The following is a 144,179-nucleotide window of genomic DNA, read 5'->3' as shown; positions in this document are numbered from 1 at the left end:
GCAAATGGACCACTATGGAGAGAGGTATCCAGTACCTGAGAGAACTAGGCGTGCTGGAAGTGGTTTATAGTGACCTGGACAACAACCAAATGCCCAAAGATCCAGATGACGTTCAGTGCACGCGACCCATGTGGCGGAAGTTGGTACGGAGTGCACCAGCATCGTACGCCAGTTCGTTGGCAGTACTGTACTGGAAAGAGGAAGAAGCACCAACAGTGGATGAGGTGGTTAGCAGACTTCAGGATTTTGAAGAAACTATCATCTCCTCCTCCCTTGTCTCGGCTGTAGAGAAACTGTCCCGAAAGGTCCAGCAACTCGAAGAGGGTATGTCCTATTCCCCACCTGTACGGACCAGTATCTCAGCCATTAGGAGTCAGCTTTTTTCTCCTCAAGAGAGAGGATATCGAAAGTACACACCACGGGGCACCCTGTGGTTTTACCTGCGTGACCACGGAGAGGACATGAGGCAGTGGGATGGAAAACCTACCTTGACCCTAGAGGCACGTGTACGTGAGTTGCAAGGAAAAACAATCACACAAGGGGGTTCTCCCAGGAAAAATGCTGCTCCAGTTTTCAGGAAAACCCTGTCTCATGACGGTCCAGTTTCCAGTGAACAGTTCCCCAGACAGAGTAGAAGGGCTGATCTTACTTTGGATTGTAATGAAGGAATTCTGGACTCATGTTTGCAAGAAGTGAGAAGCAGATACTATGACCAGAACTAGAGGGGCCCTGCCTCCAGCCAGGTGGAGGAAAGGGACAACCGGGTTTACTGGACTGTGTGGATTCGATGGCCTGGCACATTAGACCCACAGGAGTATAAGGCTCTCGTAGACACTGGTGCACAGTGTACCCTGATGCCATCAAAGTATAAAGGGGCAGAACCCATCTGTATTTCTGGAGTGACAGGGGGATCCCAAGAGTTAACTGTATTGGAGGCCGAAGTGAGCCTGACCGGGAATGAGTGGCAGAAGCACCCCATTGTGACTGGCCCAGAGGCTCCGTGCATCCTTGGCATAGACTACCTCAGGAGAGGGTATTTCAAGGACCCAAAAGGGTACCGGTGGGCTTTTGGTATAGCTGCCTTGGAGACAGAGGAAATTAAACAGCTGTCCACCTTGCCCGGTCTCTCAGAGGACCCTTCTGTTGTGGGGTTGCTGAGGGTTGAAGAACAACAGGTACCAATCGCTACCACAACAGTGCACCGGCGACAATATCGCACCAACCGAGATTCCCTGATCCCTATCCATGAGCTGATTCGTCGACTGGAGAGCCAAGGAGTGATCAGCAAGACTCGCTCACCCTTCAACAGTCCCATATGGCCAGTGCGAAAGTCTAATGGGGAGTGGAGACTAACAGTAGACTATCGTGGCCTGAACGAAGTCACGCCACCACGGAGTGCTGCCGTGCCGGACATGCTAGAACTTCAATACGAACTGGAGTCAAAGGCAGCCAAGTGGTACGCCACAAATGACATCGCTAATGCGTTCTTCTCCATCCCTTTGGCAGCAGAGTGCAGGCCACAGTTTGCTTTCACTTGGAGGGGAGTCCAGTACACCTGGAACCGACTGCCCCAGGGGTGGAAACACAGCCCTACCATTTGCCATGGACTGATCCACACCGCACTGGAACAGGGTGAGGCTCCAGAACACCTGCAATACATTGATGACATCATTGTGTGGGGCAACACAGCAGAAGAAGGTTTTGAGAAAGGGGAGAGAATAGTCCAAATCCTTCTGAAAGCTGGTTTTGCCATAAAACAAAGTAAGGTCAAGGGACCTGCCCAGGAGATCCAGTTTTTAGGAATAAAATGGCAAGATGGACGTCGTCAGATCCCAATGGATGTGATCAACAAAATAACAGCCATGTCCCCACCGACTAGCAAAAAGGAAACACAAGCTTTCTTAGGTGTTGTGGGCTTTTGGAGAATGCATATTCCAGATTACAGCCTGATTGTAAGCCCCCTCTATCAAGTGACTCGGAAGAAGAACGATTTCAAATGGGGCCCTGAGCAACAACAAGCCTTTGAACAAATTAAACGGGAGATAGTTCAGGCAGTAGCCCTTGGGCCAGTCCGGGCAGGACAAGATGTGAAGAATGTGCTCTACACCGCAGCCGGGGAGAATGGCCCTACCTGGAGCCTCTGGCAGAAAGCACCAGGGGAGACTCGAGGTCGACCCTTAGGGTTCTGGAGTCGGGGATACAGAGGATCCGAGGCCCGCTACACTCCAACTGAGAAGGAGATATTGGCAGCATATGAAGGGGTTCGAGCTGCTTCGGAAGTGGTTGGTACTGAAGCACAGCTCCTCCTGGCACCCCGACTGCCGGTGCTGGGCTGGATGTTCAAAGGGAGCGTCCCCTCTACACATCATGCAACCGATGCTACGTGGAGTAAGTGGGTCGCGCTGATCACACAACGGGCCCGAATAGGAAGCCCCAGTCGCCCAGGAATCTTGGAGGTGATCACGAACTGGCCAGAAGGCAAAGATTTTGGCATATCCCCAGAGGAGGAGGTGACACGTGCTGAAGAGGCCCCACTGTATAATAAACTACCAGAAAGCGAGAAGCAATATGCCCTGTTCACTGATGGGTCCTGTCGCCTTGTGGGAAAGCATCGGAGGTGGAAAGCTGCTGTATGGAGTCCTATACGCCAAGTTGCAGAAACTGCTGAAGGAGAAGGTGAATCGAGCGAGTTTGCAGAGGTGAAAGCCATCCAGCTGGCCTTGGACATTGCTGAACGAGAAAAATGGCCAGTACTTTATCTCTATACTGACTCATGGATGGTGGCAAATGCCCTGTGGGGGTGGTTGCAGCAGTGGAAGCAGAACAACTGGCAGCGCAGAGGTAAACCCATCTGGGCTGCCGCGTTGTGGCAAGATATTGCTGCCCGAGTAGAGAACCTGACTGTAAAAGTACGTCATGTAGATGCTCACGTGCCCAAGAGTCTGGCCCCTGAAAAACATCAAAACAACCAGCAGGTGGACCAGGCTGCTAAGATTGAAGTGGCTCAGGTGGATCTGGACTGGCAACATAAGGGTGAATTATTTATAGCTCGGTGGGCCCATGATGCCTCAGGCCATCAAGGAAGAGATGCAACATATAGATGGGCTCATGGTCGAGGGGTGGACTTGACCATGGACACTATTGCACAGGTTATCCATGAATGTGAAACGTGCGCTGCAATCAAACAAGCCAAGAGAGTAAAGCCTCTTTGGTATGGAGGACGATGGTTGAAATACAAGTATGGGGAGGCCTGGCAGATTGATTATATCACACTCCCACAAACCCGGCACGGCAAGCGCTATGTGCTCACCATGGTGGAAGCAACCATCGGATGGCTGGAAACATACCCTGTGCCCCATGCCACTGCCCGGAACACCATCCTGGGCCTTGAAAAGCAAGTCCTATGGCGACATGGCACCCCAGAAAGAATTGAGTCAGACAACGGGACTCATTTCCGAAACACCCTCATAGGCGCCTGGGCCAAAGAGCACGGCATTGAGTGGGTCTATCACATCCCCTACCATGCACCAGCCTCCGGGAAAATCGAACGATAAAACGGGCTGCTAAAGACAACACTGAGGGCAATGGGTGGTGGGACATTCAAGCATTGGGACACACATTTAGCAAAGGCCACCTGGTTAGTCAGTACCAGGGGATCTGTCACTCGAGCTGGCCCTGCCCAATCAAGACTCTTACATACTGTAGATGGGGATAAAGTCCCTGTCGTGCATATGGGAAATATGCTGGGGAAGACAGTCTGGGTTACTCCTGCCTCTGGCAAGGGAAAACCCATCCGTGGGATTGCTTTTGCTCAAGGACCTGGGTACACTTGGTGGGTGATGCGAAAGGATGGGGAGGTCCGGTGTGTACCTCAAGGGGATTTGATTTTGGGTGAAAATAGCCAATGAACTGAATTTTATGATGTCAATTGTTATATGATATTGTATATCATTATTTCTATGGTTGCTATCAATGGTATAGCAGTGAAAATCACCCAGATTAATGAAGAATGAGCTGACTCCGATGAAACCGAGCAAAGTGCAACGATGATAGAACTGAACGAGTGCAGCAGTACCGAAATGAGAACTGGCTTCAGGATGCAACAGCCCAACACCACACACCATCTTTCTGGCCCTGAAAGACTGTTATGACAGATGGACCCCAAAGTTGTGGACTAAAAGAACTCAATGGACATTTGTATATATTTATGTATATATATGTATGTATATGTATTATATGTATATATATGTATGTATATGTATTATATATGTGTATATATATATAAGATAGTGGTGATTAATTGAAATGTATCGAAAAATGTGAGACCTAAGCATAACGTAAATGGTATAGAATAAGGGGTGGATACTGTCCTGGTTTTGGCTGGGATAGGGTTAAATTTCTTCCTAGTGCTGTGTTTTGGATTTAGTATGAGGAGAATGTTGATAACACACTGATGTTTTCAGTTGTTGCTAAGTGCCCTCCTAGTCCAAGGACAGCTCCCGTGCCTACTGACTGAGCTAGGTACACAAGATGGGAGGGAACAGAATCAGGACAGCCAGCCCAGCTGGCTAATGGGGTATTCCATACCATGTGACGTCATGCTCAGTATATGAATGGTAGGCGTGATCCAGGAAGTACCGATCGCTACTTGGTTATCGGTCAGCGCGGGTGGTGAGCAATTGCATTGTGCATCACTCATTTTGTATATTCTATCATTATTTATTATCATTATTTTCCCTTTTCTGTTCTATTAAACTGTCTTTATCTCAACCCACGAGTTTTTCTCACTCTTACCCTTCCGATTCTCTCCCCGTCCCACTGGGGGGGCGGGGGGAGTGAGTGAGCGGCTGCGTGGTATTTGGCTGCCTGCCAGGTTAAACCACGACAACTGTGGAAGTTGAGATTTACGGGCTGTGGAAAACCAAATTAGACCATAGAGGACACATAATTGGGAAAATAGGAAACAAAGACATTTAATTCCTAGTCAACACAGGAGCAACACTGTCCCTTCTAAATTTTATACCGAAAGACTCCATGTCTCAAGATAGAGTAATGATTCAAGGAGTGACCAGGAAAGGGGAACATGCCCTCAGTAAACCATTATTGCTATTGATAGGTAACAAGGGAATTTGGGGAAGATTTGTAATAGCTGAAGAGTCACCAGCTTGTTTATTGGGGAGAGATTTATTACAAGCTTTAGACGTGCAATTGCATCTGTCCCCTAGGGGTACTGATTTGATAATTGCAGGGTTATGTGTTGTATCTGATGCGGGAGAGTCAGAGTTGAAAATACTGGAGGAATTGAAGGAGGTGCCCCAGGAATTGTGGAGTAAATCAGGAACAGATGTAGGATTATTAAAACTGGCGCAGCCAGTCCACATAAAAACAAAGGGAGGATCACCTCCCACGGTAAAGCAATACCCAATCACCTGGGAAGCAGAAAAGAGTATTCAAAAACAAATCGATCAATATCTTTTTAAGGATATTTTAAGAGAATGTGAATCGGAATACACCAATAATTGGGCATATGACTGCCATAAAGAGGACGGTCGAAAAGGAGTACGAAAACCTCAAGGAGGAACTTTAGCTGCAGCAGTTGTAAAAATCGGAATACACCGATTTTGCCAGTAAAGAAAAATAGGTTAGATAAGGATGGAGATCCAGAATTTAGGTTTGTTCAAGATCTGAGAGCTATTAATCAATATGTGATTGTTCCACATCCAGTGGTACCGAATCCCTCCACTGTGCTCCTACAGATACCATACTGGGCTAAAATGCTTTACTGTGATCGATTTGACTGCTGCATTTTTCAGCATCCCAATAGACGAAGAGAGTCAACTGTTGTTTGCCTTCACTTGGAAAGGACAGCAGTTAACGTGGACTCACCTTCCACAGGGGTTTACTGGGTCTCCCACTATATTTTCACAGATATTGAAAGAAGATTTAAAAGATATTGAGTTACCTGATGGATCAGTTTTAGTGCAATATGTAGATGATTTACTAATAGCTAGTAAAAATTATGATGACTGTTTGAAAGACACTATATATCTATGTACCGCGTTAGCAACCAAGGGGCATTGCACATCTCCATCCAAGTTCCAGCTGTGTCAAAAGGAATTAAGATATCTAGGATTCATTTTAAAGGAAGGACAGTGAGTGATAGATCCAGAAAGAGTAAAAGCTATAATTGAAATTCCTCGGCCGGTTACAAAGAAACAGCTTCAAGGTTTTCTAGGTGCGGTTGGTTTCTGCCGACCATGGATACCAGGATTGGGGGAACTAATGAAGCCCCTGACAGAGGCAACTAAGGATGAAGAAATAGAACCCATTACTTGGGGACCGCAATGGGAAAAGGCCTTTAGAGACATAAAAGGGGCCTTGGCCTCAGCCCCAGCCTTAGGACTTCCAGATTATACAAAACCCTTTGATCTATACATACACAAAAGGAAAGGAGTGGCGAGCGGAGTTTTAACACAGAGATTGGGACCTCATCAAAGACCTGTAGCATATTACTCTGTTCAGTTAGATCTGGTGGCGGGAGGGGCTTCAGCATGCATTAGGTCAGTGGCAGCAGCAGCTACAATAGTGGAAAAGAGATGACCTTTAGTATTAGGGCACCCAGCTACAATTCATGTGCCACATGAAGTTGAATTGCTTCTTAAACAACATGTGATGCAAGCCTTGTCTCCCCAATGCGTGCATAATATGAACTAACTCTCTTGAATGCAGATAACGTGACTCTAAAGAGGTGTGATACGTTGAATCCTGCAACACTATTACCAGTACCTGGAGAAGGGGAAGAGCATCATCAACGTGATGTGGTACTCCAAACTGTCAGTAAACCGCAAGCAGATCTTACAGACCCCCCCTTACAAAACCCAGATCTTGTTTTGTTTACAGACGGATAATCCTACTATTTACAAGGACAACGAAAGACTGGTTATGCAATTACAGACCAATGGCAGGTTATAGACGCTGGACCCCTTCCAGCAACAATAAGCACTCAAGAGGCAGAGTTGATTGCATTAGCCTGAGCGGCCCACCTGGGGAGCGGAAAGCAAATAACCATCTATACAGATTCAAGGTATGCCTTTGGAGTATGTCATGCAATAGGCATGCTGTGGAAGGAACAGGGGTTTCTCACCTCCTACAGAAAAGCTGTGGCCAACAGAACAGAAATTCGGGACCTATTAGATGCAATCCAGCTTCCCAAGGAGATCGCTGTAGTTCACTGTCCAGCCCATACAAGGGACACTACCATAATCAGCCGAGGGAATGCCTTAGCTGATGCAGCTGCAAAAGCCGCAGCCCGCCAACCTGCAATGAAGATTATGATGGTTGATACGGATAGGAACTTGGGGCCAGATGTCAATCATCCTGAAAAATTATACCGATCTGAGGTGACAGGTGAAGAAAAGGAACAGTGGAAAAGATGGAAAGCAGTAGAAAATGAAGATGGGATATGGACAATAGGGGGAAAACCTATTCTACCAAAAAGATACCTGACTATAACTAGATGATTCCATGAAAAAGGCGCCCGATGCCAATGCTCCTATGATTGGTGCTGGCACAAGTGTATATAAGGAATTTGCTTGTGCCACATCTTTGCAGGCTCCTTGTAGAACCACTTATGGTGGTAGGACTCTGTCCAAATGCATTGTTCATTAAATCTTTTATATTTAAGCACAAACGTGTTTAAATCGCCTCAAAGGGTACAATAGAATTTCCCCAACAACTGACAATTTGGGGAAACACATTGCTTCTGCTTAAGATGCATGTTGTCCATATGTTCTTTTCTGGGACTGGTGTAACAGGTTTTCATAAGGACTGTGTCAGTTAGCAAAAGGAGGAGAAGTGAGTATCAATATTCTTCTTTTCTTAGCCAGGAAATTTCCTCAATTTTTCTTCAGTGTACAGGTGTGGTGGGTTGACCCCAGCTGGCAGGTAAGCCCCTACCCAATCACTCACTCACTTCCCCCTGGCAGGACAGGGGAGAGAATCGGAAGGGCAAAAGTGAGAAAACATGTGGGTTGAGATAAAGACAGTTTAATAAGTGAAGGGAAGAAAAAAAAAACCAACCAAGTGATGCAAAGACAATCACTCACCATCTCCCACAAGTAGACTGATGCCCAGCCAGTTGGAAAAACTACCGCCCAGTTTTATTGCTGAGCATGATGTTATATGGAATGGAATATCTCTTTGGTCAGTTTGGGTCAGCTGTCCCACCTATGTCCCCTCCCAACCTCTTTCCCACCCCCAACCTACTCTCTGGGGGGCAGAGTGAGAAACAAAAGGCCTTGACGCTGTGTGAGCACTGTTCAGTAATACCTAAAATATTGGTGTGTTATCAACACTGTTTTGGTCACTAGTTTAAAACACAAAGCCATATGGGCTGCTCTGAAGAAAATTAACTCCATCTCAGCCAAACCCAGTACAGCATGTGGCAAAAAGTGGCCATAATACAGTTGTTGCATCAGAAAAACGTTGCCATCTCACAATGGATATTCTGTCTGTGATATCAGATCACCCTAATCCTAGATAATACAAATCTTAGCAGCTTTCAGAGTGGCACAAGTCTACAGATACTCTCTACACTTGCTGCCTTATTTGCATAAAATTATTCAGGAATACCCTGACCCACATATTGTCTACACAAAATAATTCTTTGAACAACATTCAGCAACATGTTGGGATCAAAAATTTTTCAAATCATCACCTGCAATTTACTAGTATCATGTTAGACATTTTCTGGCTTTTCCTTAGAAAAATAATTTTAACCCATTATATTCCATAGTGATTTTTAATATTCTCAAGGTCCATATTTCTCAGCAGTGTCATGTAAAACACTCCATATTAATACATAATAATTAATCCTTTGACAGAAATATCATATCTTGTCTCCTAAAAAGTAAGTCCATAATTAAAAGTTGCACTTTTCTCTTAGCTTATAATGTTGTTTGTTTGTTTGTTTGTTTTAAATGAAATTCATGCTATAGCACTCAGAAATTAAACTCTTCCTTAAATGGAAAAAAGTTATACCTTGGAGCACTAATTTGTAAACTGAACTTTTCTGTCATTATTTGATAAGTGTCATTACAATGAGGAAAAAGAAATTCCATTTTTCAAGGAATATTCTGAACAAGGATTTAAGAAGTTTAATTGAGGGCTATGCATCCTTTTGGGAAAACATAGGGATTTTCAAAGAAGTAAAAGAAGCAAATATTCCTGATTTCTTATGGCATGTCAGATACTTTAAACAATAATGAGAGTCAATTAGGTGATGAGTTAAATTATTATTTTCCTGCTTTTTTAGAGTTTAACTCTTAGATACTGTTTTGAATCGGAGCATTTTTACTGTACTCCCAGTGGAGATTTTCCAATATCCCATGTAAAATCCAGTCCTTGTAAACCAGGAAATACAGACTTGGGAAGGAGGCCCACAAAACCTTACCTTTGGTCTTTTGGTATTGACATCAACCCATTATCTGCACACATGCCAGCAGCGATTAGCAAATAGCTGCATTAAAGAAATGAAAGCTTTAGCTTAGAATCATAGAATCATAGAAGGGTTTGGGTTGGAAGAGACATTTGAAGATCATCTAGTTCCAGCCCCCCTGCCATGGGCAGGGACATCTTCAACTAGATCAGGTTGCTCAAAGTCCCATCCAACCTGACCTTATAAAATCATAGAATCATAGAATCACTAAGGTTGGAAAAGACCTCTAAGATCATCGAGTCCAACTGTCAACACAACACCACCATGCCCACTACACCATGTCCCTAAGCGCCTCATCTACACGTCTTTTAAATACTTCCAGGGATGGTGACTCAACCACTTCCCTGGGCAGCCTGTTCCAAGGCCTGACCACTCTTTCAGTAAAGAAATTTTTCCTAATGTCCAATGTGACCTTGAATACTTCCAGGGATAGGCAACCTGTTCCACCCTCATTGTAAAAAATTTCTTCCTTATGTCCAATCTAAATCTACCCTCTTTCAGTTTAAAACCATTGCCCCTTATCCTATTGCTACAGGCCCTGGTAAAAAGTTTGTTCCCATCTTTCTTATAAACCCCCTTTAAGTATTGAAAGGCCGCAAGAAGGTCTCCCCAGAGCCATCTCTTCTCCAGGATGAATAACCCAACTCTCTCAGCCTTTCTTCAGAGGAGAGGTGTTCCAGCCCTCTGATCATTTTTGTGGCCTTCCTCTGGACTTGCTCTAACAGGTCCATGTCTTTCTTGTGCTGGGGACCCCAGAACTGGATGCAATACTCCAGGTGGGGTCTCACGAGAGCTTGACCAGGTTGGCACAGTAGTGGTATACAGCTAGTATAGTTTGGGTAGGAAGAGGGCACAACGGTCTTGCCAGGAGACTGCTGGCTGCAAGGTAAGCATGTATGACCTGTGTTAACAAAGAATAAGTGGAAGTAGAGAGTAAGCCAGCAGCATCTGATGCATACAGCAACTGCCTTGTAAAATTCAAGAGACATGCTGTTCTTGCCTGTGGAGTAAAGAGGCAAAGAACTCTGACACAGCCAAGGACCCCTCAAATCCCACTTATTCGGTTTGTGTTTCCTAGCAGAGCTTAGCAGTTCCTTCAGCAATAAGTAAGGGATATGATGATCTACCTGTGGTAAATATTGAACAACTGAGATCCTTTGGGACAATCTCAGTGCTGTGATTTAATTCCCTGGATGTGTCCAATGCTAGTAGAAGCTCAACCTTAAAATGTTGTTTTCGTTAAGGGCTATTCCTCGGAAGCTCTGGCTCAAATGGTTTCAGTTTGCCTTACTGACTAAATCAGGGATCCCATGAGGCAGTCTAAGGAAGTATTAGAAGAATCAGCTTTTACACTGAAAATGATAGTCAGCTATAATTTAGTGACCATGAGAAATGATGTACAGTTTTAAGGGCTTAATCCTTCATTGGTCTGTACATATTTCACCTATTTTTCACCAGAACATTGAGAGTATAAAATGCTACGTGACTTGTTTGCATTGCAATTGTGTAAATGATAATATATTGGAACCCCAGTGATTCATATTCTGTGTATGTTTGAGATCTGATGCTCACAGCTGTGGGGAGTAAGAGCACTCTCTTCCACTGTTCATTGCTTTGTGATTACCACTGGCTATTTTGGCTGTCATTCACTCTTCTTTGTTCCTGGAAATCAAATTGGATATTTAGATACTAAATCTTTTTCCTGCTTTCATGTAATCTAAGAGCTGTCCCTCTTAGGATTTAATCCATACTCATGTAACTATATACTTGAGTAGAGGCTTGTGGAGCCTTTTGTTGTCTGAAATCTAAAAGGCACAGTCTATTTCTAAGTTTTTCTCCCTGTTTGGGCAATATCAAGAATTTTTTCACTGTATGACTCTGATGTATGGTATAATCTGAATGTCTGAAGAGCAAACTGCTCCAACACAAGTGCTGCAGTAAAGCTCTTATAAAGAGATATTGTAATATCAGCCTGTGAAAACACTGAGAAAGCTGGCATCCTTTGTACTTCTTGTATCCCTGCTCTGACATGAGCTCTAGCATTAGTTTGCAAGCATCTGACTGCTGGGAGAAAACGTGCAGACATCCTAAGAAATTAGATATACCCACCTGAGCTTCAAAGAAATGGAAACTAAATGTGATTAAAACATGTTAAAGTCTTCAAGTTCTGTCCTTTTTAAGGGAGCTCATTTCCTATACAGGCACAAACATTTCAGCCAATTCCAGCTGTGGAGAGAGCACCTCGAGGAGCAGTCTCCCCATTTGCCTTCCTCCTACCACTCTGTGTGGGCACTGCTCCTGGGGCAGGCTGACTTGGAGCCCTTGCTTTCCTGCTCTGCAGAATCATTTGGCGCACTAGGTGGTGCTGGGCCCAAGGGGAGATAAGCGCTAATGGATGATGTGAGGGATGAGATAACAGCCTGCGCTGAGATGGGGGGGGCTTAAGGGCGTAAGCCGCAGGTATGCAGTGGGAGGAGATGCTCCCTGCTACTGCCAGTGGCAGTTTCTCCCATGGCTGCTTGTTAAGGAGGTGAGGGCCTAACCCTATATTTATTATTATGAGAGCATTTCCACCTTCTTGAATGGAAACTCTTATCTGAGTAAAAGGTTAAAAAATGAGCTCCTAACTTGAAAGGCTTTACTGGGCTTTCTGTCCCCCACACACATTCTTCCATCACACTTACTTGGTTCATTGTCTTCCTACTTCTTTAAGAACAGGTTCCTTGATGATCACAAGTGTGTTAATGTGATGGGTTGACCTTGGCTGGCCACTAGGTGCCCACCAAACTGCTCTATCACTCCCCCTCCTCAATTGGACAGGGGAGAGAAAAAATATGACAAAAGGCTCAAAAGGCTTGTGGGTTGAGATAAGGACAGGAAGATCATTCAGCAATTACCGTCATGGGCAAAACAGAAATTAATTTAATTTATTGCCAATTAACGATGGAGTTGGATAATGAGAAATAAGAACAAATCTTAAAACACCTTCCCCCTCCACCCCTCCCTTCCTCCCGGGCTCAACTTCACTCCTGACTTCTCTGCCTCCTCCCCCTGAGCGGCACAGGGGGACAGGGAACCGGGGTTGCGATCAGTTCATTACGCATTGTCTCTACCGCTCCTTCCTCCTCACGTTCTTCCCCTGCTCCAGCATGGGGTCCCACTCATGGGAGACAGTGCTTCATGACCTTCTCCAACATGGGTCCTTTCCACGGGCTACAGTTCTTCATGAACTGCTCCAGCATGGGTCCTTTCCATGGGGTGCAGTCCTTCAGGAATGGACTGCTCCAGCATGGGTCTCCCGTGGGGAAAACCTGTGGTTTAAATGCAATTGAGAAGGATAAAATAAGTATTTTTCTATTAAAATGATATTGTTAAACCCGGAATTTCCATTATGATTTGCCCTGGAGCACATGGAGGTTTCAATAAGAAAGGCCTGGCAACAAACAGCTTAATAAAATAACTGCCTTAGTAAGACAGAAAAAGAAGAGCATGCATAAGCTATCACGTTACAGTCATACCTTCATTTTGTTGTAAAGATGAACCTCAAGAAGATGAAGTCTCTTTGAAAAAGAAATTACTATCTAAATTAGGCCAAAAAAATTTGGGGGACTAATTTGGGGTTAGTATGTAGGAAAGTTTGAGGAGGGAAGGACCTTAGGATTTTTAAACTTTAAGTTATAAACTGTGGGCTAGATTGTCTGTTCTTCTGGTCTTTTTTTCATATGAACACTTGATTTCACTTGCAAATGGAAAAATTAAATATACAAATTAGGTTTACAAGTATGTATTTACTTCTGCATAAGACTTTGAGGATTTTAACATCTGATCTTTTTCTTTCAGATCAGTTGGTATTTCAAAGATCCAAGGGTAATAAATCTTCCAAATCAAGTATATAAATGCCCGCGAGTGTCACATGTTTAGATCTAAAGTAATCTGAATTTTATCATCCAGCAGAGTGTACTCTAGGAGCCATAAAAAAATTTAAGGTCTCAGTGTGTTTTGAGCAGCCATAAAGGTGACCTGGTAATAAAAGGGGGAAAATTACTGAACAGAAGAAGATATCTGCTGAAAAATTCTGACAGAGAAAATACCTGCCAGCCTGGGAACTGTGAGCCTGAGAACTAGGCCTAGGAACCAGAAGCATCCTTGAAAAGTGCAGCTGGCATCTCTGAAGTGCAGCTGGGTACCTAGAAACCGGAGACATCCTGAGATACCATCGATAAGTGCAAAAACCCCAAGGAACTGTAACGGCAATTATCACCTGAAAAGGTGAAAAATAGTCTGGAAAAAGGGGAAAACATCCTGAGAAAGTAAGAACCAGTAACTGACATCCATTGGCTGTTCTAACTGCAAGAACAGGAAAAGAGCCTGGGAAAATAAAAATTGTTCTGAAAGAACAGAAAACATCATCATCTATTGGTTGTACCAGGTGAAAAATAGAAATTAACAGCATCTATTGGCTGCTCGAAGTGGTGGTGTCCTATGCCCTCTTATGTCTCCAGGATATAAAAATGACTTAATTTTTATTCAAAATGGAGCCGGTCACGAGCAGTGTTCCCCAGGGCTCAGTACTGGGGCCAGTCTTGTTCAATATCTTTATCAATGATCTGGATGAGGGGATAGAGTGCACTCTCAGTAAGTTTGCAGACGACACCAAGTTGGGCGGGAATGTTGGTCTGCTCGAGGGTAGGAAGGCTCTGCAGAGGGACCTGGACAGGCTGGATCGATGGGCTGAGGCCAACTGTATGAGGTTCAACAAGGCCAAGTGCCGGGTCCTGCACTTCGGCCACAACAACCCCATGCAACGCTACAGGCTTGGGGAAGAGTGGCTGTAAAGCTGCCCAGAGGAAAAGGACCTGGGGGTGCTGGTTGACAGCCGGCTGAACATGAGCCGGCAGTGTGCCCAGGTGGCCAAGAAGGCCAACGGCATCCTGGCCTGTATCAGAAATAGTGTGGCCAGCAGGAGCAGGGAGGTGATCGTGCCCCTGTACTCGGCACTGGTGAGGCCGCACCTCGAATACTGTGTTCGGTTTTGGGCCCCTCACTACAAGAAGGACATTGAGGTGCTGGAGCGTGTCCAGAGAAGGACAACGAAGCTGGTGAAGGGCCTGGAGAACAAGTCTGATGAGGAGTGGCTGAGGGAACTGGGACTGTTTAGTCTGGAGAAGAGGGGGCTGAGGGGAGACCTCATCGCGCTCTACAACTACCTGAAAGGAGGCTGTAGCGAGGTGGGTGTTGGCCTCTTCTCCCAAGTAACTAGCGATAGGACGAGAGGAAATGGCCTCAAGTTGCGCCAAGGGAGGTTTAGATTGGACATTAGAAGAAATTTCTTTACTGAAAGAGTGGTCAGGCCTTGGAACAGGCTGCCCGGGGAAGTGGTTGAGTCACCATCCCTGGAAGTATTTAAAAGACGTGTAGATGAGGCGCTTAGGGACGTGGTGTAGTGGGTATGGTGCTGTTGGGTTGACGGTTGGACTCGATGATCTTAGAGGTCTTTTCCAACATGGCAGGCAGCCAAATACCACGCAGCTGCTCACTCACTCCCCCCACACCCTCAGCGGGACAGGGAGAGAATCAGAAGGGTAAGAGTGAGAAAAACTCGTGGGTTGGATAAAGACAGTTTAATAGAACAAAAAAACGGAAAATAATAATGATAATGATAAAATATACAAAATGAGTGATGCACAATGCAATTGCTCGCCACCCGCGCTGACCGATAACCAAGTACCGATCGGTACTTCCTGGATCACGCCTACCCTTCATATACTGAGCATGACGTCACATGGTATGGAATACCCCATTGGCCAGCTGGGCTGGCTGTCCTGATTATGTTCCCTCCCATCTTGTGTACCTAGCTCAGTCAGTAGGCACGGGAGCTGTCCTTGGACTAGGAGGGCACTTAGCAACAACTGAAAACATCAGTGTGTTATCAACATTCTCCTCATACTAAATCCAAAACACAGCACTAGGAAGAAATTTAACCCTATCCCAGCCAAAACCAGGACAGTATCCACCCCTTATTCTATACCATTTACGTTGTGCTCACATTGTGCTCACATTGTGCTCACGTTGTGCTTACGTTGGTCTCACATATTTTTTTTTCCGATACATTTCAATTAATCACCACTATCTTTCTTTCTATATATACATATATATATATGCACTCACAGATATCATTCCCTTGGTCTATGGACTATCCCTCTAAAATGTCCACTGAGTTCATTTAGTCCATGACTTTGGGCTCCATCTGTCATAACAGTCTTTCAGGGCCGAAGAGATTGTGTGTGGCGTTGGGCTGTTGCATCCTGAAGCCAGTTCTCATTTCGGTACTGCTGCGCACGTCCAGTTCTATCATCGTTGCACTTTGCTCGGTTTCATCGGAGTCAGCTCATTCTTCATTAATCTGGGTGATTTTCACTGCTATACCATTGATAGCAACCATAGAAATAATGATATACAATATCATGTAACAGTTGACATCAAAATTCAGTTCATTGGCTATTTTCACCCAAAATCAAATCCCCTTGAGGTACACACCGGACCTCCCCATCCTTTCGCATCACGCACCAAGTGCACCCAGGTCCTTGAGCAAAAGCAATCCCACGGATGGGTTTTCCCTTGCCAGAGGCAGGAGTAACCCAGACTGTCTTCCCCAGTATATTTCTTATGTGCACGACAGGGACTTTATCCCCATCTACAGTACGTAAGAGTCTTGATTGGGCAGGGCCAGCTCGATTGGCAGATCCCCTGGTATTGACTAACCAGGTGGCTTTTGCTAAATGTGTGTCCCAATGCTTGAATGTCCCACCACCCATTGCTCTCAGCGTAGTCTTTAGCAGTCCATTGTATCGTTCGATTTTCCCGGAGGCTGGTGCGTGGTAGGGGATGTGATAGACCCACTCAATGTCATGCTCTTTGGCCCAGGTGTCTATGAGGGTGTTTCGGAAATGAGTCCCGTTGTCTGACTCAATTCTTTCTGGGGTGCCATGTCGCCATAGGACTTGCTTTTCAAGGCCCAGGATAGTGTTCCGGGCAGTGGCATGGGGCACAGGGTATGTTTCCAGCCATCCGATGGTTGCTTCCACCATGGTGAGCACATAGCGCTTGCCGTGGCGGGTTTGTGGGAGTGTGATATAATCAATCTGCCAGGCCTCCCCATATTTATATTTCAACCATCGTCCTCCATACCAGAGAGGCTTTACTCGCTTGGCTTGCTTGATTGCAGCGCATGTTTCACATTCGTGGATAACCTGTGCAACAGCATCCATGGTTAAGTCCACTCATCAATCACGAGCCCATCTATATGTTGCATCTCTTCCTTGATGGCCTGAGGCGTCATGGGCCCACCGAGCGATAAATAATTCACCTTTATGTTGCCAGTCCAAATCCACCTGAGCCACTTCAATCTTAGCAGCCTGGTCCACCTGCTGGTTATTTTGATGTTCCTCAGTGACCCGACTCTTGGGTACGTGAGCACCTACATGACGTACTTTTACAACCAGGTTCTCTACCCGGGCAGCAATATCTTGCCACAATGGGGCAGCCCAGATGGGTTTGCCTCTGCGCTGCCAGTTGTTCTGCTTCCACTGCTGCAACCACCCCCACAGGGCATTTGCCACCACCCATGAGTCAGTACAGAGATAAAGTACTGGCCGTTTTTCTCGTTCAGCAACATCCAAGGCCAGCTGGATGGCTTTCACCTCTGCAAACTGGCTCGACTCACCTTCTCCTTCAGCAGTTTCTGCTACGTGGCGTATAGGACTCCATACAGCAGCTTTCCACCTCCGATGCTTTCCCACAAGGCGACAGGACCCATCAGTGAACAGGGCGTATTGCTTCTCGTTTTCTGTTAGTTTGTTATACAGTGGGGCCTCTTCAGCACGTGTCACCTCCTCCTCTGGGGATATTCCAAAATCTTTGCCTTCTGGCCAGTTCGTGATCACTTCCAAGATTCCTGGGCGACTGGGGCTTCCTATTCGGGCCCGTTGTGTGATCAGTGCGATCCACTTACTCCACGTAGCATCGGTTGCATGATGTGTAGAGGGGACCCTCCCTTTGAACATCCAGCCCAGCACCGGCAGTCGGGGTGCCAGGAGGAGCTGGGCTTCAGTACCAACCACTTCCGAAGCAGCTCGAATCCCTTCATATGCTGCCAATATCTCCTTCTCAGTTGGAGTGTAGCGGGCCTCGGATCCTCTGTATCCCCGACTCCAGAACCCTAAGGGTCGACCTCGAGTCTCCCCTGGTGCTTTCTGCCAGAGGCTCCAGGTAGGGCCATTCTCCCCGGCTGCGGTGTAGAGCACATTCTTTACATCTTGTCCTGCCTGGACTGGTCCAAGGGCTACTGCATGAACTATCTCCTGTTTAATTTGTTCAAAGGCTTGTTGTTGCTCAGGGCCCCATTTGAAGTCGTTCTTCTTCCTGGTCACATGATAGAGAGGGCTTACAATCTGACTGTAATTTGGAATATGCATTCTCCAAAAACCCACCACGCCTAAGAAAGTTTGTGTTTCTTTTTTGCTAGTTGCTGGGGACATGGCTGTTATTTTGTTGATCACATCCGTTGGGATCTGACGACATCCATCTTGCCATTTTATTCCTAAAAACTGGATCTCCTGGGCAGGTCCCTTGACCTTACTTTGTTTTATTGCAAAACCAGCCTTCAGAAGGATTTGAATTATTTTCTTCCCTTTCTCAGAAACTTCTTTTGCTGTGCTGCCCCATACGATGATGTCATCAATATATTGCAGGTGTTCTGGAGCCTCACCCTGTTCCAGTGCGGTGTGGATCAGTCCATGGCAAATGGTAGGGCTGTGTTTCCACCCCTGGGGCAGTCGGTTCCAGGTGTAAGGAGGCCCCTCCAAGTGAAAGCAAACTGTGGCCTGCGCTCTGCCGCCAAAGGGATGGAGAAGAAGGCATTAGCGATGTCATTTGTGGCGTACCACTTGGCTGCCTTTGACTCCAGTTCGTATTGGAGTTCTAGCATGTCCGGCACGGCAGCACTCCGTGGTGGCGTGACTTCGTTCAGGCCACGGTAGTCTACTCTTAGTCTCCACTCTCCATTGGACTTTCGCACTGGCCATATGGGACTGTTAAAGGGTGAGCGAGTCTTGCTGATCACTCCTTGGCTCTCCAGTTGACGAATCTGCTCATGGATGGGGATCAGGGAGTCTCGGTTGGTGCGATATTGCCGCCGGTGCACTGTTGTGGTAGCGATTGGTACCTGTTGTTCTTCAACCCTCAACAACTCCACAACAGAAGGGTCCTCCGAGAGACCAGGCAAGGTGGACAGCTGTTTAATTTCCTCCATCTCCAGGGCAGCTATACCAAAAGCCCACCGGTACCCTTTTGGGTCCTTGAAATACCCTCTCCTGAGGTAGTCTATGCCAAGGATGCATGGAGCCTCTGGGCCAGTCACAATGGGGTGCTTCTGCCACTCATTCCCGGTCAGGCTCACTTCGGCCTCCAATACAGTTAACTCTTGGGATCCCCCTGTCACTCCAGAAATACAGATGGGTTCTGCCCCTTTATACTTTGATGGCATCAGGGTACACTGTGCACCAGTGTCTACGAGAGCCTTATACTCCTGTGGGTCTAATGTGCCAGGCCATCGAATCCACACAGTCCAGTAAACCCGGTTGTCCCTTTCCTCCACCTGGCCGGAGGCAGGGCCCCTCTAGTTCTGGTCATAGTATCCATCTCTCACTTCTTGCAAACGTGAGTTAAGAATTTCTTCATCGCAATTACAATCCAAAGTAAGATCAGCCCTTCTACTCTGTCTGGGGAACTGTTCACTGGAAACTGGACCGTCGTGAGACAGGTTTTTCCTGACAACTGGAGCAGCATTTTTCCTGGGAGAACCCCCTTGTGTGATTGTTTTTCCTTGCAACTCATGTACACCTGCTTCTAGGATGAAGGTAGGTTTTCCATCCCACTGCCTCATGTCCTCTCCGTGGTCACGCAGGTAAAACCACAGGGTGCCCCGGGGTGTGTACTTTCTATATCCTCTCTCTTGAGGAGAAAAACGCTGACTGCTATTGGCTGAGATACTGGTCCGTACAGGTGGAGAATTGGACATACCCTCTTCGAATTACTGGACCTTCCGGGACAGCTTCTCTACAGCCGAGACAAGGGAGGAGGAGACAGTTTCTTTGAAATCCCGAAGTCTGCTAAGACATCCACCGTCGGTGCTTCTTCCTCTGCCCAGGACAGTACTGCCAATGAACTGGCATACGATGCTGGTGCGCTCCGTACCACCTTCCGCCACATGGGTCGCGTGCACTGGACGTCATCTGGATCTTTGGGCGTTTGGTTGTTGTCCAGGTCACTATAAACCACGTCCAGCACGCCTAATTCTCTCAGGTACTGGATACCTCTCTCCATAGTGGTCCACTTGCCTAGGCGATATATAACATCTTCCTTGAAGGGATACCTTTCCTTTACGCCTGACAGCAGTCGCCTCCGGAGGCTGAGGACTTGTGTCCCTTTTCCGATTGCTTTGTCAATGCCTCCTTCCCTAGCAAGGGATCCCAGCTGTTTGGCCTCCTTCCCCTCTAATTCCAGGCTACTGGCCCCATTATCCCAGCATCGGAGCAGCCAGGTAACAATATGGTCGCCTGGACGACGGCTGAAATCTTTCCGCATATCTCGCAACTCATTCAGGGATATGGATCGGGTGGTTTCCGTCTCATTTATGAGTTCTTTCTCTTCCTCCTCCCCTCCTCGTGATGGCCCTGCTTTTGCATCATCCCTTTCTAAACGACCTGACCTCCGCTTCAAAGATTTCTTCTTCTGTACAGGGGCGACGGATACCAGCAACGGTTGGTCCTCTGGTTCAGCTGTAGTACCCGTCGCGAGGGTTTGGGTAGCTGCAGTGCCTGTCGCGGGGGTTGGAGTAATTGTAGTGACTGTTGCTGGGGTCTGAGTAGTCATAGTGGTTGTCGTGGGGGTTGAAGCAGCTGCAGTGCCTGTCGTGGGGGTTTGAGTAGTCACCGTGTCTGTTGCTGGGGTTGATCTCTGGACAGTATTCCTGAATAGTTGTTTAACTCTAAGTAAGGCCTGAGCCACATTCAGGAGACATAGCAATATGAACATGCTTGTTTGAACATCCCAAGGATATTCAAAATTCTCAGGGAATATTGTGGACATCTTTGTGAAGAGGATAGAAGAAAAAGGAGTTTCTGAAGATATGGAAGGGAAGGTGAACAAGTGGGAGAAAGTGTCCCATCCTGTCTCCCCACTAAATTCATCCTCTGAGGTGAAGACTTAAGAAGTGTAATTATTAATAGTTTCCAAAAGGTAGCTCCCGAAGAACAGGAATGATGGCAGTGCTGAGTACAGGCTCGTGACCTATAATTTTATCATAACATAAAGCCACGACACACAGTATAGCAAAGCAAAGACCTTAATCCATTTCCCAGAGATGACCAACCCCACATACAAACTGATAATCAGCAGTATAGAGAGCCAGTAAGGTGCTACATACCACAACTCCAAGAACAGATCCAACAACTCTCAGAGCAAATAAACCAACATTGTGAACATCGAGTACTAAACTGATATAATGAATGCTTATAACAAATTTGTTTTAACCCGTTCGGGTCAGATGTGTCGTTATCTCAACCCTTTGAGCCCCACGTTGGGCGCCAAAAAGGACTGTCGTGGTTTAACCTGGCAGGCAGCCAAATACCACGCAGCCGCTCACTCACTCCCCCCACCCCCAGCGGGACGGGGAGAGAATCGGAAGGGTAAGAGTGAGAAAAACTCGTGGGTTGGATAAAGACAGTTTAATAGAACAGAAAAAGGGAAAATAATAATTATAATGATAGAATATACAAAATGAGTGATGCACAATGCAATTGCTCACCACCCGCGCTGACCGATAACCAAGTAGCAATTGGTACTTCCTGGATCACGCCTACCGTTCATATACTGAGCATGACGTCACATGGTATGGAATACCCCATTAGCCAGCTGGGCTGGCTGTCCTGATTCTGTTCCCTCCCATCTCGTGTACCTAGCTCAGTCAGTAGGCACGGGAGCTGTCCTTGGACTAGGAGGGCACTTAGCAACAACTGAAAACATCAGTGTGTTATCAACATTCTCCTCATACTAAATCCAAAATACAGCACTAGGAAGAAATTTAACCCTATCCCAGCCGAAACCAGGACATGATTCTATGATTCTATAGTCATATGTCAAAAGTATCACAGTAGGAGCCACCTGAACCAACGCAGGATGAACCTCATGAGGAAATGGGCAAGTACATCAGTGATCCAACCTGAGCTGTGTTGCAGAAATAACTAGAATTACAATTTATATCAGGTCAGAACAGAAGCAGTTTATTACTATATATAAGACTTTTTGAGACTTATAGTCTCACACCATCTTTGTCTTAAAGATCTAGAGTACAGTAGAAAGACCGCAGACGCCCTGCTCATGACTCCTGGGAGCCCAGGATCAATCACCACATGGGCTGTGCTGTCCCATCATCCATTCTTGCCTCTAGATTTTATAATCATTTATAGTCATTAGTCCAAGCACTTCTTCCTTCTCTTCTTCCCCATTCCCCAATGCACTCAGCATCATTACTCTGACCTCCACTTAAGCCATGACTCGTTCCATCCTCTCACATAACAATTTGCCACAACATAAGATCAGGTGAACCATACATGAATGCATACACAACCACCAAAGTTAATAATCCCAACAATATATACTTCAATGCTGTTTTAAGCAGCTTTTCCTAGCCATCCTCCCATGTCCGGGAGCCATCCCAACCAGTCAAAAAGGCTTTTCTCCAGGTATTTCATGCAGTGTCTGAAGTTTTCCTCGAATTTTATGTATGTCTGTTTCTATTCTCTGGTCTTGGTCTGCATGTGTACAGCAAGTGGTGTTAGCAAATACACATATACCTCCTTGAGCGACGACCACATAACCTTATGGCATTCTGTTTTGCAGGGCTACCTAAGATGCGTGTTCTACCTCTAAATCTAAGGTTGAAATAGCATTAACCATAGCATTACCCATCTCTTCTATTGCAGGAGATATATTTACAATAGTCCTTTCTAATTCTCCTAGCCAGGGGAGGAATGCTCGTGCACACTGGTGGAAGCCAGTTTGTCAAATAACAAGTGGATTTTGCACAGAGCATTTTCTGCTTCATTTCGTGCGTTGGGGTAAGTTGTGCTCATCATTCCAGAAGAGGTCTGGGTATATTGAGATGCCAGGAAAAACCCATCCTAATGTAAAAGTGCCAGTCCAATTAATAGGCAATATCTTATAGGCCTTAGAGCGACATACCCCTCATAATCCTTCATTCCCTAAGGTCTTATCATATAACAATTCTTACAGGTTAGTATATGACCAGTAATATGAACCCAAATGCAAAATCCCACAGCAAACAAAGCTATGATTTCCAGAAACATTCGACAGGTTCAGGTGATAAAAACAGGGTCATCAAAGTCAATTTGCGGGGCCGTAGATTGTTCTTCTGTTGACATTTGATCAAAGGAAGTTCATCCAGATCATTCAGCTCTGCTGTGACAGTTGATACACTCTGCGTTGTGTCTGAAGGTGGTGTGACCCTTTTACACTGGGAAGCGTGGCTCCATCTGAGCAGACCCTTGCACTTTCCTGAAGTATTTGTAATTAACAGTACCTGATAAGGTCCCTTTCAGCATGGTTGAAGTGTGTGTTTTGCTGGTATACCTTAATGTAGACCCAGTCTTCTGGTTTCAAGGAGTGACAGACTTGAGTGGCAGGATCAGAAAAGGCTTCTTTCAGCTGTGTGTGGAAAGTCCTTACACATTTCATTACTGCCTGACAATATTTTAGAAGAGCATCATCTCTCAATTTTAAGTTTGCCTCTTTGGGAGTTAAGGGTGCTGTGTAAGGCAGTTGCATGGGTCTGCGCATTAAAATCTTAATCATAGAATGGTTTGGGTTGGAAGGGACCTTCAAAGATCATCTAGTCCAATCCCCCTGCAATGAGCAGGGACATCTTTCATTAGATCAGGTTGCTCAAAGCCCCGTCCAATCCGAACTTCAACACTTCCAATGATGGGGCAGCCACAACTTCCCTGGGCAACCTGTTCCAGTGTCTCACCATCCTCATCGTAAAAAATTTCCTCCTTATACCTGTGGTGGGTTAACCTTGGCTGGCCACCAGGTGCCCACCAAGCCGCTCCATCACTCCCCCTCCTCAGCAGGACAGGGGAAGAAAATAAGATGAAAAACCCGTGGGTCAAGATAAAGACAGTTTAATAAAGAAAAGCAAAGGCCACATGTAGAAGTAAAGGAAAGCAAAAAAAAAAATTCTCTACTTCCCATCAGCAGGTGATGTCCAGACACTTCCTGGGAAGTAGGGCCTCAGTATGTGTAGCGGTTGCTTCGGAAGACAAATGCCTTAATAACGAATGCCCCCCTCCTCCTTCTTTCTCTTAGCTTTTATTGTTGAGCACAGTGTCATATGGTATGGAATATCCCTTTGGTCAGTTTTGGTCAGCTGTCCTGGCTATGTCCCCTCCCATCCTCTTGCCCACCTGTTATGGTTTAACCTGGCAGGCAGCCAAATACCACACAGCCGCTCGCTCACTACCCCCCACCACAGTGGGACAGGGAGAGAATCGGAAGGGTAAGAGTGAGAAAAACTCATGGGTTGAGATAAAGACAGTTTAATGGAACAGAAAAGGGAAAATAATAATAATAAAGATAGAATATACAAAATGAGTGATGCAAAATGCAAGTGCTGACCAATAACCAAGTAGCGATCGCTACTTCCTGGATCACGGCTACCATTCATATACTGAGCATGACATCACATGGTATGGAATACCCCATTGGCCAGCTGGACTAGCTATCCTGGCTATGCTCCCTCCCAGTCTAGCTTGGTAGCACGGAAGCTGTCCTTGACAAGGTACTTAGCAGCAACTGAAAACATGAGTGTGTTATCAACATTCTTCTCATACTAAATCCAAAACACAGCACTAGGAAGAAATTTAACCCTATCCCAGCCGAAACCAGGACAGTATCCACCCCTGATTCTATACCATCTCCATCATGCCTAGGTCTCACATTTTTCAATACATTCCAATTAATCACCACCACCATTCTTGTCTATGTGTATATATATATATATATATACACACACACACACACACACAGAGATATCATTCCCTTAGTCTATGGGCCATCCCTCTACAATGTCCATTGAGTTCATTTAGTCCATGACTTCGGGCTCCATCTGTCATAACAGTCTTTCAGGGCAGGAGAGATGGTGTGTGGTGTTGGACTGTTGCATGCTGAGGCCAGTTCTCATTTCAGTATTGCTGTGCTCGTCCGGTTCTATCATCGTTGCACTTTGCTCGGTTTCATCGGAGTCAGCTCATTCTTCATTCATCTGGGTGATTTTTACTGCTATACCATTGATAGCAACCATAGAAATAATGATATACAATATCATGTAACAATTAACATCATACAATTCAGTTCATTGGCTATTTTCACCCAAAATCAAATCCCCTTGAGGTACACACCGGACTTCCCCATCCTTTCGCATTACCCACCAAGCGCACCCAGGTCCTTGAGCAAAAGCAATCCCACGGATGGGTTTTCCCTTGCCGGAGGCAGGAGTAACCCAGACTGTCTTCCCCAGCATATTTCTTATGTGCACGACAGGGACTTTATCCCCCTCTACAGTACGAAAGAGTCTTGATTGAGCAGGGCCAGCTCGATTAACAGATCCCCTGGTGTTGACTAACCAGGTGGCTTTTGCTAAATGTGTGTCCCAATGCTTGAATGTCCCACCACCCATTGCTCTCAGCGTAGTCTTTAGCAGTCCATTGTATCGATCGATTTTCCCAGAGGCTGGTGCATGGTAATGAAGCCACCGAGGCGAAGGGCTGCGGAGCGGAGGATCGCGCCGGGGGACCCTTCGTGAAGCGGCAAAACCGCGGCAAAAACCGCGAAGGCAAAAGCGCAGGGAGAAAAGGATTCTCGCGCATGAGTTGGCCGGGCTCATTGAGAGGGCTTTAAACTAGATTCGAAGGGGGAAGGGGATAATACCAGGCTGACTAGAGAAGAGCCTAGGGACCGCACGCCAATGTTGGGGGAGAAATCAGCAGCCCAGCTCAAGTGCATCTACACCAATGCACACAGCATGGGCGGCAAACAGGAGGAGCTGGAAGCCATTGTGCAGCGGGGTAGCTATGACTTAGTCACCATCATGGAAACGTGGTGGGATGACTCCCATGACTGGAGTGCTGCAATGGATGGCTATAAGCTCTTCAGAAGGGACAGGCGAGGAAGGAGAGGCGGTGGGGTAGCCCTGTATGTTAGGGAGTGTTTCAGTTGTCTAGAGCTCAATGGTAGTGATGACGAGGTCGAGTGCTTGTGGGTAAGGATGAGGGGGAAGGCCAACAAGGCAGATATCCTGCTGGGAGTCTGTTATAGACCACTTAGCCAGGACGAGGAGGCAGACGAAATATTCTACCAGAGGCTGGCAGAAGTCTCACAGTCGCTAGCCCTTGTTCTCGTGGGGGACTTCAACTTTCTGGACGTCTGCTGGAAATACCACACGGCAGAGAGGAAACAGTCGAGGAGGTTCCTGGAGTGTGTGGAGGATAACTTCCTGATGCAGCTGGTAAGCGAGCCCACCAGGGGAGATGCCTCGCTTGACCTGCTGTTCACGAACAGAGAAGGACTGGTGGGAGATGTGGTGGTCGGAGGCCGGCTTGGGCTTAGCGACCATGAAATGGTAGAATTCTCGATTCTTGGTGAAGTAAGGAGTGGGGCCAGCAAAACCGCTACCATGGACTTCCGGAGGGCGGACTTTGGCCTGCTCAGGACACTGGTCGAGAGGGTCCCTTGGGAGACAGTCCTGAAGGGCAAAGGGGTCCAGGAAGGCTGGACATTCTTCAAGAAGGAAGTCTTAAAGGCGCAGGAGCGGGCTGTCCCCATGTGCCGCAAAAAGAACGGGTGGGGAAGACGACCAGCCTGGCTGAACGGGGAGCTCTGCCTGGGACTCAGGGAAAAAAGGAGAGTTTATCACTTGTGGAAGAAGGGGCAGGCAACTCAGGAAGAGTACAGGGATCTCGTTAGGTCGTGCAGAGAGGAAATTAGAAAGGCAAAAGCCCGGCTAGAACTCAACCTGGCCACTGTCGTGAGAGACAACAGAAAATGCTTTTATAAGTATGTTAATGACAAAAGGAGAGCCAAGGAGAATCTCCATCCTCTATTGGATGCGGGGGGGAACGTTGCCACCAAGGACGAGGATAAGGCTGAGGTACTCAACGCCTTCTTTGCCTCAGTCTTTAATAGTCAGAGCAGTTATCCTCAGGGTACTCAGCCCCCTGAGCTGGAAGACAGGGACGGCGAGCAGGATAAACCCCCCATAATTCAAGAGGATGAAGTTAATGACCTGCTACGCCACCTGGACGCTCACAAGTCTATGGGGCCGGATGGGATCCACCCGAGGGTACTGAGGGAGCTGGCGGAGGAGCTTACCGAGCCGCTCTCCATCATTTACGAGCAGTCCTGGTTAACTGGGGAAGTCCCGGATGACTGGAGGCTCGCCAATGTGACGCCGATCTATAAGAAGGGCCGGAAGGAGGATCCGGGGAACTACAGGCCTGTCAGCCTGACCTCAGTGCCGGGGAAGATTATGGAGCGGTTGGTTTTGAGGGTGATCACGAGCCATGTCCGGGACAACCAGGGGATCAGGCCCAGCCAGCACAGGTTCATGGAAGGCAGGTCCTGCTTGACCAACCTGATCTCCTTCTATGACCAGGTGACCCGCCTAGTGGATGAGGGAAAGGCTGTGGATATGGTCTACCTGGACTTCAGTAAAGCCTTTGACACTGTCTCCCACAGCATTCTCCTAGAGAAGCTGGCGGCTCATGGCTTGGACAGGTACACTCTTCGCTGGGTAAAAAACTGGCTGGACGGCCGAGCCCAGAGAGTTGTGGTGAACGGAGTTAAATCCAGTTGGCGGCCGGTCACGAGCGGTGTTCCCCAGGGCTCAGTACTGGGGCCGGTCTTGTTCAATATCTTTATCAACGATCTGGATGAGGGGATCGAGTGCTCCCTCAGTAAGTTTGCAGACGACACCAAGTTGGGCGGGAGTGTTGATCTGCTGGAGGGTAGGAAGGCTCTGCAGAGGGACCTGAACAGGCTGGATCGATGGGCCGAGGCCAACTGTATGAGGTTCAACAAGGCCAAGTGGAAGTACCATGGACTTCCAGAGGGCGGACTTTGGCCTGCTCAGGACACTAGTCGAGAGGTTTCTCAGCTCTAACATAGAATCATAGAATCATAGAATCACTTAAGGTTGGAAAAGACCTATAAGATCATCGAGTCCAACCGTCAACCCAACACCACCATGCCCACTACACCATGTCCTTAAGCGCCTCATCTACACGTCTTTTAAATACTTCCAGGGATGGTGACTCAACCACTTCCCTGGGCAGCCTGTTCCAAGGCCTGACCACTCTTTCAGTAAAGAAATTTCTTCTAATGTCCAATCTAATCCTCCCTTGGCGCAACTTGAGGCCATTTCCTCTCGTCCTATCGCTAGTTACTTGGGAGAAGAGGCCAACACCCACCTCGCTACAACCTCCTTCCAGGTAGTTGTAGAGCGCGATGAGGTCTCCCCTCAGCCTCCTCTTCTCCAGACTAAACAGTCCCAGTTCCCTCAGCCGCTCCTCGTCAGACTTGTGCTCCAGGCCCTTCACCAGCTTCGTTGCCCTTCTCTGGACACGCTCCAGCACCTCCATGTCCTTCTTGTAGTGAGGGGCCCAAAACCGAACACAGTATTCGAGGTGCAGCCTCACCAGTGCCGAGTACAGGGGCACGATCACTTCCCTGCTCCTGCTGGCCACACTATTCCTGATACAGGCCAGGGTGCCGTTGGCCTTCTTGGCCACCTGGGCACACTGCCGGCTCATGTTCAGCCGGCTGTCAACCAGCACCCCCAGGTCCTTTTCCTCTGGGCAGCTTTCCAGCCACTCTTCCCCAAGCCTGTAGTGTTGCCTGGGGTTGTTGCGGCCAAAGTGCAGGACCTGGCACTTGGCCTTGTTGAATCTCATACAGTTGGCCTCGGCCCATCGATCCAGCCTATCCAGGTCCCTCTGCAGAGCCTTCCTACCCTTGAGCAGATCAACACTCCTGCCCAAATTGGTCCCCTGGGAGACAGTCCTGAAGGGCAAAGGGGTCCAGGAAGGCTGGATATTCTTCAAGAAGGAAGTCTTAAAGGCGCAGGAGCAGACTTTCCCCATGTGCCATAACAAGAACGGGCAGGGAAGACGACCGGCCTGGCTGAACGGGGAGCTCTGGCTGGGACTCAGGAAAAAAAGAAGAGTTTATCACCTTTTGAAGAAGGGGAAGGCAACTCAAGAAGAGTACAGGGATCTCATTAGGTCGTGTAGAGAGGAAATTAGAAAGGCAAATGCCCGGCTAGAACTCAATATGGCCACTGTTCTGAGAGACAACAAAAAATGCTTTTACAAGTATATTAATGACAAAAGGAGAGCCAAGGAGAATCTCCATCCTCTATTGGATGCGGGTGGGAACGTTGCCACCAAGGACGAGGATAAGGCTGAGGTACTCAACGCCTTCTTTGCCTCAGTCTTTAATAGTCAGAGCAGTTATCCTCAGGGTACTCAGCCCCCTGAGCTGGAAGACAGGGACGGAGAGCAGGATAAACCTCCCATAATCCAAGAGGAAGAAGTTAACGACCTGCTACGCCACCTGGACGTTCACAAGTCTATGGGGCCAGATGGGATCCACCCGAGGGTACTCAGGGAGCTGGCGGAGGAGCTTGCCAAGCCATTCTCCAACATTTACCAGCAGTCCTGGTTAACTGGGGAGGTCCCAGACGATTGGAGGCTTGCCAATGTGACGCCCATCTACAAGAAGGGCCGGAAGGAGGATCCAGGAAGTACAGGCCGGTCAGCCTGACCTTGGTGCCGGGGAAGATTATGGAGCAGTTCGTTTTGAGGGTGCTCACGAGCCATGTCCGGGACAACCAGGGGATCAGGCCCAGCCAGCACGGGTTCATGGAAGGCAGGTCCTGCTTGACCAACCTGATCTCCTTCTATGACCAGGTGACCCGCCTAGTGGATGAGGGAAAGGCTGTGGATGTGGTCTACCTGGACTTCAATAAAGCCTTTGACACTGTCTCCCACAGCATTCTCCTAGAGAAGCTGGCGGCTCACGGCTTAGACAGGTACACTCTTTGCTGGGTAAAAAACTGGCTGGACGGCCGAGCCCAGAGAGTTGTGGTGAACGGAGTTAAATCCAGTTGGCGGCCGGTCACGAGCGGTGTTCCCCAGGGCTCAGTACTGGGGCCGGTCCTGTTCAATATCTTTATCAATGATCTGGACGAGGGGATCGAGTGCTCCCTCAGTAAGTTTACAGACGACACCAAGCTGGGCGGGAGTGTTGATTTGCTGGAGGGTAGGAAGGCTCTGCAGAGGGACCTGGTCAGGCTGGATCGATGGGCTGAGGCCAACTGTATGAGGTTCAACAAGGCCAAGTGCCAGGTCCTGCACTTCGGCCACAACAACCCCATGCAACGCTACAGGCTTGGGGAAGAGTGGCTGGAAAGCTGCCCGGAGGAAAAGGACCTGGGGGTGCTGATTGACAGTTGGCTGAACAAGAGCCAGCAGTGTGCCCAGGTGGCCAAGAAGGCCAATGGCATCCTGGCCTGTATCAGGAATAGTGTGGCCAGCAGGACTAGGGAGGTGATAGTGCCCCTGTACTCGGCACTAGTGAGGCCACACCTTGAATACTGTGTTTCAGTTTTGGGCCCCTCACTACAAAAAGGACATGGAGGTGCTGGAGTGTGTCCAGAGAAGGGCAACGAAGCTGGTGAAGGGCCTGGAGCACAAGTCTGATGAGGAGCGGCTGAGGGAAGTGGGACTGTTTAGTCTGGAGAAGAGGAGGCTGAGGGGAGACCTCATCGCGCTCCACAACTACCTGAAAGGAGGCTGTAGCGAGGTGGGTGTTGGCCTCTTCTCCCAAGTAACTAGCGATAGGACGAGAGGAAATGGCCTCAAGTTGCACCAAGGGAGGTTTAGATTGGACATTAGAAGAAACTTCTTTACTGAAAGAGTGGTCAGGCCTTGGAACAGGCTGCCCGGGGAAGTGGTTGAGTCACCATCCCTGGAAGTATTTAAAAGACGTGTAGATGAGGCGCTTAGGGACATGGTTTAGTGGGCATGGTGGTGTTGAGTTGATGGTTGGACTGGATGATCTTAGAGGTCTTTTCCAACCTTAAGTGATTCTATGATTCTATGATTCTTATTCCCGGAGTCTGCCAACCACAGCATCCACCGTTGGTGCTTCTTCCTCTTTCCAGCACAGTACTGCCAATGAACTGGCAAAAGACGCTAGTGCGCTCCGTACCAACTTCCGCCACATGGGTCGCGTGCACTGGACTTCATCTGGATACCTTTTCTTCACGCCTGACAGGAGTCGCCTGCAGAGGCTGAGGGCTTGTGTCCCTTTTCCAATTGCTCTGTCAATGCCCCCTTCCCTAGCAATGGATCCCAGCTGTTTGGCTTCCTTCCCCTCTAATTCCAGGCTACTGGCCCCATTATCCCAGCATCGGAGCAGCCAGGTAACAATATGCTCGCCTGGACGACGGCTGAAATCTTTCCGCATATCTCGCAACTCACTCAGGGATAGGGATCGGGTGGTTTCCGTCTCGTTTATGAGTTCTTCCTCTTCCTCCTCCCCTCCTCATGATGGCCCTGCTTTTCCATCATCCCTTTCTAAACGACCTGACTTTCTTCTCCAAGATTTCCTCTTCTGTAAATGGGCGATGGATACCATCAAGGGTTGGTCCTCTGGTTCAGCTGTAGTACCTGTTGTTGGGGTTTGGGTAGCTGCAGTGCCTGTCACGGGGGTTTGAGTAGCCATCGTGTCTGTTGCTGAGGGTTGATCTCTGGATGGTATTCCTGAATAGTTTTTTAACCCTAAACAAGACCTCAACCGCATTCAGGAGACATAGCAATATGAACATGCTTGTTTGAACATCCCAAGGATATTCAAAATTCTCTAGGAGCTATTGTGGACGCCTTCATGAAGAGGATAGAAGAAAAAGGAGTTTCTGGAGATATGGAAGGGAAGATGAACAAGTGGGAGAAAGTGTCCCATCCTGTCTCCCCCTTAAATTCATTCTCCGAGGAGAAATAAGTGCAATTACTAATAGTTTCTAAGAGGTGGTTCCCGAGGTACAGAGATGATGGCAGTGCCGAGTAGAGATACCAGATTAGACTTACGACCAATGATTTCATCACATCATAAAACAGCAGCAAAATGATAATCTTGGCCCAGTTCTGAATAATGATAAACAGCACAACAGGGAACATATACTGCAAACAAGGTATTACATGACCCAACATCGAGAGCCAGCCCCACAGCTTTGAGAGCCATTAAATCAACATTGTGACCAATCAATATAATGAATGCTTATAACCAATTTTGCCTTAACACTCTTTGGTCCGATCTATCATTATCTCAACCCTTTGAGCCCCAGGTTGGGTGCCAAAAAGGACTGTCGTGGTTTAACCTGGCAGGCAGCCAAACCCCACGCAGCCGCTCGCTCGCTCCCCCCCCACCACAGTGGGACGGGGAGAGAATCGGAAGGGTAAGAGTGAGAAAAACTCGTGGGTTGAGATAAAGACAGTTTAATAGAACAGAGAATGGAGTAGCGATAGCTACTTCCTGGATCACGCCTACCATTCATATACTGAGCATGAGGTCACATGGTATGGAATACCCCGTTGGCCAGCTGGGCTAGCTGTCCTGGCTATGCTCCCTCCCATTCTAGCTTGGTAGCATGGAAGCTGTCCTTGACAAGGTACTTAGCAACAACTGAAAACATCAGTGTGTTATCAACATTCTCCTCATACTAAATCCAAAACACAGCACTAGGAAGAAATTTAACTCTATCCCAGCCGAAACCAGGACACCACCCCCAGCCTTTTGGCCTCTTGGGGTGAGGGGGTTGGAGAGACAGCCTTGATGCTGTGGGGGCACTGCTCAGCAGTAGCCAAAACATTGGTGTGTTATCAACACCATTCTAGCTAGAAATACTAAGCACAGCACTATGAGGGCTGCTATGGGGAAAGTTAACTCCATCCCAGCCAGACCCAACATTTATTCCTTATATTCAATCTAAATCTACCCTCTTTCAGTTTAAAACCGTTGCCCCTTTTCCTGTCACTACATGCTTTGGTAAAAGTCTCTCTCCACCTTTCTTAGAAGCCCCCTTTCTATATTGAAATGCCGCAATAAGGTCTTCCTGGAGCCTTCTCTTCTCCAGGCTGAACAACCCCAACTCTCTCAACTTTTCTTCATAGGAGAGGCGTTCCAGCCCTCTGATCATTTTCCTGGCCCTCCTCCAGACTCGCTCTAACAGGTCCATGTCTTTCTTGTACTGGGGGCCCCAGAGTTGGATGCAGTACTCCAGGTGGGGTCTCATGAGAACAGAGTAGAGGGGGAAAATCACCTCCCTTTACCTGCTGGCCACGCTTCTTCTGATGCAGCCTAGGATTCATTTGACTTTCTGGTCTGCAAGCACACATTGCTGGCTCATGTCCAATTTTTCATCCACCAGTACCCTAAGTCCTTCTCGGTGGGGCTACTCTGAATCCATTCATCCCCCAGTCTGTACTGATATTGGGGATTGCCCCGACCCAGGTGCAGGAGAGGTGACAGCCGATATTTTCTATTACAATGTTTCTTATATACATCAATGGGAGAGGCAATGCACCTGGACATTTCAGGCCAGTCTCTGCACAAATCTTTTCCAATTTCTTTTCAAATCAGTTTTTTCCTTTCCACAGCCCCACTGCATTGAGAATGATAGCCACAGTGGAACTTTTGTTCTATTTCATATAATCATAGAATCATAGAATCATACAGGTTGGAAAAGACCTCTAAGATCATCGTGTCCAACCGTCAACCCAACACACCATGCCCACTACACCATGTCCCTAAGGGCCTCATCTACACGTCTTTTAAATACTTCCAGGGATGGAGACTCAACCACTTCCCTGGGCAGCCTGTTCCAAGGCCTGACCACTCTTTCAGTAAAGAAGTTTCTTCTAATGTCCAATCTAAACCTCCCTTGGTGCAACTTGAGGCCATTTCCTCTTGTCCTATCGCTAGTTACTTGGCAGAAGAGACCAACACCCACCTCGCTACAACCTCCTTTCAGGTAGTTGTAGCGCGCGATGAGGTCTCCCCTCAGCCTCCTCTTCTCCAGACTAAACAACCCCAGTTCCCTCAGCCGCTCCTCATAAGGCTTGTGCTCCAGGCCCTTCACCAGCTTCGTTGCCCTCCTCTGGACACGCTCCAGCACCTCCATGTCCTTCTTGTAGTGAGGGGCCCAAAACTGAACACAGTATTCGAGGTGCGGCCTCACCAGTGCCGAGTACAGGGGCACGATCACCTCCCTACTCCTGCTGGCCACACTATTCCTGATACAGGCCAGGATGCCTTTGGCCTTCTTGGCCACCTGGGCACACTGCCGGCTCATGTTCAGCTGGCTTTCAATCAGCACCCCCAGGTCCTTTCCCTAGGCTCTTCTCTAGAGAGCCTGGTTTTATCCCCGTCCCCCTTCGAATCTAGTTTAAAGCCCTCTCGATGAGCCCGGCCAACTCACACGCGAGAATCCTTTTCCCCCGTAAGACAGCTGAACTCCGTCCGTCGCCAGCAGGCCCGGTGCCGTGTAAACCTCCCCGTGGTCAAAGAAGCCAAAATTCTGCCGATGGCACCAGCCCCTGAGCCACGTGTTGATCCGATGAGTTTTCCTGTTCCTTTCGGTGTTCCTCCCTGCCACTAAAGGGATCGAGGAATACACTACCTGTGCTCCCGATCCTCCCACCAGTCGCCCCAGGGCCCTGAAGTCCCTTTTGATCCCTTCGGGACTTCTCTCTGCAACCTCCTCACTGCCAGCCTGTATAACCAGTAGTGGGTAGTAATCGGAGGCCTGCACGAGACTAGGGAGCTTCCTAGTAATGTCCTTCACCCGGGCCCCAGGGAGGCAGCAGACTTCCCTGTGGGATGGGTCCGGCCGACAAATTGGGCCCTCGGTCCCCCTCAGAAGGGAATCACCAATGACAATTACCCTCCTTTTTTTCTTAGCGGAGGCAGTCGTAATGCATGGGGCTGGCTGCCTCGCCTCGGGCAACCCCCTGGATGGGCCTTCATCTTCGTCCTCGTTCGTCTGGCCCTCAAGTTCCAGAGCCCCATATCTGTTGCGTAGGGGCAGCTGGGAAGGTTGAGGCGAGGAAGGCCGGCCGGGGGTTCGCCTGGCACCCCGAGCAGGGACCTGTGTCCATTCCCCTCCATCGCCTGGGTCTCCTCCTTCTGCCTGGTGGCAAGAGGGCAGGGGTTCTTCCGCTTCCTGCGGAGCCTCCGTGTGCTGCCCTTGCCTCAAGGACGGCAGGGTGCGGCTCCACCAATCTATCTCCCTCAAATTCTCTGCATTACCTGTCCAGTAAAATGGGTCCTCCTATCGCTATCTGTTTTTAGGGGAACACCAAACCAAGGAATTAGTTCTCTCAGCAATTTTTTCAACAGTTGTTGCATTTTCATGGTTACAAGGATAGGCCTCTACTCATCCTGAGAACATATCAAAAATGACAGGGATATGCTCAAAATTACAGTATTTAGGTATCTGAATAAAGTAATTTTGCAAATTTACAAATAGTCCCCATGGTTTAGGGGGTGCAGCTATACTTGTCTTCTCCTCCTGTCATATTATTTTGTTGAAAAGATGTCCTAACAATATGATTCAAGCATTAAAACAATACTTTACTAGCAAGCTTCAATCTTTTACACCTTAATTTCTGGCAAAATGAAAGTCCCTTCCTGGTCGTTCAAGCTGTAGAATTATTTGATTAAATAAAAACATGTATGTATTATACAAACCCTAAATTTATGAGGACTTTTTAAAAAAAAATGAAATCACATTTAAAGTGCTTCAACTTTCCTTTTCAGTATTAGCTGTATCTTCAGCTATACCAACATTTTAATGACATAGTGATTAGCTTAGTGACTTCACTGAAGCATTCCATTGCTATCATCCCATTCCAAAATAATGTTGAGAATAGACAAATATCTGAAAAAAACACTCACAAGAAAAACTTGCAATAAACCAGTCTTCACAGAATCACAGAATGGTTGAGGTTGGAAGGGACCTCCAGAGGTCATCTGGTCCAACCCGCCCCCCCCCCCCCCACTCAAGCAGGACCACCTAGAGCCAGTTGCCCAGGACTGTGTCCAAACGGCTTTTGAATATCTCCAAGGAGGGAGACTACAACCTCCCTGGGCAACCTGTTCCAGTGCTCAGTCACCCTCACAGTAAAAAAGGGTTTCCTGATGTTCAGACAGAACCTCCTGTGTTTCCGTTTGTGCCCATTGCCTCTTGTCCTGTCACTGGGCACCAACCTGTGTTACAATGGTGTTCACCATGGGCTGCTGGGGATCTGTGCTCTGGCGCCTGGAGTACCTCCTCCCCCTCCTTCTTCATTGACCTTGGTGTCTGCAGGGTTGTTTCTCTCACATATTCTCACTCCTCTCTCCCAGCTGCTCTTGTGCAGCATTTTTTACCTTTCTTAAATATGCTATCACAGAGGTGCTACCAACATTGCGTATTGGCTCAGCTTTGGCCAGTGGCAGGTCTGTCTTGGAGCCAGCTGGAACTGGCTCTGTCTGACATGGGGGCAGCTTCTGGTGTCTTCTCACAGAAGCCACCCCTGCAGCCCTGCTGCTACCAAAACCTTGCCGTGTAAACCAAATGCACCTGTCCAGCCACTTGTTGTTTACAAGCAGGATGGTATGCGTTTGTCTAATGACAGGAGCCACAGGAGATTTACATTTCTACTAGGTACATTATTTACAGAGTCAAGTGATGTTTATTCCCCCATAATTCACCAATTTCCTCTGTATTATTCAGGTCTACTACTCGGCTCCATCAGGTTTAAAATCTCTGTAAGCTGAGACTCTTCTTCTGCAACTGTGCATTTCCCTTTTTCTACCTAATTCTTCACAAATTTGAAAATTCAAATTGTAGCGAGCTCAGCCTTAGCCTGATTCTCTCAAGTTTCCTCCTGCTCTATAGCCAATATCATTTATCGATTTGATAGGTAGAAGTGATCTGTTACTTACAGGAGGTCTTGTACATACTCTGGTAAGCCTCTCTTTTCATCCCCCAAACTACAAATTCAGGTCACCAGGCCTGCAGTTTGAGCCATTTACACCTCTTATTGTCCTTCCAATGTTCTGCTAACTTCTTTTTTTTTTTTTCCTAATCCAGTTGTTCCAATTAACCCAAGAATTTACTAGCACAGGTCCCGTTTGCATGCCCACATAATTCTTCAGAAGTTTGGTTACAAATTTATCACTGTAGGCACATTAGCAAAGGATCAGTCCCCCCCAGCACATACAGATTATATACATGTAATCTCAGGAATACTCACAACTCAACCGGATCTTGCCTACTACGAAACTGTTAAAGGATGTTAGGAACAGCCACCTCTTTCAGCAGCTCTGGCCCAGGACCCCTCCTGTCTGGCCACTGGAGACCAGTCTGGTGTGCCCCGGGGACCTGGGGTCTCTGCCCAGGCTGAGGGATGCAGCTTCCACTTTCTCATTTGCACGTTCAACCAGTAGTGAAGCTGAGCACCTATCCCAAAGACACACACACAAACATACATGTGAGGGGACACACACAGGACACTGACACAGACAGCTACACAGACTGCCATAGACAAAGTACTGCCGTCAACAGCAGCCACATAAAACATAAACATAGACAGCCAAGTCCCCTTCCTCTTCCTCGGCTGAAAGAGATAGAAGTTCACTAGTGAAAGCACACACCACTCTCCAGACTCAAAAGCATAAGCACATTCACAGATCCACCGAGGACTGGCACAGACCCTTCTGTTCTCTTGGTACCCCTGCCTGGATCCCAGGCCCTCTGACCTGCTTCACAGGTCTTTTATTCACTGTCTGGTCCAGCTTAATGCACCAAACACACACACACACACTCGCACTCGTCCCACTCTACTTCTCTACTTCAATGTACATTTCACCTTTTCAGGCAAATGGTAAGCCACATTCTGTTTCAGTGGCTGCTGGGTGTTTTTTCTAACTATCCCTTAAGATGCTTTACTTCATCTTTCAGTTTTTCCTGAGTGTCTCAAACTTGTGGTTTGGTATTCTTTTTTTATTTTGGTGCCCTCCTCATATCAATCAAAAAATACTTAAAGGAAAAGAGAAAAGACACACAAGGGGTCCTCCTGGTCATAATGTCTAGCCTGAACCCACTGTCTTCTTCGAGGTTGGGGTCGTTATCATCGGAACCCAAGGAGACTCATACTGTAGTATGGTTACATGGGAAAGCTGCTGAATCTTGTAAATAATTTATTAAAATAATATGGGAATTGTTATAATATAACATATTGATAAATTGATTTTTAGAACAAGAAAGGAACGGATGGTCGTGAACCAGTAGGCATGAACTTGAGATAAATGAAGTGACTTTCAAACTGTAAAAATTGTGCCAAGTTCCTCAAAGATCATGTCCTAAGTTAACCTATCCTAATTATAATATGAAAACCACACCTCCACTGCTGAAATCTCCCCCTACCACATTAAGCCCCTTACCCACTGAACATGCGCAGTTAATGTTGAGAATGACAAAGCAAAATGGTAATGAGAAAATTATAATAACCAATCTGTTTGTAGAATGGGCGGTAGCTAGCTGATTTTAAGATATAAATAAGGACTTGTTTTGTATTTTGGTGTGCCAGCTTTGTGGAGTTACCACCCAGCACCCATCTCTGCGCAGACATGAAAGAAACAAATATCTCGGCTCTGTGTGTGAGATTGGCTTACTGCACTCTGGGTAACGAACCCTGTTTGAGGGACAACAGTTTTGGCCACCCAGATGGGACTGCCGTTCTAGCCTTGCCCAGATTGTCCTGCCGTTCCGGACGGGAGATGGGACTGGGTAGGACTCCAGCGCACACCGACCTTTTGATCGGGGACTCCGCCGGTTCCTCTCCACTGACGGGCAACAGGCAACACAACGGTGCAACGCCACAATATGAGATATTTGCAAGGAGGCAAGGGACTGCAGAGGTAAGTAGCTGCTTTTTGGGGTTGCTCTGCATAAGACGCGCCTAGAAAAAAGGCCCGAAACTGGAGCTTAAGTAACGGTTTCTCATGTAGACACGTGGTAAAATCTTACCTTTACCGACAGTGGGTCGGAGCTGGGTGCGCAGTAAAATCTTGCCTTTACCGACAGGGGGTCGGAGCTGAGTGTGTGGTAAGATTTCACTTTTACTGACAGTGGGTCGGAACTGGGTGTCACGAATGAGTGGTTTAGAGGCCGCTTAAAGAATCACCGTCAAAGAAATTAGCAGAAAGTTATTTTAATAGAGATTTATAAAGGTGTGACCTAACAGAATTCGATGTCAAGGTTCACTCTATAAAGGAAAATCATCTAAGGGTTTATATTTCAGGGACTATATGTGTTTGGCAGCAGTCTAGGTTTCATTCACAATTTAGCAACACCTAATTATCAACTAATCATTTACAAACTTCAGTAATGCTTAATCATTAACTAATTCAATATTTGCAAAGTGAGTTAGTAAGTCTACTACAATCACAACTTAATTACAGATTATGCTTACTATTAGTTCACACACACAGAGAAACATATATATATATAAAAAAATATACAGAAGGTATACCTGTTAAAAATTCCCCTCGATTTCAGTGAAGAAATATTCACGTCGAATGTCTAGGCATTCCCTCTCAACGGGCGAAAGGGTTGAGCTTCGAAGGGGACTCAGCCCAGGACCCAGCGGTCCTCCGAATATCGTAGGCCTGAAAGATCGCAAGCTCTGAGAGGCGTCCCACTCAGAGGGAGATGCTGGGTGCAGCCCACTGCGGTCCAGGAGAGCTCAAAGGGCCTCACTTAGGACCACCGTTTATAGGCTCACAAGATGGTTGGCTTTAGTCATCCGTAAATTGCCATCCTGGCCACAGTCCCAGGTGGTAATTACTAAAAAATTCTCAAGGTTTCGGTGGTGTTCTACTGGACTCCCGGGCCAGGCAGTAGGAGTATGTTCCCAGCCTCAGCTATGCAGAGTTTCTGATACAGTCAAGGAGCGCTCAACTGCCAGACTTCAATACACCAAGGCCGAGGTTTCATGGAAATTTCTGAGATCAACAAGCGGCCCAGATCAACAAGTGGCCCAGGGAAGAAAAGGGGGGGGTATGAATGCACCACCACAATCCACCCTGTGACTAAAGTCAATCCATCTTGATCACAGAGTGGCGGTGTGGTCGCCTCTTGCCTCTGTGCCTATAAACAGATCAATGCCATATTCCAATTGTAGTTTGAGGGAAATTTTTGGTTGGTATACTTAATTATTAATATACTTAACTATTAAGGTTTTATTAAGTACAATTAAGCAATTTTGGTATTAGTGCCATTTGTTTAGTTATTTTCCACACTTTAACACATAGAATAATGTTCAACAATAAGCATAGCACAATAGAAATTAGTAAAATTGTCATGGGATGTAAAACCCAACTCAAAGTTCCTGTTGCTGTTGGTGACCATCCAAATAAAACATCCCACCAGTGATGTTCTCCAACCTTCTTCACTTTTTCTAGGACATGATGTATCTTCTCTGCATCATGATGGACCGTAATCAGAGTTCTTTGTCTGTTGTTTCGAATCTGGTTTAGCAATTGACTCAGGTCATCATGTTGTAACAGTTTTTGTACTAATGTAAGATTCATTCCAATGGGGGTAGGTAGTAGATCTTGATAAGATGCATAGCTTGATTGGAGCAACTGATGGGTTGTAACAGGAGCTGAATAGTTGAAGTCGCATCCCATAATCTTAGTAAAATTACAAACACAGATATTTGAGTGGTTAGATGTTTCCACAGTGGTGTTGTCTGTAAATATAGAATCACAAAGAGTTCTCATGCAAACACACCCATTTCCAACATATATAAGTACAGTTTCAGGGGTTTCATCAGGATGTATTTCAAAATTACAAACATTTTGTTCAGTGTCAAGACAAATGTCTTGAGCTTTGATGGTATTGCTTGCACAAATAAATCCCTGTTGTTCTCGCACAACACTTGCATCAACATCAATAATTTGCCATTTATTCCCATTTTTTTGGGCCCATACTCTATGTTCTAATGGGTAGAGTACCGTTCCATTGTGATTTAATCCCAACGCAATGATTGGGTATATGATATATACCGAAGCATTGCGTATTGTCAAAACAAAAGCTGTGACTTTGCTGTCAGTGGAGTCAAATTGACTAGATACCACCAAGATTGAAATTCTTTTTCAAATTTAGTTGCATTATCCCAAACTACCTTTCGGATTTCAGTGGGCAAGGTGCCCTCATCACCTTCCCTTATAATTGCTGCCACGGTAGATTGTATCCATAATTGAGCCTGGATGCAGCTAAGAGCTAGAGAAATATTATTTTCAATTGTGCCAAATGCATTTGTGATTAGTCGGTGGTCCTTTTCATTAATTCTTTCCCATGTAGGCAATATATTAGCCAAAAGCCACTGGCTCGTTCCTAATGCTGTCAAAGAAGATCGTAATGGGTGTTCTAATTTAAGTAAATCACTTGTTGCCGAATTTATTTTGTTTGCTAAAACTTCAGCATCCATGCTGTTCAATATTCCTAGTCCCGTTCCCAAAATGCCAGTTACATCTCTCCTTGATCGTTTTGGAGAGGTGAGAGTTCGCCCATGCACCCATGCTAACCATCCTGTAAAAGACGTATTCAGGAATGGTGAGCAAGCAGGTTTAATTGCAGAAATATCAACTTGCATTGATAGCTCCACTCGTTTTAGAGACCACGATGGATTAAATAGCACTTGCTGTTGTCCTATGTTCTTGATTATATAGGGACCAATGTTATAAATGTGAGGAGACAGCTTGATAGGAGGCTGAGTTGGTGAATATGGTTGTGCGGTATCAATCCTGAACTGAAAACCTAAGCTGGAATGAGAGTTAGGGTTTGTCCAAAGACACATTACAAGTACTGAATGGGATACAGTAAAAGTATACCAGCACTCATGTTTAAAAGGACAGGCATGTATGTTGTCTTTTCCTTCAATGTTGCTTACAACAATGTGTAGGGTTGTTGTCATACATTTAGTGTGATTTTCAAATCGGCATCCTATCGAAATGGTGTCTCCTTTGGTTCCCTTTAAGGATGGAATTTGTTGGTTTTCATTTTCATCTGTAATAATCCATTCCTGCCTATGAAAGGTGATGTTATTGTGTAGCGCTATTGCAGATAAATTTAGATTAGATGTAGGTATGTTAAAAGGCACATATGCATCAATCCACGGCCACCCCGTCGTACACAAATTCCAAATTTTCGTTCACTAATGATAAAATCAAAGAACAGTTCTACACCACGATTACTCCAGAAGCAGAATGTGAGTACAGGTTGTGTAAAAGTGAAATTGCACCAACAATCTGGTTCTGGTGTCTTATAGCAAGACTTCTCATTGTTTTTAGGTTTAGAGAAATTGGTGTAGTATATTTTAATTTTAGTGGATTTTTTGTGGGTAGATCCATTGATTGTATGGCACCCTATTTTTATTTCTTCCCCTGGTGTGGCTTGAAGTGATAAAATTTGATGAATGTTATTATTATTGTGAGATATCTTAATTTCTTTCCAGTGTAGTGTCTCCCATCTCCATTCATCTTTTGAATATGCCTCGTTCCCATGTATAACTAAAATAGCAAGGTTCAGGTTTGTCTTTTCTGTTGGTAGGGTTCCCATACTTCCAGTGTAATTTAGTAATGCATGGTCCCAGGGATCTTGTGTCTGAACTAAAAGGATTATACTTATCTCGACCAAAAGGAAAAATAAAATTGGGTTGGGGAGATGCTGCTGTTGTTGTTGTTGCCATCAGTATAGGTTCATCTTCTCCTGTTAAAAAAAAAAAAAAGAGAAGACGTTTCGGTGGGGAAGGCCGAACGGGTTACCCCTTTTAGAAAGAAGGAAAAATCCATCTAGTACTGATTCTACGTTTTGCACCACTGCTATCAGTAGCTTCCCAAGCAAGTGGGCCACAGGGTTTAGTTAGAGTCATAGGCACAGTTCCAATTTGTGGTAAATTTGCCATAACAGGTTGCCCTGGCTGTAATGTTAGCGGACATTTTCTTTCATCAGAAGGGGGAGTATTAGATTTAGCTTTTACAAAGAATGCTCGGCTCACAGGGCTTCCAGTGGGTCCGTATCGATTGTTTAATTGATGGAGTACTTTGGAAAGTTGTGTATCCCACTGGACTTTGTGTGGCTTAAGGCTCTTTTTTAATAAGCCATTAGCTCGTTCTATCATCCCATTTGATTGGGGGTAGTAGGGGGTGTGGAATACCCATAGAATTTCTTTCTGTTTTGCCCGTTCTTGCACTTCCCTATTTGTGAAATGTGAGCCATTATCACTTTGGATAGCATCAGGAGTAGGTAGACTAGAGAACCAAGAAGATAGTCCTCGTACTGTGTTTCTTCCATCAGCTTTTCGGCATTTAGTTGCCATAAGCAAGCCGGAGACTACTTCTACCCCTGTGAGGATATATCGATATCCTGCAGAAGATTTTAGTGGCCCAATATAATCAATTTGCCATGTGGACCACAGAGTCTTTCCCTGACTGATATGTAAGGGGGGTGCTTTAGCAGGGTGATTCGTTTGTAATTTTAATCTACATTGAGGACATTCTGTAAGAATAATTTCACAGGTTTTCCTGTCGAGGGGCCAACCCTTACTTTGTGCAGAAAAATAAAGTGCTTCTTTACCTGTATGACCTAATTTTTGATGTAGCCATTCTCCCAATCGATACCACTCAGAATTTAAGGAATTTCCTATTTTTATTTTTCTAATTTTTGCCAATTCATCTACCTTTTGATTCCAATTTGTGGCTGGTTCATTATTTTTGGCATGAGCTTTCACCCATCCCATCTTGAATGGAGTGTTTCTGGCTATTTTAAGTAATAGTTGCCAATCTTGAGATCTCCAAACTGGAGATCTATTTACTTCCCAGTTCAGGACTTCCCACTGACAAAGCCACTGCGTGGCACCTGCCCACATGGCATAGGAGTCGACATAGATAACTTTTGCTCCGTTTTGTGCTGCTAGAACAACTGCCCTTAATTCTCCTACTTGTGCACTACCTTCACCTTCTTCTATGATTTGTTTGCCAGTGTTGATGTTTAATGCAGCAGCCTTGTATTGCCATCTGCCATCTATTCTCCTTGCTGAGGCATCAGTAAACCAAATATCTTCTGATGGTGTTCCCTCGGTAAAGGGAGGTGCATTTAAAATAGGTGAGGGTTTAAAAGGTTGTTGTAATGCTAATGGGTCTGCATTTATAGGCATCTGTAATTTAGAGTGTTTAGTGTGTCCTTCAGTTAATTTTATTTCCTCTGCAATTCCTGTCAAATAGGCATACCATTTTCTAACTGTAGGCTTTTGTGCAATTCCTTCTGGGGGGGCAGTCCCCTTTAGAACTGCTTCTAATAAATTAAATGGACCTCTGGTTTGTACGGGTTGTTCCTGGTGTATTTTCTCAGCTTGTTTCACTGCTCGGACTAAAGACAATAGTCCCTTTTCCCACTCAGAATATCTCTGTTCTGTCTCTTTAAATGCAGTCGAACTGAACATCAAAGGTCTTTTTGGTCCACCAGGGCCAGTTTGGAACAGGTTACAGTAAGTACCGTGTTCAGCAAAACCCCATTCTGCTATAATAGGGTCGTGGGGGTGTAGTGGTCCCAATGATTGATATGCTTTTAATTCCTGAATTAGAGTTTTGACTGCCTCTTCACGTTCTGAATTCCATTCCCATGATTTTCCTTTTCGTAAAAGTGAATATAGTGGGCGAGCAATGACAGAAAATCCAGGTACATGTTTCCTCCAATATCCTAAAGTACCCATAAGCTGTTGTAATTCTTTTCTAGATTGGGGCATCTGCAATTGTCCTATTTTACTTAGGGTGTCTGGGGGAATTGTTGCACTACCTGCGATCCACCAAGTACCTAGAAATTTTACTTCTTTACTTGGTCCCTGACATTTCTCAGAGGGGATTTCAATTTCTGCTTTATGTAGCGCTTGCCACACTGCTGTTGCTGCTTCCCCTACCTCTTCAGAGGAATCTCCTCCGATTAGAATATCATCTATATATTGGTATAATTTCACATTCTGGGGAAGTGAGACGGTTTGTAAAAGTTCAGCAAGTGCAGCATGAGCAATTGTGGGTGAATGTTTATATCCCTGTGGGAGTCTGTTAAAGGTGTATTGTATGCCATCCCAAGTAAAAGCAAATTTCTCTTTATCCTTTTCCTGCAAGGGGACCATAAAGAACATATCCTTTACATCTAATGCTGCCATCCATGGGTGTGCGGCTGCTTGTAATGTGGCTGTTAACATTGCAATATTAGGTATGGCAGCTGTTAGTGGGGCTGTGTTGGCATTTAAGCACCGATAATCAATTGTTAATCGCCACCTCCCGTCTGGTTTTCGCACTGGCCAAACTGGTGAATTATATGGGGAGTGGGTTTTGGAAATAATGTGCCATTTTTCCAAATCTGCTATTACTTCAGAGATTCCAGCTCATGCCGCAGCAGAAATCGGATACTGATTTTTGAATCAGGGAGTGCAGGAGCTGCACGGAGTACGCGCACTATCATTTCCCAATTTTTATCAGGGTTTGGGTCGACATTCGAACTGAAGGACCACACGCTGCTGTTTGGCAGATGCCAGGTTCGACCGTTCAAAACATCGAAACCTAAAATATTTTCATTGTGATCTTTAATTGCAAAGCAAGTGGATGATATACGCTTCTCACCTGGAAGCCATAAATTAACTTTTGCAGCTTGGCACATAACACTTGCTCCGTTCACTCCAGTGATTTTAACTTTTTGCCGTCCGGGTCGTACACCCAGCTTCTCGGCATCTTGCTGTGCTAATATTGAAATTTGTGCTCCTGTATCTATTAAAAATTTTACGAATTGTTGTCGAGGACCAACTGGAATTAAAATATATTTTGCTTTAATGATGGGTCTAGCCTCATATTCAGAGGGATCTGAGGGGAACAAGGGGTCATCATTTCCCTCATCATAGTCATCAGGATCACCGCAAATATCACCATCCCATTCCTCAAGGGATACAATTAATTTCCTGATCTGTACAATGTCAGGGGGATTGGGAGCCCGCATAAGCATCATCTCGATCTTTTTTTCCAACTTTTGTGTTTTCTCCTTCTCTTCCTGTAACTGTTTTTGCAGCTGCTCGATTTTCGAGGACAGTATTAATTCAGCTTCCTTTCTGCCTTCTATTTCTTCTTTCAGGTCCTGCTCCCTTCTATTGTTATTCTTTCTGTACTGATAAGCAGCTTCCAAACAGGTGCCTAACATTTTGCAAATAATTCCTTTTCCATCTTTTATATAGCCCCTGTCTACTTTTAGTTGTTTTTCCACAGCTTCCCAATCATGCCAATTATTACGAGCCCATTCTTCTGAGAATTTGGGACTTGGATTTATTCCATGTTTTTGTAAGTAATCAGTGACTGGTAAGATTTTACCTTTGCCGGCAGGGGGCTGGAGACGAGTGTATGAAGCCAAGGAATTCTTGGAAAAAATATTATGCGTAATATGAGTGCGGCTGCTTCCATTAAAGTACCCCTATGCTCTCCTTTAGGATGCATCCTGAAAAACTGGAATAAGTTTGGAGGAGATCCCCTAAGGAAAGATAGGTTGAAAATTTATTGTACCCAATGGTGGCCATATTATAAAATCATAAAAACAGTATGCTATGAAACTGGAAGCCAGAATGGGCTTAGAATCGTTAATCAACACCTTTATGCAATTCGGTCTGTTGCGGGAGTGCCAATCAGAATATAATACTCCCATCTGTCCTGGATTCGGCTGGGATAGGGTTAAATTTCTTCCTAGTGCTGTGTTTTAGATTTAGTATGGGAAGAATGTTGATAACACACGGATGTTTTCAGTTGTTGCTAAGTACCCTCCTAGTCAAGGACATTCAGCTTCCATACTCTGCCAAGCTCACAAGAGGCTGGGAGGGAGCATAGGCGGGACAGCTGGCCCAGCTGGCCAACGGGGTATTCCATACCATGTGATCTCATGCTCAGTATATGAATGGTAGGCGTATTCCAGGAAGTATCGATCGCTACTTGGTTATCGGTCAGCGCGGGTGGTGAGCAATTGCATTGTGCATCACAATGCATTTTGTATATTCTATCATTATCATTACCATCATCATCATCATCATCATCATTATTATCATTACCATCATCATCATCATCATCATCATTATTATTATTATTATTATTTTCCCTTCCTTTTCTGTTCTATTAAACTGTCTTTATCTCAACCCACGAGTTTTTCTCACTCTTACCCTTCCAATTTTCTCCCTGTCCCACTGTGGGGGTGGGGGAGTGAGCGAGCGGCTGCGTGATGTTTGGCTGCCTGCTGGGTTAAACCATGACAGTCTTTTTTGGCGCCCAACGTGGGGCTCGAAGGGTTGAGATAACAACAGAACTGACCAAACCGTGTTAAGGGAAAATTGGTTATAAGCATTCATTATATTGGTTTAATAGTCGCTGGTCACAATGTTGATGTATTGGCTCTCAAAGTTGTGGGGCTGGCTCTCAGTGTTGGGTTATGTAACACCTTGCTTGCAGTATATGTTCCCTGTTGTGCTGTTTATCATTATTCAGAACTGGGCCAAGATTATAATTTTGCTGCTGTTTTATGATGTGATGAAATCATTGGTCGTAAGTCTAATCTGGTATCTCTACTCGACACTGCCGTCATCTCTGTACCTCGGGAACCACCTCTTAGAAACTATTAAATTGCACTTTTTTCTCTTCAGAGAATGAATTCAGGGGGGAGACAGGATGGGACAATTTCTCCTACTAGTTCGTCTTCCCTTCCATATCTCCAGAAACTCCTTTTTCTTCTATCCTCTTCATGAAGGCGTCCACAATAGCTCCTAGAGAATTTTGAATATCCTTGGGATGTTCAAACAAGCATGTTCATATTGCTATGTCTCCTGAATGCGGTTGAGGTCTTGTTTAGGGTTAAACAACTATTCAGGAATACTGTCCAGAGATCAACCCTGGCAACAGACACGGTGGCTACGCAAACCCCCACGACAGGCACTGCAGCTGCTTCAACTGCCGCGACAGGCACTGTAGCTACTCCAACCCCTGCGACAGACACTGCGGCTACTCAAACCCCAGCAACAGGCAGCGCGGGTACTCCAACCCTGTGACAGACACTGCAGCCACTCAAACCCTGGCAACAGGCACTACAGTTACTCCAACCCCCGTGACAGGCACTGCAGCTACCCAAGCCCCAGCGACAGTCACTACGGCTGAACCAGAGAACCAACATGTGCCAGTATCATTTGCCCCTATAGAGAAGAAGAAATACACAAGAAAATCAGCTCGTTTAGTAAGGGATGAAGATGAACCAGGGCCATCACCACAACAGGAGGAGGAAGAGGCAGAAGCCATAAATGAGATGGTACCCACGCGATCCCTATCCCTGAATGAGTTGCGAGATATGCGGAAAGATTCCAGTCCTCGTCCAGGTGAGCACATTGTCACCTGGCTGCTCCGATGCTGGGATAACGGGGCCAATAGCCTGGAATTAGAGGGTAGGGAAGCCAAGCAGCTGGGATCCCTTGCTAGGGAAGGGGGCATTGACAAAGCGATTGGACAAGGGGCACAGGTCCTCAGCCTCTGGAGGCAACTGCTGTCAGGCGTGAAGGAAAGGTATCCCTTCAAGGAAGACGTTATATGCCACCCAGGAAAGTGGACCACCATGGAGAGAGGTATCCAGTACCTGAGGGAATTAGCCGTGCTGGAGGTGGTTTATGATGACCTGGACAACGAGCAGTTATCCAAAGACCCAGATGAAGTCAAATGCACCCGACCCATGTGGCGGAAGTTTGTACGGAGCTCACCAGTGTCACATGCAAACTCATTGGCAGTAATGACCTGGAAAGATGGAGAGGAACAAACGGTGGATGAATTGGCTGGCCAACTCCGGCAATATGAAGAAAGTCTCTCTTCCTCCCTACGGGCCTGTGTCTCTGCTGTGGAGAAAATGTCTCAGGAGGTCCAGCAACTCAAAGAGGATATGTCCTGCTCCCCACCTGCATGGACCAGTATCTCAGCCATTAGGAGTCAGCGTCCCTCTGCTCAAGAGAGGAGACATCGTGGGTACACACCACGGGGCACCCTGTGGTTTCACCTGCATGACCACGGAGAGGACATGTGGAAGTGGGATGGAAAATCTACCTCAGCCCTACAGGCACGGGTACATGAGTTGCAAGGAAAAACAATCACAAAAGGGGGTTCTTCCAGGAAAACTGCTGCTCCAGTCTCCAGAGAACAGTTCCCCAGACAGAGTAGAAGGCCTGACTTTACTTCTGATCTTAATAAAGGGACTTTTGATTCACGTCTACAAGAAGTGGGTAGTGAATATGATGACCAGGACTAGAGGGGTCCTGCCTCCGGCCAGGTGGAGGAAAGGGACAACCGGGTTTACTGGACTGTGTGGATTCGATGGCCTGGCACATCAGAGCCACAGGAGTATAAGGCTCTCGTAGACACCGGTGCACAGTGTACCCTGATGCCATCAAGCTATAAAGGGGCAGAACCCATCTGTATTTCTGGAGTGACAGGGGGATCCCAAGAGTTAACTGTATTGGAGGCCGAAGTGAGCCTAACCGGGAACGAGTGGCAGAAGCACCCCATTGTGACTGGCCCAGAGGCTCCGTGCATCCTTGGCATAGACTACCTCAGGAGAGGGTATTTCAAGGACCCAAAAGGGTACCGGTGGGCTTTTGGTATAGCTGCCCTGGAGACGGAGGAAATTAAACAGCTGTCCACCTTGCCCGGTCTCTCAGAGGACCCTTCTGTTGTGGGGTTGCTGAGGGTCAAGGAAAAACAGATACCAATCGCTACAACAACAGTGCACCAGTGGCAATACTGCACCAACCGAGACTCCCTGATTCCAATCCATAAGCTGATTCGTTGACTGGAGAGCCAAGGTCTGATCAGCAAGAGTCGCTCACCCTTTAACAGTCCCATATGGCCAGTGCAAAAGTCCAATGGAGAGTGAAGACTAACAGTAGACTACCGTGGCCTGAACGAAGTCACGCCACCACGGAGTGCTGCCGTGCCGGACATGCTAGAACTCCAATACAAACTGGAGTCAAAGGCAGCCAAGTGGTACGCCACAAATGATATCGCTAATGCGTTCTTCTCCATCCCTTTGGAGGCAGAGTGCAGGCCACAGTTTGCTTTCACTTGGAGGGACGCCCAGTACACCTGGAACCGACTGCCCCAGGGGTGGAAACACAGCCCTACCATTTGCCATGGACTGATCCACACCGCACTGGAACAGGGTGAGGCTCCAGAACACCTGCAATCCATTGATGACATCATCATATGGGGCAACACAGCAGAAGTAGTTTTTCAGAAAGGGAAGAAAATAATTCAAATCCTTCTGAAGGCTGGTTTTGCCATAAACCAAGTAAGGTCAAGGGACCTGCACAGGAGATCCAGTTTTTAGGAATAAAATGGCAAGATGGACGTCGTCAGACCCCAATGGATGTGATCAACAAAATAACAGCCACGTCCCCACCAACTAGCAAAAAGGAAACACAAGCTTTCTTAGGCGTGGTGGGTTTTTGGAGAATGCATATTCCAGATTACAGCCTGATCGTAAGCCCTCTCTATCACGTGACCAGGAAGAAGAAAGATTTCAAATGGGGCCCTGAGCAACAACAAGCCTTTGAACAAATTAAACGGGAGATAGTTCATGCAGTAGCCCTTGGGCCAGTCCGGGCAGGACAAGATGTAAAGAATGTGCTCTACACCACAGCCGGGGAGAATGGCCCTACCTGGAGCCTCTGGCAGAAAGCACCAGGGGAGACTCGAGGTCGACCCTTAGGGTTCTGGGGTCAGGGATACAGAAGATCCGAGGCCCACTACACTCCAACTGAGAAGGAGATATTGGCAGCATATGAAGGGGTTCGAGCTGCTTCGGAAGTGGTTGGTACTGAAGCCCAGCTCCTCCTGGCACCCCGACTGCCGGTGCTGGGCTGGATGTTCAAAGGGAGGGTCCCCTCTACACATCATGCAACTGATGCTATGTGGAGTAAGTGGGTCGCACTGATCACACAATGGGCCCGAATAGGAAACCCCAGTCGCCCAGGAATCTTGGAAGTGATCACAAACTGGCCAGAAGGCAAAGATTTTGGAATATCCCCAGAGGAGGAGGTGACGCGTGCTGAAGAGGCCCCACTGTATAATAAAGTGCCAGAAAACGAGAAGCAATATGCCCTGTTCACTGATGGGTCCTGTCGCCTTGTGGGAAAACATCGGAGGTGGAAAGCTGCTGTATGGAGTCCTATACGCCAAGTCGCAGAAACTGCTGAAGGAGAAGGTGATTCGAGCCAGTTTGCGGAGGTGAAAGCCATCCAGCTGGCCTTGGATGTTGCTGAACAAGAAAAATGGCCAGTACTTTATCTCTATACTGCCTCATGGATGGTGGCAAATGCCCTGTGGGGGTGGTTGCAGCAGTGGAAGCAGAACAACTGGCAGCGCAGAGGTAAACCCATCTGGGCTGCCGCATTGTGGCAAGATATTGCTGCCCGAGTAGAGAACCTGGTTGTAAAAGTACGTCATGTAGGTGCTCACGTACCCAAGAGTCGGGCCCCTGAAGAACACCAAAACAACCTGCAGGTGGACCAGGCTGCTAAGATTGAAGTGGCTCAGGTGGATCTGGACTGGCAACATAAGGGTGAATTATTTATAGCTCAGTGGGCCCATGACGCCTCAGGCCATCAAGGAAGAGATGCAACATATAGATGGGCTCGTGATCGAGGGGTAGACTTAACCATGGACACTATTGCACAGGTTATCCATGAATGTGAAACATGCGCTGCAATCAAGCAAGCCAGGCGAGTAAAGCCTCTTTGGTATGGGGGACGATGGTTGAAGTATAAATATGGGGAGGCTTGGCAGATTGATTATATCACACTCCCACAAACCCGGCACGGCAAGCGCTATGTGCTCACCATGGTGGAAATAACCACCGGATGGCTGGAAACATATCCTGTGCCCCATGCCACTGCCCGGAACACCATCCTGGGCCTTGAAAAACAAGTCCTATGGCGACACGGCACCCCAGAAAGAATTGAGTCAGACAACGGGACTCATTTCCAAAACACCCTCATAGACACCTGGGCCAAAGAGCACGGCATTGAGTGGGTCTATCACATCCCCTACCATGCACCAGCCTCCGGGAAAATCGAACGATAGAAGGGACTGCTAAAGACTACGCTGAGAGCAATGGGTGGTGGGACATTCAAGCATTGGGACACACATTTAGCAAAAGCCACCTGGTTAGTCAACACCAGGGGATCTGTCACTCGAGCTGGCCCTGCCCAATCAAGACTCTTTCGTACTGTAGATGGAGATAAAGTCCCTGTTGTGCACATGAGAAATATGCTGGGGAAGACAGTCTGGGTTACTCCTGCCTCTGGCAAGGGAAAACCCATCCATGGGATTGCTTTTGCTCAAGGACCTGGGTGCACTTGGTGGGTGATGCGAAAGGATGGGGAAGTCCGGTGTGTACCTCAAGGGGATTTGATTTTGGGTGAAAATAGCCAATGAACTGAATTGTATGATGTCAATTGTTATATGATATTGTATATCATTATTTCTATTGTTGCTATCAATGGTATAGCAGTGAAAATCACCCAGATGAATGAAGAATGAACTAACTCCGATGAAACCGAGCGAAGTGCAACGATGATAGAACCGAAGGAGCGCAGCAGTACCGAAATGAGAACTGGCTTCAGGAAGCAACAGCCCAACACCACACACCACCTCTCCTGCCCTGAAAGACTGTTATGACAGATGGAGCCCAAAGTCATGGACTAAATGAACTCAGTGGACATTTTAGAGGGATAGTCCATAGACCAAGGGAATGATATCTGTGTGTGCATATATATATATGTATATATAGAAAGAAAGATAGTGGTGATTAATTGAAATGTATCGAAAAAAATGTGAGACCTAAGCACAACGTAAATGGTATAGAATAAGGGGTGGATACTGTCCTGGTTTCGGCTGGGATAGGGTTAAATTTCTTTCTAGTGCTGTGTTTTGGATTTAGTATGAGGAGAATGTTGATAACACACTGATGTTTTCAGTTGTTACTAAGTGCCCTCCTAGTCCAAGGACAGCTCCCGTGCCTACTGACTGAGCTAGGTACACAAGGTGGGAGGGAACATTATCAGGACAGCCAGCCCAGATGGCTAATGGGGTATTCCATACCATGTGACGTCATGCTCAGTATATGAACGGTAGGCGTGATCCAGGAAGTACCGATCGCTACTTGGTTATCGGTCAGCGCGGGTGGTGAGCAATTGCATTGTGCATCACTCATTTTGTATATTTTATCATTATCATTATTATTTTCCCTTTTTTTCCCTGTTCTATTAAACTCTCTTTATCTCAACCCACGAGTTTTTCTCTCTCTTACCCTTCCGATTCTCTCCCCGTCCCACTGCAGGGGGGCGGGGGGAGTGAGTGAGTGGCTGTGTGGTAGTTGGCTGCCTGCGAGGTTAAACCATGCCATCTGGGGAATGATAAATCTGTCCCCAGCGCTCTTCTGGAAGTCTGCTGAGAATTTGTTAATGGAATCATGTTTCAATATCCACAAACTAGAAATTGAGAACTGTTACAATGCAGGAGGTAAAAAGAGGCTTTCATCAAACAAATTATAAATTCTGCAACTGGGGCTAAGTAAATTCTGACTGTTGTTGCCTATTTCTCACAATGCTCACCATAATCTCACAAGCCTGTTGCCTTGAGAAATATAGAAGTTGCCTGCTTGAGCCTTGAGGAATAAAAAACTTTTCACCTTAATCACATTCCTTGTTAATAACCATGATTCTAGCAGACTAAAGATTTTAAAATCAGTTAGTAGCATACATCCTGCTAGTGCCAAGAACTGCAGTGAAAAATAATCAGTGTTCAGTACCAAGGCACATCACCATACTGATATATACCCGACACTTTTAACCACGTCTTTTGTTTTTAAGTATTACTCTTGCAGGAAACACAGAAGATTATTTGATCATTTCCTTGGCATTAAGGGCAAAAAGCTAAGTCTAAACATGAGTAACACATGAATTACACACTGAGAATAAAGTGAAGGTAAGCTATTTGTGGATGTCTCAGACTAAGAGCATCAAAAGGTAACTGTAATGGCAGGTGGTGTAGCACTATTTTATTGCCTTCCTCTAGCTGTGACTTCAGGCAAAGTACTGGCAATGGAGCATAATAGCGCTCAACAGAATACGCGTGGGAATAAGCACACAAGAACTTTACTGCAATTCATTACATAATACCTCTTGCATTAGGTAAGACAGAAGGTCTGCCATAGTAGTGAACATGTAAGAAACATCAGGAAAAAAAGACAAAACTGATCTTTAAACACTTGTACTGGGTCTGGCTAGGATAGAGTTAATTTTCTTCATAGTAGCTAGCATGGGGCTACATTTTACACACTGATGTTTCAGCTAATGCTGAACGGTGCTCACACAGAGTCAAGGCCTTTTCTGCTCCTCACCCCACCCCACCAGCGAGTAGGCTGGGGGTGCACAAGAAGTTGGGAGGGGACACAGTCAGGACAGCTGACCCCAACTGACCAAAGGGATATTGCATACTATATAGCATCATGCTCAGCAAAAAAAGCTCAGGGAAAGAAGGAGGAAGGGGGGCTATTCAGAGTGATAGTATTTGTCTTCCCAAGTAACGATTACATATGATGGAGCCCTGCTTTCCTGGAAATAATACAAACAGTCCAGTTCTGCACTGTTGCTGTTTATAAGTGTAAAGCACTAGACAAGATACATACTGAATACAGATGCTTTACTAAATAATATTAGCAACATTTAAATAAGGAAAAAAAATCTGATGTGACACAAATCTGTTCCAAGCACTGCTCTCACCTCGAAATTTAAAATTCCTTGGAAATAGAAAAGAATGATTACCTCCCAGGAAGAGGAAGACCTTGCAAAACACTCCCCTGATCCAAATAAACCAGCTGGCCAGACTTATAAGGAGAGCTTTAAACTAGACTTAGTGGGGGAAGGGGGTGGAGTTTTGAGGAACAGAGAAGAGCCAGGGGCTGCTGATGTATTAGGAACCAACAGGGAAACACCTGTGAAATACCTCAAAGGAATTAATTACGGTGTGTTCCTCTAAAAAGGTGACATGGTCAATAGCCCAGCTGAAGTGCCTCTATACCAATGCACACAGCATGGGTAACAAACATGGAGTTGGAAGCCACTGTGCAGCTAGAAAGCTATAATCTAATTGCTATCACTGAAACTTGGTGGGACGAACTGCATGACTGGAGCACTGCAATCGATGGCTATAAACTGTTCAGAAGGGACAGGCATGGAAGGAGGGGCAGGGGGGGTGTTGCCCTCTATGAAAAAGAAGGGATTGATTGCACAGAACTGTCTTTGAAAAACAGCAATGAACAGGTCAAGAGCTTATGGGTGAAAATTAGAGACCAAGCCAACAAAGGAAACCTTGTGGCTGGTGTTTACTACAGGCTGCCCGCCAAGAGGATCCTGTTGATGAAGTGTTCTTACTTCAACTACAGGAAACATCATGCTCGCAGGCTCTGATCCTGCTGGGGAACTTCAATGACCCTGACATCTGCTGGAAAAGCAGCACAGCAAGCTGTAAGCGGTCCAGGAGACTTGGAGAGCATCGAGAATAATTTCTTAATCCAGGTGATATACAGCCCAACCAGAGGAGAAGCATTACTGGACCTGTTGCTCACCAACACAGATGAACTAATTAGAGATGTCAAGATGCCCAGGCTGCCACAATCATACCCTTGTGGAATTCACAATGTTGAGGGATATGGGCCAGGTGAGGAGTAGAGTCAGGACCCTGAATTTTAGGAGAGCAAACATTCAGTTGTTTAAGGAATTAGTGGATGAGACCCCCTGGGAAACTGCCCTCAGGGATGAAGGAGCAGAAGAGAACTGGCAGCTCTTTAAGGACATTTTTCTTAGAGCGCAAGAGCTCTCGATTCCACATGTAAGAAATCAGGCAAGGAAGGCAGGAGACCAGCATGGCTGAGTAAGGAACTCCTGGTCAAACTGAAGTGCAAGAAGGAAATGCATAGGCAATAGAAGCATGGACATGTATCCTGGGAAGAATATAGGGATTCTGCCCGGGTGTGTAGGGATGGGATCAGGAAAGCTAAGGCACAGCTGGAGCTAAGTTGGGCAAGGGATGCAAAGAATAGTAAGAAGGGCTTCTACAGGTACTTTGGTCAGAAAAGGAAGATTAAAGAAAATGTACCATCCCTGATAAATAAGATAGACCTAGTGACAACCAACATGGAGAAGGCTGAGGTACTCAACAATTTTTTTGCCTCGGTTTTCAGTGGTAATCTCTCTTCCTACATCTCTCAAGTCCCTGAACCTCAAAGCAGGGACTGGGGAATGAAGGCCCTCCCATCGTAGGAAAAGATCAGGTTCAAGACCACCTGAGAAACCTGAACATACACAAGTCCATGGAACCTGACAAAATGCATCCCAGGATCCTGAGGGAATTGGCTGATGTAGTTGCCAAGCCACTCTCCACCAGATTTGAAAATTTGTGGCAGTCAGGTGAAGTCCCCAGTGACTGGAAAAAGGGAAACATCACACTCACTTTTTAAAAAGGATAAAAAGGAGGACCCTGGGAACTACTGACCAGTCAGCCTCACGTCTGTGCCTGGTAAGATCATGGAGTAGGTCCTCCTGGAAGACATGTCGAAACATATGGAAGACAGGGAGGTGATTAGAGACAGCCAACATGGCTTCACCAAGGGCATATCGTGGCTGACTAATCTAGTGGCCTTCTATGATGGAGTGACTGCAGCAGTAGATAAGGGAAGAGCTATAGATGTCATTTACCTGGACTTCTGTAAGGCCTTTGACATGGTCCCCCACAACATTCTTGCCTCTAAATTGGAGAAATATGGGTTTGATGGATGGACTGTTAGGTGGATAAGGAATTGGCTGGGTGTCCACGTCCAAAGAGTTACAGTCAACGGCTCAATGTCCAAGTGGAAACCAGCAACGAGTGGTGTCCCTCAAGGGTCCGTGCTGGGACCAATACTATTTAATATCTTCATCAATGACATAGACAGTGTGATTGAGTGCACCCTCACCAAATTTGCAGATGACACCAAGCTGAGTGGTGCAGTTGATTCGCTTGAAGAAAAGGATGCCATCCAGAGGGACCTTGACAGGCTTGAGGAGTGGGCCTATGTGAACCTCATGAGGTTCAACAAGGCCAAGTGCAAGGTCCTGCACCTGGGTCAGGGCAATCCCCAGTATCAATACAGACTGGGGGATGAATGGATTGAGAGCAGCCTTGTGGAGAAGGACTTGGGGATACTGGTGGATGAAAAATTGGCAATATGCGCTTGCAGCCCAGAAAGCCAATCGTATCCTGGGCTGCATCAAAAGAAGTGTGGCCAGCAGGTCGAGGGAGGTGATTCTGTCCCTCTACTCCACTCTCATGAGACCCCACCTGGAGTACTACGTCCAGCTCTGGGGTCCCCAGCATAAGACATGGACCTGTTAGAGCGGGTCCAGAGGAGGGCCACGAAAATGATCAGAGGGCTGGAACAGCTCTCCTATGAAGAAAAGCTGAGAGAGTTGGGGTTGTTTAACCTGGAGGAGAAGGCTCTGGGGAGACCTTATTGCGGCCTATCAGTACTTAAAGGGGGCTTCTAAGAAAGATGGAGAGAGATGTTTTACCACGGCCTGTAGTGACAGGACAAGGGGCAGCAGTTTTAAACTGAAAGAGGGTAGGTTTAGATTGGACATAAGGAAGAAATTTGTTTATGATGAGGGTACTGAGACACTGGCACAGGTTGCCCAGAGAAATTGTGGATGCCCCATCTCTGGAAGTGATCAAGGTCAGGTTGGATGGGGCTTTGAGCAACCTGATCTAGTGGAAGATGTCCTTGCCCATGGCAGGGCGGGGGTTGGACTAGATGATCTTTAAGGTCCCTTCCAACCCAAACCATTCTATGATTCTATAATTTTTTCTACAGAAATGTAGAGATGGAGAAGCTCATGATTGTTTCAGCAACCTTTTCAGTAAGAGATTCTCCAAGGAGGGAAAAACCCTCTCTATTGCACTGGATTGAGTATATGCCATGCATTATGATTTCTACAGTGCAAGAGAGTGTCCAGATATGAAAGAATGCAATGCCCAGCATTGCATTGCCTACCTTGTAGTTTCAGGTTCTTTGTCCTTAACTGTTGCCTTTTCTTCCATCTAGAGAGTAATGAGACACCAACAGAAAACACAAGGACTGTCAACTCAGAAGGAACTAGGATCCCAGTTTAATTTTTTTACAAAGCAAGGATGGGGAACAGCAGAAAGAAACAGCACTGGAACAGGAGAAGAAAACAGATACTTTGGGTGATCTCAAGAGTTTTAGAAAGCTGCAGAATTGATAAGTGAGAAAAGATTAGTGGATGGGCAGAAGTAAAATTGTTCAAATAACACAAAGAACAAATTACTGAGTTATAAGAGGAGGCTTACAAAAAAAGGTAAGAGGTTTACAAAAAAGGTTTAAGATGACTTTGCTAGGAGATGGTCAGTTGGATTTCAGAACTTCCACAAAATTTGCTTACACAAGTTTTCTGCATATTTTACAGTCTATTTGCTCTCCCAGTACTGAGAGTTCTCAGGTCTATTCTAGTCCTATATTTCTGTGAGTTAACTCACTCTGCTGTCTCAAGGCAGGATCAACTATATTTCTTACCCTTGACAAACAGAGTTTCCATACCCTACTCCTGAAAGTTATCCCCATGCTGCAGTATCTTTATTATTCAAAACCATTTCCTAATGAATCTTTCTTACTTCTGGTGGATAGGACAAGAAATTGCAGGGCATAAGATCACAGCATCTTCAATCCACACATTGCTTGCTTCCTCTCTCTTTGCAACAGCCTTTTATGTTATTGAGGATTGTTACAAAGTTCCTGCTCGGCATTCCCTTTTTTTTTTTAGATCTAAAGAACTCCCAGTCTGTTCTGTTCTCACTGATGAGAGATCTAGAAAGCAGTGTAATAAGTCATATTTTCTCCTACATTGCTTTCTCCTGTGGTCTCTCTCTCCCATTGACTTGCATCTTTCTTGGAACGCAGTACCTAAAATTGGACATGGTACTCCAGCTCAGTATACATTCCACTTGTCATTGGTAAGGACGACTCCCTCTTTCTTACACTCTATATTAATCTTTCAAAACTCCAACACGTATTTGCCTTTTTTGCAACAGCATGACATTAGTGACATGGTCAGCTTGTGACCCACAGTCAGTTTGTGATGCATGATAAACCCCAAATCCTTTCAGGAAGAACTGTTATCTATTCTGTTGGATCTTACTCTGGGCTACTGATTATTTTTGCTAAATGCAGCACTCGCCATCAGTTCCTATTGAATTGCACCCCATTTTTCCTTTCTTAAATAATCTTTCCAATTTACCAGGTTTATTATTAATTCTGCTCTTGATTTTCAGAACATTCACAGTCACTTTCACCTTGGTGTCGATGGCAAATTTAAATAAGCACACTCTCTATTCCATCATTGAGGTCATTAAAACATCAACTCATACGGGACCTTGAACAGACCCCTCTGCAATACTACCCAATAAATCCTTCCATTGTTGATGTATGCATGTGCTTCTGCATACCTGTGCCCACATATGTACAAACATATGCGTGTGCATGCACATCTACATTCTGCCCGTATCTGAATATATGGAGATTACGCTGACCAGAGTACTTGGTTGGTTTTGGTGCTTGCTGAGTGCTAACTCATTTAGCTTTCCTCCAATACAAACAAAACTCGTAAGTGTAAATAGCATTTGCACTGGAATCAACTAACTTGTACCTTCCTCAACTAACTGACAGCATTTTTTAACTAGAAAATATGGCAGAGCCATTTTATTGATGCACATATAACACACATCAATTATCACATTGCAAAAATCTATATTAACTTTTAAGAAATCATCCTACAAAAAACCCCACCAAGAAGGAAAACCAAAACATATTTCCAACAGTTGATCTACCTCAAGCTTAAAAAACAAAATGAAACAAAAAAAGCCCCACAAGTTTCCTTTTCTCTTTTCATTTACAATAATGACAGTGAGTTCTGATCCTAACCCAGAATTCCTCTGAGGAACTGTATAACGTGATAGTATTTTAAAAATATATTTCAAACAGAAACAAAAATGCAGGCTCATTTTAAAATTTTGCTTAGTTAAGGAAAAAACTGCTAAGCAATTATGGAAGGTGAAGTGTGTAAGAAAACAACAGACTTGCACAGACTTGCTAGTGGGATGCTCAGTTACACTGCTGTTAGAAATTCCCTATGTAAAACTAAGAAGAAATGGTTTGTGCTCAAGCAGTTTTATATATACCTCAGAGATACCATGAATAGTAATAAGAACATTTTTTAAAATAGTAAAATATTTAAAGCATGGGCATGTATGCCATACTAATGTACAACAATTGAATAAAAATCTGATCTTCCCACAGGACTCACTAAAAGATTTTTTGCTTTCCAGAGAAATCCTTGTTAACTCAAACTAACGTGTTCAAAATAACAAGGTTCAATGATCTGGCAGTTTTTAAGAACAGATTGCTGACATGGTTTTGAATGTTTCTTAGATGAAATCACTAACATTAACAACTTCACATGAATCAATTGGTGCCAGTAGAATTCTCAAGAGCTATTCTGTAGGCTCCAACACCAAACAGTAATCAATTAAGGAAGTCAGATGAAAAGAAATGATGTAAAGATCAGAGTCGTCAATGGCAAAATAATCTCATCTCAGTGGTATCAAAGGAAGAGTAAAAAATATGCCATATATTTATTTCATAATGCAAGCAAATTACTCTAAACAGTCAAAAGATTTAGTTATCCAGCAATTCCCAAATAACTATTGTAATAAAAATTTATGAAGTAACTTCACAAATCTATATTCTAGAGCATATAAATAAATTTCTGTATGAATTATACAAGCTTTTTTCTTTTTTACAGTGTTAAAGAACATAATTTAGGGAATACTTAATCTCCAAATAATTAACACCAACTGTGGTGGGTTAGCCTTGGCTAACAGTCAAACTCCCACCCAGAAGCTCGCTCACTCCCTCCTTCAGCAGGGCTGGGCGGGGTGGGGGGAGGGGGAAGAGAAAATAGGAAGAACAGAAGAACAGGAACAAGAAGGCACTTGGGTCGAGATAAAGACAGGGAGATTGCTTACCAATTACCATTGCAGGCAAACCAGACTCAACTTGGGGAAAATTAACTTAATTTATTGCCAATTAAAATAGATATTTAATTACTGATTGAGGTAGTCGGAAACAAAAAGACAAACATTAAAACAACACCTTTCCTCCCCCCTTTCCCCATCTCAACTTCATTCCAGACAACTCTACCCCTGAGTGGTGCAGGTGGAATAGGGGGGTGTGGGGTTCTGCTCAGTATATAACAGTTTCTCTTTGCCGCTCCTTTCTTCTCACACTTTTTCTCTGCTCTGGCATGGGTTCTCCACGGGCTGCAGTTCCTTCTGGAATATACAACAGATCTGTCACGAGTCCTCCACAGGCTGCAGGGAATATCTGCTCTGCCATAGAGCACCACATCCTCCTCCTTCTCTGACCTTAGTGTTCCCTCCTCCTCTCCCTGTCTGGTCTTTTCTACAGTTTCTTTTCAGAGGCACCATCAGCTTTGCTGATGGGGTCAGCTTTGGCCTGTGGTGGGTCTGTTGCAGAGCCGTCCGGAACCGGCTGTGTCCAGCACAGGGGCAGCCCCTGGTCTCTTCCCCACAGAGACCACCCCTGCAGACCTCCTGCCTGCTACCAAAACCTTGCCACGTACACCAAATACACCAACTTAATACTGAGGGGAAAAAAAAAATCAAATACATACAGTTTAGTCCCTGGAGATTACTTAATATTTTTACATCTCTTGAGCATTTTTCTTTTTGAAAAGGGAGAAACAATGCCAATGTTTTTTTGTCTCTATATTCCACCTGTGAACAACTATTAAGCACAAATAACATTGCTTTGTTAAACAGCTAAGTTTTTGAACCTGCTGAGTTAGCAAAGATATCCACAGCAGGGTGTTAAGAAGGGGGCAATTAAACACCACTCAAAATAGGGTTCTTATTTTTCCATACTGTCCTGGTTTCAGCTGGGATAGAGTTAATTTTCTTCCTAGTAGTTGGTATAGTGCTATGTTTTGGATTTAGGATGAGAATAATGTTGATAACACACTGATGTTTTAGTTGTTGCTAAGTAGTGCTTACACAGAGTCAAGGACTTTTCAGCTTCCCATGCTCTGCCAGGTGCACAAGAAGCTGGGATGGAGCATAGCCAGGACAGCTAGCGCAACTGGCCAACGGGGTATTCCATACCATATGACGTCATGCTCAGCATATAAAGCTGGGGGAAGAAGAAGGAAGGGGGGACGTTCAGAGTGATGGCGTTTGTCTTCCCAAGTAACCACTACGCGTGATGGAGCCCTGCTTTCCTGGAGATGGCTGAACACCTGCCTGCCGATGGGAAGCAGTGAATGAATTCCTTGTTTTGCTTTGCTTGTGTGTGTGGCTTTTGCTTTCCCTATTAAACTGCCTTTATCTCAACCCACGAGTTTTCTCACTTTTACCCTTCCAATTCTCTCCCCCATCCCACTGGAGGGGGAGTGAGTGAGCGGCTGTGTGGTGCTTAGTTGCTGGCTGGGGTTAAACCACGACACATACTCTTTGTTTGGCTATCACCATCATGAGGGCCTCTACCACGTTACATGCCATAGAAAGCTACCTGACACAATCTGAACAACCTGATCTAGTTGAAGATGTGTCTGCCCACGGCAGGGGGGTTGGACTAGATGACCTTTAAAGGTCCCTTCCAACCCAAACTATTCTATGATTCTATGATTCTAATCTGTAGTGCATTCTTTACCTTCCACAAGCAAACTATCAGAATCTATTAAAATTACTTTATGCTGATAGCACTAGACAAAGGACAAATCATAGGCCAAGAATCAGATAGCAAAGAATATGTCTCAGGGTGCTGAGGCCAGGCCCATTTGCAAACAAATGATATTGTGTGAAGCTGGCATGCTCAATGCATGACAACTGATGCACTGAAAGGGGGCTGGACTAGATGATCTCTAAAAGATCCCTTCCGACCCAAACCATTCTATGATTCTATGTGTTGCTGCCTTTGATATAATCTCAATCTGTTATAAATGCTACTTTTAAGAACACCAGTAAATATCTAGAGAAACAAAATAAGAGTTTAATGTTTCACAAGATACATTTCTTTATTATCGTAATCACAGAAACATGATTTTGTACAGGAATGTGTAAGTGAACATTAATCAATGCAATTAAATTTGTTTCAAAGATCAGGTAAACATACTACAGAACACTGTATTGTAAAGAACAAAAATATCTGCTTTCTGGCCTTACAGTGCACATTTTGGTGCAAGTATTAAGACACAATAGTGTTCAATTCAGCAATGTATTGCAGAACACCATGCCACAGTCCACTTCAAAGAGGGTCATGACATACAGCTTGTTAATAAAATGTTGTGGTATATAAAACCACCACATGTTAATCCATAAAATATATAGTGGTTTATTTGGATGATTTTGAAGTAATTTCAGTGTGGAATTTAGTTTTTATCCAGGACAAACATCCAGAGTCTCTTGTTATTTGGAATAGTCGTCTTCTAGGCGATGGATTTGGCTTCAGGTAGGAATGCCTCCCAGTATTTTATTAGCTTGCAGAGAAGGAAAAAAAAACACCTTACTTTAAGTACTAAATGTTGGAAAAGAACACACATACACCTTCCTCCTCTTGTACTGAATTTGTCTCCACTGGACAAAGTAAGAACACAGATGCTTCCATTCACATTGTCCATTCATTAATTATCCATTCACATTATTACATGATGCAAGAAAAATACAAGTAATAAATACACAAATCTGCTCATGCAAACAGTTATTCTTACACACTGAGCACATTGCCACAGAATATAGGTATACAGAATTTGTTTGCATGGTGAGTTTGCCATTCTTACCTCTAAAGGTATTTTGTTTTGTTTTTTAATTATTTTATTTTTATTAAACAAAGCTGGAGGGTTATATTCCCAGATTGAAAAAAGGAAAGATTCCAGACACTCATTTGGGAACCAGGCCTACTTCTGAGTCACTGAAAGCTGTTTTACTGCTGTACAATATTCAGTACTTTTTTTTTTTTTAAAAAAAAAAGCAGATAAGCATTTGAGTATTCAAGTCTCTTCAGTAAGCCTAAGCACATATTTAATGCATTTTACTCCAATCTACAAGTAAAAGTATTACTTGAATAGACAAGACCCTCCACTCCCCCCACCTCCCTGACGAAGCTTCTCTCTTGCTCCCCTGAATTAGGGCTATGCAAGTGAGAACAGTAATAGCTGGGAAACAGCAATCACTATGTTCTCCTGCAATATATTACAGACTAGAGTTAGTTCTCTATGTTTTAGAAACTGCTATACTTAAAGCCTGCCTTTTTTAACTAACCTAATATGGAACATATTAACTTGTACAAAAATTTTAAAATTTCTTACCTGCTGTTGTGTTTGTACTAACGATTCTAAGTACTTGATAATAACAGTTTTAAAGTCTTTCACTCGTTCCCTCTGTTAATAAAGTAAATAATTATGGCAGATTAACCTCTGAACCAAGTTTGCTTGGAACATCAATATCATCTAAAGCAAAACTGTCATTTATTTGGACAAAATTATACGTGCCTCAAATCTTTGCACTTCCTCACGAATGGTTTTGGAGATCTGTTCAAAATCTTTTTCCCCTTGCTGAACTTTTGTCTCCCACTGGCAAAGGAAAAACATGCAGAGATAAGACTGTGTTCTCTGTTCAGTCTATCGGTATCTGAACTTTTTTTTAGTATATTAGTGATAGTCATTCAAGAGTTGAAAAGCACCTATTTGGTTTTTGACATACTTAAGGGAAAGCCTCGGTACAGTAATTTGAAAACAACAATTTAGAGAAGGATGTAATCAGATCAGTTAAAACAATGATATCTCTAAGGTAATGTTATCTGTATACCAAATATAAAAATCTTAATATTGTTATTAATGAATATTTAGTAACAAAAAATTTAAAGATTCTTTAGCAAAGAAAAAGGATCTCTAAAGCTTTATTACCTATTCCCTTTACAAACACTGCTATAAAAGGAACCTAAACCTTTAAGTTTTCTTACCTGTTCAATCAAATGTGAAAAAGTCTCAAAAAATAGTTGCCTGTACTTTCCTATTCACAGAAGAGATTATTAAATCTTCATCTCTGCCTATGGTCAAGTAAATGCTTATCTTTGTCATATTTCTGCTGCAGATGACAAGCTAACGAGGATGTGTTTATTGGTCAGAATGTATGTTATTTAGGCAAGCCAAAGCACAAGCTGTCTTGCTCAGTGGGGACTGTTTTAAGAGACAGCAGGAATAAAAAAAAAAGAAAAATAATAAAAAATTGCAGGTAAGAGCACAGAAGGAAAATTCAGAGGAAGTGAAGCTGCTTGTAGGGTTTTGCCATACTGGGAACAAGGCATTAATATCAATCCTACAAAACACTTGGTCATGTTTATCCTTATTGTATGTCAAAAGACATCCAGCTACACAATTAAGAAAGCATCACCAGCTATACTACCTTATCATTACTAGACTTTCCTTTGCACCTGCTTTTATGCAACTATTATATTGCTAAATTTAAACCACCTGTGTAAGTATATTATGAAAAAAGCTATCATCCTGACACTTCAGACATATGCATGCTAACAGACATTCTAAAAATGCAACTGTATCTGTTAATCTCAACATACTAACTGAATTATGGGAGCTAATAGAACTGGTAACAGTTATCTTCCTCAGAAAAAAGCAGCCAGGAAGCAACATACACCAATATAGTATATTCCTGCTAGCAATCTAGTGGTGCTATTTAATCACAAGAGCATTTTGTGGTGCAATGTCATCTTACTGTTGTGATATGTAATGAACACCTATTCAAACAAATATCTTGAGATATTTATGTTTTTAATCTGTATTTATTCAAAGTTCCCTTATTGTCTTTTCAGATATACACTTATGGAGCTATGCAATAAGTCATAACAGGATGTGCTTCAGGGAAACACTAATATGTGCACAGCCTAGAGAGTTAGCTAATAACTAAAACAATATAAAATTCAGTCCAGGAAAAGAGAGATTAAGACTGCTTTGAAATAACTTGTGCCTTCCTATTACAGCAGCTTAGAGGTGCTCAAGACTTCAGAGAAAGCCTCTATAGGCCTATGGACCCACATCCCAGATTCATCATATCCAAACACCAGGGTTTGTAGGAATTATCACTGGATAAGTTTGCCATCTTACAGTTTCTGACAAGGACAAATCTTCCACTTGTTTAATATGGTGTTTTGAGGACTACTCTTTTACCTTTTATCTGCACAAAGGAACTGAGTCACGGATGAAGCTCAAGCTGCATAGGCTTCCACTTTTCGATATCTCTGTCAAAAGGACTACTATTAAAGAATTCAGCCACTCTGAATATATTTCAGTGGAAGCAATAATTTTCTGCCAGCATATTCAAATTCTGGGTTTACTAACAACCTTCTCTAAACACATGATAAAGTAGGAAAAAGAAATCCTTCAGGAACAACATCATTAATTCTTTTTATATTAAGAATGAGAAAGGTTCATTGAGTATTTCCTACTACTCCAAACACTCAGGAATTAGTTTTGCCAATGAGTTCCAGCTCACTTGTTGCATGGTGGATGGATGACATCAAGAGAGCCAACCAGCAAGAATGTGGTCACAAAAGAGTGACGCTTTTTTCCCCAGTCAACAAGGGCCTTTTTAAAGAAAAAAAGAAAGCCACGTTAATGAGCAACTTCAACACTGTACATAAAATAAATTGAAGTGCAGAAAGAACAAAGCAGCTTGGGTTAGTGACCAATGAGGCAGCCAAACAAAATAAAGTGCATAAGAGATTGAAATCTGCAATGATGTTCTCCATTATTTCATGAGAAAATAGTGGTGCATAACTAGAATGCATTAATATTAAATAATTAAGCTGTCCTACCTCTTCAATTTCCTTAGTGAAGCATGTTAGAAAAAGTGTATAATTTATGAAATTTCAACATGCTAGATTTTTACTGACATTATAATATATGTATATATTTAAAAAAAAAAAAAAAGTAGATATGCTGGATCATTAAGCAAAACATGAGAACAGTTCTCCATTAGTCTTTTTAGCTAGATTTTAGCTTTAGAAGCCAAGAGATGTTCTTCTGACTACCCAAGTCATCTGCAACAGTTAAAAGCATTTTTAAACTTGTTCATGTTCCCCTCCTCCCATCTCCCAGACTCTGTAGAGACAGTATTCGACTGCCTTACATATCTCAGAATGGGTAACAATTGTGCACATCTCATATTTTAAATAAATTCCTTTTAACAATTTCAGTAAATATGGAAAATAGGAAATACATGATTTATAAACAAAAATTGTATAAAATAGTGCATTAATGGGGACTGAATGAATCAGTACAAAAAGTCTGGCCTCCAGAATAATATAAATACTTGACAACATTACCTCTTTTATATCATCTTTAGCTTGCTGCAGTTTATCAGTTCTGTTGGCAAGTTGGAGCTTTGCTTCAGCTTCACGTTTTTTTTGTAAAGTGACCTGAGCATCTTGCCATTTCTGCCAGCATTTCATTCGATGATCAAGCACACCCTGTAAGTATGGGTGTTTATTAAGCAATTGCAATCGTTAAAGCTATCTAAATTCTTATTAGGAAAAAGATATTTCTGGATAAAACTGGAACAAGTGTACTCAAAAGAAACTTCACTGTGTCTTGGATTTCATTTGACAGCATGCTTGCACAGCTAAATACCATCTAAAAATAACAGAGGGCATTCAAGAAGCCTCTTTAGAGCAGACACCTTGGTGCTCCAAATCATTTTGTGTTCCTTGTCCCGTTACAATACTATCAAAGTGACCACTGCAAAGTGCTCTATTACACAAATGCTTCTCTAAATACAGATTCTAGCAAACTTTTTCATTGACTATATGCATAACTGGCAGTACATTTTTGTTAGCAATGGATGGAGGTAGTAGAATTAAAACATACATTTTTTAATATATTATGTATTCTATATAATATATAGAATAACAATATATATAATAACATATAGACTATAACTATATATATTATATATGTGTATATATATAAAAATATATATTCCCAACAGCCTGACAAGTTCAAAGATATTTCTGGATAAAATTCTTAGACACCCCTGTGATGAGTTGACCCTTGGCTGGCTGCCAGACCCCCACCCACAGCTGCTCTCTCATTCCCCCTCCTCAACAGGACAGGGGGAGAAAATAAAATGAAAAAAAGCTCGTGGGTCAGGATAAAGACAGGGAGATCACTTACCAATTACCATCACAGGCAAACTAACTCAACTTGGGGAAGATTATTTTATTGACAATTAAAAACAGAGTAGGATGGTGAGAAACAAAGACAAAAACTAGAACACCTTCCCTCCACCCGCCCCTTCTTCCCAGGCTCAACTTCAACTCCTTCATTCCAACTCCTCTACCTCCCCCCTGCCTGAGCAGCACAGGAGGGATGGGGGGGTGCAGTCAGTTCATAACAGTTCCTCTCTGCTGCTCCTTCCTCCTCACACTTTTCCCCTGCTCCAGCATGAGTCCTTCCCCCAGGCTGCAGTCCTTCAAGAACTGCTCCTGCATGGGGCTCCTCTCCACAGGCCGCAGTTCCTGTCAGGAGCCTGCTCCCGTGTGGGCTCTCCAGGACTGCAGCTTCCATCAGGGCATATCCACTTGCTCGGGTGTGGTCCTCTACACAGGCTGCAGGGAAATACCTGTTCTAGCACTTGGAGCGCCTCCTCCCCCTCCTTCTTCCCTGACCTTGGTGTCTGCAGGATTGTTTCTTACACTTCCCCCTCACACACACACTCTGCTGAACAGCAATTTGTCCTTTCTTAAATATGTTTTCACAGAGGTACCACCAGCTTTGCTGATTGGCTCAGCTTTGACCAGCGGTGGGTCCATTGGGGAGCTGTCTGGAACCAGCTGTGTCTGGCACGGGGCAGCCCCTGGCCTCTTCTCACAGAGGCCACCCCTGCAGCCCCCCCGCTACCAAAACCTTGCCACATAAACCCAATACAACCCCTTCCCATGTCAAAACCTAATCATGCTGTACACCAAAACTGAATACTTTCTTTAATGAGATGTAGATCCACAAGTGATATTTGTTGCTTATTTACTGAAACTATTGGTTATCTAATATGGCCAAATTATGTTCTTGAAAACATTTTATGAGCATACTGTAAAAATCAGTTACCTGAAAGAAACATGTACAGCATGCTAACTAGTATGGTGTCCCTAAATACTCTGCACAATTAATATTGCTCTAATTAGAAGATATTCACCATTTAGATTTTGTCTGGATCCTATTAATCCATGCACATTTTTTGTCACAACAATTTTTTTATCATGGGAATAATTGATCATGGATTCATTCATTTTACTTGATTGGAATTTCAGGCAAAACCTCAGCAAGTCTTAACTGCGTAATGAAGCGTGCAAATGCATACAAACATTCATAGAATCATAGAATGGTTTGGGTTGGAAGGGACCTTAAAGATCATCTAGTTCCAACCCCCCTGCCATGGGCAGGGATACCTTCCACTAGATCAGGTTGCTCAAAGCCCCATCCAACCTGGCCGTTTACCTTAAATATACAAACTGCAAAGTGTGACCCTAAACACAAAAATTAAACATTTTTCCTAGCAGTACTTACTTTTACTGCAGCAATAAGACGAATGTAGTCACCAAGCAGTTCTGAGAACACATAAAAATCAGCAAAAGCTTGTTCTTGATGCAACTGATCTATCTTCTCCTCAACCTCTGCAAGCTGAGACAAAGCTCTAGATAGAGCAGTGTGGTCCTCAGAATTACCTAACATGGCAGCACTTTTAGCAAAGGCAGCTGTGTTGGCTGAAAGCTCTGAAATACAGGAGTGACATCCAGTACAATTAAGTTAATTTGTTATGTTACTCTTTAAGATAGATCAACCAAGTAGACCTCTGCCCTACAGCAACCCTAACTTTACCAACTGAAAAATATAAACTATATTTCCCAAAGCTCACAATAAAATACACAAGGAGATCACAATGAAACCACATTTAGGAGAACATAGTGCACCCAAAACTCTCCAACATCAGTAAATGATTTGCTGAGCCTGTTATGTGATGCCTATTGTGTCTTGCAAAATACATGGAAGAAACTGTCACTTCAGTATTATCCAACTGCTTAGTTCAGAAAAAGTCCAAGCCCACAAAACAAAAGTGAAGTCACCTATACAGCAAATTCAAGACAAGCTTAACTTGTCTGTAGTGAAGTTGTTCCATGCAGTTGTGGGGGGGAGGAAGAAGAGGAAGAGAATTATTCAATGAGAACATCAACACCAGAGTGGAATTTGCTTCTATTATACTGTTCTATTGACTAAAGTATCTTTAACGAGACTGTGTATACTGTAATATTGTCATGTTTTGACATGCCTTAAAAAAAAATAAAGGCATGTGACTTTGTGGCTGGCATCCATGAAGCTGAAGTTTTGAGCTTATTCATTAACAAACACTTAGGCAACTGTCTTATCAAACCTCATGTTAAGTCATCGTGTACAATGCTAACTCCTATGAAGGACCTTTGAACAAAATCTCATTGTAATCCAACTTAGTTAAGGATTGAAAGCACAGGTTTGTTTATAACTGTGCTGCTTTTGCAGAATCATCAGAACACCAGAAATATTTGTAGAAGAAAAGTCTTCAGATATATAAAACTATCACAATTTAAATATCACTCTTTAAAAAAATCTTTTCTTGAAATCTAAATGCAGGTGTCAAATCAGCAGTAATCAGATACATTCCCATTTTCATTACTTCTTAAAATACTCTTTAACCTTGGGGACATCTGATCTCAGAGATATCTGCCTCTACAGAGAATAATTCCTGGTAGAGGTATGAGAAAGCAACTTAAGACACATTCACGTACTTTTAAAAGGGCAGAGTTGAAAGGTGACCCCATACTTAAACATAATGCATCTGTGTCAGAAGGTACATTTATGGTCTTTCGTGTACTACAAATCAAACTTTGATTTATTTAATTTATATTAAAAAAAATAAATCATCTGATGGAAAGGAGTCTTCACAAAACAGCTACATAGGTGATTAAAATATTAAGCTTATGGACATTTTTTCTCTCAAAAACTAAAATTGCTAGCGAAAGAAAGAGAAAAGGAGGAAAAGTTATCTACACCTTTGCCTAGTGCTCCTCCCATATAGGGAAACCCCTTCAAACTGCAAAAATATCCTGATTTGTCTCCTATCAGAAAGCAGTATTGTGGAAACTAGACCAGGGACTCAGAATGGCAGAGGCCATAGTAAATGATAAATTAAAAACTGGTTCTCTCATAGATACTGGAGCACAATTATCCATGATTAAAGCAGAATCATATCCTGAAGCCATCCCTCTGAAACATCAGAAAATATTAGTAAACGGAGTAAATGGAGTAGTGGTTCCTTATTCAATTGTTAAGGTAAAATTGGAACTTCCCTTTTGCGCCCCCCTCCCCAATACTAAATGCTACTAGGAAACCTAAATATATTGTGCATGGATATTCTGTGAGGCAAAAGCTGGATACAGGGCAACACTAAACGGGCTTTTGAAACAACTGATGAAGAAACAATGCCAGGGCCCCAGTCAGGAGGTTACCTTTTTCAGGACCAAATGTATAGGGGGTAGGAAATAAGTCCCCTGGTCCACTTGGCAAATTGATTATGTTGGACCTCTCCCTCAAACACCCGAGGGGTGGCATTATATCCTTACTGGAGTTGAAATAATATCAGGCTTAGGGAAAGTTTTTCCTTGCAGGAAAGCTGATGGTCTTACCACTGAGGCGGGACTTAATGGATGGTTTGCTGACACTCCCATGCCTTCTGCTGTGCTGTCTGATGACAGCTCTCATTTAAAAAATAAAATTGTACAAGAATGGTGTGAACGTAATGGAGTCACGTGGGTGTTCATCTGCCCTACAGACCCCAAAGCAATGGCATGGTCGAGAGATGGAACGGTTTACTAAAACAAGCTCTAGGAAAAAATTTATATAAAGGAAAATGGGGTAAAGCCCTACTTGAAGCTGTTTGACACTTAAATAACTGGCAGACACTCACCAGATGCCTGATGGAACGAGCTCATTCTCCTGCTCTCCAACCCACAAAACCTTTGAAACCCCCATTGTCAATCTGTCATTTTTCTCAGGGTGACACTGTTCTTATTAACTACCTTTCAATGGTTAAAATATCTGTCACTTTACTAACTCCCCGAGAAAAGGGTGTATGGAAAACTATTTCTAAATAGGGACTCCCTCTAACTATCACTGAGGCTTGGATAATTTACAAGACCAGATAATTTCTTATTGCTTCAGGTAATGAACTGTACTTGGATGGATTCTTCGGCCTGAATAAACCTGGAATGCACCCAAGGAATCATCACTTTACCTTCATGGAAATTCCAACTGCAGGAAAATGATGATCATAGCACCCATTGTATTGTACTTATCCTTATTTGTACCCTGTTCCTCCTTATTTCATGACTGGAACAATAATCGTGTCATTCAGTTCATGAACATCATCTCTCAAATGGGTAATGAATCAAACTGCTGGTATTGTTTACACCATCCTCAATCTTCAGATACTAATTCCAGGTGGTTAACTGAACCTGTTCCTGAAACGTCTTGGTACCAATCTAAATTGGCATACTCACTTCCCAATCCTCCAACTTATCAAACCCAACCTTTTAAGGAACATTTGTATGATAAAACCCCATGGTGCATTACAATGCCTGAACATACAAATTCAACGTGGGTGGGAGAAACAAGCCATTGTGACTATACTCTGCTCTACAACCGGACACAAACCCGGTTTCAGCTGATATGCCGTAATCGAACCAGAGTTTGTAATGAATCCAATTTAAGAACCACATGGATCTGCAAAAACAAATCAGTGATTACAAACACTGCTGTTTTAAATATTTCACCACTCTGGAATCTCACACAGAATATTAATGGTACATTTTGCCAAAGATACTAAAATTTCACTGGTCCTAATTCTACATTTTACATTCTACAGAGTAATGGTTGGTTAAGTACTAACAACAATTGGACCACCTGTAACTGGCATAACATGACCGGCTGAATATATGCCAATCCTTTTCACACTATTTGAATGAGCCACACTTTCCTACTCAAATTTGATCATCCTGATAGTGAAAAAGAGACTTATCAATGGTGTGAGGAATATTTCCCTAGAAATCTTACAAAATCAAATTGGTGGCCTACCATTCTAGCATCCGGATGGTTCTGGCTCTGTAGCACAAACACATATAAAAGCCTTCCACCACAATGGGAAGTACTTGTACCATAGTACATCTTGCTCCCTATGCATTTCAAACCAAAAATTTAACTACTACCTTTTTACACAACCATTACCCTGTATGCCATAAGCGTTTTGTGATCGATCCCCTGGTAAAAAGTCCAACAAGATTCCATCAATTTATGCGTGCATTGTTTCCAAGTTTAGGTATTATTGAGTTGGAAAAAGCTATCGTAAATATTTGTGCTACGCTTGAAATTGTCCAAAATGCTACTGTAGATGCTTTAAAGAATTTGCAATCGGAAATTAGTTGACTTTCGCAATTAGCTATTCAAAACCGTTGGGCCATAGATTATCTACTAGTATCACAAGGAGGTGTATGTGTACTGTCAAACACCACTTGTTTTTATGATAACGAATCTAAACAAATCGAATATCATATAAACATCATTCAAAGACAAGTTCGTACCTTTCACCAAATAACTCGAGCAACCCTCGTCAGAAGGTCTATCAACTGGCTGTGGTCTTGGTTACCTGACTTCAGAGCATGGGCCTGTCACGTTTTGTTAATATTATCTCTTATTATGTCTGTTGGAATTATGTTATTTTGTGTTATATCTTGCTTTAAATCTTTATGCATATCAGTTACTAAAAATCAATGTTTTATACTCTCCTCCCTCCTCGGATGAACAGCCTTTGGACAACAAGCAGCCCATTATTGCCATGGAGTCCTCCTTATGACCCCATTACTAAGCTGTAGGCCGTGGGCAAGAGGTGATGGTACCACCCCCACTAGTGTCCTTCCCTGTTTACGACAGTGTCAGGGGTGGATGTGACCGGTACCCCCTGCTCCTGACCCCTGGTAATATGGTTAGTATAACTAACGCCATTTTATAAGGCAAACAGCCATTCTCTGTGACTGAGCTGGTCATGTATTAGTCCCCTTTCCCCTCATTATCAGGCCCTGAAGGTCCTGTGAACCAAGTAGATGATCCAAACAGATTTCTTCTTCCCCTCCCTGTCGGCCTCAAGATTCCTGGGTGCCAGGCTGACTACCCCCTTCCTTACCGGCCTTGAAGGTCCCAGGCACCCGGCCAACCAGGTGGTGGTGATGACCCCGTCACAGAACGAGGAAGTATAACAGCATACAGAGCACTGTCTATAAAATCAAGCAGTTACAAGTCCTAAGTGGGAACTTGGACCAGAACTGCTGCTGGACAGTGAGACCAGTGACCTCCTGGTGGCCAGGGACGCCTCCACCATCGTCTGCTTCCTCCGAGGATTGAGTGAGTGACTTGTATTCTTTTATATGTTTTTCGAGTCTAGATTATGATTGTTATTTTGATACAGCAAACCAAGTATTAAGATTTGACCCGATCTGCAGAGGGTCCAGGTGATTAAAAACCATAAGCTAAGTGGTGCTATAAAATTCTGTACTACGCTACTTATAAAATTGTACTACACGGATTCTACTTATAGAAATCTTGTGCTATTCTGATTATAAATTCTATGCTATACTAATCATAAAATCCTGTTAAGAAAAATAAAGCTTTAACTGTAACTACGACTTAGTGCCGTCATCATTCTGCCAAGGATCCCTAAAAGAACATGTCTGTCCCTTTGGTGTTGGGTGACACCGTGAGATATAGATACATTTATAGATATCTACTGTAGCGTATCACTTGCTAGTTATGGTATTAAATCTCTGCAAGAAAAAAAATCATGCTAATCAATATAGTAACTTTCAAGCTCAACAGAAGGAATAAAATATATCCTGGATAAAATTAAGATTAAAACCAGATATACCAGAAATGCTAGAGCAGTGTCCTGGTTTCAGCTGGGATAGAGTTCAATTTCTTCCTAGTGCTGTGCTCTTTGCTATACTGTGTGCCACTGATTTATGTTATGAGTATCCACCCCTTATTCTATACCATTTACATCATGCTTAGGTTTCACATTTTCTAATACATACCAATTAATCACCACCACCTTTCTTGTCTTCATATATATATATTTATATATACACACAGATATCATTCCCTTAGTCTATGGGCCATCCCTCTACAACGTCCACTGAGTTCATTTAGTCCTCGACTTTGGGCTCCATCTGTCATAAAAGTCTTTCAGGGCAGGAGAGATGGTGTGTGGTGTTGGGCTGTTGCATCCTGAAGCCAGTTCTGATTCCAGTATTGCTGCGCTCGTCTGGTTCTATCATCGTTGCACTTCGCTTAGTTTCATCAGACTTCATTCTTCCTTAATCTGGGTAATTTTCACTGCTATACCATTGATAGCAACAATAGAAATAATGATATACAATATCATATAAGAATTAACATCATACAATTCAGTTCATTGGCTATTTTCACCCAAAATCAAATCCCCTTGAGGTACACACCGGACTTCCCCATCCTTTCGCATTTCCCACCAAGTGCACCCAGGTCCCTGAGCAAAAGCAATCCCACGGATGGGTTTTCCCTTGCCAGAGGCAGGAGTAACCCAGACTGTCTTCACCAGCATATTCCTTATGTGCACGACAGGGACTTTATCTCTATCTACTGTACGTAAAAGTTTTGATTGGGCAGGGCCAGCTCGATTGAAAGATCCCCTGGTGTTGACCAACCAGGTGGCTTTTGCTAAATGTGTATCCCAATGCTTGAATGTCCCACCACCCATTGCTCTCAGTGTTGTCTTTAGCAGTCCATTGTATCGTTCCATTTTCCCGGAGGCTGGTGCATGACAGGGGATGTGATAGACCCACTCAATGCCATGCTCTTTGGCCCAGGTGTCTATGAGGGTGTTTCGGAAATGAGTCCCGTTGTCTGACGCAATTCTTTCTGGGGCGCCATGTCGCCACAGGACTTGCTTTTCAAGGCCCAGGATGGTGTTCCGGGCAGTGGCATGGGACATGGGAAATGTTTCTAGCCATCCGGTGGTTGCTTCCACCATGGTGAGCACATAGCGCTTGCCTTGGGGGGTTTGTGGGAGTGTGATAGAATCAATCTGCCAGGCCTCCCCATATTTTTATTTCAACCATCGTCCTCCATACCAAAGAGGCTTTACTCGCCTGGCTTGCTTGATTGCAGCGCATGTTTCGCATTCGTGGATAACCTGTGCAATAGCGTCCGTGGTCAAATCCACCCCTCGATCACGAGCCCATCTATATGTTGCATCTCTTCCTTGATGGCCTGAGGCGTCATGGGCCCACTGAGCTATAAACAGTTCACCCTTATGTTGCCAGTCCAGATCCACCTGAGCCACTTCAATCTTAGCAGCCTGGTCCACCTGCTGGTTGTTTTGGTGTTCTTCAGGGGCCCGACTCTTGGGTACGTGAGCATCTACGTGACGTACTTTTACAACGAGGTTCTCTACCCAGGCAGAAATATCTTGCCACAATGCGGCAGCCCAGATGGGTTTACCTCTGCGCTGCCAGTTGTTCTGCTTCCACTGCTGCAACCACCCCCACAGGGCATTTGCCACCATCCATGAGGCAGTATAGAGATAAAGTACTGGCCATTTTTCTCGTTCAGCAATGTCCAAGGCCAGCTGGATGGCTTTCACCTCTGCAAACTGGCTCGAATCACCTTCTCCTTCAGCAGTTTCTGCAACTTGGCGTATAGGACTCCATACAGCAGCTTTCCACCTCCGATGCTTCCCCACAAGGCGACAGGACCCATCAGTGAACAGGGCATATTGCTTCTCGTTTTCTGGTAGTTTATTATACAGTGGGGCCTCTTCAGCCCGTGTCACCTCCTCCTCTGGGGATATTCCAAAATCTTTGCCTTCTGGCCAGTTTGTGATCACTTCCAAGATTCCTGGGCGACTGGGGTTTCCTATTCGGGCCCGTTGTGTGATCAGTGCGACCCACTTACTCCACGTAGCATCGGTTGCACGATGTGTAGAGGGGACGCTCCCTTTGAACATCCAGCCCAGCACCGGCAGTCGGGGTGCCAGGAGGAGCTGGGCTTCAGTACCAACCACTTCCGAAGCAGCTCGAACCCCTTCATATGCTGCCAATATCTCCTTCTCAGTTGGAGTGTAGCGGGCCTCGGATCCTCTGTATCCCCGACTGCAGAACCCTAAGGGTCGACCTCGAGTCTCCCCTGGTGCTTTCTGCCAGAGGCTCCAGGTAGGGCCATTCTCCCCGGCTGTGGTGTAGAGTACATTCTTTACATCTTGTCCTGCCTGGACTGGCCCAAGGGCTACTGCCTGAACTATCTCCTGTTTAATTTGTTCAAAGGCTTGTCGTTGCTCAGGGCCCCATTTGAAATTGTTCTTCTTCCTGGTCACTTGATAGAGAGGGCTTACGATCTGACTGTAATCTGGAATATGCATTCTCCAAAAGCCCACAACGCCTAAGAAAGCTTGTGTTTCCTTTTTGCTAGTTGGTGGGGACATGGCTGTTATTTTGTTGATCACATCCATTGGGATCTGACGACGTCCATCTTGCCATTTTATTCCTAAAAACTGGATCTCCTGGGCAGGTCCCTTGAACTTACTTTGTTTTATGGCAAAACCGGCCTTCAGAAGGATTTGGACTATTCTCTTCCCTTTCTCAAAAACTTCTTCTGCTGTGTTGCCCCATACAATGATGTCATCAATGTATTGCAGGTGTTCTGGAGCCTCACCCTGTTCCAGTGCGGTGTGGATCAGTCCATGGCAAATGGTAGGGCTGTGTTTCCACCCCTGGGGCAGTCGGTTCCAGGTGTACTGGACGCCCCTCCAAGTGAAAGCAAACTGTGGCCTGCACTCTGCCGCCAAAGGGATGGAGAAGAACGCATTAGCAATGTCATTTGTGGCGTACCACTTGGCTGCCTTTGACTCCAGTTCGGATTGGAGTTCTAGCGTGTCCAGCACGGCAGCACTCAGTGGCGGCGTGACTTCGTTCAGGCCACGGTAGTCTACTGTCTCCACTCTCCATTAGACTTTCGCACTGGCCATATGGGACTGTTAAAGGGTGAGTGAGTCTTGCTGATCACTCCTTGGCTCTCCAGTCGACGAATCAGCTCATGGATGGGGATCAGGGAATCTCGGTTGGTGCGATATTGTCACCTGTGCACTGTTCTGGTAGCGATTGGTACCTGTTGTTTTTCAACCCTCAGCAACCCCACAACAGAAGGATCCTCCAAGAGACCGGGCAAGGTGGACAGCTGTTTAATTTCCTCCGTCTCCAGGGCAGCTATACCAAAAGCCCACCGGTACCCTTTTGGGTCCTTGAAATACCCTCTCCTGAGGTAGTCTATGCCAAGGATGCACGGAGCCTCTGGGCCAGTCACAATGGGGTGCTTCTGCCACTCGTTCCCGGTTAGGCTCACTTCGGCCTCCAATACAGTTAACTCTTGGGATCCCCCTGTCACTCCAGAAATACAGATGGGTTCTGCCCCTTTATAGCTTGATGGCATCAGGGTACACTGTGCACCGGTGTCTACGAGAGCCTTATACTCCTGTGGCTCTGATGTGCCAGGCCATCGAATCCACACAGTCCAGTAAACCCGGTTGTCCCTTTCCTCCACCTGGCTGGAGGCAGGGCCCCTCTAGTCCTGGTCATAGTATCAGTTTTTCACTTCTTGCAAACGTGAGTCAGGAATTCCTTCATTACAATCCAAAGTAAGATCAGCCCTTCTACTCTGTCTGGGGAACTGTTCACTGGAAACTGGACCGTTGTGAGACAGGTTTTTCCTGAAAACTGGAGCAGCAATTTTCCTGGGAGAACCCCCTTGTGTCATTGTTTTTCCTTGCAACTCACGTACCCGTGCCTCTAGGGTTAAGGTAGGTTTTCCATCCCACTGCCTCATGTCCTCTCCATGGTCACACAGGTAAAACCACAGGGTGCCCCGTGGTGTGTACTTTCTATATCCTCTCTCTTGAGCAGAAGAACGTTGACTCCTAATGGCTGAGATACTGGTCCGTACAGGTGGAGAATAGGACATATCCTCTTCAAGTTGCTGGACCTTCCAGGACAGTTTTTCCAAAGCCGAGAGAAGGGAGGAGGAGACAGTTTCTTTGTATTCCTGGAGTCTGCCAACCACGTCATCCACCGTTGGTGCTTCTTCGTCTTTCCAGCACAGTACTGCCAACGAACTGGCATACAACGCGGATGCGCTCCGTACCAACTTCTGCCACATGGGTCGCGTGCACTGGACTTCACCTGGATCTTTGGGCATTTGGTCATTGGCCAGGTCACTATAAACCACCTCCAGCATGCCTAATTCTCTCAGGTACTGGATACCTCTCTCCATAGTGGTCCATTTGCCTGGGTGATATGTAACATCTTCCTTGAAGGGATACCTTTCCTTTACGCCTGACAGGAGTCGCCTCCAGAGGCTGAGGACCTGTGTCCCTTTTCCAATTACTTTGTCAATGTCCCCTTCCCTAGCAAGGGATCCCAGCTGTTTGGCTTCCCTACCCTCTAATTCCAGGCTACTGGCCCCATTATCCCAGCATCGGAGCAGCCAGGTAACAATATGCTCGCCTGGACGATGGCTGAAATCTTTCCGCATATCTCGCAACTCATTCAGGGATAGGGATCGGGTGGTTTCCATTTCATCTATGAGTTCTTCCTCTTCCTCCTCCCCTCCTCGTGATGGCCCTGCTTTTGCATCATCCCTTTCTAAACGACCTGACTTCTGCTTCCAAGATTTCTTCTTCTGTACAGGGGCGACGGATACCAGCATGGGTTGGTCCTCTGGTTCAGCTGTAGTACCCGTCGCGGGGGTTGGAGTAGCTGCAGTGCCCGTCGCGGGGGTTGGAGTAGCCACAGTGCCTGTCCCAGGGGTTGGAGTAGTCGCAGTGCCCGTCGCTTTGTCATCAGATCCAGAGACCTTCTGTCCCCCTTGAGGGTTCTGAATAGTGTTGAACAGGGCTTGGTAGGTATGGGCCAGGTCCCAGTACGTTGCAGTAATCTGGGTCTCTCTGGAATTGCCAGGATGACAGCATACGTTTTCCAAATATTCTACTAGTTTTTCAGGATTCTGCACTTGTTCAGGGGTGAAGCTCCAAAGCATTGGAGGTGACCACCGTCCTAGTCATTTGCCCATGCTATCCCACACACCCTGCCACTCATAACTATCCAGTCTCGGGGCAGATCTCTGGGTGGTATTCTTAAATAGTTGTTTAACCTTAAACAAGGCCTGAAACACATTCAGGAGACATAGCAGTGGGAACATGCTGGTTTGAACATCTCAAGGATATTCAAAATCCTCAAGAGCTATTGTAATCAGCCTGGAGGAGAAGGGGAAGGTGAAGGAACCTGTCTCCCTGTAAATTGGTTCTCCGAGGAGAAGAGGTAAAAAGTGTAATTACTAAGAGTTTCCAAGAGATAGCTCCCGAAGAACAGGAATGATGGCAGTGCTGAGTACAGTCTCCTGACCAATAATTTTATAATAACATAAACCAGTGTCACACAGTATAGCAAAGCGATGACCTTAATCCATTTCCCAGAGATGACCAACCCCACATAAAAACTGATAATCAGCAGCATAGACAGCCAGTAAGGTGCTACATACCAAAACTCCAAGAACAGATACAACAACTCTGAGAGCAAATAAACCAACATTGTGACCAGCGACTACTAAACTGATATAATGAATGCTTATAACAAATTTGTTTTAACCCATTCGGGTCAGATATGTCATTATCTCAACCCTTCATGCCCCATGTTGGGCGCCAAAAAGGACTGTCGTGGTTTAACCTCCAGGCAGCCAAATACCACGCAGCCACTCGCTCACTCCCCGCCACCACAGTGGGACAGGGAGAGAATCGGAAGGGTAAGAGTGAGAAAAACTTGTGGGTTGAGATAAAGATGGTTTAATAGAATAGAAGAGGGAAAATAATAATAATAATAATGATAATGATAGAATATACAAAATGAGTGATGCACAATGCAATTGCTCACCACCCACGCTGACTGATAGCGAAGTAGCGATCGCTACTTCCTGGAACACGCCTACCATTCATATAGTGAGCATGACGTCACATGGTATGGAATACCCCGTTGGCCAGCTGGGCTAGCTGTCCTGGCTGTGCTCCCTCCCAACGCTTGGTTTTTTTAAGCTGAAAAGTCCTTGACTAGCAGGGTACTTAGCAACAACTGAAAACATCAGTGTGTTATCAACATTCTTCTCATACTAAATCCAAAACACAGCACTAGGAAGAAATTTAACTCTATCCCAGCCGAAACCAGGACAAGCAGTTTAAACTAAAAGGTAGAGTTAGAAGACTTTTGCATTAAAATTTACTGTAAAACTATTTGTTAGTTAAGAGCTCTGACATACTAAGTTCCTATTTCATTAACATTTTCTAAAGCTCTAAGCACTTAAGCTCATGCAGTCACATAAAAGTAAAGCTACCTTTTCTGTGACAGACTAATGCTTCGACACTGGCATGAAGTTTCTTAAGTTGCTGATCCAGATTCTCAAATTGCTGCTGCTTTTCTTCAAACCACTGACAAAAGAGGAAAGAGTCTGGCATTATAATTTAAATTACCAACAGTATTTCTTGTTTTAAAGAAGCAAATTATCCATTTATTGCTAGGACGGTCAACTGATATAGCTAAGAATCCAAGCCAATAAGCATATTACTATCTCATTTTCTACTTCTAAGGCTTTAAAATGCAATTGTTGAGCCTCATTAATTCGACTCATTCAAGTAAAAAAAAAAAATCAGCTCTTACTGCATCTGATTCATTCATCTTGATTGTCATTTTGTTGACAGCATCAGCAGCCTTGTTTACCATCCTCAATATTCCTGCTCCACTCAGAGCCTGGGTGTTAACCGCTCTTGGCAGCTGGAAATGAATGACAAATAAGGGCAAACAGACTGGTTAAAAGGCTAGAGGTTTAACTGGGTACAAGGGGGAAAGAAAAGGATAGACTATTTTCTTCAGTCCTATATGTTACAATATAGTGGAATCTAATTTCACAGTTTTACTATTTTTACATTCTCAGAGGAAAACTTAACAATACATACCATTTACTTTTCTTCTACACCTTTACATTTAAATGGAACAAACAACCTACTTGTCAGAACTTATGAACTGGCCAAAGGCCTTAACTAGCCACCTATATACTACAGAGAACAAACTGCCACTACAGAAACAGAAAAGCTTAGGTTTACAATAAGATACAGAAATTCTGTAAAACACTTCATTATAATGCAAGATTCACACTTTGTACAGATCATAAAAAGTTGATGTCTTTTTGCTTTTAAATATAGGCCAGGTTTGAAAACCTACCTCATGAGTATTGTGAGAACTGTGCATTTGTGAGGTAGTTAGAAATCCTCAGGAGTAAGTTAACAAACTTTAAACTGATATTATTCTTTGTTAACATTAGTCTAAATATGCTGTACAAAGTGGCCCCGATGTCAGGCCATTTACCCTTCGTATCTGATACTTTGTGTCAGCAGCATTGACACTTTAAGTTATCTATCAATCAATGATGCTTTTGTCAGTATCGCGGCCTCTGTGACTTATTAGCATAGCTAAGATATTGACATTGGCCAAAAGACAATCCACTATTACAGCAAATCCACTATGCACATTTATAGACTTATGTTTTTGGAGACATAACAGACAATCTGTTCTGCAATATATTTCATTTTGTGAAAGGTGCCAGATTGATAGCACTGGTGACTGAAATCCTCTATCCACAAAACATCTAGCATGGCCAGCAGCACTGCATGCCTGTTCACATTATCCTGCCAATAAACCTCAAGCTTGACTCCTAGAGGCAAGAACTGTTTCCAAGCCAGTTTAATTCATGATCTTAATTAACCCTCAGTAGCACTGATTATGGATTTTCACTCTGTGTATGATGAGCTTCACTCAGAACTGGACAGACCAACTCACTTGGCAGAAGTCATTGAACAGCAGATAGCTTTTGGTCACTACCAACCTAAGATTTATCAGAGGTAGAGGCAATAGACTTTGTACACGATTACCTAAGTAGCCTTTTGTCACTCTGTCCCATGATGGGTACAATCCAATTTGATTTCATAAGAATTTAGGAGATTAGGTCTCAATACAAAGAGTACATTACTTTGTACATTACCATATCTGGAAACAAATAAGGAACTTAAAAGAATGTAAATACCTCAGAACTTTCCAAGAACTGCCTTAAATCTGGATCCTGCAACAAGGTAGGGTGTTTTACTGTTCTTTGTAGATACCTATGATTTTAAAAAAGTTAAAATATTAGATAACAAAACAGATTTCATGTGCCTGACAGCACTGGAAAGTGTCCTTTAGCTAAAGAATGGGTACAATGCAGGCAGCATGTAACCTCTCTTCATTATCTAATGAGGTTTGAACACTTGTAAAGTCACCTCTAAAGACAAGTTGCTGGCAGTGGTTTCTAACCTAGTTTGTTTACATCAAACTTCTTAAAGTGTCATAATTTGCCATAAATTTATGTTGCACAGTATTAAAATAATATACTTGATTTTTTTAACACCTCAGTGAAGGCTTCCTGCTCTAACAACAACCAATTTAAGCCAGAAAATAGATGGGCTTGTTTAAACACATTCTCATACAGTGCAGTGAACAGGCTTTTTGTTACAGCTAATTCTGGCTGGCTTGTTTTAGAATTAAAGGAAGTCTTGGAGAAGTGAGCTGATCTTGTTCTGGGTATGAACTATTTATTTGCTGGCTATTTATTTGCTGGCCTTCAACCTATATTAGTTCTACAGGACTCATCCACCCCACCCAGAAGTTAAATTAGTGCAACACCTTCCTTTTGCAATTTTTTGCATTTTTGCTTGGATCTAAAAACTATTGATTGTACAAATATGAGTTGAAGAGGGAAATTTCTACAGTGCTCATTCACTAAAAACTGCTGCAAGTTTGTCATAACTGATTTTAATATTATGTATTAATGGAAAGTGTCTGATATTTACAAGAATGCTTTACAGAAACTTAATACCTCAGAAGATCATGGGAGCACGAGAAAGTATGCAATATTGCCAATTAAGATGTACTAACAGAACACCATTAACAGTATTTGTACTTTTTGCAAAGCTTTATTTTTGCTCAAGCCTCATCTGTAAAGTACTAGAACTGCCCCATTACAGTCACAAATTGCTTGGAAACTGTCCTAGAGAGTTATATAGACTGGGACTTAACTGAAAGTTTGAGTACATTGATATTGTAAACACAATGTATTTTCTCCATCCTCCATTAAATATGGCCACCAGATCCTTATTTTTCTTCCTAAAGCAGCTAAGAGTTGCAGTGAAACTATTTCATACATTAGATTGCTCAACTTTTCCTTGCTTGTTCTAACAGTCAATAGCAAGTACAAGTTAAAGTTGACGCGGCAAAGAGCTTTTTCTTTAGAACTTTGCTGCTAGAGAATAGCACTTACTCCAAGGGAGATAACTAACATTTTCACTGGAGACAACTAGAGGTATGCTCGAAGACACCTGTCAGACTTGTAGTACTTAAGTTCACTATTCTAAGGCATAAACTTCAGTGAACTCAATAAAAAAGGCACATTGCTTTCCTGCCCACTTTCCCCATAGCTCTGGGCAATCTAGAAAGAGCAATCTAGAACAGATTTCTTTGGTGTTTCTGGGGCACATTAATATGTTTTCCTCGGCTTTAAGAAACAGCAACATAACCACGGCCTCTAAATACCTTTTGAACACCTCAGTAGGTAGGTGACTTTTTGGTCGTGAATGGAAAAGCTAGCTAAAATTGGCTTAGGAACATGATGAAAAAGTTGCTTGTTGCCAGATAAGACTTCCATGGTCTTTCTGAAAAAAGAAATGGAATATACCATGAAGCCTTCCCAACACTGTCAAAAGTACTGAGGAGTCCCTTCCCCATGTCATGGTTTAACCCAGCAGGCAGCCAAACACCACACAGCCGCTCACTCACTCCCCCCCACCACAGTGGGATGGGGAGAGAATCGGAAGGGTAAGAGTGAGAAAACGCATGGGTTGAGATAAAGACAGTTTAATAGAACAGAAAAGGAAGGGAAAATAATAATAATAATAATCATGATGATGATGATGATGATAGAATATACAAAATGAGTGTACCCGCCGAGCAATGCCCAAAAAACAGCAATCCCTACTTCCTGGATACGCCTACCATTCATATACTGAGCATGACGTTACATGGTATGGAATACCCCGTTGGCCAGCTGGGCCAGCTGTCCCGGCTATGCTCCCTCCCAGCCTCTTCCAGAGCATGGAAGCTGAAAAGTCCTTGACTAGCAGGGTACTTAGCAACAACTGAAAACATCAGTGTGTTATCAACATTCTTCTCATACTAAATCCAAAACACAGCACTAGGAAGAAATTTAACCCTATCCCAGCCGAAACCAGGACACCCCAGTATGGGAAGAGTGCTTAACATCACTGAAACTGGTATACTAGTTTAACTCCTTTAACAAATAAATGAAAAAGCAACACTCAAAGCATGCACACAAATTTGTGAATTAAACTTTTCCTAATCTGAGTTCTGTTGTTCAAGTGACCAACCAAGGAGGAAACCAATCATCTCTATCACAGACAGAGACCTAAAGTTGTCTGGAAGTGGTTGTTCAGTTGTCTAAGTCCAATTACTCCAATCCCAGTTGTTATTCCAAGTCTTCATATCTTATAACACCACTCTTTCAGCAACAGGCTTGTTGTATAGCCAGGATGTGTTTCAGAGTTCTGCTCCAAATGACAGAACTACTTCAGTAACTTCAGGGTGCAATTTTAAGTAGCAAACGTTAAGCTTTATACCAATCTTTAGTGATGGACAACTGTAAGATAGGACAACCTATCAGTATTTTGAGGGTCAACATCAGTTCAGATGTTCTTCTATTAGTTAAGAAATGGAAGGATGGTAGCAACAAGATTCTGAAGAGAGATTTTTCCATTTAAGATTGTTTCTGGAACTCCAAAAGCTCAAGAGCTTCATATATTATCTGTTAGATATGCTCTTTGACATACCATCAAAAACCTTTGATTCCTATTAATTTTCTAGTTTAACTGAAACTGTTAAATAGTGTATTGTTTTCATATGATGTAATAATCACACAGAATCACATACAGCAATGGGCATATTATAATATCATACCAAAATTAAGTCTGTATACTTGACTCAGCTGTATGTGACCATAAGTTATAGAAGGTTTACTAGTTGCTTTCTAAAGGCTTTACCAGCTATGTCAACAGGAAGGGATGATGCAGCACATCAGTGACAGTACCCTTTGTGACGGGTGCGCTCCTCCTGTTTGAACTAACTAAACTTTGGTCCAGGCAGATGCTCAGCAAGTAGGCCTAACCAAACTTAATCCTATTGTGCAAGGCTATCGGCGAGAACCCAGCACCAAAACCACAAAAATGGTTTGGCTGGAGACTGGGCTGATAAGCAGCAGAAACTGCATGAACACAGCAGAAAACTTGACTACGAGTCAACCACTTTACACTATAAACATCTGCAGCCATCAGGGTCTGTTGAGCTCTCCCTCCGTAGCAGCTGGCTGCGCAGTAGTGATCTCCCCTTGAGCAGGGATGCCTCTCAAGGTTACCCCTCAAGGCTGAGAGATCCCTTACCTGACACCAGGCATTGATGGGTTGGCAAGTGACATTTTTTTGCATGCATGTAACATTTAGATACGTGTAGCAAGCTTACGCGATGACCGTTGTAACCCATACTAACTTTAAGTGTAGTAAATAGTAGAGTATTGACCACCAATCCATCTGTACTTATTAAATATTTTACATACCTAAATTTACTGATTAGAACTCAATAAACTAACTAACAGATCTGTCTGAGTGATCTCTGACTCTTCTCCTGCGACAAAATTGGCATAGTTGGCAGGATGGCGGGTTCGATTACTGACTACTTACGGAGGCACAGAGATTGGGCGTGCAAAAACTGCAATAATTGGAGTAAGATAGAGGAACAGTTAAACCTCGCGAGAGGGAAACTGAAAAATGGTAAAGAAAAGGGAATAATATGCAAGATGTTGGGAATGTGTTTGGAAGCAGCATGTCAGTATAAGAAATGCAAAGAAAAGGAAATGAGAATGTTACAAGATGAGGTTGAAGAAAGAAAGCAAAAAGAAATGCTGTTATCTCTGCAAATACAACAGTTGCTTAAACAACTGGGAGAGGAAAAGGAAAAGCGAAAAAGAGTAGAGGACAAACTAGAAATAATGATAACCGGGCTCCCAATCCCCCAGACCCTGTACAGATCTGTAAGTTAATCGTGTCTCTGGAAGATTGGGACAGAGATATATGGGGGGACCCTGACCAGGAATTTAGCGATGAGAGTAGTGAAGAGAGTGAGTTAGATGAATCGCAGTTTAAGGTGGCCCCTATTATTAAAACTGAGGCGTCCATAGGGCCCCAGGGGGGTAACCAAAGGAATATGACGAGAACCATTCCCTGGGCCCCCCTTGAATTAGCTAATTTGCAGGAAAAATATGGGCAGAAGCCTGGCGAAAGTGAAACTGAATATTTTAGGTGAGTTTCCCTGACAGGGGGAGATCGTATTATGTTAAATAAAGATGAAGCGGATGGCTTTTGGGGGCCAGGGGTATTTTTAACAGGGGGACCAGACCCTAACAATGAACCACATGCTATCACGCACCAAATAGCTTATTGGGCAGCGGGGCATAGACCCTCGGGCTAGGAGGGAGCCCACTGCTATACCAATAAGATCATTAAGCGAACTTTCTACTGCTGTTACAAAAGCAGCCTGCCTTCAGGCTATGAACAACAGGGTGCATATGGTAATTACCCTATCTCTGCCCCTGTAGACCCCCAATCTCATAAACGCCCTGATGAAAGCTTATCAATGGGATAAAACAGACGGCCCTCACATTTATGTCCTAGTCAGCCCCCAAAGACAGCTAGTAAAATTTTTAATTGACACAGGAACTCAAATTTCAATAATTTCAAATTTGGATGCCCAAAGAATTAACGTTAAGCCCAGCCAACAAAGGGTTAACATAACAGGATTTACCGGCAAAAGTAAGATATGCCCCATAGCTAAAGTAAACTTGTTATTGCCTGGGGAGAAAAGCATATCAAGGCTCCAATTAGCAGTAGTTCCAGGCAAAGAAAACATTTTAGGCTTTGACATATTACAAGGACCACTCAGCTGAAAGCCATCGCCAGAAGGAATGTGGCGACCCAGACGGAGCCCTCATGCAAACATACAGCTGTCCAGGTCTCCGGCTGCAGGGAGTGCCTGAGCCTGTCACTTGTACCGGAGGGCAGCAGAGACAACGCCTGTGTGCGCTGTGACCAGGCGGATGATCTGCTCAGCCTGGTGGCAGAGCTGAAGGAGGAAGTGGAGAGGTTAAGGAGTATCAGGGAGTGTGAGAGGGAGATAGATTGGTGGAGCCGCACCCTACCATCCCTGAGACAAAGGCAGCAGATGGAGGCTCCACAAGAAGCAGAGAATCCCCTACCCTCTTGCCACCAGGCAGAAGGAGGGGACCTAAGAGATGGGTGTGTGTGTGAAATGGACACAGGTCCCTGCTCAGGGCGCCAGGCGAATCCCCACCCGGCCTCCCTCACCTTCCCAGTTGCCCTTACACAACAGATATGGGGCGAGGGCCAGGCAAATGAGGATGTAGATGAAGGTCCATCCAGGGGGTTGCCCAGGGCGAGTCAGTCAGCCCCACACATTACGACTGCCTCCGCTAAGAAAAAAAGGAGGGTAATTGTCATAGGTGATTCCCTTCTGAGGGGGATGGAGGGCCCAATATGCCGACCAGACCCATCCCACAGGGAAGTCTGCTGCCTCCCTGAGGCCTGGGTTAGAGACATTACTAGGAAACTCCCTGGTCTGGTACAGGCCTCTGATTACTACCCACTATTGGTTATACAGGCTGGCAGTGAGGAGGTTGCGGAGAGAAGTCCGGAAGTGATCCAAAGGGACTTCAGGGCACTGGGGCGATTGGTGGAAGGATCAGGAGCACAGGTAGTGTTTTCCTCAATCCCTTCAGAGGCAGGGAAGAATACTGAAAGGAACAGGAAAACAGACCTGATCAACACGTGGCTCAGAGGCTGGTACCATCGGCGGGATCTTGGCTTTTTTGATCATGGGGAGGTTTACATGGCACCGGGCCTGCTGGCGACAGATGGAGTTCAGCTGTCTCACAGGGGGAAAAGGATTCTCACTCATGAGTTGGCGGGGCTCATCGAGAGGGCTTTAAACTAGGTTCGAAGGGGGATGGGGATAAAACCAGGCTCACTAGAGATGAGCCTAGGGGTGGCACACCAATGTTGGGGGAGAAATCGATAGCCCAGCTCAAGTGCATCTACACCAATGCACACAGCATGGGCGGCAAACAGGAGGAGCTGGAAGCCATTGTGCAGCGGGGTAGCTATGACTTAGTTGCCATCACGGAAACATGGTGGGATGAGTCTCATGATTGGAGTGCTGCAATGGATGGCTATAAGCTCTTCAGAAGGGACAGGCGAGGAAGGAGAGGCGGTGGGGTGGCTTTGTATGTTAGGGAGTGTTTCAGTTGTCTAGAGCTCAATGATAGTGATGATAAGGTCGAGTGCTTGTGGGTAAGGATGAGGGGGAAGGCCAACAAGGCAGATATCCTCCTGGGAGTCTGTTATAGACCACCCAACCAGGATGAGGAGGCAGACGAAATATTCTACAAGCGGCTGGCAGAAGTCTCACAATCGCTAGCCCTTGTTCTCGTGGGGGACTTCAACTTACCAGACGTCTGCTGGAAATACAACATGGCAGAGAGGAAGCAGTCGAGGAGGTTCCTGGAGTGTGTGGAGGATAACTTCCTGATGCAGCTGGTAAGTGAGCCTACCAGGGGAGGTGCCTCGCTTGACCTGCTGTTCACAAACAGAGAAGGACTGGTGGGAGATGTGGTGGTCGGAGGCCGGCTTGGGCTTAGCGACCATGAAATGGTAGAATTCTCGATTCTTGGTGAAGTAAGGAGTGGGGCCAGCAAAACCGCTACCATGGACTTCCGGAGGGCAGACTTTGGCCTGCTCAGGACACTGGTCGAGAGGGTCCCTTGGGAGACAGTCCTGAAGGGCAAAGGGGTCCAGGAAGGCTGGATATTCTTCAAGAAGGAAGTCTTAAAGGCACAGGCGCAGGCTGTCCCCATGTGCCTTAAGAAGAACGGGCGGGGAAGACAACCGGCCTGGCTGAACAGGGAGCTCTGCCTGGGACTCAGGAAAAAAAGGAGAGTTTATCACTTGTGGAAGAAGGGGCAGGCAACTCAAGAAGAGTACAGGGATCTCGTTAGGTCGTGCAGAGAGGAAATTAGAAAGGCAAAAGCCCAGCTAGAACTCAACCTGGCCACTGTCGTGAGAGACAACAAAAAATGTTTTTACAAATATATTAATGACAAAAAGAGAGCCAAGGAGAATCTCCATCCTCTATTGGATGCGGGGGGGAACATTGCCACTGAGGATGAGAAAAAGGCTGAGGTACTTAATGCCTTCTTTGCCTCAGTCTTTAATAGTCAGAGCAGTTATCCTCAGGGTACTCAGCCCCCTGAGCTGGAAGACAGGGAAAGAGAGCAGGATAAACCCCCCATAATCCAAGAGGAAGAAGTTAACGACCTGCTATGCCACCTGGACGCTCACAAGTCTATGGGGCCGGATGGGATCCACCCAAGGGTACTGAGGGAGCTGGTGGAGGAGCTTGCCAAGCCACTCTCCATCATTTACCAGCAGTCCTGGTTACCAGGGGAGGTCCCGGATGACTGGAGGCTTGCCAATGTGACGCCCATCTACAAGAAGGGCCGGAAGGAGGATCCGGGGAACTACAGGCCTGTCAGCCTGACCTCGGTGCCAGGGAAGATTATGGAGCAGATTGTCTTGAGGGCACTCACAAACCATGTCCGGGACAACCAGGGGATCAGGCCCAGCCAGCACGGGTTCATGGAAGGCAGGTCCTGCTTGACCAACCTGATCTCCTTCTATGAGCAGGTGACCCACCTAGTGGATGAGGGAAAGGCTGTGGATGTGGTCTCCCTGGACTTCAGTAAAGCCTTTGACACTGTCTCCCACGGCATTCTCCTAGAGAAGCTGGCGGCTCACGGCCTAGACAGGTACACTCTTGGCTGGGTAAAAAACTGGCTGGACGGCCGAGCCCAGAGAGTTGTGGTGAATGGAGTTAAATCCAGTTGGCGGCCGATCACGAGCGGTGTTCCCCAGGGCTCAGTTTTGGGGCCAGTCTTGTTCAATATCTTCATCAATGATCTGGACGAGGGGATTGAGTGCTCCCTCAGTAAGTTTGCAGACGACACCAAGTTGGGCGGGAGTGTTGATCTGCTGGAGGGTAGGAAGGCTCTGCAGAGGGACCTGGACAGGCTGGATCGATGGGCTGAGGCCAACTGTATGAGGTTCAACAAGGCCAAGTGCCGGGTCCTGCACTTCGGCCACAACAACCCCAGGCAACGCTACAGGCTTGGGGAAGAGTGGCTAGAAAGCTGCCTGTCGGAAAAGGACCTGGGGGTGTTGGTCGACAGCCGGCTGAACATGAGCCGGCAGTGTGCCCAGGCGGCCAAGAAGGCCAATGGCATCCTCGCCTGTATCAGGAATAGTGTGGCCAGCAGGAGTAGGGAAGTGATCGTGCCCCTGTACTCGGCACTGGTGAGGCCGCACCTCGAATACTGTGTTCAGGTTTGGGCCCCTCACTACAAGAAGGACATGGAGGTGCTGGAGGATGTCCAGAGAAGGGCAACGAAGCTGGTGAAGGGCCTGGAGCACAAGTCTTATGAGGAGCGGCTGAGGGACCTGGGACTGTTTAGCCTGGAGAAGAGGAGGCTGAGGGGAGACCTCATCGCGCTCTACAACTACCTGAAAGGAGGCTGTAGTGAGGTGGGTGTTGGTCTCTTCTCCCAAGTAACTAGCGATAGGACGAGAGGAAATGGCCTCAAGTTGCACCAGGGGAGGTTTAGATTGGACATTAGGAAAAATTTCTTTACTGAAAGAGTGGTCAGGCCTTGGAACAGGCTGCCCAGGGAAGTGGTTGAGTCACCATCCCTGGAAGTATTTAAAAGACGTGTAGATGTGGCGCGTAGGGACATGGTTTAGTGGGCATGGTGGTGTTGAGTTGATGGTTGGACTTGATGATCTTAGAGGTCTTTTCCAACCTTAATGATTCTACGATTCTATGATTCTAAGGACAAGCCTGGAAATTGCCGGACGGTAGTGTTTGGTTGTTTGGCCGCCTGGAGTCTCCTTGGTTAGCTGAGCGAAAATTAGCAGCTACCAGTGGGCGTCAGTTAACTGGGATAGTTCGCTTGCTGCAAGCTGCACCCACGCTGCCTGACTCAAAAATAACTTATGTCCCTCAGTATCCTATCTCCACTGCTGCTCGGATGGGTATTGCGGAGGTCATAGCTGATTTAGAAAAAAGACACATTATTTCCCAAACACACTCCCCATACAACTCCCCAGTGTGGCCAGTTAAAAAAACAGACAGGAGGTGGCAGCTAGTCATAGACTATCGAAAGTTAAATGCAAACACCGCTCCTCTTATGGCCGCTATCCCAAACATTGCTACATTAACCGCCACCCTTCAGGCTGCCACTCACCCCTGGATGGCGGTACTAGATGTCAAAGATATGTTCTTTATGGTGCCGCTACAGGAGGAAGATAAAGAAAGACTTGCTTTTACCTGGGATAGGATACAATTTACTTTTAATAGACTTCCTCAGGGCTATAAACATTCACCCACTATAGCTCACGCAACACTGGCTGAATTGTTGGACAAGCTGCTGCTGCCATTTGGCAAGCACTGTACGAAACAAAAGACAGCAGTGGAGCTAAACATTGTATTAGCGCTAGGTGGATACACCCTAGCCACTCACTAGAAGGGATAACCAGTCCAGAGTCTCCCCGCTGAGACTTGTGTTATTTCCCTTTCCAGGAACAGTACCGGGGACAATACCAAAACACCTTCCCTGGAGATTGGGTCAACCACCGGAAGAATACTTATCCTTCGTGCAGGAGTAATCATCTCCAACATGAACCAGATCTGATTCATACATCGACAAGCCTGACACACGGGGTAGAAGCTCCCAATTCTTTTATTTGTACTAATCAATATGGTAACTGCAGTACATTCTGAATCATAAGATTAAGATTGTTGGAAATACAGGAATATTGGGAAATCCGACACAAAATTTAACAATAAAAATCATTAGCCAACAATACAGTAAGGAGCAAAAATCTGAAAAGGTGGAAGGGAACTATCACTTTATTACCCCACAAGGCAGAACCATCTTTATTAGATGTGGCATGTTAAACTACACAAACAGAAACACCCTTTTAACTATTAAAATGGCGAATCAGATAGAAACAAAAGACAGAACAATCTGTCCACAATGCATCCTACTACCTCCGAGACCCCCGATAAGACTGTTGAAACCTTATCCCCACAGATTTCTGAAATTGGACCTTATGCTATTAAATATACAGGCCAGCAAAAAGTGCTATTTAATCCTTCATGGTCCCTCAAGCAAGTGGAACTATCAATACAGGTTAATATCTCTGCAATTAAACCTACCTGCTCACCATTCCTAAATACATCCTATACAGGGTGGTTACCATGGTTGCATGGGCAAACCCTCACCTCTCCAAAACGAGCAAGGAGAGATGTGACTGGCATCCTGGGAACAGGATTAGGGGTATTAAACAACATAGATGCTGAAGTTTTAGCAAATTAAGCTTGTCAACAAGTGATTTGTATAAACTAGAACATCCATTCAGATCTTCTTTGCTGGCACTGGGAACTAGTCAATGGCTCTTATCTGATATATTGCCTAAATGGGAAAGAATTAATGAGAAGGATCACCAACTAATTGTAGACGCACTTGGCATCACCCAGAAAAATGTTTCTCTAGCTCTTAGCTGTATCCAAGCTCAGTTATGGGTGCAATCTAATATAGCAGCAATTATAAGGGAAGGCAATGAGGGCACCTTGCCCACTGAGATTTGAAAGGTAATTTGGGATAATGCGACTCAATTTGAAAAGGATTTCCAATCTTGGTAGTATCTAGTCAACTTCACTTATGACCCTACCGACAATAAGCCACAGCTTTGGTTTTTATAAATACACAATGCTTTGGAATCCACCATATACCCAATCATTGCGCTGGGATTAAATCACCATGGAACTGTACTCTATCCATTAGAACATAGAGTATGGGCCCAACAAAATGGGAACAAATGGCAACCTGTTGATGTTGATACGTGTTGTACAGAAACAACAAGGATTTATTTGTGAAAGTAATACCATTAAGGCCCAAGATGTCTGTCTTGACACTGAACAAAATGTTTGTTATTTTGAAATACATCCCGATGAAAACCCTGAAACTGTACCTGTATATGTTGGAAATGGATGTGTTTGTATGAGAACCCTTTGTGATTTTCTATTTATAGACACCACCACTGTAGATGCACACAATCACTCAAATATCTGTATTTGCAATTTTACTAAAATTATGGGATGCAACTAACTATTCAGCTCCTGTCACAACCCACCAACTGTTACAATCTAACTATACGTGGGGCCAAAAAGGACTGTCGTGGTTTAACCTGGCAGCAGCCAAATACCACGCAGCCGCTCATTCTCTCCCCGTCCCGCTGAGGGTGGGGGGAGTGAGTGAGCGGCTGCGTGGTATTTGGCTGCTGCCAGGTTAAACCACGACAGTTGTATCAAGATTTATTACCTACCCCCACTGGAATGAATCTCACATTGGTAAGAAAACTGTTGCAACACGATGACCTGTGTCAATTGCTAAAATGAGTTTGAAACAATGGACAAAGAACCCTAATTACCGTCCATCATGATGCAGAGGAGATACACTGCGTCCTAGAAAGAGTGAAGAAAGATGGAGAAAATCACTGGTGGGAAACTCTCCTTGGATGGTTGCCAACAGCAACTGGAGCTTTGAATTTGATGACATACCCAACTGTAGTCTTGTTAATCTTTGTAGTTTTGTGTTTATTGTTAACCCTTTGTTTATATATCAAATTATGGTGCTTATCTCAACATATAATAGCTATGAGTGAACATGTCAATATTAAAGAATCAGCAAATCTATATATTAACTTATTTACCAGCCTATCAAGAAGTGATATCTTTACCGCCCTATACTTATGGCACAGAGGCAAGAGGTGACCGTACCACCACTCTGGGAAGTAAAGTGGATTGACTGACTATTATCCGCTGCTGTTGTTTCACGTGGGCACCAATGATACAGCCAGGAGCAGTCTGAGGACTATCAAGAAGGGTTACAGAGCCCTGGGAGCGGCAGTAAGGGACTCTGGAGCGCAGATAGTTTTTTCATCAATCCTCCCGGTCAAAGGGAAGGGGTTTGAAAGGGCCAGTCGAATCTGGCAAATCAACAAATGGTTACAGGACTGGTGCCACAGCCAGGGGTTCGGCTACTTAGACCATGGGACTCGCTTTGAGAAACCTGGTCTACTGGGGGTTGACAGGGTCCATCTGTCAGAGAAGGGGAAGAGCATCTTTGGTCATAGGCTTGCCAAGCTGGTGAAGAGGGCTTTAAACTAAAGTTGCTAGGGGAGGGGAACATCAATCCACCCCACTCCTACCAGTTTGATGCCAGGGCCAGCAAGAGATGCCCAGAGCCTGGAGAAGGATCACAGGTCAGCAGGAGAACACCTGAAGAGCAGCACAAAGGAACTCCAGCCAGTAAGACAGCTTCATCGGGGGCCCAACTTAAATGCCTCTATGCAAACGCACGTAGCATGGGGAATAAACAAGAGGAGTTAAGAGACGTGCGCACGCCTGCAGGGCTATGATCTTATTAGCATCATGGAGACATGGTGGGATGGCTTCTATGACTGGAGTGTTGGGATGGAGGGATACAGGCTCTTTAGGAAGGACAGGCAGGGGAGGTGAGGAGGGGGTGTCATCCTCTATGTCAATGACCAGCTGGAGTGCATGGAGCTCTGCCTGGGGATGGATGAGGAGCCGACCGAGAGCTTATGGGTCAGGATTAAAGGGAGGGCAGGGACAGGTGACATTATGGTGGGGGTCTGCTACAGGCCACCCAACCAGGAAGACCGAGCGGATGAGGCCCTCTATAGACAGATAGGAGCAGCCTCACGTTCACAAGCCCTGGTCCTCATGGGGGACTTCGACCACCCCGATCTCTGTTGGAGGGACAACACGGCAGGGCATAAGCAATCCCGAGAGGTTCCTGGAATGCGTCGATGATAACTTCCTTCTCCAAGTGGTAGAGGAGCCAACGAGGAGAGGTACTATGCTGGACCTTGTTTTCACCAACAAGGAGGGGCTGGTGGGGAATGTGAAGCTCAAGGGCAGCCTTGGCTGCAGTGACCATGAAATGGTGGAGTTCAAGATCCTTAGGGCACCGAGGAGGGTGCACAGCAAGCTCACTACCCTGGACTTCAGGAGAGCAGACTTTGGCCTCTTCCGGGATCTGCTTGGTAGAGTACCATGGGATAAAGCCCTGGAGGGAAGAGGGCCCCAAGAAAGCTGGTTAATATTCAAGGATCACCTCCTCCAAGCTCAGGAGCAATGCATCCCAGCAAAGAGGAAGTCGGGCAAAAAAGCCAGGAGGCCTGCATGGATGAACAAGGAGCTCCTGGACAAACTCAAACACAAAAAGGAAGCCTACAGAGGGTGGAAGCAAGGACAGGTAGCCTGGGAGGAATACAGAGAAATTGTCCAAGCAGCCAGGGATCAGGTTCGGAAAGCTAAAGCCCTGATGGAATTAAATCTGGCCAGGGACATCAAGGGCAACAAGAAAAGCTTCTATAGGTACATCAGGGATAAAAGGAAGACTAGGGAAAAAGTGGGCCCTCTCCGGAAGGAAACAGGAGACCTGGTTACCCAGGATATGGAGAAGGCTGAGGTACTCAATGACTTTTTTGCCGCAGTCTTCACCGGCAAGCGCTCAAGCCTCACCGCCCAAGCCGCAGAAGGCAAAGGCAGGGACTGGGCGAATGAAGAACCACCCACTGTAGGAGAAGATCAGGTTCGAGACCATCTAAGGAACCTGAAGGTGCACAAGTCCATGGGACCCGATGAGATGCATCCGCGGGTCCTGAGGGAACTGGTGGATGAAGTTGCTAAGCCACTCTCCATCATATTTGAGAAGTTGTGGCAGTCCGGTGAAGTTCCCACTGACTGGAAAAGGGGAAACATAACCCCCATTTTTAAAAAGGGAAAAAAGGAAGACCTGGGGAACTACAGGCCGGTCAGTCTCACCTCTGTGCCTGGGAAGATCATGGAACAGATCCTCCTGGAAGCTATGCTAAGGCACATGGAGGACAGGGAGGTGATTCAAGACAGCCAGCGTGGCTTCACCAAGGGCGTGTCTTGCCTGACCAACCTAGTGGCCTTCTACGATGGAGTGACTACATCAGTGGACATGGGAAGGGCTACATATGTCATCTATCTGGACCTCTGTAAGGCCTTTGACACGGTCCCCCACAACATCCTGCTCTCTAAACTGGAGAGGTATGGATTTGATGGGTGGACTGTCCGGTGGGTGAGGAATTGGCTGGATGGTCACATCCAGAGGGTAGTGGTCAACGGCTCAATGTCCACATGGAGATCGGTGATGAGTGGTGTCCCTCAGGGGTCCGTATGGGACCAGTACTGTTTAATATCTTCATCAATGACATAGTGGGATCGAGTGCAACCTCAGCAAGTTTGCAGACGACACCAAGCTGAGTGGTGCGGTTGACATGCCTGAGGGATGGGATGCCATCCAGAGGGACCTGGACAAGCTCGAGAAGTGGGCCCATGTGAACCTCATGAGGTTCAACAAGGCCAAGTGCAAGGTCCTGCACCTGGGTCGGGAAAAACCCCCGGTATCAATACAGGCTGGGGGATGAAGGGATTGAGAGCAGCCCTGCCGAGAAGGACTTGGGGGTACTGGTGGATGAAAAGCTGGACATGAGCCAGCAATGTGCGCTCGCAGCCCGGAAGGCCAACCGTATCCTGGGCTGCATCAAAAGAAGCGTGGCCAGCAGGTCGAGGGAGGTGATTCTGCCCCTCTACTCTGCTCTGGTGAGACCCCACCTGGAGTACTGCGTCCAGCTCTGGAACCCTCAGCACAAGAAAGACATAGACCTGTTGGAGCGTGTCCAGAGGAGGGCCACGAAAATGATCAGGGGCATGGAACGCCTCTCCTATGAAGAAATGCTGAGAGAGTTGGGGTTGTTCAGCCTGGAGAAGAGAAGGCTCTGGGGAGACCTTATTGCAGCCTTTCAGTACTTAAAGGGGGCTTATAAGAAAGATGGGGACAAACTTTTTAGCAGGGCCTGTTGCGACAGGACAAGGGGGAATGGTTTTAAACTAAAAGAGGGTAGATTTAGACTAGCTATAAGGAAGAAATTTTTTACAATGTGGGTGGTGAAACACTGGAACAGGTTGCCCAGAGAGGTGGTAGATGCCCCATCCCTGGAAACATTCAAGGTCAGGTTGGATGGGACTTTGAGCAACCCGATCTAGTTGAAGGCAGGGGGGTTGGACTAGATGACCTTTAAAGGTCCCTTCCAATCCAAACTATTCTATGATTCTATGACTGCAGTCATGGGGTGGAGAGTGTGACAGGTACACTCCTCCTGTTTGAACTAACTGAACTTTGGTCCAGGCAGATGCTCAGCAAGTAGGCCTAACCAAACTTAATCCTATTGTGCAAGGCTATCGGCGAGAACCCAGCACCAAAACCACAAAAATGGTTTGGCTGGAGACTGGGCTGATAAGCAGCAGAAACTGCATGAACACAGCAGAAAACTTGACTACGAGTCAACCACTTTACGCTATAAACATCTGCAGCCATCAGGGTCCGTTGAGCTCTCCCTCCGTAGCAGCTGGCTGCGCAGTGGTGATCTCCCCTTGAGCAGGGATGCCTCTCAAGGTTACCCCTCAAGGCTGAGAGATCCCTTACCTGACACCAGGCATTGATGGGTTGGCAAGTGACATTTTTTGCATGCATGTAACATTTAGATACGTATAGTAAGCTTATGCGATGACCGTTGTAACCCGTACTAACTTTAAGTGTAGTAAATAGTAGAGTACTTACCGCCAATCCATCTGTACTTATTAAATATTTTACATACCTAAATTTACTGATTAGAACTCAATAAACTAACTACTAGATCAGATCTGTCTGAGTAATCTCTGACTCTTCTCCTGTGACACCCTTCCATAGCAAAGGTATTTGAACAATACTAGTTGTATGCCAGTGCTGGGTGACAGAGATCTGCTCTCTCTTACATCAAAATACAGCTAGTCGCACTAGCTGCATTAGTCATCAGAAGGCCATTATAGTTTCAACTGACTAAAGGTTTCTTTCATCCTTCCCCCTGCCCAGCAGTCAATTTTATATGAAATAGTTGCACTGAAGTGATTTAATGCCTTAAAAATCACAACGAGTAAGTAAGCTGATGAAGAAAGTTTTGCTTACTGGATCTCTGCAACCTCAATTTTAAGAAGTGACCTGTTTGAAAAGAGGTAACTATGACTCTCCCTATGAATAAGTCTACATTTCCTATTATTAACAGGAATTATTCCATTTCTACACAAAAATTGGGCAGCTGCATACAGACTCCAGAATCCACCTAAGTACAGATGGTCCAGATCCCATGTAGTATATTAAAATTCATTTTGATGCTAAACAAGTTTTAGTTAGATACATACATTACCTTTCTAATGCTGCTCTTCTTTTTTCTACGAATTCAGCAGATGAAGAATCTTCCTTGCCTACTTTAACCTTGGTCATGCCTTTGAAGAAAATTGCATCATATTGATTTTACGTTATTGTAAAGAAATCATTAACGTAACTGATATGATTAGAAGATTAAGCTCAGCTAAGTTTAAGCCAAATTACAATGAAAAGCGCCACAGAATACAAAGAACACAAACACTGCATGCTGCACACTTTTGTGGGAAACAGATCCATGTAATATGCAATTTCCTGTAATACATCAATTGTGATTAAAGTTATTGAAAAACTAGTTGAATTTGCATTTATGAAGACAATCTAAATAAAGGACACAGTCTTACTGGTCACTTGTGTTCAGAAGAAAACAGTTACTCTAATAAAGCAGAACAAGAAATTAAATCTTAGTTTATAAGTCTATTGATTGGTATGCTCATAAATAATATTTTTATTCTAGTATTTTTGAATTTCTAAAAATAAATGTGTGGGATTTTTTTGTTTTGGGTTATTTTTTAGGGTTTCTTTTAAATTAATGTATTGGGTATAAATGGCAAGGTTTTTTGTGGGGGGAGACACGGGGGACGACGGGACAGGCCCTGCAGGGGTGATCTCTGTGGGAGGAGGTCAGAAGCTGGTCACAGCTGGTTCTAGCCAGCTTAACAATGGACCCACCACAGGCCAAAGCTGAGCCAGAGTAGTTTGTGGTGCCTCTATGAAAACATATTTAAGAAAGGGTGGTAAATATCAAGAGAAAAAAGAAACAAGGCCAGAGCAGTAGGGGGAACTCCACACCGGAGCAGGTACACCCCTGAAGGGACTGCAGCCTGTGGAGGAACCCATGCCGGAGCAGAGGAAACGAGTAAAAGGAAAGAGCAGCGGAAGATAAGAGTAAGGAACAAGGAGTGGCAGAAAGAAACCACTGTGTCCTGACCCCAACCTCCTGCACCACCTGTGGCCTCACTGTGAAGGGACTGAGTGTAAGATGCGCTGATAACAAGGGAAGTAGAGACTATGAAGGGGGGACGAGAGGTGTCTGGACTGAAGTTGAGCCTGGGAAAGGGGGAAGAAAAGTGTTTTCCTTAAGTGTTTGTCTTCCTTTTTTGCCCAATACCCAAATCAGTAATTCAATGTTTTAAATTAAGTTAAATTCCTCAAGTCGAGTCTGTTTTGCCCACAACAGCCAAAAGGCGTCCATACAGGAAACTTACTGCTCCAGTTGCTATTGGGCAGAGTAGAAGGGCTGATCTTACTTCTAACCCTGATGAACGGACTTCTGGTTTGCAGTTACAAAAATCAAGTAATGAATACTCCAACCAGGAATAAATGGGCCCTGCCTCCGGCCAGGTGGAGGAAAGCGATAACCAGGTTTACTGGACTGTGTGGGTTCAATGGCCTGGCACACCAGACCCAAAGGAGTATAAGGCTGTGGTCGACACCAGTGCACAGTGTACCCCAATGCCATCAGGTTACAAAGGGGCACAACCCATCTGTATTTCTGGAGTGATAGGGGGATCCAAACAGCTGTCTCTGTTGGAGGCTGAGGTAAGCCTAACTGTGAATGAGTGGTAAAAGCATCCTATTGTGACTGGCCAGGAGGGTACATGCATCCTTGGTATAGACTACCTCAGGAGAGGGTACTTCAAGGTGGGCTTTTGGTATAGCTGCCTTGAGTACGGAGAAGATTAAACAGCTATCTACCCTGCCTGGCCTCTCAGAAGATCCCTCCGTTGTGGGCTTGCTGTATGCCAGTGTTTTATGAAGCTGTATGTTGCCACTGCTGTGGCTGCCATATGTCAAAGGTATTACAGCAGGAGTCACCCAAACCAATGAAGAATGAATCGCATGAGGAACCAGGCAAGTGCAGCGGTGACGCGACCTGAGCTGGATTTGTTAGACAACAATCCAACACAACACACGATCCCTCCTGTCCTGAGTGACTACCATAACAGATGGACCCCAAAGTCATGGAGTAAATGAACTCAACAGACATTTTTATCGGCATTTTATGGACATTTTACAGGGATGGCCCATAGACTAAGGGAATGATATCTGTGTATATATCAAAGGACAGGAAGGGTGGTGGTAGTTAATGATGGATTGGATAGTGTGGGACCTGAGCATGATGTAAATGGTATAGAATAAGGGGTGGAGATTGTACTGGATCTGGCTGGGTTGGAGTTAATTTTCTTCATAGAAGCTCATATGGTGCTATGTTTTGAATTTGTGATGAAAACAGTGTTGATAATACAGAGATGTTTTAGTTATTGCTGAGCAGTGCTTACACAGAGTCAAGGCCTTTTATGCTTCTCGCACTGCCCCGCCAGCGAGTAGGTTGGGGGTGCACAAGAAGCTGGGAGGGGACACAGCTGGGACAGCTGACCCCAACTGACCAAAGGGATATTCCATACCATATGACATCACTCTCAGCAATAAAAACTGGGGCGTGGGTAGGGTGTGTGTTGCCAGGGCTGCCATTGCTCAGGGACTGGCTGGGCATTGGTCAGTTGGTGGTGAGCAATTTGGTTTTTTTGCATCACTTGTTTATCTTGGTTTTGGTTTTATTTATGCGTTGTTTTTTGTGGGTTTTTTTTCCCTTCCTTTTTTTCTTATTAAATTGTCTTTATCATCTCAACCCACGAGTTTTCTCACTCTTACCCTTCCGATTCTCTTGGCAGGGGGAGCGAGCGAGCAGCTGTGTGGTGCTTAGCTGCCTACCAGGGTTAAACCACGACAGTAGGACATTTCATATTAAGACTTCAGACTTAAAAAGTAAAATAAAATAAACGTGTGTGTAGTATAAATGCATGTCATCTACTTCCAGCTGTTTTGCCAGCTCTCTACTTTAAGATGCCTCATTTTAAATCAGCCTAGAAAACTATATTTTTCCTTCTTCTCTCCAAAATTATAAGCATGTGGACTATACACTTTTAGATGGGACTAAATACCACCCAAGCACTGAAGGGTAGGCAGTTCAAGTTTAAAGTGGGAGCTTTGTGCTCTTTGGAGAAAGGTCCTACAGAGTCTGTGAGTTTTCCCAACTTATCCATAGCCAAAGAAAGTCTCTACACTAGGACCTTAAGTCACACCCAGAGCTTGCTTACATAACATTAAGTCCCACCATTTTACCAAGTTCCATGTATATTTATTTTAAAAGCAGAATTGGTATTAAAATATTTCATTTATATTATAGTACTGAAATCACATGCATACATTCAACCTTACAGAAAGTAGACTTACCTACAATACTTTTTTCTGGAGCAGGAGGCACAATGTAACCAATATGCATGTACTTCGTTGCTAATTTGCTGTGCAAGCCAAGGAAATCACTGAATCTTCTTTTAACAGAGAATTCATTTTTGTGAAACATGGAAAGGGATGTCTAAAAAAAAAAGTCATTTTAGTTATGACTTACTGATGCATCTACTCATCTGTGATATAAAGTTATTTGCAAATATATTTGTTGCATTAGTTACCTTTGTTGTTACTCTGTATGCCATATAAGCATTCATGCCATCCCCTGTAAGAAAATTAAAATACTTATCCTAAGGCAAGTTACTTTAATCCCTCCACACACTTTCTTTTTTCCAAAATACACATTAAATAGCTTTTTATTTACATACTAAAAACCATCAAAAGATAACTGAATAAGGAATTATGCTAATATCTCAGAAGAGTCTCTAGGAGGTAAGACAGCCTAACATATGACTTACTAGGTTCAAGTAACTTACCAACTTTCTCTGGGTCTGATACATTGATTTCTATATCAGACAAATCTCCATTTGCTTCCTCTTCAATCTAGAAAAAAATGTATGCCATATTTAACAAGTTAATGTGCATTCATACTACGTATGGGTACAAAGATAAGGATATAGGGGAAGGAAGAGTCAGTATGTCTCAATGACTAAAAAGCTCTTCTAGACCCACCATCCAATTTTAAGTGAACATAATTTCACATCTTGGTTTTTAATTTTGAGTCTTCCTGAAAAATTTTTTAGTGTGGCAACCTTTTCTTCAGACTTGTTGGCCTCAGAGTTTTAGTAAACATTTATCTTGGGGAAATACTCATTTTATCTCCTCCAATTCCAGCAGGCACAGAGGTTCAAAAATGCTCTCACTTGCAATGGTTCTATAAGCTTCTAATCAAAAGACAGATATATTCCTCATTATTAATGGTATCTGTAGTTGAAGAGTTGGGGATGGGGAAAGCAACAACTACAGAATTTTCAGATACTTGCCTGAGCTGTGTGATCACAGAATTTCCTAATCTTTCATGCAATATACATAAGTGATAGAACAGAAGTAGTTAAGAAACACCATGGCAGAACAGACAGTGTGCCAAGGTTGAAGAGGAAGAAAATCAGAATGAAATGTCAGCTTAGGGCATCTGGGGAAGCAGCCATCATCGAGTCCCAGGCAAGTCTTGTTTGCCAAACCTCATTCATCAGTGACGTTTTCTAGGAGCATATTCTAGAATGAATGGTATTTGCCAATGCACAGACTATGAATGGAATGCCAAATGTAAATAGCAAATTAAGTGGTAAAACTATGACCAGCCTCAGCTGTTTGTTAGTATGCAGAATAATGCTAACAAGTGTTTCCTCCATCTCCTCATTAACACAAGCTTCAGAAATCCAAGTTAAAACCTGTAACATGCTAGTATGAATTAATACACATCTTTAACATTTCTCCTCCATCTAGTTCAACACTTGCTCCCTTCACACACTTTTACAACACCTATCCTGTAGGAATGGAGCATGTTACTTCTCACACTACAGATCTCTCATCACCTAAGCAACGAATACTCATGATATTGAGTCAAATACATATTAAACACAAAATAAACAGAATAGTTGTTCTCTTGCATACTTCCCTTTACCAAAGAATGATCCTGTGAGTAATTTTGGAACTGCATTTAAAAAAAATAAAAACACAAAAAAACAAATAACAAACAACACCACCACCCCCCCAACAATACATTTCCATAGTCGTCAAAACATAACTTAAAAATTTTCTCAGTACCTCTTCTCTGGATCTATCAAAAATCACAGGGGCTGTTACAATTTTCAATTCCATTCTGGGAGCTACTAATGTAGTAGGTGTTACAGGAGTGATTGCAGGAGTAGGTTCTGGTGAAAGTACTGGATCCCTCTCTGGACTGTCCAACGAAACTTCTTCTGTGGCTTCTAGATAAAGATTTTGAGTTCACAAAAAAGTTTTTGTACAATAGAGATAGATGTGCACCACAAAAGATACCAAGCATGCACATTAAAAAGTGATAATACATAAGTTTAATAAGATAATCTATAAATAACATCCATTTGTCTCTCAGATAATTTCTCTAAATATGTCGGTAAAACTAGAGGCGACATACGAGTTTCTAGTGAATAACAGCTTAAAGTAAAATTAAGTAAGCAATTTTTTTTTTTATATGCTGCCAGGTAAAGTCTTTTAAAGTAGTCACAAAACTGCTAAATAATTCATTTCTATATGATATATCATGAAAAATAATGACATTTTTTCCACCACAGACCACTCTTTTTCAGCGACTATGCCAAATGTAGTTTTTGTACTCTGAACAACAGCTGATTAAGTCATGTAGGCTGATAACTGAGCACACCAAGAGAAGTTATATATATACACCCCCTACCAAAAGACCACAACTCATAAAATACAAATATTAGTAGATGAGGCATTCTGACCAGTAAGACTAACTACTTATTTTTACTTTCTTCAGACTGTAGATAGTTCATCTATATTTAAAGACGATGTATATCTCTGCTCTGCAAACCCTTCATGCTTTCTTTCCTCCACTAATTGATTTTGACCACCAGCAAACCATACACTTAGAATAGACTACTTCAGTTGGAAGGGACCTACAACGATCATCTAGTCCAACTGCCTGACCACTTCAGGGCTGACCAAAAGATAAAGCATGTTATTAAGGGCATTGTCCAAATGCCTCAAACACTGACAGACTTGGGAAATCGACCACCTCTCTAGGAAGCCTGTTCCAGTGTTTGACTACCCTCTCGGTAAAGATATGCTTCCTAATGTCCAGTCTAAACCTCCCCGACACAGCTTTGAACCATTCCCATGCGTCCTATCACTGGATACCAGGGAGAAGAGATCAGCACCTCCCTCTCCACTTCCCCTCCTCAGGAAGCTGTAGAGAGCAATGAGGTTGCCCCTCAGCCTCCTTTTCTCCAAACTAGACAACCCCAGAGTCCTTAGCCGCTCCTCATAGGACACAGGACATTCCTTCCAGCACCAGCTTTGTTGCCCTCCTCTGGATGCATTCAAGGACCTTCACATCCTTCTTAAATTGAGGGGCCCAGAACTGCACACAGTACTCAAGGTGAGGTCGCACCATCGCTAAATACAGTGGGATAATCACCTCTTTTGACTGGCTGGTTATACTGTGTTTGATGCACCCCAGGATGCGGTTTGCCCTCTTGGCTGCCAGGACTGGGGACTGGGCAGCCCAAGGTCTATCAATATTATTAAAGACTGAGGCAAAAAACGCATTGAATGCCTCCACTTTTTCTTCATCCCTATTAGTCAGGTGACCATCTTCAACAAGTATTGGCTCAATGTTTTCTTTAGACCTCCTGTTGCTATTAACATACTTTAAAAAGCCCTTCTTGTTATCTGAAACAACACTGGCCAGTTTCAACTCTAGTTGAGCTTTGGCCTTTCGTGTCTTCTCCCTGCATATACGAACCACAGCTCTGTAATCTTCCTGCAAAGCCTGACCTTGCTTCCAGAGATCACGCAATTTCTTTTTCCTCTTGAACTCCACGAGGAGTTCCCTGTTCAGCCAAGCTGGTCTTCTGCCCCACTTGCTTGACTTTCGACACAGTGGAATTGCCTGCTCCTGTGCTTCTAAAAGGTGGTTCTTAAAGACTGACCAGCACTCGTGAACTCCTAAGCCCTCAAAAGCAGATTCCCAGGGGACTCTGCTAAGTAGCTCCCTGAATAGCTTAAAGTTTGCTCTCTTGAAATCCAGGGTAGCAACTCTACTGTACTTTTTTCTCATTACACTGAAAATTTTAAACTCAACCATTTCACGATCACTGTGGCCAAGACAGCCACCTACCATCATATCCCCCATGAGTCCTTCTCTATTCACAAATAGCAAGTCTAGGAGGGCATCTTTCCTAGTTGGCTCAATGAGCACCTGTGACAAGAAGTTATCCCCTACAAACTTCAATAATTTCCAAGGCCTGCTCGTCACAGCAGTATGATATTCCCAGCTGATGTCTGGGAAGTTGAAATCTCCCATAAGGACAAGGGCTACCGATTCAGAAATTTTTCCTAATTGCCTATAGAATAACTCATCAGTGCTTACATCCTGGCTGGGCAATTGATAGTAAGCACCCACTACATCATCTCCTTTGTTTTCCATCCCCCTAATCCTCACCCAGAGGCTCTCAACCACATCATAGCTAACTGTAAGGACTGTACAATCAAACCTCTCCCTTACATATAGTGCAACACCTCCACCTCGCCTGCCCTGCCTAACCCTCCTGAAGAGCAGATAGCCCTTCTCGTGGTTTAACCCTAGCCAGCAACTAAACACCACACAGCCGCTCGCTCACTCCCCTGCCTCCGGTGGGATGGGGGAGAGAATCGGGAAGGTAAGTGAGAAAACTCGTGGGTTGAGATAAAGCCTGGACAGCTAATCCAACTGGCCAACGGGGTATTCCATACCATATGACGTCATGCTCAGTATATAAACTAGGGGGAGTTGCCCAGGGAGCAGCGATCGCTGCTCGGGGACTGGCTGGGCATCGGTCGGCGGGTGGTAAGCAATTGCATTGTGCATCACTTATTTTGTATATTCTATCATCATTATTATTATCGTTATTTTCCCCTCCTTTTCTGTTCTATTAAACTGTCTTTATCTCAATCCACAAATTTTACTTTTTTTTTTTTGATTCTCTCTCCCATCCCACTGGGGGGTGGGGGGACTGAGCGAGCAGCTGTGTGGTGTTTGGCTGCCTGCTGGGTTAAACTACAACAGTCCTGTAAATTGATGTCACAACTGATTACAAGACTTGTTACAAACTAGACTTCCTGTGGCAAGTTCCAATTACTTAACCAAACATAGCTTCAGGCACTAAAGCAGATCTACTCCAACTTACACAAAGTTACCAAAATAGTTTATCATGCAATTTTGTGAAGAGCTGTTCTTGCACCTTCTGTCTAGATGAACAGTATAATTTTCAAAGGAAAATAAGTTGTCTTCCAACCTATTTAAAGTTCGGTGCATATAATGAACATAAAAAACCCTTATTCAACTTTAAAGACCAGATCTATTTTAAAATTTGTGAGAATAGTTGCACTGTTTTTTAAAAAAAAAAAGGTCTCATTTTTGTCCCCCACAGCACTGTGTACCTCTCTAGAACAACTTGCAACCTATTAGCAATCTAAAAAACAGAATTGGAAAAAGCCTCCTGAGGAAGTGAATCCAAGCAATTATTACCGCAAAAAAGTGATATTATGATCTTTCACAATCAATCAACCACTTAACTTCACCCCTGCTGCTACTTAGAGATGTTCTGCTAGTCAATTCCGTTTCCCATTCTTCCATAACACTCTTTGCCAATCCTTAATTTTTTTCATAAATGAACAAAACCACCCTTCTCTATTTCAAGGATGAAAAAGATTGCAAGCCTTTGCAAGCTTGCTGTCATGTTGTGGGTTAACCCCAGTAGGCAGCTAAGCACCACACAGCCGCTCGCTCACTCCCCCTGCAGTGGGATGGGGAAGAAAATCAGAAGGACAAAAGTGAGAAAACTCATGGGTCAAGATGAAGACAGTTTAATAGGTAAAGCAAAGCTGCATGCACAAGCAAAGCAAAGGAAGGAATTAATTCACCACTTCCCATTGGCAGGCAGACATTTAGTCATTTCCAGGAAAGCAGGGCTTCCAGGAAAGCAGGACTTCAGAAGTGTTCAAGGTCAGGTTGAATGGGGCTTTGAGTGAAAGATGCCCCTGTCCATGGCAGGGAGGTTGGATTAGATGATTTTTAAAGGTCCCTTCCAACCCAAACCATTTAATGATTCATCACACTTAAACAGTTACTTGGAAAGACAAATGCCGTAACTCCAAACATCCCCCACTTCCTCCCCGCAGCTTTATATGCTGAGCATGATGCCATATGGTATGGAATATCCCTTTGGTCAGTTGGGGTCAGCTGTCCCAGCTGTGTCCCCTCCCAGCTTCTTGTGTACTACCAGCCTAATCGCTGGCGGGGTGGTGTGAGAAGCAGAAAATGCCTTGATGCTGTATAAACACTGTTCAACAATTAAAACATCAGTGAGTTGTCGACACTGTTTTCATCACAAATCCAAAACACAGCCCCATACAAGCTACTATGAAGAAATTTAACTCTATCCCAGCCAAAACCAGTACATTTCACCACAGAATTGATGAGGTTGGAAGGGGCCTCTTGAGATTATCTAGTCCAACCCCCATGTTCAAGCAAGGTCAACTAGAGCAGGTTACCCAGGACTGTATCCAGTCAGGTTTTAAGTATCTCCAAGGAGGGAGACTCTACAACCTCACTGGGCAACCTGTGCCAGTACCTGACAACCCTCACTGTAAGAAAGTTTTCCCTTATGTTTACATAGAAATACTTGTATTTCAGTTTGTAACCATTGCCTGTTATCCTGTCACTGGATACTACTGAGAAGAGTCTGGCTCTGTCTTCTTTACCACACTGACCCCAATCAGGTATTTATACAAATAGATAAGATTCCGCCCCACCAGCCTTCTCTTCTCTTGTACTGGGGAGCCCAGAACTAGACTCAGCACTCCAGATGTGTCTTGCCAGGGCTGAGTAGAGGGAATCACCGCCCTCAACCTGCTGACAATGCTCTTCCTAATTTCAAATTAGAAATTTCCATAGTTGTCCTGGTTTTGGCTGGAATAGAGTTAAATTTCTTCCTAGTACTGTGTTTTGGAATTAGTATGAGAAGAATGTTGATAACACACTAATGTTTTCAGTTGTTGCTAAGTACCCTGCTAGTCAAGGACTTTTCAGCTTCCCATGCTCTGCCAGGTGCACAAGAAGCTGGGAGGGAGCACAGCCAGGACAGCAGGCCCAGCTGGCCAACGGGGTATTCTATAGCATGTGACATCATGCTCAGTATATGAATGGTAGGCGTGTTCCAGGAAGTAGCGATCGCTACTTGGTTATCGGTCAGTGCGGGTGGTGAGCAATTGCATTATGCATCACTCATTTGGTATATTCTATCATTATCATTATTATTATTTTCCCTTCTCTGTTCTATTTAACTGTCTTTATCTCAATCCACGAGTTTTCTCACTCTTACCCTTCCGATTCTCTCCCCGTCCCACTGTGGTGGGGGGAGTGAGCGAGCGGCTGCATGGTATTTGGCTGCCTGCCAGGTTGAACCACGACAGTCCTTTTTGGCGCCCAACGTGGGGCTCAAAGGGTTGAGATAATGATAGATCTGACCAAAGTGTGTTAAGTCAAAATTGTTATAAGCATCCATTATATTGATTGGTCACAATGTTGATGTATTGGCTGTCAAAGTTGTGGGGCTGGCTCTCAATGTTGGGTCATGTAATACCTTGCTTGCAGTATGTGATCCCGGTTGTGCTGTTTATCATTATTCGGAACTGGGTCAAGGTTATCATTTTGCTGCTGTTTTATGAGGTGATAAAATCATTGGTCGAAAGTCTAATCTGGTATCTCTACTCAGCACTGCCGTCATCTCTGTACCTCGGGAACCACCTCTTAGAAACTATTAGTAATTACACTTTTTTCTCCTCAGAGAATGAATTTAAGGGGGAGACAGGATGGGACACTTTCGCCCACTTGTTCACCTTCCCTTCCATATCTTCAGAAACTCCTTTTTCTTCTATCCTCTTCACAAAGATGTCCACAATATTCCCTGAGAATTTTGAATATCCTTGGGATGTTCAAACAAGCATGTTCATATTGCTATGTCTCCTGAATGTGGTTCAGGCCTTGTTCAGGGTTAAAAAACTATTCAGGAATACTGTCCAAATATCAACCCCGGCAACAGACACGGTGGCTACTCCAACCCCCGCGACAGGCACTGCAGCTACCCAAACCCCAACAACAGGTACTACAGCTGAACCAGAGGACCAACCCTTGCTGGTATCCGTCGCCCCTATACATAAAAGGAAATCTCAGAGGAGAAAGTCAGGTCATTTAGAAAGGGATGATGGAAAAGCAGGGCCATCACGAGGAGGGGAGGAGGAAGAGGAAGAACTCATAAACAAGACGGAAACCACTCGATCGCTATCCCTATGTGAGTTGCGAGATATGCGGAAAGATTTCAGCCGTCGTCCAGGCGAGCACGTTGTTACCTGGCTGCTCCGATGCTGGGATAATGGGGCCAGTAGCCTGGAATTAGAGGGGAAGGAAGCCAAACAGCTGGGATCCCTTGCTAGGGAAGGGGGCGTTGACAAAGCAATTGGAAAAGGGACACAGGTCCTCAGCCTCTGGAGGCAACTCCTGTCAGGCGAGAAGGAAAGGTATCCCTTCAAGGAAGACGTTACATATCGCCCAGGGAAATGGACCACTATGGAGAGAGGTATCCAGTACCTGAGAGAATTAGGTGTGCTGGAGGTGGTTTATAGTGACCTGGACAATGAGGAAGCGCCGAAAGATCCAAATGAAATCCAGTGCATGCGACTCATGTGGCGGAAGTTGGTACGGAGCGCACCAGCATCGTATGCCAGTTCGTTGGCACTACTGTCCTGGAAAGAGGAAGAAGCACCAACGGTGGATGACGTAGTTAGCAATCTCCGGGGTTTCAAAGAAACTCTCTCCTCCTCCCTTGTCTCGGCTGTGGATAAACTGTCCCGGGAGGTCCAGCAACGCAAAGAGGATATGTCCGATTCTCCACCTGTACGGACCAATATCTCAGCCATTAGGAGTCGTGTTTTTCTGCTCAAGAGAGAGGATATAGAAAGTACACACCACGGGGCACCCTGTGGTTGTATCTGCGTGACCACGGAGAGGACATGAGGCAGTGGGATGGAAAACCTACCTTCATCCTAGAGGCATGTGTACGTGAGTTACAAGGAAAAACAATCACACAAGGGGGTTCTACCAGGAAAAATGCTGCTCCAGTTGTCAGGAAAAACCTGTCTCACGACACTCCAGTTTCCAGTGAACAATTCCCCAGACAGATTTTCCCAGAGGCTGGTGCATGGTAGGGGATGTGACAGACCCACTCAATGCCATGCTCTTTGGCCCAGGTGTCTATGAGGGTGTTTCGGAAATGAGTCCCGTTGTCTGACTCAATTCTTTCTGGGGTGCCATGTCGCCATAGGACTTGCTTTTCAAGGCCCAGGATGGTGTTCCGGGCAGTGGCATGGGGCACAGGGTATGTTTCCAGCCATCCGGTGGTTATTTCCACCATGGTGAGCACATAGCACTTGCCGTGGCGGGTTTGTGGGAGTGTGATATAATCAATCTGCCAGGCCTCCCCATATTTATATTTCAACCATCGTCCTCCATACCAAAGAGGCTTTACTCGCCTGGCTTGCTTGATTGCAGCGCATGTTTCACATTCGTGGATAACCTGTGCAATAGCGTCCGTGGTCAAATCCACCCCTCGATCACAAGCCCTTCTATATGTTGCATCTCTTCCTTGATGGCATGAGGCATCATGGGCCCACTGAGCTATAAACAGTTCACCCTTATGTTGCCAGTCCAGATCCACCTGAGCCACTTCAATCTTAGCAGCCTGGTCCACCTGCTGGTTGTTTTGGTGTTTTTCAGGGGCCCGACTCTTGGGTACGTGAGCATCTACGTGACGTACTTTTACAACGAGGTTCTCTACCCGGGCAGCAATATCTTGCCACAATGCGGCAGCCCAGATGGGTTTACCTCTGCGCTGCCAGTTGTTCTGCTTCCACTGCTGCAACCACCCCCACAGGGCATTTGCCACCATCCATGAGTCAGTATAGAGATAAAGTACTGGCCATTTTTCTCGTTCAGCAATGTCCAAGGCCAGCTGGATGGCTTTCACCTCTGCAAACTGGCTCGATTCACCTTCTCCTTCAGCAGTTTCTGCAACTTGGCGTATAGGACTCCATACAGCAGCTTTCCACCTCCGATGCTTTCCCACAAGGCGACAGGACCCATCAGTGAACAGGGCATATTGCTTCTCATTTTCTGGTAGTTTGTTATACAGTGGGGCCTCTTCAGCACGTGTCACCTCCTCCTCTGGGGATATTCCAAAAGCTTTGCCTTCTGGCCAGTTTGTGATCACTTCCAAGATTCCTGGGCGACTGGGGTTTCCTATTAGGGCCCATTGTGTGATCAGTGCAACCCACTTACTCCACGTAGCATCGGTTGCATGATGTGTAGAGGGGACCCTCCCTTTGAACATCCAGCCCAGCACCAGCAGTCGGGGTGCCAGGAGGAGCCGTGCTTCAGTACCAACCACTTCCAAAGCAGCTCAAACCCCTTCATATGCTGCCAATACCTCCTTCTCAGTTGGAGTGTAGCGGGCCTCGGATTCTCTATATCCCCGACTCCAAAACCCTAACGGTTGACCTCAAGTCTGCCCTAGTGCTTTCTGCCAGAGGCTCCAGGTAGGACCATTCTCCCCGGCTGCGGTGTAGAGCACATTCTTTACATCTTGTCCTGCACGGACTGGCCCAAGGGCTACTGCATGAACTATCTCCCGTTTAATTTGTTCAAAGGCTTGTTGTTGCTCAGGGCCCCATTTGAAATTGTTCTTCTTCCGAGTCACGTGATAGAGAGGGCTTACGATCTGACTGTAATCTGGAATATGCATTCTCCAAAAGCCCACAACGCCTAAGAAAGCTTGTGTTTCCTTTTTGCTAGTCGGTGGGGACATGGCTGTTATTTTGTTGATCACATCCATTGGGATCTGATGACGTCCATCTTGCTATTTTATTCCTAAAACCTTAATCTCCCGTGCAGGTCCCTTGACCTTACTTTGTTTTATGGCAAAACCAGTCTTCAGAAGGATTTGAATTATTTTCTTCCCTTTCTCAAAACCTTCTTCTGCTGTGTTGCCCCACACAATGATGTCATCAATGGATTGCAGGTGTTCCAGATCCTCACCCTGTTCCAGTGCGGTGTGGATCAGTCCATGGCAAATGGTAGGGCTGTGTTTCCACCCCTGGGGCAGTCGGTTCCAGGTGTACTGGACGCCCCTCCAAGTGAAAGCAAACTGTGGCCTCCACTGTGCTGCCAAAGGGATTGAGAAGAACGCATTAGCGATGTCATTTGTGGCGTAGCACTTGGCTGCCTTTGACTCCAGTTCGCATTGGAGTTCTAGCACGTTCGGCATGGCAGCACTCAGTGGCGGCGTCACTTCATTCAGGCCACGGTAGTCTACTGTTAGTCTCCGCTCTCCATTAGACTTTCGCACTGGCCATATGGGACTGTTAAAGGGTGAGCGAGTCTTGCTGATCACTCCTTGGCTCTCCAGTCGACGAATCAGCTCATGGATGGGGATCAGGGAATCTCAGTTGGTAGGATATTGTCGCCGGTGCACCGTTGGGATAGCGATTGGTACCTGTTGTTCTTCAACCCTCAGCAACCCCACAATAGAAGGGTCCTCCGAGAGACCGGGCAAGGTGGACAGCTGTTTAATTTCCTCCGTCTCCAGGGCAGATATTCCAAAAGCCCACCGGTACCCTTTTGGGTCCTTGAAATACCCTCTCCTGAGGTAGTCTATGCCAAGGATGCACGGAGCCTCTGGGCCAGTCACAATGGGGTGCTTCTGCCACTCATTCCCGGTTAGGCTCACTTCGGCCTCCAATACAGTTAACTCTTGGGATCCCCCTGTCACTCCAGAAATACAGATGGGTTCTGCCCCTTTATAGCTTGATGGCATCAGGGTACACTGTGCACCGGTGTCTACGAGAGCCTTATACTCCTGTGGCTCTGATGTGCCAGGCCATCGAATCCACACAGTCCAGTAAACCCAGTTGTCCCTTTCCTCCACCTGGCCGGAGGCAGGGCCCCTCTAGTTCTGGTCACAGAATCCGTCTCTCACTTCTTGCAAACGTGAGTCCAGAATTTCTTCATTACAATCCAAAGTAAGATCAGCCCTTCTACTCTGTCTGGGCAACTGTTCACTGGGAACTGGAGTGTAGTGAGACAGGTTTTTCCTGAAAACTGGAGCAGCATTTTTCCTGGGAGAACCCCCTTGTGTCATTGTTTTTCCTTGTAACTCACGTACCCATGCCTCTAGGGTCAAGGTAGGTTTTCCATCCCACTGCCTCATGTCCTCTCCGTGGTCACGCAGGTAAAACCACAGGGTGCCCCGTGGTCTGTACCCTCTATATCCTCTCTCTTGAGCAGAGGGACGCTGACTCCTAATGGCTGAGATACTGGTCCGTGCAGGTGGGGAGCAAGACATATCCTCTTTGAGTTGCTGGACCTCCTGAGACAGTTTTTTGGACAGTTTCTCCACAGCCGAGATGCAGGCCCGTAGGGAGGAACAGAGAGACTTTCTTCATATTGCTGGAGTTGGCCAGCCAATTCATCCACCGTTTGTTCCTCTCCATCTTTCCAGGTCATTACTGCCAATGAGTTTGCATGCAAAACTGGTGTGCTCCATACAAACTTCCGCCACATGAGTCTGGTGCACTTGACTTCATCTGGGTCTTTGGATAACTGCTCATTGTCCAGGTCATCATAAATTACCTCCAGCACAGCTAATTCGCTCAGGTACTGGATACCTCTCTCCATGGTGGTCCATTTGCCTGGGTGATATATAACATCTTCCTTGAAGGGATACCTTTCCTTCACGCCTGACAGCAGTCGCCTCCAGAGGCTGAGGCCTTGTGCCCCTTGTCCAATCGCTTTGTCAATGCCCCCTTCCCTAGCAAGGGATCCCAGCTGTTTGGCTTCCCTATCGTCTTATTCCAGGCTATTGGCCCCGTTATCCCAGCATCGGAGCAGCCAGGTGACAATGTGCTCGCCTGGATGACGACTGAAGTCTTTTCGCATATCTCGCAACTCACCCAGGGATAGGGATCGGGTGGTTACCATCTCATTTCTGGCTTCTGCCTCTTCCTCCTCCTGTTCTCGTGATGGCCCTGGTTCACCTTCATCCCTTACTAAACGAGCCGAGTTTCTTGTGCATTTTCTTTTCTGTATAGGGGTGACTGATACTGGCACGGGTTCGTTCTCTGTCACAGGGGTTGGAATAGCTGCAGTGCCTGTCGTGGGGGTTGGGGTATTTCCAGTGCCTGCCGTGGGGGGTGGGGTAGCCACAGGGCCTGTTGTTTTATCATCAAATGTAGAGACCTTTTCTTCCCCTTGATGGTTCTGAATAGTGTTGAACAGGGCTCGGTAGGCATGGGCCATGCCCCAGCACGTTGCAGTGATTTGTGTCTCCCTAAAGTGGCCAGGGTGACAGCATACTTCTTCCAAATATTCTACTAATTTTTCAGGGTTCTGCACTTGTTCAGGGGTGAATTTCCAAAACACTGGGTGTGCCCACCGTCCTAGGCATTAGAATCATAGAATCATAGAATCATACAGGTTGGAAAAGACCTCTAAGATCATCGTGTCCAACCGTCAACCCAACCCCCCCATGCCCACTACACCATGTCCCTAAGGGCCTCATCTACACGTCTTTTAAATACCTCCAGGGATGGTGACTCCACCACTTCCCCGGGCAGCCTGTTCCCAGGCCTGACCACTCTTTCAGTAAAGAAATTTCTCCCAATGTCCAATCTAAACCTCCCTTGGCGCAACTTGAGGCCATTTCCTCTCGTCCTATCGCTAGTTACTTGGGAGAAGAGACCAACACCCACCTCGCTACAACCTCCTTTCAGGTAGTTGTAGAGCACGATGAGGTCTCCCCTCAGCCTCCTCTTCTCCAGGCTAAACAACCCCAGTTCCCTCAGCCGCTCCTCATAAGACTTGTGCTCCAGGCCCTTCACCAGCTTCGTTGCCCTCCTCTGGACACGCTCCAGCACCTCCATGTCCTTCTTGTAGTGAGGGGCCCAAACCTGAACACAGTATTCGAGGTGCGGCCTCACCAGTGCCGAGTACAGGGGCACGATCACCTCCCTACTCCTGCTGGCCACACTATTTCTGATACAGGCCAGGATGCCGTTGGCCTTCTTGGCCACCTGGGCACACTGCCGGCTCATGTTCAGCCGGCTGTCAACCAGCACCCCCAGGTCCTTTTCCTCTGGGCAGCTTTCCAGCCACTCTTCCCCAAGCCTGTAGCGTTGCCTGGGGTTGTTGTGGCCGAAGTGCAGGACCCGGCACTTGGCTTTGTTGAACCTCATACAGTTGGCCTCGGCCCATCGATCCAGCCTGTCCAGGTCCCTCTGCAGAGCCTTCCTACCCTCCAGCAGATCAACACTCCCGCCCAACTTGGTGTCGTCTGCAAACTTACTGAGGGAGCACTTGATCCCCTCGTCCAGATCATTGATAAAGATATTGAACAAGACCGGCCCCAGTACTGAGCCCTGGGGAACACCGCTCGTGACCGGCCACCAACTGGATTTAACTCCGTTCACCACAACTCTCTGGGCTCGGCCGTCCAGCCAGTTTTTTACCCAGCGAAGAGTGTACCTGTCTAGGCCGTGAGCCACCAGCTTCTCTAGGAGAATGCTGTGGGAGACAGTGTCAAAGGCTTTACTGAAGTCCAGGGAGACCACATCCACAGCCTTTCCCTCATCCACTAGGCGGGTCACCTGGTCATAGAAGGAGATCAGGTTGGTCAAGCAGGACCTGCCTTCCATGAACCCGTGCTGGCTGGGTTTGCCCATGCTATCCCACACAGCCTGCCACTCATAACTATCCAGCCTCGGGGCAGATCTCTGGATGATATTCTTAAATTGATTATTAATCTTGGACAAAACTGAAACAATATTCCCAAGGAATACCAATAGTAGTATCTTAACTACCCAGAGATGTTCAAGGTACTGACAAGTTATCTTAACGAAGGAGACGATATCATAGAGGAAGGTAGTGAAGGTGCCATCCTGTATTTCCTCCATAAAGAATCTCTCAGAGGAAGAGGTATAATTGCTAATGGTCTCCATGAGGTGGTACCCAAAGTACAGTAACGGCTTCAGTACAAATCCCAAATACCAGATAACGCTCAAGGCCAGTGTTTTAGTAACAAATCTCCCAGGCAAAACATCACTAATCACTGCAGAGCACAGCAGACTGCAAAAACCAAGACCAATCTTTAGCGTGTACAGCAAAAACAAGAGCATGGTGCAGATCAGATAAACTAATATCGAGAATAGATGAATCAATATTATGACTAGCAACTGTTAACAGATATAAATTCCTTAATACACTCTAGTTAATCTGTTGTTATCTCAACCCTTCGCTGCCCCACGTTGGGCGCCAAAAAGGACTGTCGTGGTTTAACCCAGCCAGGAACTAAACACCACGCAGCCGCTCGCTCACCCCCCACCTCCGGTGGGATGGGGGAGAGAATCGGGGGGGCACAAGTAGGAAAACTCCCAGGTTGAGATAAAAAAAGTTTAATAATGGAAATAAAACAAAGTAGAACAGTAATAATAACAATGAGAACAACAACAACAACAGAATATACAAAGCAGGCGATGCACAATGCAACTGCTCACCACTCTCTGACCGCGTGTCGCGAATGGGGGGAGCGCTCCCCCCCCAGTTTTTATACTGATCGTGATGTCACATGGTATAGAATACCCCATTGGCCAGCTGGGTCAACCGCCCCGGCTGTGCTCCCTGCCACCCAGCTTCCTGTGCACCTGGCAGAGCATGGGAGGCCTAAAACTCCCCAGTGCAAGCACCACCCAATGGGCCATCAATGCTCCTCTCATACCAAACCCAAAACACAGCACCACTCCCCCAGCTACTGGGAAGAAAGTTAACTCTGTCCCAGCCGGAACCAGGACAGCCACTTTAAATACTCGAGTGATGTCAGAATGTTAGAGGTCTATGACATTTAGAAGTGTCATAAGTAAAAATAACTTATTCATCTGAAGTGATGCTGCTTGTCAGGAATTGCAAATTTGTACTTTCTAAGATGATGATGTTTGACAAATACTAGTGGTGAGATGTAAAGAAACAATAGGTATCTAATGCTGAAATCGAGTTCCAAGCTTAAGTGCTGAAGAGTGCTGATAGGAAGTAGGTATAGGTTCCTGTGGAATGTTAATTAAGCATAAATAGTCATCTTCTGCAGCAGGCTGAGCGGTTTTCATGTTCTGTTGGAGTTGAGCGTTGTGACAGTGATCTTTTATCAAAGACTGTTTATGGATTGTAAAGTAAGTATTAAAGTGTACAAGTCTTATGGCATTATATTGGTGGGAGTGCTTAATATGTGCTGATAATTGCCATGACTGATGTGACTGTTGGTCTCGATGTTTTTTTTCTCCTAAAAGTTGGACAAAGCAGTTGCATCTCTTTATGCAAGAAGAGCTTGCGCTTTTGAGCACTTTCCAGAAAAGCAGGAGACCTAGATTTCATTTTTCATGTAAATATTAATACAGAGTTTAAAAAAAGCCTTAAAAATCACCAAAAAAGCCCCCAACCAACCAACCACTTAAATTTTCATTGGAAAATCTAAACTGAATAACTTGAGCAAACGTTTCTGAAAATACCGTAGTTTCTACTCTAAAACCTACCAAATTCATCTTTCCATGAAAAAACAAAAGAATTGTCAACGGAATTTCTTAATCTGTAACATGCCATCAGATTTCTTCAAGTGAAAGTAGAGTATGTAAGAAGCATAAATGTCAATGTTCTTTGGAAAAATTACTTTCTTGGGAAATAGATTCTCAGCTTATTTACTACTTTAAGACTTCTTTTCTGAGGGGAAAACATACCTAGATGGTTGTATTGGGTTCGCATGGCAAGGTTTTGGTAGCAGGGGAGCTACAGGGGTGGCCTCTGTGAGAAGCTACTATAAGTTTCCCCTATGTCCGATAGAGCCAATGCCAACCAGCTCCAAGACGGACCCGCCACTGGCCAAAGCTGAGCCAATCAGCAGTGGTGGTAGCACCTCTGAGATAACATATTTAAGAAGGGGGGGGGGGGGGCGGAAACTGCTGTGCAACAGCAGCCAAAAGAGAGGAGTGAGAATATGTGAGAAACGCAACTATGCAGACACCAAGGTCAGAGAAGAAGGAGGGGGAGGAGGTGCTCCAGGCACCATAGCAAAGATTCCCTGGCAGCCCGTGGTGAAGACCATGGTGAGGTAGGTTGTCCCCCTGCAGCCCATAGAGGTTAACGGTGGAGCATATATCCACCTGCACCCCATGGAGGACCCCACGCCAGAGCAGGTGGATGAGCCCGAAGGAGGCTATGACCTTGTGGAGAGCCCACACTGGAGCAGGTCTTGTGGCAGGACTTGTGACCCCGTGGGGAACCCACACTGGAGCAGTCTGTTCCTGAAGGACTGCACCCCGTGGAAAGGACCTACCTATGCTGGAGCAGTTCTTGAAGAACTGCAGCCCACGGGAAGGACCCACATTGGAGAAGTTGGTGGAGGACTGTCTCCCATGGGTGGGACCCCACGCTGGAGCAGAGGAAGAGTGTGAGGAAGAAGGAGCAGCAGAGACAACATGTGATGAACTGACCACAACCCCCATTCCCCATCCCCCTGCGCCACTCGGGGGGAGGAGGTAGAGAAAAATCAGGAGTGAAGTTGAGCCCGGGAAGAAGGGGAGGGGTGGGGGGAAGGTGTTTTAGGATTTGGTTTTATTTCTCATTACCCTACTCTGATTTTGACTGGTAATAAATTAAATTAATTTCCCCAAGTTGAGTCTGTTTTGCCCATGACGGTAATTGGTGAGTGATCTCTCCCTGTCCTTATCTCGACCCATGAGCCTTTCGTTGTATTTTTCTCCCCCTGTCCAGTTGAGGAGGGGGAGTGATAGAGCAGCTTGGTGGGCACCTGGCGTTCAGCCAGGGTCAACCCACCACAACAGTGTAGTAGCCTTCAGTTTTTATTAAAGAGGTAGTACAGACTTCTTTTCCCCTTTAGAATCTGAGTCATGAATGATAATAGCCTACTTCTGAAATTAACTTTTAATGCTTTGATTCTAAACAAAAAGTATAACATCCTTTTCTCTCTCCCCTTATCCTTTTCCACTGGCTTTTCTATTTCACTCATCTAGATTTATTTAATGTGTTGGATGCATGCAAACTTGTGGGTGAGAGGTAAGAGGAGGGAGTATGGCATAAATTCCCCTTTCTTCTCTCCTAAAAGAACTGACCTGCTGCTATCAATCGGAAACAGTTAATGTTTCCCTGGCTAGTATTAACTGTCTGTAGTCATTTATCTCCTCCAGTTAGGAAACTGGAAAAGGAGGGTTAGTAGGCAGCAGCTTTAAAAATTTGGTAACGCCCAAACAACCTGGGGTCACACAGCTTGAGAAATACTGGTTCAGATGAAGTCTAATGTTATGTCAGTTGTAATCCTGAAATTGCAAGTTGGCATTCCTGCTGAAAGGAAGCCGCCTTCTATTTCCATCTGCTTGTTCATGCCCCTTTGTCTCTTGCAGAAGTAATGCACCAGCATAGTTTCAGCCATCTGCTAAACAGTGGCAGGTAGCTGATCCTTTTTGGAGTTCATGTCAAAAATAACCTAGATCAGTTCATGATGTTAATCCATGTGTGGATACAGGTCTGAAAAGGAGGAGTGGTGGGAGAGAGTGCGCTACTGTTTCATCTTATAGTGCTGGTTTGTTACTCTGAATTCATGCTGGTTTTATGAGGTCATACTTTTACAGTAACGGGAATGTTTTGTCAACTGAAGGTGGGAAATCTGTGTGGTCTGAACTCTTTCATGACTTGTATTAAGCCTGTCTAAAATTTGAATATATAGCAAAGTGCTTAATGGCGATTAATGGTTTGTTTCCCAAACATGCATGCAGGAAAAATAGCTGTTGACAGAAAAAGAAATAATTTGAGTGGATTTATACGTATTTTTTTCTTTCTATGAAATAGTTGTATAACTTCTCTCATTTGGTGGCTAACAGGAATAAGTACTACCCCTTTTCCATATCTAAATGTTGTTCTTCCAAGATCTCAGTCTAAAAGCTTCCTTATGACTATTTTGTCATGGATGGGACCTGATCTGAACTTTTGAACTGAACTTCTTTATTGGTCTAAGATGCAATATCCTTCCTGTGGCATTTGAGGGTAGGAAGCCATCAGCAGGGTCCTTCAAAAAGATGTAGCAGTAAAAGTAAAGCAATGGTAAGAAAATAAATCTTTTTCAGAGAAAGGTTTTAGATAATCTTTGATCATATTAAAAAATGAAGAATATGAAAGGTGATTACTTTTAAGCTGATTTTGCAAATACTATTGTCGTGGTTTAACCTGGCAGGCAGCCAAACACCACGCAGCTGCTCACTCACTCCCCCCTCCCCCCGCACAGTGGGACGGGGAGAGAATCGGAAGGGTAAGAGTGAGAAAAACTCGTGGGATGAGATAAAGACAGTTTAACAGAACAGAAAAGGGAAAGAAAAAAAAATATCATTATCATTATTATTTTCCCTTATTTTTCCCTGTTCTATTAAACTGTCTTTATCTCAACCCACGAGTTTTTCTCACTCTTACCCTTCCGATTCTCTCCCTGTCCCGCTGGGGGTGGGGGGAGTGAGTGAGCGGCTGCGTGGTATTTGGCTCCCTGCCAGGTTAAACCACGACAACCTCCCGGGACAGTTTCTCCACAGCTGAGACAAGGGAGGAGGAGACAGTTTCTTCGAAATCCCAGAGTCTGCCAACCACGTCATCCACCGTTGGTGCTTCTTCCTCTTTCCAGCACAGTACTGCCAGCGAACTGGCATATGACGCTGGTGCACTCTGTACCAACTTCCGCCACATGGGTCACATGCACTGGATTTCATCTGGATCTTTGGGCGCTTCCTCATTGTCCAGGTCACTATAAACCACCTCCAGCACACCTAATTCTCTCAGGTGCTGGATACCTCTCTCCATGGTGTTCCATTTGCCTAGGCGATATATAACATCTTCCTTGAAGGGATACCTTTCCTTCACGCCTGACAGCAGTCGCCTCCAGAGGCTGAGGACCTGTGCCCCTTGTCCAATTGCTTTGTCAATACCCGCTTCCCTAGCAAGGGATCCCAGCTGTTTGGCCTCCTTCCCCTCTAATTCCAGGCTACTGGCCCCATTATCCCAGCATCGGAGCAGCCAGGTAACAATATGCTCGCCTGGACGACGGCTGAAATCTTTCCGCATATCTCGCAACTCACTTAGGGATAGCGATCGAGTGGTTTCCGTCTCGTTTATGAGTTCTTCCTCTTCCTCCTCCCCTCCTCATGATGGCCCTGCTTTTCCATCATCCCTTTCTAAATGACCTGACTTTCTCCTCTGAGATTTCCTTTTATGTATAGGGGCGACGGATACCAGCAAGGGTTGGTCCTCTGGTTCAGCTGTAGTACCTGTTGTTGGGGTTTGAGTAGCTGCAGTGCCTGTCGCGGGGGTTGGAGTAACTGTAGTGCCTGTTGCCAGGGTTTGATTGGCTGCAGTGCCTGTCACGGGGGTTGGAGTAGCTACAGCGCGTGTCGTGGGGGTTTGAGTAGCCACCGTGTCTGTTGCTGAGTGTTGATCTCTGGACAGTATTCCGAAATAGTTGTTTAACCCTAAACAAGACGTCAACCGCATTCAGGAGACGTAGCAATATGATCATGCTTTTTTGAACATCCCAAGGATATTCAAAATTTTCAGGGAATATTGTGGACGTCTTCATGAAGAGGACAGAAGAAAAAGGAGTTTCTGACGATATGGAAGGGAAGATGAACAAGTGGGAGAAAGTGTCCCATCCTGTCTCCCCCTTAAATTCATTCTCCGAGGAGAAATAAGTGCAATTACTAATAGTTTCTAAGAGGTGGTTCCTGAGGTACAGAGATGACGGCAGTGCCGAGTAGAGATACCAGTATAGACTTATGACCAATGATTTTATCACCTCATAAAACAGCAGCAAAATGATAACCTTGACCCAGTTCCGAATAATGATAAACAGCACAACAGGGAACATATACTGCAAGCAAGGTATTACATAACCCAACATTGAGAGCCAGCCCCACAGCTTTGAGAGCCAATTAATCAACATCGTGACCAATCAATATAATGAATGCTCATAACAATTTTGCCTTAACACTCTTTGGTCAGATCTATCGTTATCTCAACCCTTTGAGCCCCACGTTAGGCAGCAAAAAAGGACTGTCGTGGTTCAACCTGGCAGGCAGCCAAATACCATGCAGCCGCTCGCTCACTCCCCCCCCCACCACAGTGGGACAGGGAGAGAATCGGAAGGGTAAGAGTGAGAAAAACTCGTGGATTTAGATAAAGACAGTTTAATAGAACAGAAAAGGGAAAATAATAATAATAATAATGATGATGATGATAGAATATACAAAATGAGTGATGCACAATGCAATTGCTCACCACCCGCGCTGACCGATAACCAAGTAGCGATCAGTACTTCCTGGAACACGCCTACCATTCATATACTGAGCATGACATCACATGGTATGGAATACCCCCATTAGCCAGCTGGTTTGGCTGTCCTGGCTATGCTCCCTCCCAGCTTCTTGTGCACCTGGCAGAGCATGGGAGCTGTCCTTGACTAGCAGGGTACTTAGCAACAACTAAAACATCAGTGTGTTATCAACATTCCTCTCATACTAAATCCAAAACACAGCACTAGGAAGAAATTTAACTCTATCCCAGCTGAAACTAGGACAAAAGGTGACAGAGCACTGATATAATTTCACAGCCTTGCTCTCATCCCCTGTGAGCATTAGAAGCAGAAGGCATAGCTATGTCCTGCACAGGCAGTCCATGATACATTGCTTCAGCTATACATTGAAGTTTAGGCCAACATTTTAGAACAGTCATTCAAGATTTAGTTCTTAACTCTATAGAAGAAGTTTATGGATGACCAGGTTTTAAGATAGCAATCATCTGAACAGATGTTCTTACAGTATTCTCTTGACCAAAAAACCCACAAACAAAAACCCAACATTATCATCCGTGCCACCCCCACCCCCCACCCCCCCCCCCCCCCGCATTGGGAGCTTTGCAGAATACATTGTATTCGAGGAGTTAGTGATCTAGAACAGGCCGTATCTGCTCTATTGGTCATCATACTTAGGTGTTAAGAAGCCTGTATGTTATTAATATAATCTGTAACTTAAAATATATTTTTGGGAAAGGTGAACTGTATGTGGATCAAGGGGTGGAATGTAGTGATCCTGACTGGGAGACCACTGCACATCGAGGAGTCAGTGATCCACATAACAGTTAACTTGAGGAAGTCCAGGCCTGTGCTGGGCTGCACATCCAGCTTGGCCTTCAGGCCTGTGTTGTGCTACACAAATACCTTGGCCACAGGATAAACTCAGCAGTTCATTGTAACAGAGGAGCCTGCAGGCTGCTCCCCCTTGGTACTGGTGATTATGCCACCTGTGTGGCCTTGTCTTTATCTAACAGTGCAGCAAGAAGTTCTCATGAGAACATTCTTTAGGAAGAGAGTTGTTTTCTTGTAAGAAAATTATATAATAGCTCAAACGACCAAAAAGAAGGAGCTTCCCTCCACGGACAGAATCTGCGCAGCATGCCATGGGAGAAACCCATCTGGGGTCCGTCTGATGCTGCACGATCACGGGGTTCCCACCGTCTGAAGGGACATAAGATTTTCTCTTCTTATTCTGTCTTATTAAACGGCTATTTTATTAAGCCATTTGTTGTTGAGCCTTTCTTATTGAGATCCAGAAAGAACCCTGCGCGCGCACTCATGCGCTCCCCCCCAACAACCACCATAAAATACATACCACCAAAGTCCTCCAAGATACTCTTAATACTACATGATTTGGAGCAAGCTAAGCAAAGCTTTTATTGGCCAAAATGATCAACATTTTGACTTTTATCCTAAGGGAAAAAGTTCTTAAATGGTTTTAGCAAGATAGTTTTCTTATTTGCAGAACTGAGAATCACAACACTAATAAATGGAACAGCAAAGTTTACAGGTCTCCAGTAACAGATGGAAAAAATCTCATTTTCTTCCACCTTCATAACTCAGCTTTAACAGTTCAGCCAAAGCACTTATGATTATGGTAAGGAATATCTAAAAACAGTTTATTGCAGATATACCTTATAGCTGTCCTAAAAACACAGCAGCAAAGAGTTTTTAAATATAGTCAAAAAAGCCTACAAAAATTCCAGATTCTGAACTGCATTAAGACAGTACAGGACATTTTCTACTTTGTTCTCCCTCACCTCCTTTTCCATTAGGTTGCATTATTAGATGAACAATGAAAAAGATTTATCAAGCCTACAGTATCTAGAGAGGAATATCATTACATTTTTACAAATAAGTCTACAAAACTACATTTTTTTTTTAATGCCCCCCAAAAGTCAGAGTTCCTCCTTTCAGGAGCCATTCATAGGACTTCCTTTTACCTGGGTTTTATAGTGTCTAATAATTCAACGTGAAGGACCAACACAAGGTAGGAAGTTGTGGAACTTCATTCTCTTCCCCTCCAGTTAACTGTCCCTATAATCTTTGTAAAGATAAGATTTCTTTGGAATTTCAGCATATTGGGAAAAAAAAGTTGCATCCAATTTTTATTTTTTTAAAACTTGAGCCTTACTTTCATAGAAAACAAGGCTTATGCAATCAAGCTGAAAGCAAGGAAATAGATATCTCATGTAGCCTTCTCACACTGTTTATATGTTCATCGCAAGTCAGTGTCAGGAAGGCTGGATGACCATCACTGTCTAGCAAAATAGTGCTAAGGAAAAAAAAAAGTTATCCTCGTGAGTACATAGCACTGGAACACAAATTAGACATTGTTTTTGAGAACACATATGCTGACAGTGATACAAAGTTCAAAGTTCATCATTACGACAGAACTGTATTATGCAAAATTCCTGTTTAGAACAGGCTACTATTAAAGACGTCATGTTTCTGCAAGTTGTGTTAGGCTCTATAAATCAGTCTTTTTTTCCCCGTTTGAGAGTTTGTACTAGCCTTAGTCTGTATATTAACTGACCTTTTAAAAATCACTTTTAGTTGTATTAGACCTGCAGCACATCAGATGCTTTCACAGTTGAATGCTGCTTGCATTTAAAAAAACATCTTCCATAGTAAAACGCAAACTCATTAAATAATTTCTCTGTCTTTTCTCAGTGTTCCATTCACTTGCAACAATCTGGCTGCTAACATGTTACTTCTGTCTGGATCCCATCAATATTTAGTCCAGCCACATTTTTTCTTAATTTATTATTTTCCAGCCAAAGGAGAATCTGCTTTCCTAAAATATCTATTATCATAGAATCATAGAATCATTAAGGTTGGAAAAGACCTCTAAGATCATCCAGTCCAACCGTCAACCCAACACCACCATGCCCACTACACCATGTCCCTAAGCGCCTCATCTACACATATTTTAAATACCTCCAGGGATGGTGACTCAACCACTTCCCTGGGCAGCCTGTTCCAAGGCCTGACCACTCTTTCAGTAAAGAAATTTCTCCTAATGTCCAATCTAAACCTCCCTTGGCGCAACTTGAGGCCATTTCCTCTCGTCCTATCGCTAGTTACTTGGGAGAAGAGACCAACACCCACCTCGCTACAACCTCCTTTCAGGTAGTTGTAGAGCACGATGAGGTCTCCCCTCAGCCTCCTCTTCTCCAGGCTAAACAACCCCAGTTCCCTCAGCCACTCCTCATAAGGCTTGTGCTCCAGGCCCTTCACCAGCTTCGTTGCCCTTCTCTGGACACGCTCCAGCACCTCCATGTCCTTCTTGTAGTGAGGGGCCCAAACCTGAACACAGTATTTGAGGTGTGGCCTCACCAGTGCTGAGTACAGGGGCACGATCACCTCCCTACTCCTGCTGGCCACACTATTCCTGATACAGGCCAGGATGCCATTGGCCTTCTTGGCCACCTGGGCACAATGCTGGCTCATGTTCAGCCGGCTGTCAATCAGCACCCCCAGGTCCTTTTCTACCAGGCAGCTTTCCAGCCACTCTTCCCCAAGCCTGTAGCATTGCATGGGGTTGTTGTGGCCGAAGTGCAGGACCCGGCACTTGGCCTTGTTGAACCTCATACAGTTGGCCTTGGTCCATCGGTCCAGCCTGTCCAGGTCCCTCTGCAGAGCCTTCCTACCCTCCAGCAGATCAACACTCCCACCCAACTTGGTGTCGTCTGCAAACTTACTGAGGGAGCACTTGATCCCCTCATCCAGATCATTGATAAAGATATTGAACAAGACTGGCCCCAAAACTGAGCCCTGGGGAACACTGCTCGTGACTGGCTGCCAACTGGATTTAACTCCATTCACCACAACTCTCTGGGCTCGGACGTCCAGCCAGTTTTTTACCCAGCGAAGAGTGTACCTGTCTAAGCCGTGAGCTGCCAGCTTCTCTAGGAGAATGCTGTGGGAGACAGTGTCAAAGGCTTTTCCAGATGGACCTACAGCTACAAAAAGCTGGCTTTATATACTGAAGCTATATAACCAAATTAAAAATAAAGCTTTCTTGTACTAGTAAAGTGTTCCCAGTCTTTGTAGGTCGTAAGATCAGGTAATATAAATACAAAACTACTAGGATTATCACAGAATTCTTAATTATTCTCCATTTCTCTTAAGACTGTTTTAGAGAGTTTGCAAACTAATCAATACATTTGCTTATGACACTGTTAGAATGTAAGTTCAAATATATGCAAATATAAGTTTGATAAGTTGAGAACAAAGGTAATGGGCACATGTATACACTTATCTATATAAAGCAGCCCAGAACTAAATGCTATAAACTTTATTTAAAAAATATTACATCAGGGTACAAACAAAGATAAGATTAGGAGTGTATTCAAAGCAGACTGCCAACTGACTCACTAATAGGAAAAGTGTTAGCATTGAGAAGAAGCATTTAGAACCGTCTTTTGACACACAATATATTCAAACATTACATCTCCTTTCTTGAAGAGTAAATGCTCCTACACCTTTAATTGTGACAGCAACCATAATCCATGTTAGGAAAAATAGACTGTAGAAAACCAACATCAAAGTAGTGACTGACCAAGGATTAAAAATAAGTGTCATTGACTGATTACTTATCAAAACTTTCATACATCTCTCTCCAAAACATCCAGTACTGTCAAATATTGTGAAATGCCAGGACTGATCCCATATGTCAGTTTCTCACCTTTTTATTATAATAAAAAAGTCTTTTAATAAGTAGAAATACCCTCCAGCTTGCAATATGATCTGAATTATCAGTCTTCATAATTGGAAAAAAGGACTGGGACAGCTATAAATGGTTATACAGTAGAAAACAAGGCTTTAACTTGCATCATGTTTTTACACACACATGAAGTTGAATATTCTTACATAACAAGACATGCTATATTACCATCAGCAGAACAAGTTATTAACTAGCTAACACTGCAACACTATGCAGTGACAGTACATATCACAGAGAAACCTGTATTTAGTAATCAAACTTAACTAAAGCTAGTCCCACAAGAAAAAATCCTGTACATCACTGTCAAGCTCTTAAGACATTTAAATTTAACTTTTCTATCAAATAAGCTTCTCAAAGTGCCATTACTTCAGTATGTAATTCTTAATAGTTCCGTTACAAAGATATGTATTGTCAAGAGTGTAATAAAGTGTTTACTGCAGAGACAACAACACAGAAATTTGGTGAAAAAAATCCCCAATTTAAATTTACTATTGAAATTTAAACAAGGCTCATCTACCCCTAAAGAGAAGTCACATATCACTTTATTTTGCTAATAAGCAAGATTAAGTCTTCTACTTGCAGTTCAAAAAGAAAAGGCTACACTTCAAAACGGTTTTACAATAATATTCAACCAGTAGCTAGATGTGTTAACAGCAGAACAAACTTTGCGCAAAGAACCTCAGCTGTTTTTCCTTTTATAGCATGTCACTTTTCTTGCAAATTATTTCAAGTTCATAAATTTGCCAGTATATTGCAGAAGATCATAGGACTTAAATTAAATAGGTGATCATTGAATCCAATAAAGAATGATCAACAAAGACTAGTGATACTCCTAATATCCAAAGGAAAACATTACTTAATGAATTTTCCAGAAAGTATATCTTCAACAGGTTGAACAATGGTTAAGATTTACAACAATATTTAATTGCTTAAGCTTAAAATCAGAGTTTCCATTGCAAGGGTACTGCTTCATATTTCCTTACAGACATGGAAATTACCTTTTACAGCATAAAAAGGTTTTCCTCCTCCTCCTCACAAAAGCACACCCCTTTAAGTCCAAGAGGAAAAGAGTCTATGCAGCCACATTAGAAGAAAAAAAAGCAGTTACCAGCAAAGAGGTCTTCTCTATCATCATCTGTCATGACTTCTGCTGGCTTTGGACCATTAGAGTTTGTGCTGAGGTCTTCTGCAGGAAGACTTGCTGGCTCTGAAGGACTTGACTGTTAAAAAAAAAAAAAAGTGAAATAGCAGAGAACCAGTTGTCACATATCAGTATATAAGTATTGCAATAAACATTCTTTCATTGCAAAGAAACAAAGCAAAATGTACAGAAAGGAAGCCCAGTCAGTTATTTCCATTTCCTACTCCTAGTGGGATAACAATGAACAAAGGATACAAACTAGTCAGCAGCTCTTTTCATTTCTGTCAGGAAAAAAAAAACCAAACATTTCCTCAAGTTTAATTTACATGAAAAACTGCTACAGAAATATCTAGAATAAGTTTGTTAGCATTCTGAATGTAGTTTGATTATGAAGGTCCTTTTGGAAAGGCTTATATTTAGATTTTGTTTAGTAATTTTTTCTATGTAGAAAAAAAGTCTCCAAGCACTCCATACCAGTTTTTCAGAGATTAAGAGAACAAGTTAACTCCATTCAAACAATACACAGCTGCTTGCAGCCATAAGAAATTTCAAAGTTTCATTTATTTTTACTGTTCATAATATACATGAAATTTATATTTTGTTGGAACAAAGTTAGGTGAGTTAACAAAATCTCCTCTTATAAAACAAATGCTAACACTGAAGCTATTTGGAAGAATTATTAGCAATCTTACAGCTTTTCCACCGCTTAGCTTAGCCAAATTATAGGTAAAAACAGAACAGCATGTCTTCTGTGAGGTGCAAAAAGAATGAAAACAAGAAAAAAAAAAAAAGGAAAAAAAAAAAAAGGAGGGAGGCAAGAACAGAAATTAATCACACAAAAAGCAAGGGGAAAGCTCCAAGATTAAAACAGTTAGGAACCCTCTCAAAGCACCATGACCTTCACATAAATTGGCTTTGGACCTCACTGTCGCCTGCCATGCTCTCCTCTCTAGTTAATCAGCACACAAACATACGATCAGGATTAAGTCAGCTCTGTTTTTATTTTAATAGAGCTGCCATTGCCATTTAGAAACAGCTACTTCATGAATATTATAGGACTACGACACCACTACAACAACACTCAAATACTTAAGTTTAATTAGACCCACACCATGACATAATCATTCTTCTCTGGACTAAGGTGCCCTGTTCAAACTCAATCTTCATGATCTCTTCCTTCCAAATTTGCTAGAAATTCACAAGAGCAGGGTTCTTTCCTAAGCACTCTAGTTGATTAAAAGTCAAAAAAAGCTTTGTCTTCAAAGTTTCTCTTTAAGCAATGAGGCTTCCCTTTGCTACTTAACTACTTTCTTCCAAATAAACTGACTACAAAAACAAAGCAGCACAACAGAACTGTTAACCAAACCACTCAATACAGAGAAAGTGCATTTCTTTGCCAGTTTTTCCAGCTATAGAAGTTTTCAATAACTATTTTTAATAATTAAGATGAAGACTTTTCATTGTTAGACTGTGTTTTAGGCATTAATTCTATCACATCTCTTGGGGGTTTAATTCTAGAGCATATCAATAAAGACATTATTTATGTTTTATTGCAGTTTTTCTGAAAGTACAAAACAAGTCTCCAATAATACACACTGTACCACACACAGATGTATAGAAGTCTATTAAAGTAGTTCTTGACAACTGCAGGTTCACAAATCACATCATTTGTTATTCCTTCACAGTATCTTTCCACAGATATTTTTTTGTAGCATTGCACAGATTATCTATAAAAAGAAAAAAATAAACAAAACTTTTTATGCTACTTCAGAGAAGGCAAGTGTCTTTAAAAAACAGATTTAAGAGCCTCTTTACTTACTGACCTTTTTAAGAACAGGCAACAGTCAGAGCAAAACAAAGAAATACGCACTGACCCTATTACTGTAAAGATCAGGGACAGGAAACTTCAGGAAAAGAGGAACACAAACAATTTTCTTTTTAAATTGATAACTCTGTACAGGGAGAACAAAGTTTTTCCATAAGAGACTAGCACAGGTGAAACACGGCCACAACTTAGAAAAAAGTTCCTACTTTAATGAACACATGAGCATTTTTCAGAACTAGGAAGTATTTACACATTCAGTTGTAGTGGGGTTTTTTTATTAGACTCCTAACATAAAAAGCAAGAGTGGTTTATAGATGTATTCACCACACATTTTTAGATCTTTCCAACTCTTGATTTCTCTGAACAGTTGCAGGTGTGATACTTGGAGAAAGACTTTTCCGTGGGGTTTTTTTTTGACAGGAGAAAGACTTCAGGGGAACGAACAAGTCCACGCGGGGCTGAGGGCCCCGGAGGGCCCCTGGCGAGGCGACTCTCCCCACCAAAAGGCAAGGGCCAAGGAGCCGCCACTCCCAGAGGAGAGGAGAGGAGAGCGGCGAGGGCCGCAGCTTGAGGCCGAGATGGGGGTGGGAAGGGACCCCCGGTAGTCAGGGAGGGCCCGATGGGTGCCGGCACCGTCACACTCCACCGCAGGGGTCTGGGCAACGGCTGGGCCCCGCAGTAATAGACTGCACCAGGGAAGGAGAGAGGGCTCTGCAGGGCGGGCGGGCTCTCACCTCCAAGGTGGACACTGGGCTAGCAAAGACGTTCTTGCCATCCTCCAGCACCTCGAAGTCGGCGGGCCGTATATCCGCCAATAGCGAAGACTCTCTCTCCGCCGCCATCTTCCCCTCCAGCCTGGGTCACTAGCCCCAGCTCTCACGTGACACCCCGACCCTCGCCTCCTCGCGCCACGTGATTGGAAGAGCTAGGAAGGGAGGCGGGGGAAAAAGGGGTAGAACGCGCGCCTGCCTTGCTGCAGCTTGTTTTTTTCCTGCTGCTGTAGGCTAGTATAGCTGTGGTTGGACTGGGGTGGTGCCAGCCTCTCGCATTGTCGGGGTCGTGTGTGTCCGCCCCCTCCCCCGCGGTCCCTCCTCGTGGGGCAAAACAGGAACGGAGAACTAGAGGGAGAGGGTTGCGAGTGCCCGTGCCCGTGCCCGTGCCCGTGCCCGCTGAAGGCTGCCTGCCTGCCTGCCTGCCTGCCCTTGGGCCCGCGGGCTCCGTCGCGGGGGATTGCGCGCCCGCGGAGCAACCTTTCGATCTTGCCCGGGGCGTGCTCTGTGGAAGCACAGGGGTGGCTGTGTACCTGCCTAGGCCTGGCTGGGATTGACTTGCCCGGTATGAGCAAACCTGTAGATATAAATTCCTCCATCAGTTGGGTTACATCGTTAATAGTACATCACTGCACGCAACTCCCCCGGCTTTTGGTTTCCCTCCCCTTCCTATGAAAGGAGACAGCTGTAGGTGCACCATGTTAGGGCATCTAGATAAGTTGAGAAGCTGGATGTTTGCTGGTAGCTGTGATTTGAAATTGTTACTGTGATAAAATAGTTTAATAAGGCTGGTCATTTTTGTTTAAATCCAACAAAGTCTTCCTTCTCATAAAATGCAAAGTCTGTGTCCCAAAATATTTGTATTTTAGGAATCTCATCCATATATGTGTATATGGTTGTTATTGTCACAAAAAATTTGAAACTGGCCCATGCCAACCGAGGAGAGAGGCTAGGACACAAAGTATAGAATTACAAGAGTAATTCTTTTATTCATGTGCATGAGGTGTCCCATTCAAATTGGGGCACCCTTGAATGCGGTTTTACACATGGCCCTTATATGTTTCAAGCATTCAGGTACAACATGATTTGACCAATCACTACTTAACACACACACTGCTGTTTTGCAAAGCAACTATAATTCTATGGCATCATCATCCATCTGCTTCTTTCTTGATCTAGACATCCCTGGAGTCGGACTTGCTACAGTTACTTATCTGTGATGCCAGATAATGGGAGGGTTTCACAGAGGTGTTAGAGGAGCTAGGGTGCTGGCGTTATCTCTCGGTAGTCCAGGGGTATCCTTTATTCTTCAGGGTGGGGGCTGTCCTCCTCCTTACAATGAGCTGGGGTCCTTTAGTCATGCTTACTTAAACATGACTGTGCAGTATAAAATATAAACTATATATATCTCTCTCTCTTAAGAAAGTTCATACAATTCCATACTATAAAGACTAATTGGTACAATAGTTAGGGAATGATATTTTCCTAACATTATCCTGAGTAATCTCATTTCTTTCAACAGAACTCAAATGGATAAAGCACAGCTGCTTACATGGTTTAAGATAAGATCTTTCTCAGGGAGCGAGGATTAGAAGTATTATGTCCTGTTCTTGCAGACCAGTCATTTAACCAAGTGCAGTAGTATTCACAATCACTAAAGCAGTATTTCTCATGTAAATAAAGTATTTGCAGGCCATCTCCCTATATTACTATTTCTAAATTGCTTTTCTTTTTCTCCCTGTGACTTAGCTCACAAATTCCTAAATTCTTCCAAAAAGTCAGATGTCAATAGTGTCTAGATAGTAAGCATTAGCTAATATACCGATACTTCATTTGAACCGTTATTGTTGTTTCTGTTATACTGAAGACAAGTTTTTAAAAGTATCTTTTGAGTTTCAATTTGGTCAAAGTACAGCATTCATCCACTCAGCACTTTGTGAGGACTTTGTTAATATTTGCTGTATTAAAGTTAATTTCTAAACTTTGTCCAATGGAGAATAGGAAGAATGAGTCTTGTTCTACAGACTGCAAGCTCTTTGGGGCAAAGGCTGCATCTCTCCAGCATTTGCAAAGTGCCTAATAAAGACTAAAAGGAAAGAATACAGTCATACATACCGTTTTCTTTCAGCCTCTTTCCAATCACATCATGAGAAAGTCATAAATATATAAATCTGTGTCATCTTGAAACCATGGAAATGTCATGCATAATTTTATCTGTACTGCTCAAGCTTGAGATGTAAGAAGTTGTTGTGGAGAGTTCTCTCCTTGGAGATTCTGACTGCTGAATTTAGAAAGAATGTCCCTCATTCCTGCTGACATCTGAGGAAGTTTCAGGCCTCATTTCTTGGCAGGAGGTCATTGAGTGAGACCTTACAAATCTGCCACTCACTAAATTTGTGTTTTGGAACTCCAAATTACCAATTGCAAATAATAAAGAAGTTTTCAAATAAAAGAGATTTATGACATTGGAAGTTCTAACAAAAGGGACAATATCTCTTCTTAGACTAATAAATGTAGATGGAAAAGGAACAGGCAAGCTTTTGGGTATTTCATCAGGTCTGAAAAAGTTGTCCACTACTCTAGTAAAAGACGTATCTTGAGACCAACCTAGCTACAATAATACTGTTACTGTAAGATCTAATAGCTTGCTTCTCATTTATCAGATTTGATAGTATTTTTAAGTCTCTTGGGAATGGGACATTTTCCAGCATATCCATCTTTCCTTTTTCTTCACAAAATAAAAATAGTAGTGACGCTTAGGTTGTGTAGATATGAGATGAATTATACTCTATTCACATTTTTACTCTATTCTTAAACTCAACCCATTGCTCTTTATTATATCTCTAAATAATTTTCAGAGTTCTTTTTAAGATGTAAAAATGTAGACTAAGAAACTGAAATGATCTATTCCAAATACACAAACATTTTTCATCCAGAAGCATAGTTCTCTGGCCTCTATGTTTTTTGTGGATGGCACTATCGTTACATCCTTATTGCCTTTCTAATTTTTTGTAGTATTCCTGTTTTGCTATTCTGTTTCTGGAAGCTTCTCAAATAATTGGCACGTACACATTTTATCTAGAAATTATGATTCAACCACTTTGGGAATAATTGTGTACTCTTTGACATTAAACCATTAAGATATCTCATCATAATTTTAGTTGCTGTGATTAGGAAGATCAACTAGTTTTTTGACTTCATCAAGATTAACACACATCTCTAATGTTCATATGGCTAGACTGTAAATCGACTCTCTGAAATACCTTTAAGTAGTCATCTATCACACCGAGTATGCTACAGAAGCAGAATAAAGTAAAAAGCTGTGAAAGGCAAGGCGCTAACTGCAATATGACTTGCTTAGAAGAATGAACACTACCTGAGACTATGAGCTTTTACCTCAGGGTCGATGTGACCTGAAGACCTAACCTAAGCCAGCTCTCACTGGCTGAGAACACCCCATACCAACGATAAAACGATAGAAGTTTTACCCTTCAATTAAACCAGACATATCACCATGGCCAAAACTGCAATCGACCAGAAGCCAGGATAACCCCCCCGACACCTGCACGGGACATTGGTTTAGAACAATGAAGATGAAAACACACCACTGACCATACGTCCACACCACCTGCACGGGACAAGTACATACAGATTATGCGAGCAATAGCAACTGATTAGCCCACCCCTTAACATGAACAATTTGATTGGTCTACACAACTGTATTGTAACATATATAAACACTGGTTTCCTTTTTATTGGGGTCCTCCATGCCTGGGGCACTGTTGCAGGAGAATTATTGAGACGAGTCATTGTTGTGGGGTTAACCAAAAGGTTTTATTAAACAATGGTTAAACGAGCAGTAGGGGGAACTCCACACCGGAGCAGGTACACCCCTGAAGGGACTGCAGCCTGTGGAGGAACCCATGCCGGAGCAGAGGAAACGAGTAAAAGGAAAGAGCAGCGGAAGATAAGAGTAAGGAACAAGGAGTGGCAGAAAGAAACCACTGTGTCCTGACCCCAACCTCCTGCACCACCTGTGGCCTCACTGTGAAGGGACTGAGTGTAAGATGCGCTGATAACAAGGGAAGTAGAGACTATGAAGGGGGGACGAGAGGTGTCTGGACTGAAGTTGAGCCTGGGAAAGGGGGAAGAAAAGTGTTTTCCTTAAGTGTTTGTCTTCCTTTTTTGCCCAATACCCAAATCAGTAATTCAATGTTTTAAATTAAGTTAAATTCCTCAAGTCGAGTCTGTTTTGCCCACAACAGCCAAAAGGCGTCCATACAGGAAACTTACTGCTCCAGTTGCTATTGGGCAGAGTAGAAGGGCTGATCTTACTTCTAACCCTGATGAACGGACTTCTGGTTTGCAGTTACAAAAATCAAGTAAAGTTCAAAGGGAGGGTCCCCTCTACACATCATGCAACTGATGCTACGTGGAATAAGTGGGCCGCACTAATCACACAACGGGCTCGAATACAAAAACCCCAACTGCCCAGGAATCCTGGAAGAGGTCACGGACTGGCCAGAAGGCCAAAACTTCAGTGTCACCTGAGGAGGTGACTTGTGCTGAAGAGGCCCCACTGTATCATAAGCTACCAGAAAATGAGAAGCAATATTTCCTGTTCACTGATGGGTCCTGTCGCCTTGTGGGAAAGCATCAGAGGTGGAAAGCTGCTGTATGGAGTCCTATAAGACAAGTTGCAGAAACTGCTGAAGGAGAAGGGGAATCGAGCCAGTTTGCAGAGGTGAAAGCCATCCAGCTGGCTTTAGATATTGCTGAACGAGAAAAATGGCCAGTACTTTATCTTTATACTAACTCATGGATGGTGGCAAATGCCCTGTGGGGGTGGTTGCAGCAATGGAAGCAGAACAACTGGCAGTGCAGAGGTAAACCCATCTAGGCTGCCGCATTGTGGCAAGATATTTCTGCCTGGGTAGAGAACCTGGTTGTAAAAGTACGTCACGTAGATGCTCACGTACCCAAGAGTCGGGCCCCTGAAGAACACCAAAACAACCAGCAGGTGGACCAGGCTGCTAAGATTGAAGTGGCTCAGGTGGATCTGGACTGGCAACATGAGGGTGAATTATTTATAGCTCAGTGAGCCCATGACGCCTCAGGCCATCAAGGAAGAGATGCAACATACAGATGGGCTCATGATCGAGGGGTGGACTTGACCATGGACGCTATTGCACAGGTTATCCATGATTGCGAAATGCGCTGTAATCAAACAAGCCAAGCGGCTAAAGCTTCTTTGGTATGGAGGACGATGGTTGAAATATAAATATGGGGAGGCCTGGCAGATTGATTATATCACACTCCCACGAACCTGCCACAGCAAGCACCATGTGCTTACAATGGTGGAAGCGACCACTGGATGGTTGGAAACATACCCTGTGATCCATGCCACAACCCGGAACACCATCCTGGGCCTTGAAAAGCAAGTTTTATGGTAATACAGCACCCCTGAAAGAATTGAGTCAGACAACGGGACTCATTTCTGAAACAACCTCATAGACACCTGGGCCAAGGAGCACGTCATTAACTGGGTCTATCACATCCCCTGTCATGTACCAGCCTCTGGGAAAATCGAACGATACAATGGACTGCTAAAGACTACTGTCCTGGTTTCGGCTGGGATAGGGTTAAATTTCTTCCTAGTGCTTTGTTTTGGATTTAGTATGAGGAGAATGTTGATAACACACTGATGTTTTCAGTTGTTGCTAAGTGCCCTCCTAGTCCAAGGACAGCTCCCATGCCTACTAACTGAGCTAGGTACACAAGATGGGAGGGAACATAATCAGGACAGCCAGTCCAGCTGGCTAATGGGGTATTCCATACCATGTGACGTCATGCTCAGTATATGAAGGGTAGACGTGATCCAGGAAGTACCGATCGCTACTTGGTTATCAGTCAGCGCGGGTGGTGAGCAATTGCATTGTGCATCACTCATTTTGTATATTTTATCATTATCATTATTATTTTCCCTTTTTCTGTTCTATTAAACTGTCTTTATCTCAACCCACGAGTTTTTCTCACTCTTACCCTTCCAATTCTCTCCCCGTCCCGCTGAGGGTGTGGGGGGAGTGAGTGAGCGGCTGCGTGGTATTTGGCTGCCTGCCAGGTTAAACCACGACAGTCCTTTTTGGCGCCCAACGTGGGGCTCGAAGGGTTGAGATAACGATAGATCTGACCAAAGAGTGTTAAGGCAAAATTGTTATAAGCATCCATTATATTGATTGGTCACGATGTTGATTAATTGGCTCTCAAAGCTGTGGGGCTGGCTCTCAATGTTGGGTCATGTAATACCTTGCTTGCAGTATATGTTCCCTTTTGTGCTGTTTATCATTATTCGGATCTGGGCCAAGATTATCATTTTGCTGCTGTTTTATGAGGTGATAAAATCATTGGTCATAAGTCTAATCTGGTATCTCTACTCGGCACTGCCATCATCTCTGTACCTCGGGAACCACCTCTTAGAAACTATTAGTAATTGCACTTATTTCTCCTCGGAGAATGAATTTAAGGGGGAGACGGGATGGGACACTTTCTCCCACTTGTTCATCTTCCCTTCCATATCTTCAGAAACTCCATTTTCTTCTATTCTCTTCATGATGATGTCCAAAATATTCCATGAGAATTTTGAATATACTTGGGATGTTCAAACAAGCATGTTCATATTGCTATGTCTCCTGAATGTGGTTGAGGTCTTGTTTAGGGTTAAACAATTATTCAGGAATACTGTCCAGAGATCAACCCTCAGGAACAAGAAAAGAGGGAGGGCAAACGGCGGTGCCTTGTCGGGGCGGATCCCGGGGGCGGCGGGCAGAGGGAGATCAACCCCGGCAACAGACACGGTGGCTGCTCAAACGCCCACGACAGGCACTGCAGCTACTTCAACCCCCACGACAACCCCTGTGGCTACTCAAACCCCGGCAACAGTCACGGCAGTTACTCCAACCCCCGTCAAAGGCACTGCAGCCACTCAAACCCCAGCAACAGGTACTACAGCTGAACCAGAGGACCAACCCTTGCTGGTATCCGTTGCCCTTGTACAGAAGAAGAAATCTTGGAAGCGGAAGTCAGGTCGTTTAGAAAGGCATGATGGAAGAGCAGGGCCATCACGAGGCGGGGAGGAGGAAGAGGAAGAACTCATAAACGAGATGGAAACCACTTGATCGCGATCCCTGAGTGAGCTGCGAGATATGCGGAAAGATTTCAGCCGTCGTCCAGGCGAGCATATTGTTACCTGACTGCTCCGATGCTGGGATAATGGGGCCAGTAGCCTGGAATTAGAGGGGAAGGAAGCCAAACAGCTGGGATCCCTTGCTAGGGAAGGGGGCATTGACAGAGTAATTGGACAAGGGGCACAGGTCCTCAGCCTCTGGAGGCGACTGCTGTCAAATGGACCACCATGTAGAGAGCTATCCAGTACCTGAGAGAATTAGGCGTGCTGGAGGTGGTTTATAGTGACCTGGCCAATGACCAAATGCCCAAAAATCCAGATGAAGTCCAGTGCATGCGATCCACATGGCGGAAATTAGTAGGGAGTGCACCAGCGTCGTATGCCAGTGCGTTGGCAGTACTGTCCTGGGCAGAGGAAGAAGCACCAACGGTGGATGTCGTGGTTGGCAGACTCTGGGATTTTGAAGAAACTGTCTCCGCCTCCCTTGTCTCAGCTGTGGAGAAACTGTCCCGGGCGTTCCAGCAATTCAAAGAGGCTATGTCCTATTCTCCACCTGTATGGACCAGTATCTTAGCCATTAGGAGTCAGCGTCCTACTGCTCAAGAGAGAGGGTATAGAAGATACACACCACAGGGCACCCTGTGGTTTTACCTGCGTAACCACGGAGAGGACATGAGGCAGTGGGATGGAAAACCTACCTTGATCCTAGAGGCACGGGTATGTGAGTTGCAAGGAAAAACAATGACACAAGGGGGTTCTCCCAGGAAAAATGCTGCTCCAGTTTTCAGGAAAAACCTGTCTCACAACGGTCCAGTTTCCAGTGAACAGTTCCCCAGACAGAGTAGAAGGGCTGATCTTACTTTGGATTGTAATGAAGGAATTCCTGACTCACGTTTGCAAGAAGTGAAAAACTGATACTATGACCAGGACTAGAGGGGCCCTGCCTCCAGCCAGGTGGAGGAAAGGGACAACCGGGTTTACTGGACTGTGTGGATTCGATGGCCTGGCACATCAGACCCACAGGAGTATAAGGCTCTAGTAGACACTGGTGCACAGTGTACCCTGATGCCATCAAGCTATAAAGGGGCAGAACCCATCTGTATTTCTGGAGTGACAGGGGGATCCCAAGAGTTAACTGTATTGGAGGCCGAAGTGAGCCTAACCGGGAACGAGTGGCAGAAGCACCCCATTGTGACTGGCCCAGAGGCTCCGTGCATCCTTGGCATAGACTACCTCAGGAGAGGGTATTTCAAGGACCCAAAAGGGTACCGGTGGGCTTTTGGTATAGCTGCCCTGGAGACGGAGGAAATTAAACAGCTGTCCACCTTGCCCGGTCTCTCGGAGGACCCTTCTGTTGTGGGGTTGCTGAGGGTTGAAGAACAACAGGTACCAATCGCTATCCCAACGGTGCATCGGCGACAATATCCTACCAACCGAGATTCCCTGATCCCCATCCATGAGCTGATTCGTCGATTGGAGAGCCAAGGAGTGATCAGCAAGACTCGCTCACCCTTTAACAGTCCCATATGGCCAGTGCGAAAGTCCAATGGAGAGTGGAGACTAACAGTAGACTACCGTGGCCTGAACGAAGTCACGCCGCCACTGAGTGCTGCCGTGCCGGACATGCTAGAACTCCAATACGAACTGGAGTCAAAGGCACCCAAGTGGTATGCCACAAATGATATCGCTAATGCCTTCTTCTCCATCCCTTTGGCGGCAGAGTGCAGGCCACAGTTTGCTTTCACTTGGAGGGGCGTCCAGTACACCTGGAACCGACTGCCCCAGGGGTGGAAACACAGCCCTACCATTTGCCATGGACTGATCCACACCGCACTGGAACAGGGTGAGGCTCCAGAACACCTGCAGTACATTGATGACATCATTGTGTGGGGCAACAGAGCAGAAGAACTATTTGAGAAAGGGAAGAAAATAATTCAAATCCTTCTGAAATCTGGTTTTGCCATAAAACAAAGTAAGGTCAAGGGACCTGCACAGGAGATCCAGTTTTTAGGAATAAAATGGCAAGACGGACGTCGTCAGATCCCAATGGATGTGATCAACAAAATAACAGCCACGTCCCCACCAACTAGCAAAAAAGAAGCACAAGCTTTCTCAGGCGTTGTGGGCTTTTGGAGAATGCATATTCCAGATTACAGTCAGATCGTAAGCCCTCTCTATCACGTGACCAGGAAGAAGAACGACTTCAAATGGGGCCCTGAGCAACAACAAGCCTTTGAACAAATTAAACAGGAGATAGTTCATGCAGTAGCCCTTGGGCCAGTCCGTGCAGGACAAGATGTAAAGAATGTGCTCTACACCGCAGCCGGGGAGAATGGCCCTACCTGGAGCCTCTGGCAGAAAGCACCAGGGGAGACTCGAGGTCGACCCTTAGGGTTCTGGAGTCGGGGATACAGAGGATCCAAGGCCCGCTACACTCCAACTGAGAAGGAAATATTGGCAGCATATGAAGGGATTAGAGCTGCTTCGGAAGTGGTTGGTACTGAAGCACAGCTCCTCCTGGCACCCCGACTGCCGGTGCTGGGCTGGATGTTCAAAGGGAGGGTCCCCTCTACACATCATGCAACCGATGCTACGTGGAGTAAGTGGGTCGCACTGATCACACAACGGGCCCGAATAGGAAGCCCCAGTCGCCCAGGAATCTTGGAAGTGATCACGATCTGGCCAGAAGGCAAAGATTTCGGAATATCCCCAGAGGAGGAAATGACGCGTGCTGAAGAGGCCCCACTGTATAATAAAGTGCCAGAAAACGAGAAGCAATATGCCCTGTTCACTGATGGGTCCTGTCGCCTTGTGGGAAAGCATCGGAGATGGAAAACTGCTGTATGGAGTCCTATACGCCAGGTCGCAGAAACTGCTGAAGGAGAAGGTGAGTCGAGCCAGTTTGCAGAGGTGAAAGCCATCCAGCTGGCCTTGGACATTGCTGAACGAGAAAAATGGCCAGTACTCTATCTCTATACTGACTCATGGATGGTGGCAAATGCCCTGTGGGGGTGGTTGCAGCAGTGGAAGCAGAACAACTGGCAGCGCAGAGGTAAACCCATCTGGGCTGCCGCATTGTGGCAAGATATTGCTGCCCGGGTAGAGAACCTCGTTGTAAAAGTACGTCACGTAGATGCTCACGTACCCAAGAGTCGGGCCACTGAAGAACACCAAAACAACCAGCAGGTGGACCAGGCTGCTAAGATTGAAGTGGCTCAGGTGGATCTGGACTGGCAACATAAGGGTGAATTATTTATAGCTCAGTGGGCCCATGACGCCTCAGGCCATCAAGGAAGAGACGCAACACATAGATGGGCTCGTGATCAAGGGGTGGACTTGACCATGGATGCTATTGCACAGGTTATCCATGAATGTGAAACATGCACTGCAATCAAGCAAGCCAAGCGAGTAAAGCCTCTTTGGTATGGAGGACGATGGTTGAAGTATAAATATGGGGAGGCCTGGCAGATTGATTATATCACACTCCCACAAACACGGCACGGCAAGCGCTATGTGCTCACCATGGTGGAAGCAACCACCGGATGGCTGGAAACATACCCTGTGCCCCATGCCACTGCCCGGAACACCATCCTGGGCCTTGAAAAGCAAGTCCTATGGCGACATGGCACCCCAGAAAGAATTGCGTCAGACAACGGGACTCATTTCCGAAACACCCTCATAGACACCTGGGCCAAAGAGCACGGCATTGAGTGGGTCTATCACATCCCCTGTCATGCACCAGTCTCCGGGAAAATGGAATGATACAATGGACTGCTTAAGACTACGCTGAGGGCAATGGGTGGTGGGACATTCAAGCATTGGGACACACATTTAGCAAAAGCCACCTGGTTAGTCAACACCAGGGGATCTTTCAATCGAGCTGGCCCTGCCCAATCAAAACCCTTACGTACTGTAGACGGGGATAAAGTCCCCGTCGTGCATATGAGAAATATGCTGGGGGAGACAGTCTGGGTTACTCCTGCCTCTGGCAAGGGAAAACCCATCCATGGGATTCCTTTTGCTCAGGGACCTGGGTGCACTTGGTGGGTGATGCGAAAGGATGGGCAAGTCCGGTGTGTACCTCAAGGGGATTTGATTTTGGGTGAAAAT

The 144,179-nt window shown here is 45.0% G+C and overlaps 1 protein-coding gene across 5 annotated transcripts; it reads right to left on the bottom strand.

Annotated features, from left to right (window-relative positions):
• Positions 1 to 63,112: 63,112 nt before the first annotated feature.
• On the bottom strand, positions 63,113 to 133,000 carry LOC142074829 (sorting nexin-2-like). 5 transcript variants are annotated; one of them, XR_012670721.1, is made up of 16 exons: positions 132,851 to 133,000; positions 130,259 to 130,370; positions 104,932 to 105,095; positions 103,641 to 103,707; positions 103,386 to 103,429; positions 103,150 to 103,291; positions 99,896 to 99,974; positions 83,335 to 83,410; positions 81,915 to 82,028; positions 81,592 to 81,685; positions 69,616 to 69,821; positions 67,380 to 67,523; positions 66,548 to 66,639; positions 64,531 to 64,611; positions 64,348 to 64,419; positions 63,119 to 63,519 (listed from the first exon to the last, which is right to left on the bottom strand). XR_012670721.1 is itself a non-coding variant. In XM_075135722.1 (15 exons), exons 2-15 carry the CDS (start codon positions 130,290 to 130,292, stop codon positions 63,469 to 63,471), a joined length of 1,368 nt encoding a protein of 455 aa, XP_074991823.1. In that variant the 5' UTR covers positions 130,293 to 130,370; positions 131,893 to 131,968; the 3' UTR covers positions 63,116 to 63,468. The 5 variants fall into 5 exon arrangements, 4 of the variants coding, with proteins under 4 accessions (XP_074991825.1, XP_074991824.1, XP_074991823.1 ...); XM_075135722.1 differs by lacking the exons at positions 66,548 to 66,639; positions 132,851 to 133,000 and adding an exon at positions 131,893 to 131,968 and having other exon boundaries at positions 63,116 to 63,519; XM_075135721.1 differs by lacking the exon at positions 66,548 to 66,639.
• Between the last annotated feature and the right edge of the window lie 11,179 nt (positions 133,001 to 144,179).

This window comes from Calonectris borealis, chromosome W, assembly GCF_964195595.1.
Source record: "Calonectris borealis chromosome W, bCalBor7.hap1.2, whole genome shotgun sequence".
NCBI lineage: Eukaryota > Metazoa > Chordata > Aves > Procellariiformes > Procellariidae > Calonectris > Calonectris borealis.
Note: the sequence above shows the minus strand (reverse complement) of the source record. Positions and strands in the feature narration are given on the sequence as shown.

Excerpts from the sequence above, each read along its gene's own strand:
- LOC142074829 (XM_075135721.1), bottom strand. The coding sequence starts at position 132,958 with ATGGCGGCGGAGAGAGAGTCTTCGCTATTGGCGGATATACGGCCCGCC. Across the intron at positions 103,708-104,931 it reads TTGATAGATCCAGAGAAGAG|ATTGAAGAGGAAGCAAATGG; the intron begins GTACTGAGAAAA and ends ATTTTTTTCTAG. Across the intron at positions 99,975-103,149 it reads TCCAGAAAAAAGTATTGTAG|GCATGACCAAGGTTAAAGTA; the intron begins GTAAGTCTACTT and ends TTTTCTTCAAAG.